This window comes from Carcharodon carcharias, chromosome 6, assembly GCF_017639515.1.
Source record: "Carcharodon carcharias isolate sCarCar2 chromosome 6, sCarCar2.pri, whole genome shotgun sequence".
Taxonomy (NCBI): Eukaryota; Metazoa; Chordata; class Chondrichthyes; order Lamniformes; family Lamnidae; genus Carcharodon; species Carcharodon carcharias.
The window spans coordinates 125,199,739-125,343,917 of record NC_054472.1 but is presented as its reverse complement, the minus strand read 5'-3'; the positions used below and the strand labels follow the sequence as shown (position 1 = coordinate 125,343,917).

Genomic DNA, 144,179 nt, shown 5'->3' with positions numbered 1-144,179 from the left:
CAGAAGGCAATGACAACAGGTTGCTGTGGGGATCAATGCCAGGAGTCAAAAGGGCCACATAAAGTTCAGTGATCTCACATAAACAATCAAGGTCATTGAATGCATATTCCAATGTCATACTAGCTACAGCACTAGCCTCAGACACTGCTTAATTCACCACACCCAACCAACAAATTCTTTCCATCAGAACTCAAACATTCATGACTTCACCTCACCCTCTCATGTTTAGCACTGCTGCAAGCTTCACAGCTTGCGCTCACTGACAGCTATCCAATTATGTCAGCCACATCACCTGATCAGTTTGCATCACCCTCACTAACACACTGCCTTCTCTCGTAGGACAAGGGTCAAAACCAGAGGCAGTAGGTGCTTGCAAGCATGGGGGAGGCATATGCTTACCCCCATGGAGGAAATCTTCCTTGCCAAAGCAAAGCAGCCATGGCTGAGGCCATGGCCAACCCCGGGGCTGAAACCATTGAAGAGGACTATAACATTCTAGTTAATCCTCCTTCTCATATTCCATTGCCCCTTCATCACACAATCTCTTCTAATTTGCAAGCTGCAAATGCTATAAGAAATATATCTCGTGCTTCCCGCCACTCCTGCTCACCACATTCTTACACTTGTGCCTTTCTCCTTTCAGATACCAAGAACTGCTACCTAGCCAAGTAGTTGGAAGAGCAAGAAGACAGTGATGCTAAAGAAACATTGGCCCAAATCTTCTGATCAACATCTGAACTCCTGTTTCCAATGCTGATCAGACAGAAAACTACCTACTTACCTGTATCCGATTTTTCTGTCCAAACTTCCGATGGAGTATCCTGCAGAACTTCCTTAGCACAGGAATCCACAGAGAGAGTAACAAAGAGAATCTGTGCAGGAGCCACACTCCCTTTTTATGCACTAGCTGCTGTATTCTTGTAAGTGTTTAAAGGTTCCCAAGCTTCTCAACGTGATAGTGAATGAGAGAATGTGAGTGAGTGTGTAGTTGTGTAAGTGGGAGGGTGGATGAGAGAAGTGGGTAAGTGTGTGACAGCTGGGTAGGATGGCAGCTGGTTAGGGTGGTATATAGGGGAGGTGGGTGATGGGGGATAGGTTGGGGGAACCTGGGAGGACACTGTGATTGGGGGGTCACCAATTTATAATTACCCAGGAGTTAGATGAGGATTTTTCTGCCTAACGTTTCCCGGGTAACTATTCAGGTAAGTAAGTAAGAACTGTCTGAAGTCTCCAACTTGAACTCATGCTTTGGGTCTTACGATCCAGAGACCGGCTGCTCTGGGCCAAAGTCACTCTCTCTTACTTACCGCTACCAGCTAAGATACAGAAAATGTGCATACAGACACTGTGCATATTATAGCGGAAAGCTCAGAGTTGGAATTTGCAAGTGGCGTGTCACTGGGCATGAGTGGCCTCCTACCAGGGCAGGGGTCAAGGGTTGTGCAGAGGCTAGCTCGGCAGAGGGTGAGGTTATGCACGAGTTCTGTTGCAGAGAACTCAGATAAGCACTTTGACGGGGCAAGTGATAGTAAAAGACTGACGAGTACATTGATGTACAATGATATATTGGTGCATTGTTCAGCCTGCCAGAAAGCCTGTTACCATGTCAAGGAGCATGGAGCAATCTGACACCAATTTTGCAGAGCGGTCCTGGACTTTCCAGCATGGAAGTGGTGGCCAGCTTACTAGCACAATTATGGATCTAACCATGGTGTAACATCGGATAACAAACCTCAGCTTCCATTACAACACAAGCAACAGCCAATCAACATCTGGGTGCTGCAGTGGAAGCTCAGACTGCTGATCAAACTGCTGCTGTCATTGCTATATCAATATTCAAAGGGGTTTGCAGAGTGTCACAGCAGTTCAGCAATCTGTTCTCCAACAGTTTACTAGGACTGCTGAAGCATCAGTCTGGGAGACTGGTAGAGGCTGCATTGAAAACTTGTTGTCCTTTTTCAGGATGACAGCATTCATCTTCCCACCCCTGCCCTTCCTATGCCTGTCAGGACTGCTATCACCCATGCAAAGATGGTGATGCAATCTGTAGCTGGGCCATTTTAGGCAGAGTTGTTTGTCCTTCAAAGTTATCTGCAGTCTCCTTCACTGAAAGACAACAACCTTCCATCAGGCACGCTGGGGTAGCACCACATTGGAATATTAGGACAGGCAAAAACACACGGAACACAAGCACCAAGGGAATACACATGGGTGATTAGTTGATGTTTGCATACAAGCTGATATTATTTCATTTATAAGTTTTTATGGTGGCTTTTATTTCTGCAGTGTACATAAGTGGATGCTGTGATAGACAAGGTAAGATGTGAGACCATTTGTGAATGGAGAATTGAGGTTGCAGTTACTGAGATAGCAGTCGAACGAGATGTTCATGGACAGCCAGAGCAGAAAGGGGATGTCCAGGCTGCCTCCTCCCTTCCTCTTCCTTTTCCTCCTCCTCCGGCTCCTAAACTACTTGTATAGCTGGTGATACAAAGCAGTGTGCTTGCTCTGCCTCCTATTCTCGGGCAAGACAGAATGAAACCTGCTTAGGTTTCATTCACTCATTTTTATTTCATTCTTTTTAGAGTGTCAGTCACCTCTCTTATTCATGGATCAGAAACTGCGAGATATTGCAAGTATCTCCATCTCCAGCCTGGAAGGATCCTGATGCATGTAAATCCACATTCACCTTCACAACCACTGGTAATGTGGCTCTTGCCTTGCTCTGTGGTTACAATTATGGTTGTAGCAGGTGGCAGATTTCAGTGAGGGCATCCTTGCTGACATGCAGACGTCTCACATATTGTTTTTTGCTGAGGTAAGAAAATTGTTCCCTGACCACTGTGGGCAGATATGGCCTCCTGGGAGTCTTTCTCCTCCCTCTTTTAACACCTTGTTCTGTTCTATGTATCCTCTGTTCATTCTCTAAGCCAAACTGAGTTCCAAGGGGAATGTCTACTACTCCATCTATGTCTTGGATGAATAAACCTTGAAGTCAGTATCAACTCCTCCAGCATCTGCCACACCGTTCCTCATAGAGTTTAGCAACTTTTAGAAACTTGAAAGAGCATTAAATGTTTGTACAATCATGGTAACAGTCAGTAAAAATCAATCAGCAACTAAGCTGAAAGTAGTAGATGAGCCCTTCAAATAGCGCTGGTGGGGTTGGTGGAGAGTCTTTACAGCTGCCAAATGTGTGTTCAACTGTCTTTGATTAAAAGACCTATTAGTGCGAGCATTAAGCTCCAAAATGTCAGTGCTGGCATCAAATTAGTGTTACATATTGATTGACACCATGATCTCCCTACTCTGCATATTCCTGACACTGCCAACTGTGCGCCATTAATGCCCTCAACAGTATTGCTTCCAGCACGGCTCACATCAGAAATATATGTGCACACCATGGACTCCTTTGGATTTTGGTTCCTGGTCAAGCAACCTATTGACTTTAAAATTCTCATCCTGGCTGCAAATCCCTCCAAACTGCCCCTCCCTAATTCTGTAACCTCCTCCAGTTCCACAACCCTCAGTGATATCTGCACTCCTTTAATTCTGGCCTCTTGTGCAAATCACATCAGTGCAAATAAGGCAGCTGATGTATTTGCAATCATCCTCGGCCAGAAATGTTGAGTGGATGATCTATTTTGGCCTCCTTCTGAGGTCCCCAGCATCACAGATGTCAGTCTTCAGCTAAATTGATTCACTCCATGTATAATCAAGAAACAGCTGAAGACTGGATACTGCAAAGACTATGAGCCCTGATAACATTCTGGCAATAGTACTGAAGACTTGTGCTCCAGAATTTGTCACACCCCTAGACAAGCTATTCTAGTACAGCTACAACACAGGCATTTATCTGGTCATGTGGAAAATTGCCCAGGTAAGTCCTGTACACAAAAAGCAGGACAAATCCAACCTGGCCAATTACTGCTCCATTAGTCTATTCGTGATCATCAGCAAAGTGATGGAAGATGAAGTGAGTTGACAGTGCTATCAAGTGGCACTTACTCAGAAATAACCTGCTCACTGATGCTCAGTTTGGGTTCCGCCAGGGCCACTTAGTTTCTGACATTAATACAGCCTAATTCCAAACATGGACAAAAGAATTAAACTCAAGAGGTGAGGTGAAAGTGACTGCCCTTGACATCAAGGCAGCATTTAACCAAGTGTGGCATCAAGGAGCACCCCATCTACCACCTTCAACATTCACTCCTTCCATCACTGGCGCACAATGGCAGCAGCGTGTACCATCTACAAGATGCACTGCTGCAACTCACCAAGGTTCCTTTGACAGCACCTTCCAAACCCTCAACCTCTACCACCAAGGACAAGGGCAGCAGATGCATGGGAACACTGCCACCTGCAAGTTCCCGGGCCAAGCCTCACACCTTGTTGACTTGGAATTATATCACCATTCCTTCACTGTCCCTGGGTCAAAATCCTGGAACTCCCTTCCTAACAGCATTGTGGATGTACCTACACCTCATGGACTGCAGCAGTTCACCATCACCTTCTTAAGGGCAATTAGGGATGGGCAATAAATGCTGGCCTAGCTGGCAATGCCCATATCCCGTGAAAGAATTTTAAAAAAATCCTGATTTCAATCACTACACCATTGGTAGCTGTGCCTTTCTCTGCTCAGACCACAAACTCTGGAACACCCTCTTACACCTTCCACTTCTCTACCGTACTTTCCTCCTTTAAGACACTCCTTAAACCCTACCTCTTTGACAAAGCTTTTTTGTCATCTGGCCGAATATCTCTTTATGTAGCTTGGTGTCTTACTTTGTTTTATAATGCTCCTGTGAAGCAGCTTGGGATGTTTCATTACTTTAAAGGCACTATATAAATATAAGTAGTTTTTGTTGCTCTAAGGCCATTCACAGTGCCTTTATGCCCTAAATATGTTTATTTTACAATGTTTTGAATTTAATCTACCTTTCTTAGATGTTCCATAATAGATGCTTAAATTTGTTTACTTGCTACTGGATATGGGCTGGCTTGAGTCACTAAAAGGTTAATTACTAATTTCAATAGGTGGTGTGTTTATGTATTTTCATGTCAGCTATTTAAGACAGTTTACATTTTAGCTGTGTAAGAAGCAATAATTCTCAAGCTGTAAGAAGTCAATAATATGTGAAAAGCCTGGCGAACATGGAGTTTAGTTTGTGAGAATAACTGGGACAAGAATACTTGAAGTTTTATTTATTTTACTGTATTTTGTGTTTATATATTTAACCAAATTTAGTTGATTTAGATTTAGACATGGGGAGCAAAATGATGAAATAAAAGCAGAACATGCTGGAAGTACTCAGCAGTTCAGGGCAACCTTTGTGGAGAGAAACAAAGTTAACCTTTCAGATTGATGACCCTTCATGGTGAAGTTTGTTGATGACACAAAGGTAGATTGTTTGGCAAATGAGGTAGATGACAAATGACTTCAGAAAGGCAGGTTAGTGCAATGGGCAGGCAAATGGCAGGCACAATTTAACGTTGATAAAAGCAAAAAACTGCGGATGCTGGAAATCCAAAACAAAAACAAAAATACCTTGAAAAACTCAGGTCTGGCAGCATCTGCGGAGAGGAGCACAGTTCACGTTTCAAGTCCGAATGACCCTTCAACAGAACTAAGTAAAAATAGAAGAGGTGAAATATAAGCTGGTTTTGGGGGGGGGGGGGGGGGGGGGGGGGGGGGGTGGTGTGGGACAAGTAGAGCTGGATAGAGGGCCAGTGATAGATGGAGATAGCCAAAATATGTCATAGACAAAAGGACAAAGAGGTGTTGAAGGTGGTGATATTATCTAAGGAATGTGCTAATTAAGGGTAGAAAGCAGGACAAGCAAGGTACAGATAGTCCCAGTGGGGGTGGGGTGAAGGAATCAAAAAAGGCTAAAAGGTAGAGATAAAACAATGGATGGAAATACATTTAAAAATAGTGGAAGTAGGTGGGAAAAGAAAAATCTGTATAAGTTATTGGGAAAAAAAGGGGTGGAGGGGGGAATCGGAAAGGAGGTGGGGATGGAGGAGAGAGTTCATGATCTAAAATTGTTGAACTCAATATTCAGTCTGGAAGGCAGAAAAGTGCCTAGTTGGAAGAGGAGGTGCTGTTCCTCAATTTAACGTTGACCTAGGTGAGGTAATACATTTTGCGAGAAAAAAAAACATGGAATGGAGGCACACATTCAATTGTAAACTGCTGAATAGTGTGGGTGAATGAAGAGATGGAGGGGATTCAAAAACAAAGTAATTATTTTGTGCAGTTTAGAGTATCCAATTATAGAAAAAATATTAAAGGTATAGAGAAGGCATTATTTTAAATTGTCACATGAGTTTGGGGAAAGTGTTGCTGGAGTGGGGAATGTTTTGCCACAGGGAGAGACCCCAGTACATCTGTCATGGAAAATTACTAGACTGTGGGAAGAAAGGAGGAGGGAGATGGGATTATTGTGTCAGCAAAAGAGGCGCACAGAAAGAGGATGAACCAAACGACCGACGTTTTATAAGCCTCGACAGTTTTCAAAGCACTGAGTTTCTATCTACAGTTTAAATCTTCACAGCTTGCCCTTAGCTTTAGTTCTAGGATGTTCAAAGTTTGTCTGCCGCTGTAAATTTAGAGACAGTCCCTGTGTTTGCACATGAGCAGTGGGCGACTCCGGAAGAGGTCGGGGAACAGGAGCCGGCGAGGAGAAGCGGACAGGCGGCCCGGTGCAGAGGAGCAGAAGCCGGGGCTCTGGGTGAGATGACTCCCTGGGATAAATGGTGCTCTACCTGTGTTTCAGGATGGTATGGGCGGGTCTTTAGTATTTCCTTGTTGCGGGCTAATTGAAAGCTGCTTCATTCTATAAAACTATAAATAAATCCTCACTGAAGGCCGCCTCCCCTCTTCTGCTTTATTTTAAAACGGTCTGTTGTCCTGGAATGGGGATTATAAAGGAAAAGGGTTGATTCAAAACCCTTGGGGCCAGCCCAATCCAGCCAATGCCCTGTGCATCTGACCATTTTACTCCTGCTCCTGAGAGGTGGATGACCTTGGGCTCTTACCGGGGCTTTGCAGTGTTTCCTGGGCACTGACATCAGTCAAGTAAAAAAAACACTTGAGATGGCTGCGCCAGTTGGTAATCTTGTATCCAAAGGTAGAAAATTCATGTAACAACTGGCATGATCTGAGGGGGAAAAAGGAGTTATATTTATACTGTTGCTTTCTATTCTTCCATGGGATGTGAGCATTGCTGGCAAGGTCAGCATTTCTTGCCCAAGAATTGCCCCTAGCAGGTGGTGGTAAGCTGTCTTCTTAAACCTCTGCAGTCCCTGTGGTCTCGGCACATCTAGAGTGCTGTTAGGAAGGGAGTTTCAGGTTTTTAGATGGTAGAGATTGTGCGTTTGGAAGGTACTGTCAAGAGAGTTTTGGTGAGCTGGTAAAGTGCATTTTGTAGATGGTATACACTGTTGTGTGGCTGTTGGAGTGAGTGAGTGAATGTTTAAAGTGGTGAATGGGGTGCTGGAGGATGTCAACCCTCTTGAGTGTTGTTGAAGTTGCACTCATCTAGGCAAATGGAAAATATTCCAACAGACTCCACACTTTTGACTTATAGATGGTGGACAGGCTTTAGGAGCACAGGAGGTGAGTTACCTCAGAATTACAAGTCTCTGACCTTTTGCTTCCATGGTGTTTATATGGCTGGTCCAGTTCAGTTTCTGGTCAATTGTGACCCCCAGGATGTTGTTAGTGTGGGATTCAGTGATGGTAATGCTGTTGAATGTCATGGGGAGGTGTTTAAATGCTTTCTTGTTGGAGATGGTCATTACCTGGCAATTATGAGACAAAATTATGAGTTCCAATCATGGGATCTGAGTTATGGAGCTGGAGTCCATGCTGCAGACATTGCATCACACCAGGGAGGGGGAAAGTTACCTGGACATGTTGCTCCAGGAGGCAGTCACACTCCTCAGCTTAGGTAATTCAAATTTGGTCTGTGATCAGCAGCAGGAGGGCGTGACTGCAGGTGAAGCAGGTATGGGGACCTGGGGGTAGAGATCGAAGATCCTTGGCCCCTGCAACTGTCCAACAGTTATGATGTTCTTGCAAGTTGTGTGGATGAGAGTGGGGATTGCAGGGATGATGAGTGAACTGACCACGGCACTGTGCTTCAGGGAGCCATTCAAGTGGGGGGAGGAAATAGGAATGTAGTTGTGGTAGGGGACAGTATAATTAGGGGAAGAGACAGTTCGGGACTGTGAGCATGAGTCCCGAAGGCTGTACTTGCCTGCCCAGTGCCAGGGTTAAGGACATCTGAGGGATGGAGAGGAACTTGGAGTCGGAGGGGAGGGATCCAGTCATCCATATTGGTACCAACGACATTGATAGGACAAGAAAGGAGGTTCTGCTGAAAGAATTTGAACAGTTAGAGATAAGCTAAAAAAGCAGCACCTCCAAGGTAATTACAATGGGATTACTACCTGAGCCACAGGCAAACTGGCAAAGGGTAATTAAAGTCAAGGAATTAAATGCGTGGCTCAAAGATTGGTGTGGGAGGAATGAGTTTCAGTTCATGGGGCACTGGCACCAGTACTGGGGTAGAAGGGAGCTGTTCTGGTGGGATGGGCTTCACATGAATCGTGCTGGGACTACTGTCCTGGTGAATCAAATAACTGGGGCTGTAGAAAGGGCTTTAAACTAAATACAGTTGGTGAAGGGTTCTGGAGAGAGGATATGTAGGCTAATAAAGCAAAAGGATATGGTAGCATTGCAGGGCAGCTGTTTAGGTATCGATACCCAGAGTGTGACAGGAAGGGACAGAGTGTACAAACATTAAAAAATAGCAGCAAATAGGGTCAAAGGGGGAAAAAGTGGTAAAAAGGCAAAATTAATGGCTCTTTACCTAAATGTGCATAGTATTTGGAACAAAATAATTGAATTAACTGCAAAGTAGAGGTTAATGGGTATGATCTTATTGCCATTATTGAGACATGGTTACAAGGAGATCAAAGCTGGGAACTAAATATTCAGGGGTATGTGACTTTTCGAAAGAACAGGCAGGAAGGAAAGGATGGTGGGGTAGCTTTGTTAGTATGAGATGGAATAAGTAGAATAGCAGGAAATGATCGGAAGATGTAGAATCTATATGGGTGGAGGAAAGAAATAACCAAGGGGAAGAAGACACTGTTTCGAGTAGTCTATGGGCCCCCTAACTGTAGCTATACTGTAGGGCAGAGAATAAATCAGAAGATAATGAGGGCATGTAAAAAAGGCAGTACGTTAATCATGGGTGACTTTAATCTTCATGTAGATTGGGAAAATCAAATTGGCAGAGGTAACCACGAGCAAGAATTCATATACTGTATTCAGGACAGTTTCCTAGCACAATAATAAAGATAAAAGCAAAAAACTGCGGATGCTGGAAAACAAAAACAGAATTACCTGGAAAAACTCAGCAGGTCTGGCAGCATCAGCAGAGAAGAAAAGAGTTGACGTTTCGAGTCCTCATGACCCTTCAACAGAACTAGGTGAATCCAAGGAAGGGGTGAAATATAAGCTGTTTTAAGGTGTGTGTGGGGGGAGGGGGGTGGGGGCAGGGTTGGGTGGGTGACACTTCCCTTCCCTTCCTTGACCTCTCTGTCTCAATCTCTGGTGATAGACTGTCCACCAATATCCATTACAAGCCTACCGACTCCCACAGCTACCTCGACTACAGCTCATCACACCCCGCTTCCTGTAAGGACTCCATCCCATTCTCTCAGTTCCTTCACCTCCGTCGCATCTGTTCCGATGATGCTACCTTCAAAAGCAGTTCCTCTGACATGTCCTCCTTCTTCATTAACCGAGGTTTTCCACCCACGGTCATTGACAGGGCCCTCAACCGTGTCCGGCCCATCTCCCACGCATCTGCCCTCACGCTTTCTCCTCCCAGAAACATGATAGGGTCCCCCTTGTCCTCACTTATCACCCCACCAGCCTCCGCATTCAAAGGATCATCCTCTGTCATTTCCACCAACTCCAGCATGATGCCACCACCAAACACATCTTCCCTTCGCCCCCCCTGTCGGCATTCTGTAGGGATCATTCCCTCCGGGACACCCTGGTCCACTCCTCCATCACCCCCTACTCCTCAAACCCCACCTATGGCACCTCCCCATGCCCACGCAAAAGATGTAACACCTGCCCCTTCACTTCCTCTCTCCTCACCGTCCAAGGGCCCAAACACTCCTTTCAAGTGAAGCAGCATTTCACTTGCATTTCCCCCAACTTAGTCTACTGTATTCTTTGCTCCCAATGCGGTCTCCTCTACATTGGAGAGACCAAACGTAAACTGGGTGACCGCTTTGCAGAACACCTGCGGTCTGTCTGCAAGAATGACCCAAACCTCCCTGTCGCTTTCCATTTTAACACTCCATCCAGCTCTCTTGCCCACATGTCTGTCCTTGGCTTGCTGCATTGTTCCAGTGAAGCCCAACGCAAACTGGAGGAACAGCACCTCATCTTCCGACTAGGCACTTTACAGCCTTCCGGACTGAATATTGATTCAACAACTTTAGGTCTTGAACTCCCTCCTCCATCCCCACCCCCTTTCTGTTCCTTCCCCCTTCCTTTTGTTTTTTCCAATAAATTATATAGATTTTTCCTTTTCCACCCATTTCCATTATTTTTAAATATTTTTAAATCTTTTATGCTCCCCCCACCCCCACTAGAGCTATACCTTGAGTGCCCTACCATCCATTCTTAATTAGCACATTCGTTTAGATAATATCACCAACTTCAACACCTATGTGTTCTTTTGTCTGTGACATTTTTTGATGATCTGCTATCACTGCTTGCTTGTCTCTACAACCACACCACCCCCCCACTTCTCTCCCCCCCCCCACCCCCCCTCCCACCCCAACCAACCATCTCTCCCCCCCCCCCCCCCACACACACACACACACACACACACACCCCTTAAACCAGCTTATATTTCACCCCTTCCTTGAATTCACCCAGTTCTGTTGAAGGGTCATGAGGACTTGAAATATCAACTCTTTTCTTCTCCGCCAATGCTGCCAGACCTGCTGAGTTTTTCCAGGTAATTCTGTTTTTGTTCTTAGCACAATATGTTGTGGATCCAACCAGGGATCAGGCTATTTTGGATCTGGTAATGTGTAATGAGGTGGGTTTAATAATGATCTCACAGTAAGAGATTCCCTAGGAAACCATGACCATGACATGGTAGAATTTAGCATTCAGTTTGAGAGTGAGAAACTTGGGTCGGAAACAGCTCTGCTAAACTCAGGTAAGGGTAATTACAAAGGAATGAGGGCAGAGTAGGCTGGAGTGGACTGAGAAGGGAGTTTAAGGGAAAATATCTTTGATGAACGATGGCAGATGTTCAAAGAAATAGCTCATGACTCACAATAAAGATATATCCCAATGAGAAAGAAGGATTCTAGGAAGGGGATAAACCAACGAAGGTTAACCAAGGAAGTATCAATTTGAAAGAGAAAACGTACAATGTGGCAAAGATTAGTGGTAAGCCAGAGGATTGGGAAAGTTTTAAAAACCAAGAAAAGATGACCAAAAAAATAATAGAGGGAGAAAATAAACTTTGAGGGTAATCTAGCAAGTAATATAAAAATGGACATTAAGAGCTTCTTTAAATATATAAAAAGGAAGAGAGAGACCAAAGTGAACATAAGCCTTTTAGAGAATGAGGCTGGGGAAATAATATTGGGGAACCAAGAAATGGCAGAGAAGTTGAATAAATACTTTGCATCAGTCTTCATGGTAGAAGACACTAATAGCATTCCGCAAATACTAAATAAACAAGGGGCAAGCGGGTGGAGGAAATAAATACAATAACTATCACTCGAGAAAAAAATACGAGGGAAACTAATGGGGCTAAAGGCCGATAAGTCCCTTGGACCTGATGGGTTGCATCCTAGGATATTAACGGAAGTAGCTACACAAATAGTGGATGCACTGGCAGTAATTTTCAAGAATCTTTACATCCTGGAAAAGTCCCAGAAGTTTTGGAAAACTGTCAGTGTAACACCCTTTTTCAAAAAGGGAAGGAGGCAAAAAACTATATGCAAGTTAGGTTAACATCCGAGATTGGGACAATGTTAGAGTCCATTATAAAGGATTAATAGCAGAGCATTTAGAAATGCATATATAATCAAGCAGAGCCAGCATGGCTTCATGAAGGAGAAATCATGCCTGACAAATATATTAAAATTATTTGAAGAGGTACCAAGCAGGATAAATAAAGGGGAACCAGTAGATGTAATACATTTGGATTTCCAAAAGGCATTCGATAAGGTTCCGCACATAAGTCTACTTAAAAAGATAAGAGCCCTTGGAGTTGAGAGTAGTATATTAGTAGATAGAGGAGTGGCTGACTAATGGAAGGCACATCGATAGGATAAAGGGGACATCTTCAGGATGGCAACCTGTAACTAGTGGTGTGCAACAGGGATCAGTGCTGGGACCACAATTATTTACAATGTATATTAATGATTTAGATGAGGGAAATGAACGTACTATCGGCAAGTCTATGGATGACACGAAAATAGGTGGGAAGGCAAATAGTGAGGATGGCACAAGGAGTCTACAGAAGGATAGAGACAGGTTGAATGATTGGGCAAAAACTTGACAGACGGAATATAATGTGAGAAAATGTGAGGTTATGCACTTTGGCAGGAAGAATAGAGGAGCTGAATATTATTTAAATGGAGAAAGACTGCAGAAATCTGCGGCACAGAGGGATTTGGGAGTTCTTGTGCATGAATCCCAAAAAGCTAACATATGAGTTCAACAGATAATAGGGGAGGCAAATGGAATGTTGGCCTTTATTTCAAAGGGAGTGGAATATAAAAACAGGGAAGTTGTGCTAAAACTATACAAGGCACTAGTTAGACCACACCTAAAGTACTGTGAACAGTTTTGGCCCTCTTATCTAAGGAATGATGTACTGGCATTGGAGGCAGTCCAGAGAAGGTTCACTCGGTTGATCCCAGGTATGGAGGGATTTCCTTATGAGGAGAGGTTGAGTAGGTTGGGCCTGTACTCATTGGAGTTTAGAAGAATGAGAGGCGACCTTATTGAAACATATAAGATTCTTAGGAGGTTTGACAGGGTAGATGCTGAGAGGTTGTTTCCTTTTGTGGGAGTGTCTAGGACCCTCTCAGAGTAAGGAGTCACCCATTTAAAACAGAGATGAGGAGGAATTTCTTCTCTGAAGGTAGTGAATCTGTGGAATTCTTTAGCTCAGAGGGCTGTAGAGGCTGGGTCATTATGTATATTCAGACAGGTTTTTAATCAGTAAGGGAATGAAGGTTATGGGGAAAAGGCAGGAAAGTGGAGTTGAGGATTACCAGATCAGCCATTATCTCATTGAATGGCAGAGCAGACTCAATGGGCCGAATGGCCTTCTTCTGTTCCTATGTCTTATGGACTTATGTGGCACGAATGTTACTTGCCATTATCAGCCCAAGCCTGAATGTTGTCCAGGTTATGCTGCATGTGGGTATGGATTACTACAGGATATGAGGAGTTGTGAATGGTACTGAGCACTGTGTAATCATTAGCGAACATTCCTACTTCTGACCTTATGGTGGATTGAAGGGCATTGATGAAGCATCTGAAGATGGTTGGGTCTAGGACACAACCCTGAGGAACTCCTGCAGTGTTGTCCTGGGGCTGAGATGGTTGGCCTCCAATAACCACAACCACTTGCCATTGTTCTGGGTATGATTCCAACCAGCGAAGAGTTTCCTCCTGTTTCCCATTGATCTTAATTTTGCTTGGGCCCCAAAAGCCACCCTTGATTAAATGCTGTCTTGATGTCAAAGACAGTGACTCTTGATGTGACACCTTTAAGTGGGAATGTTTTTTTTTCTGTATACATCACTAGAATGACATGATGCAATGTGTAATATGATTCAGACTTAGTTTCACTTTGTTCTGAGGCACGTGTACAGGTTCTCCAACTGTGCAATACTTCTACCAACTTCTCAATCCTTAATAAATGAACCTATGTATTTTTGTGATAACCAATCCCTTGTGTGGTTGGTGCCTTGGTGTTTAATAAGTAAGCACATGGGGAAGAAAAACACAACTCTCACCTCAACTCTCCAATTCAGCACTTTTGTCCTTATTTGGAACAAGGCTGTAATGAGGCCAGGAGCCAAGAGGACCTTATGCTGAGCATCAATGAGCAGGTTATTGCTAAGTAAGTGCCACTTGATATAACTGTTACTGTCACCGACACCTTCCATCACTTTGCTGATAATCAAGAGTAGGGGCGGTAAATTGGCCAGATTAGATTTGTTCTACTTTTTGTAAACAGTACGTGCCTTGGCAATTTTCCACGTTGTTAGGTAAATGCCAGTATTGTAGCTGTAATGGAACAGCTTGGCTGGGAACCTGGCTGGTTCTGAAGCACGTCTTCAGTACTACTGTTACTAGACTATTGTCAGGGCCCACAGCTTTTGCTGTATCCAATGCTTTCAGCTATTTCTTGGTATCACATGGAGTGTCTAATTGGTTGAAAGCTGGAATAAGAACACACAAGAGATGGGTGCAGGAATAGATCATATGGCCCATCGAGCGTGTTCTGCCTTTCAATACGATGATGGCTGATCTTGGGCTTCAACTCCATTCTCCTGCCTGCTCCCCGTATCCTTTGATTCCTTTAAGAGCCCAAAAGTTTGTCTATCCTAGTCTTAAATACAGATGAAGCATGCATAGCCTTTTGGCGTAGAAAATTCCAAAGATTTATATCCCTTTGAGTGAATAAATTTCTCCTAATCTCTCTAAACAATTCACCCTCTATCCTGAGAGACTGTGCCTCTGTGTTCTAGATTCCTCAGCCAGCAGAAACAATCTCTGTGTCTACCCTGTTAAACCCCTTCAGAATTATATATTTCAATGAGAGCACCTAATTTACTCAGTCTTTTATCATAGGACAACCCTCTTATCCCGGGGGCAAATCTAATGAACCTTCGCTGTACTGTCGCCAATGCAAATGTATCCTTCCTTAAATATGAAGACCAAAACTGTACACATTTCTTTGGTGGGCTCACCAAAGCATCTGTGATGCTGGAGAACCTCATGAGGAGGCCAAGATGGATCATCCATGCACTTCTGGCTGAATATGGTTGCAAATGCCTTGTCTTTTGTACTAAAATGCCGGGCTTCCATCATTGAGAGGGAGAAATTTATGTGGAGCTTCCTTCTCTGGTTCATTGTTTGATTGTCCACCTCCATTCATGACTAGATGTGGTAGGACTGCAAAACTTTTGATCCAATCATTGCATGTGGGATCGCTTAGCACAGTCACATGTTACTTCAGCTGTTTGGCATGCATGCAGACCTGCATTGTAGCTTCACCAGGTTGGCACCTCATTTTTAGATATGCCTGGTGTTAAGTCTGGCAAGCTTTTTTGGACTCCTTGAAGCAGGGTTGATCCCCCTCTTTTTCCCCCACCGCCCATCCACCCCCACCTTAATGTTTGATCTTCATTGCTACCTTTCAGGTTTTGTTTCACCAGCATTCTGCAAATAAAATTATTAAATGCTGGAAAGCACATGATGCTAATGAAGTGATCATATATTACAGGAAGACACAGTAGTATAGAACTTGAATATTGCTGAAAAGAGAGACTTGTTGCTGAGGCTTTTCGTCTTGCACTCATCAGGACAAATGCAAGAATGCCAAATTTTAAATGATCGCAGTTTATACTACAGGAAAAAAGCATGCTGATTGGTTAGCAAGTAGATGCTAATTGGCTGAGATATTGCCATGGAGAACTGTAGGCTCTCCAAGCTCTCTCGTAATTCAAAAAAAGGCTCAAGGCTAGAACAGCATGTTCCTTTGGTTGTTTGTAATAGGTAGAGTACAGACTGTAGTCAACTAATCCACACATGCAAAACCCAAAACAAAATGTCTGCTGTTAGATATGTTTCCGTGATTGGGCAGCATTTGCTGAACAATCCTGAATGTGCTGACAGCTACACCAGCAACCAATTTATGATAATCAGTTGAGCTCATAACACCACTCTAGACACAAATTACATTCTTATGCAGGGATCCGTTCTCTGCAAACAAAAGGGATATGTTCAAGTCTTGTGCCTTTTTTAAATTACTTGGGAGCTTGGGGAGCCAATAGCTCCCTGTTGCTTTCTCCATGGAAACACTCAGGCAATTAGAGTTGTCTTGCCAACCAATTAGCACCCTTTTCTCCTCTCATATAATTTATTGTCAACATTTGAAACTTGGAATTCTTGTGTTTGTCCTGGTGGAAGCAAGACAAAAAGCTTTGGCAACATGACTCTCTTTTCAGAAATCCGTTATTGTATTTTTCTTTCTGGAGAAAAGCCTATGACCTTTTTTAGCTGAGAAGTTAATTATGATTATTGGGTTAGGTATGAAATATAAACATGCAGATTAACTAGTTTCAAAGAGAAAAAAGTGAGTAATTAAAGGTAGGTTCCCTAACCTTGTATTTAGCAGAAGTGCATGAAAGTTCAAGTTGCACTTCAACATGGTTGATAAACAACCAGCAGACTGTAAATTTGTGACTAAGCTTTTGTGAGATGCCTCAGTGCATTCAAGCACAGAATTCCCTGATAGTTTACACAGAACCTATAGGTCATTTAGTGCATTTACCATTTGATGCTGCAGTCTGTGAAGTCGAGTGACCTGTTTACCTATTGTAAGTGGAGAATGGATCCGATAAAACAATGTTTATGCTGCTCCAATGTCTGTTGATGGGGGGGCTCTGGTTTATGTACAATCTCAGCAACTATACAAAAGTATAATGATCACACTTATAAACTGTGCATCAAACTTTTAGCTGTAGGTATGCATGTCCTTTATGTACAGGTAATGCAACTAACACGGACTATGTCTATATCATAAAAATACCTGGAAAAACTCAGCATCTGCGGAGAGGAACACAGTTGTTCCAGGTATTTTTATTTTTGTTTTGGATTTCCAGCATCCGCAGTTTTTTGCTTTTATCTTTGTGTCTATATCATGGTTTTGCAGATATCACTGCTTACCACAATCTGCACTTTTGCAGTATAAATATTAATCGAATACCCTTTCTGCTGTTATACAACACTTCATTCATAAATAATGTTATGTACGGGGTGGGTCAGCAGAGCAATTTTCCTGAAACACAACAGCTGTATACAAGCATTAAACAAAACTATGGAACAGGTTTGTCCAGCCTGTTCGCATGACGGTGACAGGCAGGGCGAGGGGTGGGGCAGCACATCTCAATTTTTTTTCACTGAAGGAGCCAGTGAGCAAATGTTGTAAGATAAGATTTGGCATAAAATTAAACATGAATTTGAAAAAAAGGCTGAGGTATGAAAAGAAACAATTTGTTTTTATTTGTTCAGCAATGTCAAAGCAATAAATTGATCATTTTGAAGAATGAGTAATAAATAAAGATGAACATCAGTGGGTGGGAGTGTGTGTGTCCCAGTCTCAGGGTGCTCACTAACTCACCGTCACCCACTGTGTGAGTGTATTGGTGTGTGGGGGTGAGGGAGATTGAGAACCCTGAGAATGGGAGTGATCCAGACTCTCATTCACACTCTTCCTCACTCCCACTCCCTCACTCTCTCACGTCCTCACCACCCCCCACTGTCTTCTCTCTCGCCCGCACACATTCTGACAAGCCCTGCACCTGAGCTGGAGGGAGGTGTTGTGGGCTGTGTTCTGGCCTGCGGGCCACCTGTGGACAGGCCTGGTATGGAATGATACATAAGCAGTCATAAAGTGATTTATAACAGCCTATTGATCTTCCATTTTTATATCTTGGTTTGGTATTTGACTTGCTTCTGACTTCTATTTACACTTATCCATTGGGATACAGCATAAGATTGACAGATAATGCAGAATCCTATATAGATATGAAAGAATTTAATGACTTGATTTGCATAAATATTGACTAAATTATGCATATCCTCAAAATGCAGAAATGGAAACATGGCCAGTAGATTTTATTTTTGCTGAGTCCTGCAGCACAGGAAACTTTATTGCTTAGTACATAAGCAAATGTGGAAATTTACCGAAGCAGCTTGCAATACGAGGATCAGTGGTCCATTACTATTAAAGTTACAGAGAAAGCTTAATATTGTGCAACATGAGTGGAAAAAGTGCAACAGCAGAAACCACTCAAACAACAGATTAACACATTTAATTGTGTGCTTAGTTCATTACTGAAGTCCTTGGAAAGGATAGGAACTGTATAAAACAAAAATAAAAATACCTGGAAAAACTCAGCAGGTCTGACAACATCTGCAGAGAGGAACACAGTTAACGTTTCGAGTCTGTATGACTCTTCAACAGAACTAAGGAAAAATAGAAAAGAGGTGAAGTATAAGCTGATTTAAGTGGCGGGGGGGGTGGGGGGGGGGGGGGGGGGGCATGGTGGGTGGTGGTGGGGGGGTACAGGTAGAGCTGGATAGAGGGCCAGTGATAAGTGGAGATAGCCAAAAGGACAAAGAGGTTTTGAAGGTGGTAATATTATCTAAGGAATGTGCTAATAGGTGACATCAAGGGTAGAAAGCAGGACGAGCAAGGGACAGATAGCCCTAGTGGGGGTGGGGTGGGGGGAAGAGATCGAAATAGGTTAAAAGGTAGAGATAAAACAATGGATGGAAATACATTTAAAAATAATGGAAATAGGTGGGAAAAGAAAAATCTATATAAATTATTGGATAAAAGGGGGATCGGAAAGGGGGTGGTGATGGAGGAGAGAATTCATGAACTAAAATTGTTGAACTCAATATTCAGTCCGGAAGGCTGTAAAGTGCCTAGTTGGAAGATTTCCAGCATCTGCAGTTTTTTTGCTTTTATCATATGAACTGTGTAATACTGGATAGGTAGAGCAAATGTAATGGCTCATTATTGTCTATGGTGGTTTTTCTTTACTATTGACCCTGCTGAACTGGATAACATTTGCTGTTTGCATTTTGCAAAATCTTGGTCACGCACACACTTCTAAGTCCAGAATGAGTCTGAGCCTGCACTTAAGATTTTCATCTTAACAGGCAGAAAAAATAACCTTATTTGCTTGAGCTGTATGAATGTGCAGAACGAATTAATTCTTTAAGATTATGACTATTTTTGTACAGGGATTCACAGTTGAAAGATGGCAAACAAATGTGCAGCATCAGATCCATGGCAAGATTGTATGGAGGCCGCAGTTGCTGTTGCCCGACAAGCTGGTGCAGTGAGTAAATAATGAAATTGGAAATGTGCATAATTTCTGTGCTCAGTAGATATTGCCCACAAATCCTAAGCTGTCTAGGGAAGTTTGTTTTCTGCTAAAATACTATTTTTAAATGTTCAGCTGGACAATTTAGCATGACAAAATCATTTTGAACTCCTTTTCTTTATTTCATAAGACTAACTCGGAACGCATAGACAATCCTCATAAATTACATCAGAAGCCCAGTGTTTTTGATATGAAGATTAAGTCCTTTGTCAAACCAAAAATTCAGTGACTCTCTTGTTCTGTGAGCACAGCTTTGTGTTCTCAAGAGACTGTGTTTTTGCTGAAGAAGGGTAGAGCGTATTTTTTTCCTTCTCAGGAAATGTCGTTGTCATTTTGGTATTTCTGTCTGGGATTTTATGGTTCCTGCCCCCCTGCTCTCGCTCTCTCTCTCTCTCTCTCTGCTGCTCGGGCTAGTGACCAGTCAAGGTGAAGGGTGGTACCACTTTTATGGGAGCCCCGTGCCCTTTGAAGGCTCCTGTCCCCCAAGGCCTTCCCACACCCCTCTTCCCTATTGTTGAGGCCAGGCTGGCAGACCCTACCCCACCCACCTTTGCAATCAACTACATTAACCATCATCTTTGAGGACTGTTGCAGTCCCAAAAGCTCTATCAAAAGTTGTCCTTTCCACGATAGAGCTTACGATCTGGTAGTGGAATGCAGGTAATAGGAACATTTTCTTGTAGCATTGCTTGATGTGCTGGAAACTTAATACATTGACTAGGTCTAAAAACAGCACATGAAGTTTACTTATCTCCTAGCAAACTACATGAAATTCAGAATTTTATATCTCATCTGTGAAAGTGTATGACTTTCGTATGAAACACTGGCAGTTTGAAAATTAAGTTACTATATTATGTAATACATGGCCTGGGTTTGTCTCTTGATACGATTTATGATTAAACCTTCTAAAGGACTGATGCACAAAAAAATTGCTAATCTGTAAACTTCACTTAAATGCATTGGCAAATAAAACGAATAGGTATCGTGACTACAGCTTCAATCAAGTATCAGTTAAAAGTGTCACAGCTTTTAAGAGTCAACTGTACCACTGATGATAGGGCATTACTGTTCTGCACTGCACAACAAATTCTTTGTATTCTCTGCCATTATCCGCCTCCTGGAAATCTAGTCCATTTTTATTCATCATCCAATTCCTTTTTAACTATGAAACATGAAAAATGTGAACACAAAAGCATATTTATATATCCTATTGTTGTAAATTTTCTTCATGTAAGTGAGGGAGGTTTGCATAACCAGCTCACAACCCTGAGAGGTAGCAGCCTCTCACTAATTAAACTGATAAAATTTTACATGACATGCATTTCGTACATATCCTATCTTCTCTTAGATTCCAAAATGTATTTTGAAAGTGTCTACTGTTAATATATAAATTTACAGAGGTACCTTACTTTTAGCATTAGCAAGAAAGTGTGGAAACATACTTTGTGATCAGTTGACTATTTGAATTTTTTTTTAATCTGTATTTTGTTAGTTGAGCAAGTGTTGGTTCATTCAGAATTTTTCTACATTGCACTAGGTTTAGTTTATATCTTTTCTTATTTAACTTATTCAAATTTTTAATTTGCCAAACCTTTAATAGATGCCAAAGTGAGGCAAAAATATTAATATAGAAAGATATATTATATCTTCAAAGAGACTGAAATGCAAATTTTTGTTCCTGTAGGAATCACAAAGTTGAACGAATGAGACAGCTTCTGTTAGACTCTCTTTGTTAAGTTACTGATTTTTTTTTACAGGTTATTTGTGAAGCTTTGAGAAAAGAGCAGACTGTTCAGATTAAAAGTTCCCCTGCAGACCTGGTGACCGAGACTGATCAAAATGTAGAAAAAATGATAATAAGCACACTAAAGGAAAAATTTCCTTCCCACAGGTAAAGGATTATTGTAATCTTTTGAGTATGAGGTATAATTCTGAGCACTACTGTACCACATTAATACACCACAAAAATATGCTCAGCAATAAATTTCAGAATAAAATTTAGTGTATACATCTTAGTTTGGGATGAAATGCCTTAATGGTAATGTTAATCTGTCTTTGGAATATGCTCTGTGCTCTGAAAACTTTGCAATTGTAGGAAGAACGAGATACTTTTCTAAAGACTATAGCAATTTTTTCCCATTGATTCTTATAAGAAAAAGGTAACTGCTGATGCCATTTCACATTCATCAAAGTTTTGTTTCAGTGAAAAACATTTGTCCTAGTATGGTAGTGAAGCAGTGAGTACTGCGAGAACGGTTTGTGGGCCATAGCTTTTGCAATACAGGATTCAATATGTGACAGAAAATAGTTGTTCGTGAAGTGTGAAAATTCTGCGGAACCCAAATAAACTACAAGATGGTTAAGAACTTTATGCCTTAATGTAACATTTGTTTATTTCAGTTTTATTGGTGAAGAGTCAGTTGCAGATGGAGCACCAAGTATATTAACGGACAATCCAACATGGATAATTGATCCCATTGATGGGACCACTAATTTTGTTCACAGGTATGCTATTTGGCTGGGAAAGGCTTCATGTTATGGAGAAATGTGTACTTTATAAGCTGTGTAGATCTGATAAATTGAAGCTGATTTTCTAGAGTGTGCTTAGGGAGTGTTGTCTGAATATGGTTCTGCATTTCAAAGTATCACAACAAAGCTTTAAAACTTTTTTTTAAAGAGATTTGAAAATGATTGGTGTGAAGTTAACAAGTGTAAATTGTTTACTCAACTCGGGGAAATCTTTTTTTCAGGTTTCCATTTGTAGCGGTTTCGATTGGCTTTTCTGTGAATAAACAGGTAATGCAAGTATCTTGTACAGAATTTATTTTTGTGCTCTGAATATATTCTGTTACATTAAATCACTTAATGTTGGGAAGCAATTGAAACAATTGTAAACAATGAGAAAGTTGTAAAGTATGTGCTATATGGTGGGCAGGAATTGTGTTAAGATTATTGAATTGACATTCAATTACTCACGTTTTAGGATTTATCTGCTGCTTGCCTACATTGGGCTGTCTGTCCAACAACTCAAATTTAAAATTCTCATTCTGGCATTCGGATCTCTCCGTGGCCTTGCATCAAACTATCTCTAAGGGTTGTGAATCTTTGGAAATTTCTGCCCAAGAGCACTGTAGATACTCCATCAGTGAGTATATTTAAGGCTTAGGATAGACACATTTTTGGTGTCTCAGGGAATCGAGGGATATGGGGGAGTAGGCGGGAAAGTGGAGTTAAGGCAGAAGATCAGCCATGGGTCATATTGAAGAGCAGAGCAGGCCCAAAAGGCCATATGGTCTACTACTACTTTTTGTTTTCTTATTTAAATTTATAAGCTCCTTCAGTTCTTAAAAACCCTTCACAACCTCTGCATTCCTCCAACTGCAACCTCTTGTACATCCCCCACTTCCTTTGTCTCGCCATTGGTGGTCATGTTTTCAGCTGTCCAAACCCTACACTCTGGAATTCCCTCACTAAACTTTACTCCTCCGCTTCTCTAACATTTTATGTTGCTTAAAACCTACCATCATGACCAAGCATTTGGTTACTTGCCGTAATGCCATCTTCTTTGGCTTGGTGTCAAATTCTGACTGATTATTGTGAAGCACCTTGGTGCTTTTGACTATGTTAAAGCCAGTATAGAAATGCAAGTTGTTATTGTTGAATTGTATTTCCATATTTTTTTCCATTTCAACACAGTTGTAACAGATGAAGCTAATATATTTCCTAGTGTACTGAGTATCTCATTTTCTATATCTTGCATATAGAGTGAAATTGGGATTGTATTTAGCTGTGTGGAGGACAAAATGTATACAGCTCGAAGAGGGCAAGGTGCATTTTGCAATGGCAAACAATTGAAAGTATCTGGACAAGAAGGTGAGTTAGTATCTTTGAATTGCTTGTAGTTGCGAGAATAGTAAATTAGCATGGTATCTTTGATAAGTATTTATGAAGAGAAAGTTTGAAGCTCCCTCGTATTGGAGGCCTCAAAAATGAAACTGGGCCACCAGAGATGCCCACATGTGGCTCTGAGCTAAATAGTGGAAAAGAGAGAGTGGGAAGAAGTTAATTAATGACCAGTAATCTTAGCAGTCAAAAATTATGCCCAAGTAGCAGATTTTACTATCTAGCCATCATAAATTTAATTGTTAGAAATGCAAGTACTTTTATCAATTTTTTAAAAAGATGCTCATTTAAATTGGAATGCTGATTTTTGAATTAACATCCCAGATTTGTTTTGGGTTGTTTCTGCTGGGTAACATTAAAGCCAACAGATCCATAACAGTCTGCTTTTGTAGTCAGATCCATTCTTTCTCCCATGTGGTTGTTTGGGGATGCAAAAGAATGTTTTCATTTGAAAATCTTCAGTCACCAAATATACAGTCCAGCCAACTTGGATGTACCACTCAGTGACCCATTGTAAATTATCAGAGGCAGAAAGTTGGTGGAGTTATGTTTTTTTTTCTCTGTGGTATGGTACCTGGCATTTTTGCAATTTGGGGTGGTGGTAATTGATGTCATTGCTTTCATACAATTTGAATATGTGTTGAAGTCTAATCTGTCATACATGTGCATTCAGTTTTTTTAAGTTTTAAGTCCATGCCAGTTCTTCTGAATCGATCCACGTTTTTCCAAGTGACTATGTTCGGTGTGGAGAAACTTTTAGAAACAATTGTTCGGGATAGAATTAATAGTCACTTGGAAAAATTTGGATTGATTCAGAAGAATTGGTATGGATCTATTAAAGGAAATTTGTGTCTAACTAATTTGCTGGAGTTTTTTGAAGAGGTACCGGCGATGGTTGATGAGTTGGATATAGGCATTGCTGGCTAGGCCAGTATTTATTGCCCATCTTTCATGAACATTGTTAATTTGAGTTAATTTGTGCAGATATAAATGTTCTTGTTCTCTTTTCACAATGACTCTAATACTAAATAATTACTCGGTCCATAGTTGACCTTGTGGTTAGAGCACAATTGTGTACTTCTGAGCACTTATGCCAGCATACTTTGCATCACAAATAGAAATTTATTTCAGGTGGACCACTTCCGCAATCAGCCTGTTCAAAAGAAACAAAACCTAGCCTTTATATAGCACTTTACACGTTCCATGGCATTTCTCAGCCATTTAATTACTTTTGGGGTGTAGTTTTTATTTTACTTATTCATTCACGGGATATGGGCATTGCTGGCTAGGCCAGCATTTATTGCCCACCCCTAATTGCCTTTGAGAAGGTGGTGGTGAGCTGCCTTCTTGAATTGCTGCAGTCCATGTGGTGTAGGTACACCCACAGTGCTGTTAGGAGGGGAGTTCCAGGGTTTTAGCCTAGTGACAGTGAAGGAATGGCGATATATTTCCAAGTCAGGATGGTGAGGGACTTGTAGGGAACCTGTAGGTGGTGGTGTGCCCATGAATCTTCTGCCATTGTCATTCTAGGTGGTGTGGAGGTTATGGGTTTGGAAGGTGCTGACAAAGGAGCCTTGGTGAGTTGCTGCAGTGCATCTTGTAGATTGTACACATTACTGCCACTATGCATTAGTGTGGAGGGAGTAAATGTTTAAGGTGGTGGATGGGATCCCAATCCAGCAATTGTAAAAGTCTGCCTTGCAATTACAGACCAGTCAGTTAACTTTGGTGGTGGGAAAACTTTTAGAAACAATTATTTGGGATAGAATTAATAGTCACTTGGAAAAATGTGTATTGATTCAGAAGAATTGGCATGGATCTGTTAAAGGAAAACTGTGTCTAACTAATTTGCTGGAGTTTTTTGAAGAGGTACCAGAGATGGTTGATGAGAGCAAGGCTGTTGGTGTGGTGTATATGGACGGTCGATACAGTGTCACACAACAGATTTGTGAGGAAAGTTATAGGTCATGGAATAAAAGGGACAGTAGCAATGTGGATATAAAATTCGCTGAGGGATAGGAAACAGAGTGATGATTAATGGGTATTTTTTGGGCTGGAAAAAGGTTTGTGGTGGTGTTCCCTAATGGTCGGTATTGGGACCCTTGCTTTTCCTGATTAGATATAAATGATCTAGGTCTTGGTGTACAGGGGACAATTTCAAAGTTTGCAGACAGCACACAACTTGGGAGAATTGTAAACTGTGAGGAGGACAGTGTAGAACTTCAAAAGGACATTGACACATTTGGTGGAGTGGGCAGGTAGGTGGCAAATGAAGTTCAATGTGGAGAAGTGTGAGGTGATGCACTTTGGTACAAAGAACATGGAGAGACTTTACAAAATAAATGATGCTATTCTAAAGGATGTGCAGGAGTTGAGACTTGGGTGTATATGTACATAAGTCATTAAAGGTGGCAAGACAGGTAGAGAGGGTTGCTTCTAAAGCATACAGTATTCTAGGCTTCATGAACAGTGGCATAGAGTATAAGAGCAGGGAGATTATGGTGAACCTATATAAGGTACTGGTTAGACCTCAGCTGGAGTATTGTGCACACTTCTGGGTGCCACACTATAGGAAGGATGTGAACACATTGGAGAGAGTGCAGAAGAGGTTTATGAGAATAGTTCCAGGGATGAGACACTTCAATTATGAGGAAAGATTGGAGAAGCTGGGACTGTTTTCCTTTGAGAGGAGAAGGCTATGAGGAGACTTGATAGAAGTTTTCAAAATCATGAGGGGTCTGGACAGAGTAGATAGGGAGAAACTGTTCCTGCTCGTAAATGGATCGAGAGTCAGAGGGTACAGTTTTAAAGAGTTTTGCAAAAGAAACAAATGCAAGATGAGAAAAAACTTTTTCACACAGTGAGTAGTTAGGGTTTGGAATGCACTGCCTGGAAGTGTGGTGGAGGCAGGTTCGACTGAAGTATTCAAGAGGGTATTGTTTCTATTTAAATCATTATTCAATGTGCAGGGCTACAGGGAAAAGGCAGGAGATTGGCACAAAGTTAAAATGCTCAGAGAGCCGGTGCAGACATGATGGGCCATATGGTCTCCTTCTGCACCGTAATAATTCTATTACTTAGAACCATAGAAAAGTTACAGCACAGCAGGAGGCCATTCGACCCATCTTGTCCATGCCAGCCCAAGGACACCCAAGTGCCCTTTCTAATCCCACCTTCCTACACCTGGCCCATAGCCCTGCAGCTTACAGCACATAAGGTGCAGATCCTGGTACTTTTAAAAGAGTTTAGAGTTTCTGCCTCTACCACCAACTTGGGCAGCGAATTCCAGACACCCACTACCCTCTGCGTAAAAAAGTTCTTCCTCATGTCCCCCCTACACCTGCCACTTATCTTGAATCTATGTCCGCTGGTTCCAGAATTCTCCACCAAGGGGAAGCAATTTTATCCTGTCCACTCTATCTATTCCCCTCATAATTTTGTACACCTCAATCAAGTCACCTCTCAGTCTTCTTTGTTCTAAGGAAAATAACCCCAACCTATCCAATCTCTCCTCGTGGCTACATTTTTCTAACCCTGACAACATTCTTGTAAACCTCTTCTGCACGCTCTCCAGAGTTATTTTGTGCTTCCTGTAATGTGGTGACCAGAACTGCACTCAATACTCCAGTTGTAGCCTCACCAGTGTTTTATACAATTCCAACATTATATCCTTACTTTTATATTCTATACTCTGCCAATTAATGAGAACATTCCATATGCCTTCTTTACAATCTTTCCTACTCGAACTGCTGCGTCAGGGACCTGTGTACTTGTACACCAAGATCTCTCAATTCATCTACCCCTCTTAGTATATTCCCATTTATTGTGTAATCCCTGTAACTATTTGACCTCCTTAAATGTATGACCTCACACTTCTCTATGTTAAAATCCATCTGCCACTTTACCGCCCACTCGACCAACCCATCTATATCATTTTGAAGATTATGGCTATCCTCTACACTATCCACTACTCGGCCAATCTTTGTGTCATCTGCAAATTTCCCAATCGTGCCCCCCACCTTCACGTCCAAATCGTTAATATATAACACAAACAGCAAGGGTCCCAACACCGAACCCTGTGGAACACCACTTGAGACAACTTTCCATTCACAAGGGCATCCATCGACCATTACCCTTTGTTTCCTGTTACAAAGCCAACCTTTTATCCAGTTTGCCACATTTCCCTGAATCCCATGGGCTTTTACTTTCCTGACCAATCTGCCATGTGGGACCTTGTCAAATGCCTTGCTAAAATCCATGTACACAACATCCACTGCACTACCTTCATCAACCCTTCTTGTCACTTCCTCAAAGAATTCAGTTAAATTTGTGAGACAAGACCTTACTTTAACAGATCTTTGCTGACTATCCCTGAGTAGTTCATGCTTTTCCACACGACAGTTAATCCTATCTCTCAGGATTGATTCTACTAATTTGCTCACCACCGATGTAAGACTAACTGACCTATAATTATTAGGCATTTCCTTTGATTCCTTTTTAAACAATGGAACTAGGTTTGCATTTCTCCAGTCCTCCGGTACCTCCCCTGTATCTAGTGAAGATGGAAAATCATCCTCAGAGCATCTGCTACCTCCTCCCTGACTTCCTTCAGCAGCCTCGGAAACAATCCATCTGGCCCTGGTGACTTATCAACTTTCAAGGATTTCAACCCTTCGAGTACTTCCTCTCTCTTTATGACTATCCCGTCCAATATCTCAGTGTTCCTCCTGGACCACTATATCTACATCCTCCCTTTCCTTTGTAAACACGGAGACAGAATATTTATTCAAAACCCTTCCCACTGCCTCTGCATCTACACACAAGTTTCCATCTTCATCTCTGATAGGTCCCACTTTTTCCTTAACTAACCTTTTGGCATTAATGTATTGGTAAAACATATTTGGGTTATCTTTAACTTTACTTGCTAATCTTTTTTCATGCCCTCTCTTTGATTTCCTTATTTCCTTTTTCACTTCATCCCTGCACTTCCTATATTCATCTAGGCTATCTGCAGTGCTTAGTTCTTTGTGTTTATCATATGCTTTCTTTTTCTGTTTGATCTTCCCCTGTATTCCTCTAGATAACCAGGGGGGTCTAGATTTGGCAGTACCACTCATATTTTTGTAGGGCACATGTCTACTTTGTACAATTAGGATCTTGCTTTTTAGTGCTTCCCACTGTTTTTCCACTGTTTTATCCTCCAGCAGTGCTGTCCAGTCCACCTCAGCCATGTCCCTTCTCATTTCTGCAAAATTTGCCTTCCCCCAGTTCAAGACTTTTACTCCTGCCTTCTCTCTGTCCTTTTCCATGGTAATGCTAAATCCAACTGAATTGTGATCACTGTCCACGATATGGTCACCAACTGTCACTTCACCCACTTGCCCTTCTTCGTTCCCCAGGACTAGGTCCAGAATTGCATCTCCTCTCATTTGGTTTGTCACTAATTGATTGAAAAAATTTTCTTGGACACACTGCATGAATTTTTCTCCCTAAGTGCCCCTTATATTGTTTGAATCCCAGTTGATATTAGGATAGTTGAAGTCTCCTACTATTATTGCCCTCTTGTCTTTGCCCTGGATGGTGTCAAGCTTCTTGAGTGTTGATGGAACTGCAATTGTCCAGTTAAGTGGAGAGTATTCCATCAGTTTCCTGACTTGTGCTTTTTAGATGGTGGACAGGGTTTGAGGAGTCAGGAGGTGAGTTACTCTCTGCAGAATCCCCAGCCTCTGATCTGTTCTTGTAGCCACAGTTTTTAAATGACTAGCCCAATTCAGTTTGTCGTCAATGGTAACCTCCAGAATGTTGATAGTGGAAGATTCAGTGATGGTAATGCCATTGAATGTCAAGGGGAAATGGTACGATTCTGTTTTGTTGGAGATTGTCGTTGCCTGGCACTTGTTTGATGCAAATGCTACTTGCCACTTGTCAACCCAAGTCTGAATGTTGTCGGGTCTTGCTGCATGTGGACACAGACTGCCTCAGTATCTGAGTCTCCTGCATAGTGTTTCCTGGAATTCACTTCAGTTCAGGAAAAGAGTCATTTGACTTGAAACGTTAACTCTGTCCCTCTCTCCACAAATGCTGCCAGACCTGCTGAGTTTTTCCTGCACTTTCTGTTTCGATTTCAGTATTCCAAAATCTGCAGTGGTTTGCTTTTATTTTGAATACTAACCTGGGACTTAATTTTAAATTAATAGAGTTGATATATCACAGAAAGAAGCCATTCCGCTCATCAAGCCTTGGCTAGTTCTTTATAAAGCAATCAAGTCAGCCCCTTTCTTTTCCCATAGCCTTGTAGATTTATTTCCCTCAAGTGCCTATCCAATTTTCTTCGATATAATTGATAATTTATGCGTCCACCGCCTTGGCGGAAAGCAAATTCCATGTCATTATCTCTCGATGTGTAAAATAAAGCTCTTCCTTGCATTCCACCACCTCCCACCATTTCTCTTGCCCAAAACCTTAAATCATTGGCACAGAAGGAGGCCATTTGGCCCATCATGTCAGCACTGGCTCTCCAATGACCAAATTAACTTAGTGCCATTGCCCTGCCTTTTCCCCGTACCCCTGCACATTGTTTCTGTTGAAATAATCATCGAATGTCCTCTTGTATGCCTCGATTGAACCTGTTACCACCACACTTCCAGGCAGTGCATTCCAAACCCAAACCACTCAGTGTGAATTTTTGTTTTCTCACATTGCATTTGCTTCTTTTGCAAATCAATTTAAATCTATGCCCTCTCATCCTTTTATGAGTGGGAACAGCTTCTCCCTATCTATTCTGTCCAGCCCCCCTCATGATTTTGAACATCTCTATCAAATCTCCTCTCTGCCTCCTTCTCTTAGGAGAACAGTCCCAACCTTTCGAATCTATCCTCATAGCTGAAGTTTCTCATCCCTGGAACCATTCTTGTAAACCTCTTCTGCACTCTCTCCAATGTGTTCACATCCTTCCTATAACGTGGCACCCAGAACTGTACACAACACTCTAGTTGAGGTCTAACGAGTGTCTTATATAAATTCAGCAAAACCTCCCTGCTCTTATACTCTATGCCCCATTAATAACGCCCAGGATACTATATGCTTTATTAACTGCTCTCTCCACCTGGCCAGCCACCTTCAATAATCTATGCACGTAGACACCCAAGTCTTTCTGCTCCTGCACCCCCTTCAAAATTTCACCCCTTACTGTATTTTGTCTGTCCATGTTCTCCCTACCAAAATGTATCAACTCACACTTCTCCACATTGAACTTATCTGCCACATTTCTGCCCATTCCACCAACTTGTCTATGTCCTCTTGAAGTTCCACACCGCTGTCCTCTCAGTTCACAATACTTCAATCATCCATAAACTTTAAAATTGCCCCCTAAACACCAAGATCTAAATCATTAATATATATAAGGAAAAGCAAGGGTCCCAATACCGACCCCTGGGGCACTCCACTACAAACCTTCCTCCAACCCAAAAACTATCCATTTACCATTACTTCCTGTTTCCTATTTTTTAGCTAATTTTGTATTCACGTTGTTATTGTCCCTTTTATTCCATGAGCGATAACTTTCTCACAAGTCTGTTGTGTGGCACTGTATCAAATGCCTTTTGAAAGTCCATGTACACTACATCAAAAGCATTACCCTCATCTACTTGCTCTGTTACCGCTTCAAAAAACTGCAAGTTCAATATGATTTCCCCATTAGAAATCTATGCTGGCTCTTCCTTAGCCCATATTTTTCCATGTGACTACTAATTCTATCCCAATTAATTGTTTCTAGAATCTTGCCCACCACTGAGGTTAAACTGACTGGTCTGTAATTGCTGGGCTTATCCTTGCAACCTTTTTTGAACAAGGGCATAATGTTTGCAGTTTTCCAATCCTCTGGCACCACCTCTGAGTCTAGGGAAGACTGAAAGATTATGGCCAGTGCCCCTGTAATTTCTACTCTCACTTCTTTCAATATCCTTGGATGCATCTCATCCAGTCCCGGTGCCTTGTCAACTTCAAGCACTGACAGTCAATTTAACACTTCCTCCTTATCAATTTTGAACTCATCTAGTGACAGAGTTTCCTCATCTGTTGCCAAGGCCTGGGGAGCCATCTCCCTCCTTGCTAAAGACAGATGCAAAGTATTCATTTAATACCTCAGACATGACCCCTTCGCCGACGTGTAAATTCCCTTATAGGTCCCTAATCAGCTCTACTCTTCCTTTTACCACACTTTTACTATTTATTATTTTTACTATTTATATGCCTATATCCAGCAGTCTTTGCCCGATAGCTCATGGGAACAGATTTTCTTTATATGCCTTATCTAATCCTTTGATAATCTTGAAACCCTCTATCAAATCTCCCCTAAATCTCCTTTGCTCCAAGGAGTTCAACCCCAGATTTTCCAGTCTAACCTTGTAGCTGAAATACATCATCCTTGGAACCATTCTGGTAAATCTTCTCTTCACCCTTTTAAAGACCCTCACATTCTCATTTGAAAGATCACACCTCCAGCTATGTAGCACTGCTTTTGTCATTCAATGACATGGTGGTGTCTTTTTTGAAGTAAACTGATAACAATATTCTGTTTTAATTTTTTCCCAATTTCTCCCCTCTCTCCTATAAATTACTGTAATTTTTTTTTGTTTTCCAGTTTTCTGTTGCTGGGTTATAATTGTCATGGATACAGACAGCTCGCCAGTAACTTGCATAAATGGCCAGTCTTCATGTGCAAGCTTAGATGGCGAGTATCAGCAAGCTGTTTGACAGCTGAGAGCATTATAGCCCATCCAGTCATATTCTCACCTGATGGTTTTAGCTGCACAATTCTAGTATAAGTTTTCTTTCCCTAGCAGAGGGATCTTTAGACCAATTGATTCAACTGAGATCTAAAGCACAGCAGCACCATGGGATCCTATTTTCTGTATGGCTTAGCACTTCAGTAAATGGTGTCATCATCCATTAAGCCAATAAGGGGAGATGATCTTAAATTTTCTCATCCCCTTTTACTGATCTTCATCTGAAAATTGACAAACTTGTCAGCCCGTGATTTTTGAGTCTTGGTAGATTTGGTTGCTTGTGGAGGTCAAATTCCACCACAAAAGAAATCTCAAAAGGTGAAGAATCTAATAATTCCACAAGGGAATCAGGGAATGTGAAGTATTGTACTCTTTCTCATATGTCAATTTCCTAGTACTGATACATGATTTTGCAAGTTACTGGAGAGCTCCCTGTATCCATGCCATTTTTATACACTCGCAACAGATTTGCAGTTAGATGATACTAATCATGCCATTGTTTTAGTTGAGTAATTGTTTGCCTTTTACATTTTGTAGACATTAGCAAAGCTCTTATCGTAACTGAGCTTGGGTCTAATCGCACACCAGAAATATTGAGGACGGTTCTTTCAAACATGGAAAAGTTAATTTCTATTCCGAGCCATGGGTATGTATCTTAATTTACGTAAAAGTCATTATGCCATATGTAAAGGTGGACTGTTCTTCGTTCAGGTAATGCTTCAGCTGCAATAGGTAAAATGTTTACAATTTCTTTGCTAGATAGTCTTTGGATGTACTGAGGTTTCACTTCTGGGGACCAGTGTTCGAGTCTAGTCCAGACTTGTGCGGTGCAAGTCTACTTCTGTCTGTTGACTCTAAAGGCCCTATTTGAAATGTGTTTTAGAAGTCTCAAATCCAATATTTTGGGTAAGCATTAAAAATAAGAGGGTAGAGAGCTTCAGTATGTCAGGAAAAATCAAATAGGTGATGTCAAACTTGGATTTAAAAAATTTTCAGCCTGTAAGTTCAATGTTGGAAAGTCTAGAGTTTTGACCTTGGAAGCTGGGTGGGGTGGGGTGGGGGGGTTGGGGTGGGGTGGGGGGTGGTGGGGGGACAGTGAGGTGCTGAGCCAAGTGGGAGAGAGAACAGAATCCATCACTTGATTTCCACCTTTGCTCTTTTTTTTAAACTTCTTTTCTCTTTAACCCTCCAAGACTTCTCTCTTATTGTTATGCTTCCTTTCACTTCTTCTCCACTCTCGATTGTTCTACCTTCCCGATTCCCTTCTCCAACCCTTCAGTACTCCTCAACTTTCCTGCTCTGCTGCTACTGTCCCTGGCTTGATTCCCTCTTAGATAACCCTAGAATTTTCCTCTGTAACCTGGCATCCTCCGAGGGGCACTTGGCGCTGAGGTATTACGAACAGCAAACCCAATTTTCCCCATCCCAGTCTTTCATCAGCATTCCCACCCAATGTGCCCACTGGGGCTAATCTTGCCAATCCCCTTCCTTTTCAACCTACCCTTCTCACTGCTGACTCAGTGGACTCAGCTCTCACCACCGCGCTTTCCCTCCAGAATGTTCATTCACTCATGAGCAAGGCCCTTGTGATCCGTGCACTTATTGTGGATGATTGCATCATGGCTTTAGCAGAAACCTGGCTGAGGAATGAGGACACCTCCATGCCTGGCTACATCCTCACCACTTTGCTGCAATGAACGTCATGATGCTATGTGGCGCTCGTAACCAAATCTCAATTTGGCCTGACCCCCTTCTCTGGCAGTTTCTCCTTCTCTGATCTTTTCACCTTGTTCCACTTTTCTCAACTCTTTCAAAATCATCATTCTCCATCGCCTTCCCAAGTACAATAGCTTCACGGATTTCCTTCCTCAGTCTCTTCACCAAACAACTTCTTGTCCTCCATGATTTAAACCTCCACCCAAATCCTCACGCGCTCTCTCTCTTCTTGAGTTCACTGCCTTCTTATTTTTCCTAAATCTCTCCCTCCACATAAATTCCCCAAATCATATTCAAGGCCACCCCCTTGGCCTTGTCATTTCATGTGGTCTTGTTAGTCCCATTATATTAGACAAGAATGAGGCCATTGCTGATCACTTCCTTGTACCACTCACTCCTCACATTCCCCTTCCATGTCCCCAACCCTACCTCTTTCTGTATCTGACCCTGGAAAAAACAATCCCCAATTAATTTACAACTACATTTTCAAAATCCCAATCATCCAGCCTTTGATCCCTCCTCCCCCATTTACCCCATTTTTTTTCAGCTAATGATTTGCTCAACTACTCCCTCATTTCCACCTTTAGTATCCTAGCCCCCAAAATATCATTATTATGTCTCAACCTGGCTGTTCACCTGGTACAGCCCTCATTTCCTCTCCCTAAGTCCAAGGGGCACAGACTTGAAACGATATGGTGGTTTAGCGATCCACTGTCACATCAGGCTAGAGCACATTAAGTACTATCGGGTCCCATGCCTGCCTGTTGAAAATGCTCACCGCTCCAGATCTTCTTGGAATGCAAATATAAACTTGGCTTCTTTTCTCTACTCCAAATTGTCATTTTAAATCTCCCTCCCCTGTCTTGCACTCCCTCACCCCCAACACACAGTGCGAGGTCATGGACCTTTTCGTCACTAAGGTGGAGAACATCCAATCAGTTGCCTATGCCATGTCCGTCCCTCCCTCATGCCCAATGATTGCCCCCTGCCCTAGCCCTGATTTTGCATCTCTTTTAACACCCCTCCTGCCCTCTCTGAGCTTATTTTGTCCATGAGACTCTGGCTCCCTTGATCCTATTCCCACTAAACTTCTGACCTTCCACCTTCCCCTCCTGATCCCCATGTTAGCTGATATTGTTAACAGATTTTTCTCCTCAGGTATTGTTCTTCTCTCCTTAAATCGGCAATCATCGCTCCTCTCAAAAAAACCAACACCCCATCTCCAACCTCTCTTTCCTTTTCAAATCTTGGCCACATTATCCGAAGGCACGACGTTTGTTTTCACCTGTACGCTGCCGACACCGAGCTCTACTCTCCACTATCACTCTTGACTTCTCCACTGTTGCTAAATTTGCTAAATTTTCAGACTACTTATCTGACATCTACATGAACAGAAATTTCCTTCAGTTAAATATTGGGAAGATGAAACCAATTTTTTCAATCTCCACTCAAAACTCTGTTCCCTAGATACCATTCATGTCCCGGGCAAATGTCTAAGATTAAAACAATCTTCTGTCATATTTGACCCCAAGAAGAGCTTCTGACCACTTATTCATGCCATCTCTAAGGCCTCCTTTTTCCAGTTCTGTAACATCTTCCAACTTTGCCCTGTATCAGCTCAACTGCTTGTTGTTGCCTTCGTTACTTTTGGAATAGACTATTCTAAAGCACTCCTGGCTAATCTCCCACAAACTACCCTACATAACCTTGAGTTGGGAGTAATATATTAGCAAAGATAGAGGATTGGTTAGTGGACAGGAAGCAAAGAGTAGGGATAAATGGGACATTTTCCAGTTGGAAGGCTGTGACAGTGCTGCAAGAATTAGTGCCGGGGCCTCAGCTATTTACAGTCTACGTTAGTGACTTAGACAAAGAGACCAAGAATAATGCATCTAAGTTTTCTGATAATACAAAGCTAGGTGGGAATACAAGCTATTGGAGAGGATACAAAGAGGTGGCAAAGAGATAGAGGCAGGTTAAGTGCACGAGCAACAAGGTGGCAGATGGAGTTACTAAGGTGGGGAAGTTACTAATTTTGGTAGTAAGAATAGAAACGATATTTTTTAAAAGATGTGTGTCTTGTAACTGTTGTGTTCAGAGGACTTGGCTTTTTCTGTGCTGTAACTTTTCTATGGTTCTAAGAATACAAAGTTAGCATTCAGGTACAGTACAGCAATCAATGAAGAAGGCATATGGCTTTTTGGCATTTATTGCAAAGGGATTAGAGTATAAGAACAAGGACATCTTGCTACATTGTACAGAGCTTTGGTGAGACCACACTTGAAGTATAGTTTGCAGTTTTGATCTCCATATTTAAGAAAGGATATACTTGCACGGAGGTGGTGCAGCGAAGGGTCACTAGATTGGTCCCTGGGATGAGAAGCTGAGTAAACTAGGTCTATACACCCTGGAGTTCAGAAGAATGAGAGCTGATCTCATTGAAACATACAAAGTTCTGAAGGCGTTTGATAGGGTAGACACTTGAGATGGTTTCTCCACGCTAGGGAACCTAGAACATGCAGGCACAGTCTCAGGAAAAGTGGCCAATCATTTAGGGGTAAGGAGAAATTTCTTCACTTAAAGCGTTTTGAATCTTTGGAATTCTCTACCCTGGAGTGAATGGTCCATTGTTGAACGTATTTAAGGCTAAGAAAGATAAATTTTTGATCTCTCAGGGAATTAAGGGATATGGGGAGCAGGCAGGAAAGTAGAGTTAGGTCAAATATCGGCCATGATCATACTAAATGGCGGACCAAGCTTGAGAGGCTGTTTGCTCTACTCCCACTCCTGTTGTGTCCTTATGTTCTGTGCTTGCTGACTTACATTAGCTACCGGTCAAGCAACACTTTGATTTTTAAAATTCTCATCCTTGCTTTCAAATCACTCCATTGCTTTGCCCTTCTCTATCTCTGTAACGCCACAACGCTCTGAGATGTCTGCACTTATCTAATTCTGCCCTCCCCCAATTTTAATCACTGCATCACTGGTGGTCATACCTGTGGCCACCTAAGCCCTAAGCTTTGGAATTCAGGCCCTTCCCATCTCTCTTTCCTCTTTTAAGACACTCTTAGAAACTACCTCTTTGACCAAGCTTTTAGTCATCTGACCTAATATCACTTTATGTGGCTCGATGTTGCAATGCTCCTGTGAAGCACTTTGGGACGTATTATTACTTTAAAGGCACTGTGTAAATATGTTGTTGTTGAAACTGTAAACCTTGCTGATCAGTAGTATTGAATGTCAGTTGAGCTGGATAACTTTCATATACTAGTATGTGCGAGATTTACTTTGACTTCAGCCTGTTTTTCATTCTTTGACAATATATGGATGTCGCTGGTTAGGGCAGCATTTATTGCCCATCCCCAATTTCCCTTGAGGTGGTGGTGGTGAACCACCTTCTTGAACCATTGCAGTCTGTATGGTGTAGTCATACCCACAGTGCTGTTAGGGAGGAGGTTCCAGGATTTTGACCTAGCGACAGTGAAGGAATGGCAATATAGTTCCAAGTCGGGGTGACATGTGACTTGGAGGGGAATTTGCAGGTGGTAGTGTTCTCATGCATCTGCTGTCCTTGTCCTTCTAAATGTTAGAGGTCATTGGTTTGGAAGGTACTGTCGAAGAAGCCATGGTGAGTTGCTGCAGTGCATCTTGTAGATTGTACACACTGCTGCCACTGTGCATTGGTGGTGGAGGAATTGAATGATTAAGGTAGTGGGTGGGGTGCCAACTAAGCAAGCTCTTTCTCCTGGAAGGTGTTGAGCTTCTTGAGTGTTGTTGGAGCTGCAACTCATCCAGGCAAGTGGAGTGTATTCCATGCCATGAATGGTGAGATGAGTGGTAGTTTTGGGGGGCAGGTTGTCATCATGAGGAGGTTTCCTTGCCCATGTTTGACCTTAACTCATGAGATTTCATGGGTCCCAGAGTCAATGTTGAGGACTCCGAGGGCAACTCCCTCCCACACTGTGTTGGCATCTCTGGTGGGTTTGCCCTGCTGCTGGGACAGGACAGTCCATAGATGGTGGCGATGTTTGAGACGTTGTCTGTAAGGAATGATTCAGTGAGTATGACTATCAGGCTGTTGCTTGACTAGTCTTTGAGATAGCTCTCCCAATTTTGGCACAAGCTCCCGAATATTAGTTAGGAGCTCTTTGCAGGGTTGACAGGGCAGGGTGTGCCATTCTCATTTTTGGTACCTAGGACAATGTCTGGTTTCATTCCATTCATTCATTTACATACTTTCTGAATGTGTTTCAGAATTCGAGCTCTGGGAACTGCAGCTGTAAATATGTGCATGGTGGCAACCGGTGGTGCAGACGCTTACTATGAGATGGGTATCCACTGCTGGGATATGGCAGCAGCCGCACTCATTGTTACTGAGGCTGGCGGTGTTGTGATGGATATATCAGGTAGTTTTGAGTCATGAATTCGCTGTTTTACTTGTAAATTGAACTTTCTAACATAATATCAGCACATGGATTTTCTGGTAAAAGCAAACTCCTTCACATGAATGAATTCAAAACTTTAAAGCATTACTTTCTGATCTAGCACAATTGAAGACCAATTTAAAAGAGCAATGCACACATTTTTAAAATTGAGATAAATTGCCACATTCTTTGCACACCATCTGGTACTACTTTTGGTTTCTTAGAATATGCACACTTTTAGGTTAAATCCCTTGCACTCAACTAAATTCTGCACATGACATGCATACAGTAAGCTGCACATGACAGGCATACAGTAAGTCCTCACTTTAAGTCACCCTACTTAAGGTTGTTTAGTTTTAAAATTGATCATTCTTCAGTTATTCTCTGATTTACATCACGATTTACATTTTTACATCGGCATCGCATGCTGTGCAGCAGCATCGCCGTCGGGAGAGCAATAGAATGGTGATGTTGGGAGGTTTGTCTGCAACCTCAGGAATTGGTTTGGGAGAATCCCAGATCGGCCCTGCTCCTGCCCCACTACCCATCTCGCTGCTGCCCGCTGCCCCACTCCCCACCCCGCTTCAAATGGCCAAAAGTGCAATTGATTCGTTACTTCTAAATCCAGGTAAGAGACTGCAGAGAGACTCACTGGGGATCATGGGAGAAACTCACTGTGGAACCTCATGCCAGTGTATGCATTAATTCTTATGGGAAATCTGGCTCACTTAATGTTATTTCGCTTAAAGTCACACTTTAAAGAACGGAACTAGGGTGTTAGGTGAGGAAATACGGTATACCTAAATGTGTTGAACTGCTGTTCCTAATGGTGGCATGCCCCCCCCTCTCTCTTGCCCCACTGTCATCAGTCCCTTCTCAAACAATGTTCCTTTACCCTCTCTGTCTATGAAAACCACTGCTCTGCTTCCAGTCTCTCTTTCCACTCCTTGAACCATTGTCCCCTAAATCTATGTCTATCTTTCCTGCAACTCGATTAGAATCACAGAATCTTACAGCTCAGAAGATGACCATTTGGCCCATCATGTCTGTGCTGGCTCTTTGATAGTCCCATTGCCCCGCTCGCTCATAGCCCTACAATCCCATTTCCTTTTCTGTTTTTATTCAATTCACTTACGAACGTAAGTCCCAGTTTAAAATTCTACCATTAAGTTTCTGACTCTCCCAAAATACCAATACTGCCTTAACCAGAGTCACAAATGACATTTCTGTAACTGTAACTAGAGTGCATTATTCCTTCTCAACCTCTCTGCAGCCTTTAGCATGGTCAATTAGGCCAATCTCATTTCTCCATTGTGCAGTGGGACTATTGCTATAATGTTATTATAATGATATACTTTGGGCTTATTTACTGTACAAGAAACAAGGTACCAATTGCTCACAAGGGATTGGGTAAACACACGTGTTCACTTATTAAGACTAGGCACATGAGAACAGTTATACATAGGTATAAAGCTTGAAGGCATCAGAGCTGTGTGTCTGCTCAAGGCAAAAGTGAAACTAAGGCTGGATCACATGACACATTTCCCTTCTAGTGATGCCATGCTGATATCTCTTAAATGCACACTAAAGCTGTTGCTTAGTTTCACTTCTATGTATATGATCATACACAGAGCATCTCAAACAATGGCATCTCTTCCTATCCCCACAATATTACTTCCGCAATCCTCCATTTAACTATCTTTGGGCACCTCCTGCTCTTCATCTACATATTGCTCCTTGGTGACATCCTGAGCAGACATCAGCTTCCACATTGATGTCACCCAGCTTTGCCCCTCTCGATCCCACACTGTTTTTGTGTTGTCGGCCTGCTTATCCAGCCTCCAGTATTGGATGTGTTGCAATTTTCCACAGTTAAAAAAACATTGAAAAACTGAAGCCATCATCTGCGGCTCCCATCACAAACTCCGTACCCTTGCCAGCATTCCATTCCTCTCCTGGCCACTGTTCCAGATTAAACGACCATCTGTGTTTCTAAACTCATGGCCTCTTGGTCATTCAAGCCACATAGCTCCACCTCCAGAATATCACCTGCCCCTGCCCCTATCTCAGCTGATGAAAAAGTCATCCACGCCTTTGCCACCTTCAGACTTGTCTATTTCAGTGCTCTACTGGACAGCTTCCAATCCATTGTCCTGTGTAAGCTTCAGGTCATCCTAAACCCAACTGCCCATATATCATCCCGCACCAAGTTTTGCTCAATATTGCTCCTATTCTTATTGACTTACAATAGTTTGAGGTCTTCCAGTGCCCCAGATTTAAAATTCTCATCCTTCTGTTCAAATACTCTTAAAATCCATTCTTAAACCCCACTGCCTCCCACATTCCTACCTCCACCTCCTTATTTAAGATCCTTTTTAAACTCCTTTCTGAGTAAGTCACTGCTAACGCTGTTGAGGCAAACAGACTACTTTCCTGATGATGCCTCTATGATGTGACATCATGAGCAGACATTAGCTTCCACATTGATGTCACCCAGCTCTGCCCCTCTCTTTCGATCCCACATTGTTTTTGTGTTGTTGGCTTGCTCATCCAGTCTCCAGTCTTGGATGTGTTGCCATCATCTGCGGCTCCCACTTGCATGACGTGCCTTGAGATTTATTTTTTGTTTAAAGGTGCTATGTAATTGCAAGTTGTAGCTCATGTAATACATTTAACAAAATACAAAATTGCAAATCCATTTTCTGATAGTTCTACAGGCAGCACACCCCTAAGTTAAAACTAATATCACCATTTTATTTCATCGGTTTTGTGTGTCTTTAAAGGTTATGCTGTGTCAACCTATAAAATTAAAGTACAACTAAATGTAAGATGAGAACACCCTGTTAACAATGATATCCCTCCTTTGGTCATTGACATTTCACTTTCTCTTATTAGGAGGACCATTTGATCTGATGTCACGTAGAGTGATTGCTGCAGGTAGCAGAGCCATTGCAGAGAGAATAGCACAAGAAGTGCAGATAATCCCCTATCAGAGGGATGATCAGAAGTAATGAGAAAATGTTTTTCTCAATGCAGTTTTTTTAAGTTTACTCCAGTTTAAATAGATTTTCAATCTTTCATTTGCAAATATACTAGGAATATCTCTGAGCCTGTCAAGTGAAATTGGTGAACTGGTCAGGTCAATCTCAGTAGCTGATGTATATGGTGCCAACACTGTGTTGATAAAGCTGTAACTTGCATCAATATTTTACAATGAAAGAAGCAGAGGCTGATCACAAATTGATGGATTTAAGTGATGCAACCAGAATTTGGATCATTGCTACCAGTAGTCTTGTGGGCACTTTCTTGCTAACTATAGGATTACATTCAGTAATTGTTTTGATGATGAATGGAAACTAGTGGATAAATTGAATGCAAGAAATATAATATTATGGGATAGAGTTTCTGCATCGAGTGCAATTGGCTTTCCAGACATAAATTTTGCCTAAAATTGCATCCATTTTGAGAACTGTTTTTCTTCTCAAATTTCTGCTCCAATTCCTTTGCATATTGGCAAACCCAAATTTTATCACGATTCAGCAAAATTGGACAGTATTTTAGAATGCAATGTTTTTAAAAAAAACAAAGTTTTATTTAGGAAATATTCCTTTATGTATTTAAGAGTAGTAACTTTTGCAGTTTGATTACTACTGTTGAACTTGGGTTTATCACACTAAATAAGCATTTTAATCAGTGTTCAGTCCACATGTGAGTAACCCAAATGTAAAATGCTAAAATGACTGAAAATATATAGAATCATTTCCTAGTCATTTTGGTGTACAGTAGACAGCTTTTTAAAAAAAAATCAATGGCTTTTAAAACCTGATTGTGTAACATGTGAACAATGATAGTCAGATAAATAGGTTCTGATCCATCCACCCTGTACCCCACAATTAAGATATTTCAAACTGAGATATCTCTCAGGCAAGGCAAAAAAAGATTAAAAACCCAGCCCAAATTGAGGGGAAACCAATTAAAACTTGTCGAGGAGATCACTCCACTCCAGTCATGAATTCCCTACCTTTTGTAAGAGGTAATGTCTACTCTAACCAGATTCAGCTCTCGCTTGAACAATAAAGCCTATCACTGCCCTTGTTCCCAAAAGATTCAGCTTATTTTTTTTGGAACCTCTTCAAAGGCCTGTAAACAAATACAAATAGCAGAAACTCCCAATAGTAATGGGGGCATGGCCAGTTTTGTGGACATGACTGTTTTCTAGCATGATGTTTTTTAAACTAGGGCATAAGATCACAGAAATGTAATTTGCGCTGAATGTAATTTACACTTAAAATGCAGTGATCTCCTGTGCATTACACTGATTTTGGGTGAATTGTGCCAGGAAAACCAGTGCAACCAAGTGGAAACTCTACCTATCCCTAGATAATAAATGGAGCTGGTACAAGTGTATAATCATTTATTCCAAGTATATTACACACGGAATCACTTGCTACTTTACTCTGATAATAAGACGTATTTCTGAAACTAATGAAAAATGAGAACCTTTTTTAAAGCTGATTCCTTCTTCATTCCATCCATGCCTGTTTGCAAGTTAGAAAGAAATAGTTGTGTTCTGACTGGAGATGAAAATCAGCCCCACTCATTGAGCTCAGAATCTGATTCCTAAATTGATCTTTTGCTTTTCTTCAACCTAACTCATGCTCAGTGCTCTGCCTGAGCCAGCTTGTTAGTTTTAACAATGCCACCTGCTTTTTAGTTATGAGGCTCAACAGCCCAAATATAATTGAGTGCAGTTTTTGCATAGTCTTCAACTTGCATGCATAACTTTGGCCTTCAACCATCTGCCCTTCATAGGGAACATTAAGGATGCCAGGGGCCCCCACTTCTGAGAATTATTAGATAGCTGTTGCAAATTTTATGTTCATCTGTTGTAAGGCATGGATAGTAGAATAACATGGTGTATGTACCAAACCACATTAGCATGCTGGGCCCACATTTCAGAGAAGGCACTGGCATTGCTGGAAACTATATCTATGTTTTTAGGTTGCAGTCTAAGAAAGGCAATATCTACACCAAATAACAATTCCAACAAATGTAATTAGACCCAGATATCATCATGACAAACCAGGCCTTTGATGAGGTTAGCAGGGCACTTTTTTCCTTCTGCAATATGAAGCTATTATGCCTGTGTGTACAATACCAGGAGTACCTGTGATATTTTACGTTGGAATGAAATAATTTATGGTGTACTGTTATGTTTCAAATTGACCAGGTGCTATAAAAATGCAAATTTTAGTAAAAGGCTTCTATTTATAGTTATCCATGTTACAAGGTTAGACTGCTTAGATTGCTGCTGTAACTTCATTAGTCTGGAAGACCTGGGAGAGTGGTTCATGATTATAAAAATGATGGAGCAATAAACACCAATAATAACATTAAACATCCTCTTTTATATTTAGAGGTAGTATGGCACCTTGATTCTTTAGAGCTAAAGGGCTGCATTTTCCTCCTGCTGCTACAGTATTGGGACAGGATTTCTGGGTCTGTTTTCTAGATCAGGGGTCATTAGGCATTTTGAAGCATGCTCCTGTCGAGATTCCCATTAAGAAATGGAAATTTTCTAGTAGTGGCCATGAGCATAATCCAGGGGTGCTACATTAGCACTACGGCTGTAGCATTCATAGGAGGTGAGAGCCACATTAAAGGACATATGAGCTCCAAAGACTACATCAAATCTCACTGAAGGCCTTGCCAGGTAAGTGCTGGGGGAATTACATGAAGGGAGAGGAGATCGCTACAACACCCTCTCCCTACATCCATGGCTTTTCAGTCACCATTGCAGGAACTACTGCCAGACTCCACCTGACTTTTCTGGAGAGTAATGTGAATAGGAGTGGAGAGGGAGGAAATGGGCCTGAAATCCAGATTCTCCTTTTTACAGCTGCATTTGTGAGCAGTGGACTGGGAAGGAGTGGTGAGCAAGAGGGAGAGAAAAACAGACCAGGATGAGAGAGGATTGTCCTGTGTCACTCAGAATTAAAGATTAATCTCCAGGCCATTGCCCAAGAGGAAAAAATCGTAAGGATATAAAAAAGTGTGTATTTTAAATTTTGTTTAGACACTTGTTTACTAGTTATAAAATTATTTGAGAGGAAGAAGGTGGCTGACGGTCAAGAATCATCCAATCGGAAATGAAGAATCTATTTGCCATGGGAATGACGTGAGGGGACATGCTGGATGACAAATGACAAAAATGTGGAGTGAGGTGGATGGAGACAAAGGGTCATGGGATGAAACATCCAAGAATATGTCCAAGCAGTGTTGGCAACTCAGGATGGGATAGTGAGGTGGCTCCCTTTTCCCTGTTTCTACCCTATCCAATATATTAGGGTAAACTTCAGCATTAAATGCCCTTCTGTTTGAATACGTGTATGTTCCTACTAGACCTTCAACTGGAAAACGAGTGAGATGAACTGTAATAGAACAAAAGTGTTAATTCTACAGACACATTAATTTTGCCTGAAGTAATTTAGGTGCTTCTATTAATGTAAAATAGTATTAACTTACTGTTAAAGTCCAAACAGGGGACCATTGGAGGAATACCCCATGTATCCCTGATGAATTAGGCTAACCACTACAAGAATTTGCATTTATATAGCACCTTTACTGTAGCAAAACATCCCAAGGTGTTTCACATGAGTGAAATTTTGACAGTTTGACACTGAGCCACATAAAGGAGATATCAGTACAGATGACCAAAAGCTTGATCAAAGAGCTAGGTTTTAAAGAATATTTTAAAGGACGAGTATGATTTTGGGAAGGAATTCCAAAGCTTAAGCCTTAGACAGGTGAAGGCATGACCAATGGTGGAATGAAGGAAATTGTGGATGCACAAAATGTCAGAATTGGAGGAACGCAGAGTTCTTGGAGGGTTGTGGGGCTAGAGGAAGTTACAGACATTAGAGACATGAAGCTATAAAAGGATTTGAGCCCAAAGATGAGAATTTTTAATTTGAGACTTTACTGAACCAGGAACCAATGTAGGTCAGCTACATTGTGCATAATTGGGCTGTTAATTGACGCATGTAAATGATGAGAATGTGAATCTGAATAATAGCGTAAAAATAATGTACAACTTTTCAATCTTTTTATAGAACGTTGACAATTGTAAATTAAATTATTTTTGCACCTGGACTGTTAAATGTTTGCCTGAATTTATTTAATTTTGTAATCTGTAATGTTTAATTTCTAAAATCGTTTATGTTGGGAGTGGAACGAAAGGAGAACAGGTTCCTTAAAATCTCTAAAATGGGTCAATTGGGAAATTAACAATTTTACATTGTGACCACAACTTGGCTCCAACACACCCTCTTCCATTGTACCGCCATTGAGCTTGGATGCTCACTGAAGTCAGGACTTTCAGTGCAGGCAGGCAGGTCCTTATTGCAGTGATTAACATTCTTTGGAGACACTGATGAGGTCTTTTAAACTGAATTTAACAACATTTCTAGCATGGGTTTTCGGGCATTCAAGAAGCTGACAAATGAAACTGAGGTGAGATTAAGCACCATCAGGAGGGCTTTTAAACTTTTCATTTCCTCATCTGAATTAGAGATCATTAATGGAATCTAAGTTTCTGCAGGCAAACATCTGGCAGGGAATTCTTGTAGATACAACTTTTTTCTAAACTTGGATAAGATCAGGAGAGAAGCAATGGATCTGTCTAACAGCACATAGAAAAGAAAGATCACCATCCACAGCATCGGCTTGTAATGTGGTGGAATCAGCATATGCACAGGAGGGAGGTTCACAGGGGAGTAGCCAAGGTGAAAGGAGGTATAACCCAAGCAACAGTGTTTACAGACAGGCTCAGACTCCTTGATCTTGTGGAACAGTACGTGTTTGTGAAGTCTGAATTTATCACATCACGTGGTCCTCAGACATTTGCAACCACCTAGAGGAAGACCTGCTGATCTGTGGATGGGCATTACCAGTGGCTGTGAACGTAACCATGGCCCTTAATTTTCTCTCACCTTTGTTCCATCCAGGGCACTGCTGTAGACATATTATTCAGGAGACCCTTGCTGATGGGTGTCTTCAGACTAACTAGGCAACTGCAGTATATCTTCAACATTCTGATGGCTTACTCTATGACACACCCAGTGGTGTGGCTCAATAGCACTCCAGGCCTGCAGTAATGGGATTCCTCACAGGTGACATGATCCAAGTTTGAAGGGGATATCCTTATATCCAAAGAACCAGCCTTAAGTCTGCTTCTTGAAAGGGGAGATCCGGAATGTTGGCCTGCTGTAGTATGAACACGCTATAACAGCTCCCAGCAAAGTCTTGCAGTCTCCCCAACACAAATGCATAAGGCAGGTGTTGGATGGATTGTTTGTTAGGAACTAGAAATTATGTAAACTTCCCCAGTGATGACGATAGCCAGGTTCAGCAGGCACTTGGACTGCCTCTCTTGCAGGATCCCTTAGGCACGGGGTGGCGTTATTTGCACACGTGGCAATCTGAGCACCACAATGACAACCAGGATTTTTTTATAAGCTGCAAGGGATATTCTTCCATTAAGGCACAGTTGATGAACAACTATAAGAGGTTCATACAAGTCTCTGCCAGATTTGCTGGGAGCTGTTATAGCGTGTTCATACTACAGCAGGCCAACATTCCGGATCTCCCCTTTCAAGAAGCAGACTTAAGGCTGGTTCTTTGGATATAAGGATATCCCCTTCAAACTTGGATCATGTCACCTGTGAGGAATCCCATTACTGCAGGCCTGGAGTGCTATTGAGCCACACCACTGGGTGTGTCATAGAGTAAGCCATCAGAATGTTGAAGATATACTGCAGTTGCCTAGTTAGTCTGAAGACACCCATCAGCAAGGGTCTCCTGAATAATAGTGAAGTACTACATCCTGGACAATGGTGGGCAGCAGAGAAGATTGCAAGTGGAGAGAGGCAAAGGAGGTCATCACTACTCTTCAGAGGAGAAGGATGAAGACAACCATCAATCGTCAGACTAGCTATGTACATTGCTGCCTGGAATGTCTTAATAGTGTGAAGGCTCAGCTTGTGTTGACTCACACAGGAAACATAAAATCCTCTGACCTCCAGCACCATTCAATCATGCACCCACCCAGTCAGTTACAATCATATATTAACATTCAGCATGAAGCAAGTAAAAAGGCAAATTGATACTTGGAATGCAATAATGGCCATGAGGAATTGCTGTTAATCAATAGATTTTATAAGACATAAACTTAATATTCTGTCAAAAAGCCATGTACTGAATTACAATTGCTTCAACTTAGCCTTTCTCCTATTTCTATCTGGTTTCTATCTGTGGTTTTTATAGAAGTAGAGCCAGACTGATCAGATCCCTGTTTTGACTGCTGAGAGACTCTTGGGCGGAATTCTCCATGCCCGCTGATAGTGATAGGTGGCATGCACAGACAATATGGTGCGATCGGTTTCATGAGGGCAGGAAGGCAGGTCGCAATCGTCTGCTCAGCCCAATGGCTGGCTGCATTTCCTGCTAAAGGTTGTTGGGGAGCTAATTGTAATACATCAGCATATCATTAAAAGGCCATCCCGCCAGGCTTTTGGAACCCCGCTGGATCGTCTGTCCACATCAGTGGGAAAGCACGGCAACGTCTTTCACAACAGCACACAGGCAACGTACTTGATGGCCTTCATTTTGGGGGAACTGGAGATCAATGAACAGCATCTTTCTGCAGAGCTCAGCAGAGTTGCCTGTTGCTTTGTAGGCTTCAGAGGGGCTAGGGTGAAGTGTTGTCCGGCCTCGGAGTTGGCAGGGGCAGGGGCGGGGTGGGGGGTGGTAGGGCGGGGGAAGTGGTCAACTGCAGCCCTGGTGTTGGATCCCGCACACAAGAAATTGAGGTGGAGAGGTAGAGTAGGTAAAGGAATTGACCACACAGTAGGGACACCTGTATAAACTGACCATTCCTGTACAACTGAGGCAGTTTGGGCGCAGCCACAGTGACATGATGGGGGTCGGGTTCCTAGACTGCTCGCCCATGCAAGCAATGCAGAGGCACCAAAGTGCCACCAAGTGCTCCAGACCTTAACCCCACTCCGCCCAGCACAGACTGCAAGTCCACGATCACTTTACTGGACTGTGGAGCAGTTGGATTGCACACGTTTTACAATCTCCTCGCTAATGCTGGCCATGTAGCAGTCACTGCTGGAGGTACTCAGCCCCTTGCAATCTCAGCATCCCAGTTAGGAGCTGTCTCCCCAATGTCATAAGCTGACAGGGCAGCCATGCAGCGCACTCGTGTGGCCATCGGAAGGGTGGCCAGCACTTTCTGGGAAGTGTTAAGGGGCCATCACACAGGGCCAGGAAAGATACTAAGTGCACCCATGATAACCATGTCTTTGTTTCATGCCACTGGAGAACCACATTAGGAGCATGGAGCTTGATGACCTAGCTGTATGCCTGATGGTCTACAGAAAGAGAAGACGGAGGACAGTGTGACTGAGGCACCTGGCTGCGCAAAGGCAGGAGCAGCAACCTCAGGAAGGAGGAGCTGCTGGGAATCCCGCACACGCTGCCCAGGACTGATGGTGAGCTGTTGTTGGTCGATGCCTAGCAACATCCAAAGTCTAAAGATGCTGCCTGTCATTCTTGCAGATGACCGAGAACCAGCATTGCCGACAACTATGCACGTCTAGGGACCTGGTCGCTAACATCTGCTACTTACTCAGTTACTGCAGGACTTGGTGCCAAGGGGACATGGAAGACATCCAGTGCTGTAAAAGATGGCGGCGCTCAATTTCTACGCCAGTGGCTCCTTTCACGGCTCCACAGGTGACTGCTGTAAGATATCACAAGCCGCCACCAACAAATGCAGCCGAGGTCACGGATACTGCCTTCAAGGGCACACAACTTTGTGTATTTTGCTAGGGACCGTGACAGCCAGGATGCAAGGGCCATTGGATTCTCCTGGATCTAGGGATTCCCACAGGTGCAGGGTGCGATTGACTGCATCCATGTAGCGCTCAGGCCTCTGTCACTACAAGGTAGACTACATCAACCGCAAGGGATTCCACTACTGAATGTGAAGCTTGTGTGCAACCACCAGAAACGCGTCCTGCAGGTGTGCGCATGGTTTCCAGGGATTGTGCACGATGCCTACCTCCTCTGTCGGTGACAGATCCCTGGAGTCTTCCAGGGTTCACAGAAGCTGCAGGGATGGTTCCCCGGGACAAGGGCTACCCGCAGAAGCCATGGCTAATGACACCTGTGCGGCGGCCTCAGACTGCAGCAGACTGATGCTATAATAAGGCTCATGCAGCAGCTCGCAACTTGGTGGAGCAGACCATCAGGACGCTAAAGATGAGGTTCTGGTGCCTGGACCGGTCTATCGGAGCCCTGCAAGACAGTCCCCAGAGAGTGTCATGCATCTTCATCACCTGCTGTGACCTTTACAACCTGGCACTGCAACAGGGAGTCAGGCTGACTGAGCAGGATCTGAAGGTCTCCTCTGATGAGGATGCCGACGGGGATGAAGGTGAGGGGGTCCTTGATGGTGATGACAGAGATGAGGCTCTCACATTGTTTAGACGAGGCCCACATCGTTGCCAGATTTGTGGAGGATGATGACGACATGCAGTGAGGTGATCCTATAGATCTTCACATCGCAGTTGTGAACGTTTGACTCCAATCTGGCTTATGACAGCGCGAATACAGTCTGAGAATGCTCCTGTCATGGAGATGCAGTGGAGGCCCTATTGGTTGCTCGACTGCAGGAGGAAGATGATAACATGCAGTGAGGACACTCCATAAATCTTCACATAGCCTCCGAGAATGTCTGACTCCTGTCTGGCCGAGGGCAACTCGCTTGCGCTCCGTGATCAGGATCATATCATAGAGACGCAGCCATGAAACTTTAGAAGTTCTGATGCTTTGTCCGATTCCAGCACCTGAGCCCTTTAGGAGCTGGAGCACAGCATTAGTTGTCACAGATGCTGAAGAAACACGGGCCAGCCCCTCCCTAAAGGTCTTGAGAGCACCCAGAGAGAACGAAAAACTCTGTGGAGCTTGCCCACTACATTGTGGCAGCAATGACAAGCACTGCCAATGTGCAAGCATCAGTAATGTTTCCAGGGAGTGTGAGGTCAGACCATTACTTTCGTCTGAAGGCTGCACAGAGCACAGGGAAGAGGCCCTGGACTGAGACACCTGCCTTTATCTTGTGCAGAAAGGTTTCACGTCTGAGTGACAAGAACACTGCTCATCAGAGCAAGGAGATATAGTGGGGAGATATTCTTGGGAGTTAATTGACAATAGTGAACAGTATGTACAAGTGATTACCACCTGTGCCCAGGCTGTGTAACTAATTCTCCTTAACCTTCCTAACCCTGCCACTACATCTTGTTGCTCCCCAGATATCCACAGCAGAGGTGCAGGCAGCTTGCTGAATGTAACGCCCTGTCTGTGGTAACTTTGGCGGGTGTCCTCCAGAGGGCTAAGACTTGGAGGGTCCCAGCCTGCTTTTGGGGTCTGCTGTGTGACAGTGGCACCTTCCTCAGCCTGTGGAGCTAGAGCTGATGAGGTCACAGGAAGAGGGGAGTTGGATTGGCCGGACACTCGAGTCACCTAGATGGATGGGCCTGAAGTGTGCACCTGCTGATCCTCCTTCCTACGGGTGCCCCAGGCTGATTCCTTGAGGAGCAGGGGTAGTTGGACTGACATTGAGCTGCCCAGCACCCCTCTTGCATACACACTGTTGGAGGCCAACTATGGCATCAGCAATGGAATTGAGCCCAAACAGCAGTGAAGTCCTGGACTAAGATCTCCATGGCCGCCACCCTACTGGTGTTGACTGTGCTGCGTTGGCACTATCACCTCAGCCTGAAGGCGGATGGACTCCTCCATTGGACCTTGCAACCTGAGGGGTGCAGCAGATACCCCTTCCTGATGTTCCTGAGCTTGTCTTTGCAGCTCCAGCAACTGTAACATGACAGAGTCCAGGGGCTCGTCATCTGACTCGACTCAGCAATGTTCAGTCCTCCGAGTGCCGGACTCCTGGGAAGTCCCTACCGCTGCCTGCTGAAGATCAGACAGTGCGACGTGCTCTCTAGTTTGCGATCCCAAGACTACTCTAAAGCTAGGTCCCACCGAGGTGTGTGTCTCTGTGCTGTTGGGGGGTGTGGGTGAGCGCTGTGACAGGACTTCAGGGAGGGTGCCTCCAGATTCCTCCCCAAAGGTTTCTTCGGATTGGAGACCCTGGGTCGTGGACTCTGTTGGCTGTTTGGCAGACGTTCCTGCGAAAGCAAGAAGAGATAATTAGTGCATGGCAGTAGCCTGTGAAACAGGACACATCACTCACAGATTGGTTGTCTCACGGATGTTGTACTGCTGGATCCTCACTTGGTAGAGCACCACTGACCTGTCAGCACAGGACTGGTCCTGATTGTGGCCGGCCAGCTAGATGGCTCTGTTTTGAAAATCTGTGAGGACCTTGATATTGGGCATTCCACCACGGGTCTGTGACCTCTCTCTCTTGTGTGCCAGCTTGTCCTGCATGGATAGAGATGGAGAAAGAGTAAGCGATATGCCTGCTAGGCCAGTTGATAAGTATGCCTGGCCTATGTGGATGGTGTGTGGTCCCATGGAAGGGATGAGGACAATGAAGGTGTGTGTGAGTGAATGGTGATGTCCCTTGAACTGGCAGTGAGCGACGGCCCTGTGGATGTGTGATAAGTTTGTGAGTATGTGAGTTGAGTGTGATGGAACGGAGATCATTCATCCTCTTGCGGCACTGGGTGGCTGTGCTCTTTTGAAGGGCATTGGTGCTGACCACCACTACCACCGCCTCCCAAGCTGGATTGGTCACATTGCTGCCCAAGACATCCCGGCAGGCCTCCATGGCATCCAGCAGTCGCTCGAGGGAGCCATTGTTGGAGTGAGGGGCTGTGGTCTTTTTTCCTTTGCTGGCCATATCTTCCATGCAGCAGTGGTGAGCTGGAAGCAATGAGTGCTGTGCTTGCAGCTGGACTTTAAACATGGCACCCGGCTTGATGCGGCAGTGGGATGATGGCCGGCAGGTGAATGAGAGCCCGCCCGCCATAGAAATGGCGTGTTTCCCAGAAGTAGATAAATAATGAGGCAGGTTTGTGATGAAATGGCATGAAAACCCGCCATTGCGGCCAGCAGGTAAAACGTTTTACCTGCCCGCTATCGCACTTCGTGTGAATCTGGGAAAATTCCGCCCTTGGTCTCCACCCTCTTAACTTTAGAGCCTGAGGGAACCACCAAAGGGAACCCTGTGGTCTCTGCTTGCACAGAGGCAGACAAGGCAACATGCCAGATCTTGGCTGAGGTGGAAGAGGGGGAGTTTGGTTGGAGAGGAGGGGGAGTGGGATGGCGGGAATGTTGGAAGAACCAATAGGCAAGAAGTGCTTTGAGTGGAGTTCTCACTTCCATGTCCCCTTTAACCATCATCTTGCTGACGGGCAAAGACCACACAGATCAGGTTGGTGCAGATCATGGACTTATTGTAAGGCAATGGACCGGGTACCTGTCACCCTGTTTAGGATGGCAGATATATTAGTGTCCAAAGGATGCACAGCCATAATCATGCCCTGTATGGACTGATCTGAGAGCCTCGCTTGAGGCTCCAAAGAGACGTGCTCTGCCTCCAAGGCACACATTCTCAGAATTCCCTGCTCCACCAATCATCTATCGAGCTGGGCTCCTCGATCCTCTCCCCTATTCTGAAGAACATATTTTGATGTACCTCCAGCATTCCTCAACAAACTGGGTCCAGCATCTGTGCCTGGTTGAATGGAGACTGGACAACTTAGCACCCCCTATGTACACTGTCCACGGCTGGCCCCGCCACCAGTGACTGCTCATTATCACTTGTGAGGTGTGAATCACCAGGTGAAAAGCCATCTAACTATTTGCACTGGCATGACTATACATCCTGTAAAGCAATGACATTCTTTAAGAAATCCTCAGCACGTCCAGCAACCTTTTCTGTATGCATGAAGGCCCTGAAAGACAAAAGGGATTTAATTCAGTCACAACAAGTAACAATCTTGACAATCACCATATTCAGTGTTAGTTCAGTAATTTATGAAGTCAGCATATGCATGTCAGAGATATTTGTAATTCTGTCACCAGTTATCTGTGAGCTCCATGTCTTTCCATCTCCGACTGAGGGAAAACTGATATAACACTTATCTCCAAGGCCTCCTCCCCTCATTAATTAGCAGGGCTATGTGTGGGCAGCCCACCTCCAGTTTTGTGCATTTCCCTTGTATTTTGTGCTCTCTTCTACAAGGGGTGAAAAAAACCTGAGTGAGTAAATGAAGCTCAAGCATTCGCCCAATGATGTGGTACATTTGGTGAGACAGATGCATCACATTGCATAAGGATTGGGGTGAGTGGCAATGGCAAATGGGAAAGCAAAAGCATAGTCCTGCTCCAAGTTGAATGGACATGTGGAGTAATATAATGGAGTATGCTTGGCAAGACAGAGTGAAAGGGTGGTTGGGGGGTCACAGTGCTTAAACCCCCAGATTTAGGTGAATAGGTAACTATGCTCACTTTTCCTAATCTGGTTAAGTCACTAAATTGCGTCCTGCACTACATCCAAGATCAGGGCACAATTATAGCTGCTTTTCACCTCCCTCAGCTATCTCCAACATGCCACAGGTTTCTTTCTCCCCTTTGTGCAGACAAGTATAATCCTCCTCGTCCTCACTACACCCAGCAGTAATTCCTGGGAAGCATCATTAAATCTGAGTGCTGCCCTTCCTCTATATGCAGCACCAATTGTAAGCAACTCCTGATTCGTCCAATTTCCATTAGTATGTTCTCTCTTTGGAGTTGAGATTGCGTCATGCAGGTGCTCACCATGCTCCTTGCAAACCTTGGAAACATTAGAACCATGAGTCAAAATTTATTGCTTAAGTTCTTGAATTGATTATTGGGTTTCCCCCTCATAATTCTATCACTCGGCATGCCATCAGATTAATATCAGGGCCACAGTTTAGGAACTCTGATTTTCTTCTGGATGCTTGGAAAAATCTGAAAAAAAAAGTCACTGTTGACTGATGTGAATTGTTTCGGGCCATAATAAGAATTGTGATAATCTACTTTACAAGTGGAAATCTTTAATTTTCTGGTGCAGGCATCAAAATAAAGGGTTATGCTTTTTGAACTGCTCACCTACTAGATCTTGAGACTCTTAATGATTTGGTTTACAAGACTCACTTCTAGGTTTTTACCAGATGGATGAGCTAGCCTGAACTCTGGCTCTGCTTGTAATATCTACACTTTCCATGCATGATGCTTGATCCTTTATTGTAAATATGGATCTTGTTAACCACTTCCAATTCTCTTAAACTTTGTGCTCTGGCCATTTAAAAGGTGAAGTTCTGCACGTGAGTCAGAAAGTTTCATCTGTAATATTTCCACGCTGTTGTCAGTGGACTCAGTAGGTGAGTTCCTGATATTTAAAAATAAATAGATAAGCACTAGGCTTTTACTCAGATTGATTTATATGAACGACCTATGAAAGAGATGGGATGTTGGTTTACAACTTTAATCATTTTACAATTAACATTTCTGTTTAGTGCTAAGGCTGGATGGCACCTACATCCTTTCACTTCTTCACTTTGAATCCATTCTAGACTGATTCAGAAAATCTCTTTTTTCTGCAAATGAAGTACAGCAGGCAAATAACCTTTTATTTGTGTCCATTGCAAGCTCTGGTTATTAACCGTTCTTGGCCTTTAACTTCAGGAATTACATACAGAAGTCCTATTTGACTTTGTTTTATTTTAACATCATTAAGTTAATAGGGCCTGTAATCACGAGCATTGTTTCCCACCTGACCCAATTGGTACCATTTTGGAGTGGCCTTTCCCCGCGTTGTGGTTTCCCCCAACCTCCCAGCTGCAGCCTCTCCCCAACATGAGTTGCAGCCTCTTCTCGATAACCGACATCCAAGGTGCAGCCTCTCTCTGTTCCCCAATCTCTGAGCTCTGGCCTCTCCCCGCTTCCCGAGCTGCAACCTCTCCTGCCCTCTGAGCTATAGCTTCTCCCTGCTCTCCAGCCTCAGGGTTATGGCCTCCCACCCACCCCCAACCAACATGACTGTCAAAAGCTGCTCCTGCCTTGCTGTTCTTCTCCTGAGCCCTCACTCATAGCAAGGGTTCAGGAGAGGGAAGCAGTGAGCTGAAGCATTTAAAAAAAAGACATAGGATGTAGTAGCCCAAGTCTGCACTTCTGCACAATCAGGACTCACACTTCCACAACATCAGAGCTCCAGCTTCAGATTGGATCTGGATCTTGTACGTGACTTAAATCCAGGAGAGGGAAATGACGAGTGGGTGAATCGAAGAGGAGGAGGTTTGGCGAGAAGGTGAGTCAGGGAGGGGGAGAGAGGCTGCAATTTGGAGGGTCAGGGAGTGGGGAGAAGCCACAACTTGAGGGTTGGGAAGGGGGAGGATCTGCAGCAACCAGGAGGATCAGAGATTGGGAGGTTCTAGAAGCAGGATTGGCGGTAAGCAGGAGATAATGTACATAGAAAGTTACATTCTTCTTTTAAAATAAGTTTAAAAATATAAAAGTAATTTTAATTTACCAATGTAGTAATTTAGCAATGTAAAATGTTGCAACTTATAGGGTAAAATACTATAAAATTATTTTTTCTGATAAGAAAGGTCCTACAGAACCCAACTACAGTTTTAACATTGATTACTTTGGGAACCAATGTTTCACTTAAAGTCATGATTTTCAGGAACACAACCACAACTTTAAGTGAGGACTTACTGTACTAATGAGGCTAACCACCAGCCCCACTCACACAATTTAAACAAGATAAACTAATAAAAAATATAAATGAAAATAGAACAAAGTTACTAGATTTTGGAGGTTGAATATGATCAACATTGTGTATTGTGGGCAACTCTGGGATAGAAGGAACACTGGGATAAAAATATTAAAACTTATTTTTTAAACATCATCCAGAGGTTATGATCAAGAGATAAACAGTCTATAGCAGAACAAAAACAACTTCCAACATACAAAAATATAAAATCTATAGTTAAATGGAATAAGAAATATGTCACTAAGACAAATAAATAGTAACACTGTGCAAAATCACTCAAGCAGCGAGTTGGAAATCTTCCCATGCTCTGAGGTCACATGGCAGCTGTATGATTTACGTATAAGCAGGATGCAAATTAATCCTGATTGTAAATTTAGCATAGGGGATTTGATCCAAAGCAACAATGAACAGAAACAGATTTATTGTCAAGGACCTCATTGGAGGAGTATAAAATGAAGAATTGAATCTATAGTGTTGTAACCCCAACTCCATTACAGATATGTGCATGGTGAGGCCTTGCAATGGCAGTAGAGCCTTGTAATTTTTGTCCTTATTTGGAAAATTAATTTCATGGTTACTTATTGTAATGCAGGCAAATAGCTGCTCTTGTCTTTTAAAATTATAATTCTAAAAATTGCATGATAAACAAAAATATTAAATTTCCCCATTTCTTTAAAGATGTGTGCAAAACATGTTGAGGGCTGCGACTGAGTTCTGCCATATTCCCCGAGCTTCCTTCTTTCAGATGGAAGATCGATTATAGTTTACTGAAAAATATATCTCCGGAATCAATTACTGCACTGACATTGCTCTGATGCTTTAACACATTTGCACAGGCCACCTATGCAGGCTCTGCTCCTGCAGCTGAAGTCACTGCCATACTCAAGCCCAGCTATATGCCAAATCCCAATTTTTCTCTTACACACACAGCCCTAAACTGATTCCTGATCCAAACTGGCTTCTCCATTCTTTTTCTCTAGGTAAGACTTTTTTTTGCCCCACCTAGAGAGTGCTGTGGTCTCGATGCCTGAGAATGTGCTAGAGGCAGAAACCCTCATCACATTTAATGGAAGCATCTGGATAAGTACTTGAGGCATTGTAACCTACAGGGCTAAAGACCAAGAACTGCAAAGTAGGATTAGATCGCATTGCTCATTTTTGGCTGCCATGGGCATGATGGGCCAAATCTTGCCACAAATCTTTCTATATTTCTATGAAACATTTGACTGCGAGCAATGCCACATGAAATCAATTACTGTTTAAACATAATTGACACGTGATAACTAAAATAAATAAAAGTTAATGCAATCTTAACAAGACATCTTGATATACAGCATTTTCACAGTAGGTTGCTGGCACAGACACAATCGGCTGAATGGCCTCCTTCTGTGCTGTAAATGTTCATTGTTTTTGTTTACAATCTCTGTGTCTACTTGGATATAGCTACTTCTCATCAGACATCTGACTGATAGAAGCAAATGAACCTGAATTCTTGTTGAAAACAGTTTGTTGATTGTCTAGCTTTAGTTCATTCAATATTTTCTGTTAAAAATAAACCAGATAACATGTTACTTTCACATTATGAAACTGTATGTGTAAAATGCACAAAATGACTTGAATGAAAGGTTTACCTCTGAACAAAGTGTTCTCCTCTAATACCCAAGAACTCAAAAATAAAATATTTTTAGGCATCACCTAGGACCTATTTAAGCTTGTAACCCCACGGTGAAAGAGTCACTTAAACTGGAACCAAATTCAATGGAATTCACAAAATGGTGGTTAGTTTTTACAGTTTATTTCATTTTTAGTTTGGTCTCAAGTTATCCAGGTTATTTCTGTCTTTTCCAAAACCCTAGCTTCTAACTCACATTTGATTTAATTCAGTGGATTTAATGGTACTGAATGAATATTTAAATTGATAAATTTTAATTCAAAATGTGTTAAGGACCAGTAACTTTTGTGTTTGAGTTTGAAATCCCAGTTACCCACTGAGAGAATAAAGTCACAAGATTCCACAAACAAACCAAAAAAGTAAACTTTACTGTACAAAGTCAGAAAAGTAAAACACTCTACAATATATATCTTATACTCTAACATTCTGAATAAACATTAGGTAAATGAAAATTAACAGGCAAACTGGTTGAACACACCATTAAATAGCAGATGCAACCAAGACAGACCCCACGGATTTCTCAGCAGCCCACCCAAATGTCAGTGACCACTGTGAGTCACAATATCTTGCTAAAACTTTGTCTCTCTCTCAGGAGGGATTTCAACTCTTCACTTTCGAAGATCTAGCCTCTGAATTCCCCCAAAAGCCACTCCAACTCGGAGTTCATCAATGACTGCGCGCCTCCCGATGGTTCAATCACTTCTCCTGGATCTGCATTCCATGGGATTCACAAAGCTGCTCTTCTGCCCCTAATTACTGGACAATTCTAACTCCTTCGCAAACTGCTAGCTTCACCAAACTGGCACTGCCCCTGGTTTCCCTGAACTCCAGTCTCCTTGCACCGAGATATAAATGGCTCTCAGGGCTTATCTGAGCCCTAACTGCCTGGCATGGAACCAGTGACCTTCTGCCACCTCCTCAGCTCCCCAGGGCAGCTGTAAGTCCTAAATGCCTGGACATACTAACAGGTTCTAGAGCTTCTCTATGAACTGCAAACCACATAATGTCTAAACCTCAACCAACCCCCTCTCCCAGCAAACACACAGATAAACTGAAACCAGAGAATCTTCTTAAGCGCCATCCATCTCCATGATGTTGTAGCCTTTCAGGGTTCACGGAATGCTTTTAAACTAACTTAGCTCTAACTCCCAAATCAAAACATCTCTTTGGACTGCACTTCTTTGCAAGCAGTGTAGACATCACGTCTCCAGTTCTCCAGTTATGTAGGCCCACCTGCTTTTTTGTGGCTCTTGCATTTCTAGCTGTTAACCTCAAGTCAAAATGGCCCCAGCCCTTTAAGTGCAATAGGCTCCAGGATGCTTTAGTTGTATTCAATCTATTTTGTATTGAGGATTAATTTTCACAACTTCTGCTGCTCATTAAGTGTCTTTGGACCTGAAAATTTGTGGTCTGCTGATATGGAGATATCCTGACCCTGGTGGAATTTCTGGGAGCAGGGAGTTTGAATAAAACAAGTGCTGATGTCAGAATGGGTGCATCTTGAGCACCCAATAGAGGGCAGCAAAATAAAATATGCTGCTGGGAAGTCACTTTCAGTCCAAAGCCAACCGGGCTGGCTATAAAGTCTTGGTGGTCTTAGAATCAGCAGCCCTCCTTAGCTGAAGAATTGTTTTCAAACTGCAGGAGTATTCCAGTCTAAGGCTCAGGCCCTTAAACCCCACTTTATAATTTTACCAACATAACAATAAGTCAGGTACACAGTATGAAGGCCAGGAAATCTGGTAGGTGATGCTAAACACTCTCCGCCTAACACATTCAGATCTCCATGAAACTTCCACATACTCCCTGGGAGAATTCCCTGGTTATGACCTTTGTGCAGGGTCCCAGCATTACCGAACTGTCTAGTCAACTTCTGCCAGACTTTTGCCTCCATTCTATTGCTGGCTATAAGAAAATTTGAAGTCTGTGTATCATCGAAATGAATACATGGCTGGACCAATTTTTCAAATGCTTGCTCTTGACGGTTAAAAAGAGATCTTGAAAAGTTCTCTTTCAAATTCTGCACTTATCGAGATGATGTACATTGATGCTACAGGGTAGATCACTAGCTGTTCCAGGCATTAAGCATTTTCATTTCAGGTATCAAACTGCTGAGTAAAGCTCTTGTTACACAATTCCCAATAATGTGCCTCAGCCTGAACTTCAGGAAAAATACAGGAGGCTGAATATTTACATCTGGGGCAGGAAATGGAAATCAGGACTGTTTCTGGGTCCAAAACTGGGGTCAGAAACAGAATTGAGTCACGATTTTCATGGCAACAGCCCCGTAAATTGGCATGGAGACAAATTTGGCAGCTGAATAATGGCTACAGTGGTGGGAACAGAGGCAGGCCAGATGAAGGGCATGCTTGATTTAAGGTCACCATGGCAACCATTATTGTGAGTGCTTTGTAAAGGGTGAAGGGGCAGAGAAGATTCCATTAATGCAACAATAGTGCATAAAGATAAACTCTGAGGTGAGCCAGCAAAAAAGTCAGATGAGCAACAAAATTGAGAGATGTAGTCATATACATAACACGATTTTGTTCCAAAAGTATAATAATTTTCATAATATTTTTCTGATTTGTGATAAAGTAGGTTTATGAAGGTGAGTGTGTATGATTCGGTGTGATTAATTACTTTTGGAGTCAGGTAGATAACAAGCTTGAAATTATCAAAAGAAGCTAGGCATAGAAATATACTTGAAATGCTAATGAATAAACATGGATGCTGTCTTAGCATGGAAGGTACATTTGGGAATTTTCATTTTTAGATAAGTGAAGGGATTGTTTAGATTTAAAAGGGATGTTAGTATGTTTACAACTAGTCAGATATGCAAGGCTAAGCAGTGTGTTTGGAAGAGAATGTAAGATCTAACAGGAGTGTGTAAAACAACCTTGAAGAAACCTCCAGCCATTTGTACATAAGTCTGTTGTGTCCAGTAACTGAAGTTGGAGAAAACCATTTGGAATTCCACTGTCAAGTGGGTACTGTATTAACTTGCTGGATCTTTTTTAAAATCTAAAATCAATCTTGGACTGTTGCCTTAAAGCAGGTGTGTAACTGTGAGTCAGGTTAATTAGGAATTTTTAGATTTATTATAGTATTAAGTAATTGTAATCTTATGTATGTGCTTGAAATCTTTTACTTTGTTAATAAATATTTTAATTTAATTTTTTAAATCTCTAAATATCTTAGTGGACTCATTACTTCTGAATTCAGTACACACATCATCTTGTAATAAATATAAATTGCAAAAGTGTTGTGATAGCATGGCCAAGTTTCCCTTGTGGATTTGGTCTGCCTGGCACACATCATCTGCATCATCATTACAATTTTGATCATTTGTACAGAATTGTCTGATTCAATTTTAGCTACATGATATATTAATAGATAATGTTTTGACAGCTAAAGCATTTAATTGTATCCAGGAATTGACTTTGAGATTTTTGATAACTTACATTTCTTAGTCTTTGTGTAAATTGTTCTTCTAGTTCATTCATATGTTGGTTAGGGATAGCAACTCCCCAGCGTTGTAGTTCCATTAACATTTCCTCTTTGCTGTACAGTACAGCTGGGTCCAAAGAATTTTTATTAATGATTTCCACCAAAAACTGTTTAAAATGGATTCTGAAATGAAGATAACAAGAGTTGTGACAAGTATGTCTTTGGACACATTTGCTGATAAAACTTTATATTTTTCCCCCAAGCGCAGTTTTAAACTGCTAAATTTGAAAAGAAATACTTGTTAAAATAAAAATGTCTCATAACAACTACAATGAAAAACTTGACCAGTTTTATTCTGGTTAGATATCACATTAACAGAGCACATACTGTTCATTAGAAATAAAATGCAGGCATTTATAAGTTAAAATTAATTCTAAGAGTAGTTCAAATTTATAAAAATCAGATACTTTGAGACAATGGCTATGGTAATAGCAACAGTATAAACACCTCATAGCTTTACAAAGTGGGAGGAGATACTAGGGGGAAAGATTGAAGGGGATGGCTTGAGTTTCTTTTAAATGGGGAAAGAAGAGACTAGATGAACTGACTTTGAAAAAGTGTTTCAAAATAAAAGAATATAATGAGTGAAGGATAAACCTTTGATGAATAGTGAAAAAGCTGTAATCCAGAGTTAAAGATGTGGAGGCCATAGAATGCAGTATGGCTATAAAATATCATTGTGATGTGATCAACATAAATAAGAGCAGCAGGAGGCCATATGGACCTTTGAGCCTGCTCTATAATTGAATAGGATCATGGCTAACGTACAACCTCAATTCCACCTTCCTGCACTTCCCTCTTCCCTTAATTCATTTAGTATCTAAAAATCTATCAATTTCTCTCTTGAATATGTTCAAAGACTGAACATCCACAGCCCTCTGGAATTCCAAAGATTCACAAAGCTCAAAAAGAGAAGAAACTTCTCTTCATCTCAGTCCTAAATACTAATTCTCTAATTCTTAGACTCCCAGATTTCGACTTCCCATCCAGGAAAAAAATTCTTCTGAGATCTACCCAATCAATTCCCTTAAGAATTTTGTTTCAATGAGATAAGTTCTCAATCTTCTAAATTCCAGGGAATATGGTCTCAGTCAACTCAATCCCTTCTCCCCTTCTCACAGGGAATCTCTTCTCACAGGGCATCCCCTCATTCCAGGAATCAGTCTGGGTAAATCTTTGCTGCATTCCCTCCAAGGCTAGGATATGCTTCCTTAGATAAGGAGACAAATCTGTACACATTACTCCAGGCATAGTTCACCAAGACCCTACGTGATTGCAATTAAATTTCTTCACTCTTATACTCCAATTCCTTTGCAAACAAGGTTAATATATCACTTGCTTTTTAATTGCTTGTTTACCTGCATGTTAACTTCTTGTGATTCATATACAAGGACACCCAGGCCCCTCTGAGTATCATATTTCTCAGTCTTTCACCATTTTAAGAAACATTTGGTTTTTTTATATTTTCTTACCAAGCAACAAAACAACTTATATGTATACAATGCCTTTAACATAAGAAGACATTCTAGGGCACTTCACAGGATATAAAGCAAAATTTGACACTAAGCCATATAAGGTGATAATAGGGCAGATGGTCAAGAGCTTGATCAAAGATAGGTTTTAAAGGATGAAAGAGGCGTAGAAGTGTAAGGAGGGAATTCAACAGATTGGGACCTAGCCAGCTGAAGACACAGCCACCACTAATGGAACAACCACACCTGCTCTTATTCCTTATGACTCTTAATTACAATTTGGGATGCACAGGAGGCCAGAATTAGATGAGCATAGATATCTCAGAGGATTGTGGATCTGGCGATTAGAGATATGGAGGGGCGAGACCATGGAAGGATTTGAAAACAAGAATGAGAATTTTTTTTTACAAAAATTTGAAGCTTTGCTTGACTGGGAGCCAATGTAAGTTAGCGAGCACAGGGGTGAAAGGGGAATAGGACTTTGGTGTGAGTAAGCACTTGGACAACAAATGGATGACCTCAAGCTTATGGAAGGTAGAATATGGGAAGCCAGCCAGGAGATCATTGGAATGGTGTTGAGGTAACAGGCAAGTATGATTTCAGCCACAGATCAGCTGAGGCAGAGTTGAGGTCAGACGACGTTAGGGAGGTAGAAATAGGTGGTCTCAGTGATGGTGTGGATATGTAGTTAGAGGCTCATCTTGGGGTCAAATATGACATCAAGGTTGTGAACAACCTGGTTTAGTCTCAGACAATTACCAGGAGGGGGACAGAGCCCATACTAGGGAACAGAGTCTAGTGCAGGAACTGAAGCCAATGGCTTTAGTCTTCCCAATCTTTAACCGGAGGAAATTTCTGCTCATCGAGAATGGTACATCAAAAAAGCTGCCTGATAATTTATGTAACAGTCGAGGAGTCGTGTGAGGTAGTGGTGAAATAAAGCTAGGCGGCATCAGCTTATCCAGAATGGATACCCTCACACTTGCCCACATTACATTACATCTGCCATGTTTTTGCCCACTCACCCAACCTCTCTATATCCCTTTGCAGTCTTTTTGCATACTTGTCACAGCTTACTTTCCCAACTAACTGTCATCTGCAAACTTGGATAAATTACATTCAGCCCCCTCATCTCCAAGTCATTAATATAGATTATATATAGCTGAGGCAAAAGCAGTGATCCTTGCAATAGTTTCAGCCTACCAGCCCCAAAATGACTTATTTATTCATACTCTCTGTTTACTGTCGTTTAGGAAGTAAACAATCCATGCTAGTTTCCCTAATCACATAAGCCCTCATTTTGCGCAATAACCTCGTGTGATACCTTATCAAATGCATTTTGAAAATCCAAACACACCACATCCATTTGTTCTGCCTTATTTACCCTGCTAGTTACACCTTCAAAAACAGACCCGGCAAATACGATTTCCCTTTCATAAATCCATGTTGCCTCTGCCTAATCATATTATCATTATTTAAGTGCTCTGTTGCCACATTTCTAATAATAGATTCTAGCATTTTCCCTAGTATTGGTGCAAAGGATCTAGGTGGGTGCAACTTCACAAATCTTTGGAGGTGGCAAGGCAAGTTGACAAAGTGGTTAAAAATAATTGGACTAAGAATACTTGGCCTTGTAAATTAGGGCATTGAATGTAAAAATAAGGAAGTCATGCTAGACCTTTACAAATTATTGGTCTCAGCTGCAGCACTGTGCACAGTTCTGGGCATCACATCCGAGGAAGGTGGTCAGGGTCCTGGATACTTCACAGAGGAGGTTTACTAGAGTTGAAGGAATTCACTTATGTGGCGAAACAAGAGAAATAGGGATTGTTCTCCTTTGAGCAAAGAAGGTTAAAAGAGGTAATGGAGGTATTTAAAATTTGATAGAGGAAATAGGGAGAAACTGTTACATAGAAACTTAGAAAATAGGAGGAGAAGGCCATTCGGCCCTTCGAGCCTGCTCCGCCATTCATTATGATCATGGCTGATCATCCAACTCAATAGCCTGCTCCCGCTTTCTCCCCATATTCTTTGACCCCTTTCACCCCAAGTGCTATATCTAACACCTTCTTGAAAACATACAATGTTTTGGCCTCAACTACTTTCTGTGGTAACAAATTCCACTGGCTAACCACTCTCTGGGTGAAGAAATTTCACCTCATCTCAGTCCTAAATGGCCTACCCCATATCCTCAGACTGTGATCCCTGGTTCTGGACTTCCCCAACATCAGGAACATCCTTCCTGCATTTACCCTGTCTAGTCCTGTTAAAATTTTATAGATTTTTATGAGATCCCCCTCATCCTTCAGAACTCCAGCGAATATAATCCTAACCGACTCAATCTCTCCTCCTATGTCACTCCTGCCATCTCAGGAATCAGTCTGGTAAACCTTCGATGCACTCCCTCCATAGCAAGAACATCCTTCCTCAGATAAGACCAAAACTGCACACAATATTCCAAGTGTGGTCTCACCAAGGCCCTGTATAATTGCAGCAAGACGTCCCTGCTCCTGTACTCGAATCCATGACACTTGTCTTTTTTACTGCCTGCTGCACCTGCATGCTTGCCTTCAGCAACTGGTGTACAAGGACACCCAGGGTCATGTTGCACATTCCCCTCTCTCAATTTATAGCCATTCAGATAATAATCTGCCTTCCTGTTTTTGCTACCAAAGTGGATAACCTCACATTTATCCACATTATACTCCATCTGCCACCCATTTGCCCACTCACTCAGCTTGTCCAAATCACACTGAAGCATCTCTGCATCCTCCTCACAGCTCACCCTTCCACCCAACTTTGTGTCATCTGCAAATTTGGAGATATTACATTTAGTTCCCTCATCTAAATCATTAATATATATTGTGAAGAGCTGGGTTCTGGCACCAATCCCTGCAGTACCCCGCTATTCACTGCCTGCCATTTGGAAAAAGGCCCGTTTATTCCTACTCTTTATTTCTTGTCTGCCAACCAGTTTTCTATCCATCTCAATACACTACTCCCAATCCCATGCGCTTTAATTTTACATGCTAATCTCTTATGTGGGACTTTGTCGAAAGCATTCTGAAAGCCCAAATAAACCACATCCACTGGCTCCCTCTCATCAACTTTACTAGTTATATTTTCGAAAAATTCCAGTAGATTTATCAAGCATGATTTCCCTTTCACAAATCCATGCTGACTCTGTCCGATTCTGCCACTGTGTTCCAAGTGTTCAGCTATTAAATCTTTTATAATGGACTCTAGAATTTTCCCCACTACCGATGTCAAGCTAACTGGTCTATAATTCCCTGTTTTCTCTCTACCTCCCTTTTTAAATAGTGGGATTACATTAGCTACACCTAAATCTGTAGGAACTGTTCCAGAGTCTTTAGAATTTCAGAAGATGACCACCAATGCATCCACTATTTCTAGGGCCACTTCCTTCAGTACTCTGGGATGTAGATTATCAGGCCCTGGGGATTTATCGACCTTCAATCCCATCAATTTCCCCAACACCATTTCCCTACTAATACTGATTTCTTTCAGTTCCTCCCTCTCACTAAACCCTGTGTTCCCCAACATTTCTGGTATGTCATTTGTGTCTTGCTTTGTGAAGACAAAACCAAAGTATGTATTTAGTTGGCCAGTCATTTCTTTGTTCCCCATTATAAATTCCCCTGTTTCTGACTGTAAGGGACCTACATTTGTCTTCACTAATCTTTTTCTCTTCACATACCTATAGAAACTTTTACAGTCAGTTTTTATGTTCCCTGCAAGCTTACTCTCATACTCTATTTTCCCCATTTTTAATCAATCCCTTGGTCCTCCTTTGCTGAATTCTAAAGTGCTCCCAATCCTCAGGTCTGTTGTTTTTTCTGAACAATTTGTATGCTTCTTCCTTGCATCTAATACTATCTCTAACTTCACTTGTAAGCCTTGGTTTGGCCACCTTCCTATTTTACTTTTGCGCCAGACAGGAAAAAACAATTGTTGCAGTTCACCCAGTCGCTCTTTGAACGTTTGCCATTGCCTATCCACCATCATCCCTTTAAGTAACATTTCCCAATCCATCATAGCCAACTCGTGTCTCATACCATCGTAGTTTCCTTTTTTAAGATTCAAGACCCTAGTATCAGAATCAACTATATCATTCTCCATCTTGATGAAGAATTCTATCATATTATGGTTGCTCATCCCCAAGGGGCTTCACACAACTTGATTGCCAATTATTCCTTTCTCATTACACAATACCCAGTCTAGGATGGCCTGTTCTCTCAGGGTTCCTCAACGTATTGGTCCAAGAAACCATCCCGTATACACTCAAGGAATTCTTCCTCTATGGTATTGTTACTAATTTGATTTGCCCAATCTATATGCAGATTAAAGTCATAATTACATAATTACAGATGTTCCTTTATTGCATGTGTCTCTAATTTCCTGTTTAATGCCATTCCAACATCACCACTACAGTTTGAGGGTCTATATACAATCCCCACTAAAGTTTTTTGCCACTTAGTGTTTCTCAGCTCTATCCATACAGATTCCACATCGTCGGAGCTAATATCTTTTCTCACTATTGCCTTAATTTCCTCTTTAACCAGCAATGCCTTTTCCTTTTTGTCAGTCCTTCCTAAATACTGAATACCCCTGTATGTTCAGTCCCCATCCCTGGTCACCCTGCAGCCAAGTCTCCGTAATCCCAACTATATCATACATCTATTTGCGCAGTTAATTCATCCACTTTATTGCGAATGCTCCTTGCGTTAAGGCACAAAGCCTTTAGGCTTGTCTTTTTAACATTACTTGTCCTGTTCTCACTATTTTTCACTGAGGCCCTGTTTGATTCTTGCCCTTGATTTCTCTGCCTATCACTTTTCTTATTCCCCTCTCTGGGCAGAATTTTACCGTCGGCGAGCAGGGGGGGGCGGGGCCCCTCTCGCCAATGCGTAAAATGACATGGGATGATGTCGGGCGGAACCCCCGATGTCACCCCACCCCACTTAAATTTTCAGGAAGGCAGGTGCGCAGCAAAATCAGCTGCAGGCCCACCGACCTCTCAATGGCCACTTGAAGCCGTTGACAGATCAATTAAGCAATTAAAGGACCTGCCCATCCAACCTTAAGGATGGTGGGCAGGCCAGGAGCCCCAGCGGCAACTAGAAAAAACATGAAACCGCATCCATCGGCGGGATAAGGTTTCATGTAGGGTTTTTAAAATTGTAATAAGATTGTTATGGAAATTATGAACATGTCCCGACTCATGTGACATTGTCACATGAAGGGACATGTAAGGGATTTTTCTCTCCTCTATTTTTAATATTTTCAGAAGTCGAGGTGATCTCCCTGAGGTTGCACTTAGCCGTAGGCAGATGAGTGCGCTCTTTCGTGCGCATGTGCGAAAGAGCGCACTCTCGATTTTAGGGATTTCCCTCGCACACACAGGGAGCGCACAGCGCTTCCCAGCGGACATCACGCTGGGCGGGCCTTAATTGGCCCGCCCACGTAAAATGGTGGTGGGACCCCGATCGCTGGCAGCGATCGGCTCTGTGCCCACCGCCCGACAAACGGAAAATTCTGCCCTCTATCTTTTGTTCCTCCTTGATTCCCCCTCCTCTGACTCCTAACATTTTAGTTTAAACCCTCCCCAACCACTCTAACAAATATTCCCCTAGGACATTAGTCCTAGTTCTGCCCAGATATAACCAGTCCAGTTTGTACTGGTCCCACCTCCCCCAGAACTGGTACCAATGTCCCAGTAATCTGAAGCCCTCCCCCTCACACCATCACTTCAGCCACCACCTCTTTCCCCTGGAAAAGTCGGTAATCCGAGATCATAAAGAAGCGAAGTCATGAAAGGATTTCAAGTGAGGAAGGAGACCCCGTAATTGAGTTGCTGGGGAATGGAGTTGGTGTTGCCTAACAAGGAAAGGAATAATTGGAGTAATTTATAGCACAGGAGGAGGCCATTCGGCCCAATGGGTCCATTCCAGCTATCCGCAGAGCAATGCAGTCAGTCCCAATTCTCTGTGCAATCCCAGTAGACCTAGTAAGTTTATCTTCTTCAAGTACCCATCCAATTTCCTTTTGAAATCACTGATCATTCCACCACTCTTGTGGGCAGGGAGTTCCTGGTCACAACCACTCGGTTTTCCTCACATCATGCTGTAATGCTTTGTATTTCCTGAGGCTTGATGTTAGAGCACACTAAAAGTAGAAAGGCATTCAAGAAATCAATCCTCAAGCTAACTGGTTTTCAGCAACAATGGTAGTAGGGGGAGATAAAGCAAGTCAAGGCGTATACATATGGGTGATAAAAGCAAAATACTGCGGATACTGGAAATCTGAAACAAAAACAAAAATAGCTGGAAAAACTCAGCAGGTCTGACAGCATCTGTGGAGAGGAAGACAAAGTTAAGAGAAATAGAAATGAGGAGAAATATAAGCGGTTTAAAGGGGGTGGGAATTGTAGGTGATGTTTGGCAAGTGGAAGGTGCCTGTAAACACAACAAATGAAACAAAATTGGGAGTAAAATATCTCAGTACTCAGATATACTCAAAACATTATGGTTGTGCAACACTAATTTTAGCCTGAGCAGCCAGCTTGTAAACTTAATGCTGGAAGACAAAAAGGATTACCTCAGTTTATTAACAAAGTGGCACATCCCAAGATTGTGTTAGACAGGGAGCTGGGAAGTGCAGAAACAATCTTGGGTTTTATGTTGTCCGTGGACAGATGGAGTTGGGTATTACCAGTAGAGGGATGGAAGATGAACTTATGCTTGTGAATAATGTCACTGAGCAATTGCATGTAAATGAAAAATTGGAGGGGACCAAGGGTGAAGACCTGGGGCACATAGGAGTTGAAGTAATGCTGCTGGACTGGGTGCTCATAGGAGTGATGAGAAAGTTAGCTGGCTCCATCAAAATTCAACTTCCAAACTACATAGTGAGGCACAGAGATGAACCTCATAACTTTAAATGACAGTCAAACTTGGGTACTTACAAATAAATTGGAGTCAACTCAGTGGTAATCTTTTGCCTCTGAATGATATGGTCTTGGGTTCAAGTCTGCTCCAGAGATGAGTACACATTCTAGGCTGACACTTCAGTGCAGGACTGAAAGAGTGCTGTACTGTTAAGAAGTGGCATCTTTTGGATGAAAAATTAAACTGAGCCCTCATCTGCCTTTTCAGATGAAAGTAATAGATCTCATTGAACTACTACTTCCAGCTTCATGGACAACATTTATCCTTCTGCCAACATCACTAAAATAGATTATCTGGTCATTTATCTAATTGCCATGGGACTGCATTTGCACTAGTGTTGCTGGTTTTCCCCATAGTCTATTACAATGAGCAAAGTTGATGTAAAACAGACATAATACATAAAGGTAAAAAACCTATATCACATTTGGGAATGACTTGGTGATTTCCAAACATGAGAATCGCTACAAATGAAGTAATGTTAAGCTTTTAAGTACTGTTTTTAATAAGTAGGAAATACTATAGTTGCCTCAAACATCATTCTCAATGTACGCAAGTTCAGAGCACTGCCAACTAAGATTATCATTTTACTTACTTGCAAAAGCCCAAGTAGCCTTTAACTGAACTGTGTCCACACTGATCATCTTTCAGACCATGTGAGGTTTCTCTCTGCTCCATAACTTTGCATTTACCTAAAGCAGGACAGTATTTATCATGATGAATAAAGCTTTCCAATCCAATGTTAAAGATTACATTTTCCAATATTTAAAGAAAAATCCGGATTAAACTTTATTGCCCATTACCATTAGATGCAACATAAATGCAAACAGGGTTTTCAATTTCACGCACAAAATGTTAATTCAGTATTACAGGTGCTTCACATAAATCCACATAATTATTGAGTCAACATGTAAATCCAAATGATCACAAAATTGCATACGTTCAAAAACAGTTTCTCTGTTACAGCTGAAAATCTTGGTATTACATTTTCAATATACTTCCTTTAGGGCAACAATATCTGTGTTGCTGGGTCACAATCTGCCAACTAAGATCCAATTTATAAGATTTAAGATCCTGAGGGACCTGACAGGGTGAATGTGGAAAGGGTATTTCCTCTTGTGGGAGAATCTAAAACTTGGGGTCATTGTTTCAAATTAAGGGGTCTCCCATTGAGAACAGAGATGAGGAAAAAATTTTCTCTAAGAGGACTGTGAGACTTGGGAATTTTCTTCCTCAAAACTCAGTGAGGGAGAGTCGTTGAATATCTTTAAGGCAGAAGTAGATAGATTCTTGATAAGCAAGGGGGTGAAAGGTTATCAGGGGTAGGCAGGAATCTGAGGTAAAAATCAGATCAGCCATGATATTATTGAATGGTGGAACAGGCTCGAGGGGCCGAGTGGCCTACTCCTGCTCCTAATTCATGCGTTCGTTTAATTTCACAAAAATTAAAAAATGATCGTTCCTTTCTCCATCTGTGGTAAAAAAAATTCTTCAGAGCCACTACTGGGGCCGGAAGCAATGATATAAATTGAACAGTTCACTTCTGTCAATTGTATAGTTTATCATAAGTAGTGAGTCCATAGATACACACACATATATATATATATATATATATATATATTATATACGTAAACACTGATAATCTATGATAAACTATGTGTGAGCAGCACCATGGCCAAACTACTCCTAATGTCAAAGGACAACTAAGATTAAGAATGCACAGATATTCATACAACCTATATTTTTATGCAGTATATCATCCCTATTATTCAAAGATGATAGTTATTACCTTCTACCTGTCCTAGACTGTTATCTGTTCCAAGGGCAGTCAAGGAAATACCAGCTCTCTGTATGAAAGGAAATCAGACATTAACAAAGTGCTGAAAAAAGACCCAATTGTCTTTGTGTTCAATAAATTATAATGGCTCAGATTTGGGGGTTTTTGATAGCGAACTGCCAGTGTTCCCAGTCATTCCTCCTCTGAAGTTGACTGCAACATCAGATTATTGCTTCAGTCCTGAAGTTACAGTCTGTCATTCACTGCATCACCACAGGCTGCTTTGTGAACAGAATCAATCCCACTGCCTACTGTCACAAACAGCAATCAATGACATCAGTTGACATGGCGAGAACTACCGTTTCTCCTTTCTCAAATTGCTGTTAGAAACCCCATAAGAAGTGACACGTGGTTCAATCAGATCTGGCCCTGAATGTTTTTTTTAAACTTTGTGTAGCAATGTTAATTGTTTGCGTTATAATTAATTACTAGATTTTTTAAACTAATTTTTTAAAATCATTTTTTAAATTAATTTAGCTTCTACCTTCATTTTGTTTTGCTCTACGTAAAATGTTAAAAATGATTTAATTTTAGTGCTTTTCATTTCCTGGTTGCTGTCTGTTAGAATTATTTAATGTGACTGGCTGCATGGACAGTTTGATAACATCACTGCAGTTCCACAGTGGGAATTCCCAAAGAATGTTACCTAATTCACTCACTGAATGATGAGAGTTGGTAAAACTCTTCCCACAGAAATTGCTAAATCTCTCAGCGAGGTTTTTTTCAAGGTTAGGGGTGAGCATCCTTGCTTTGCCGCTGACCACAAAATTCAGCCTGACTCAAGAATAGTATATTGGAATAGAACAGACAGCTTTCATTATAAAACTGGCTATTGTATTTAAAAAAAAAAGGTGTTGACATACAAGCTTTGTCCTGCCAGTTATGCTTTCCTTCATGTTATCCACTATAACTAATGGTGGGCTTGGGATGGAGGGTGGTGATGGTGCAGGGTTGGAAACCAAGGAGTCATTTGTATTGAAAGTCCTCCCTCCATGATAATGTTCCCCATGTTGAATTATTTGAAATACATTTAATCAAGTACTCTAGGCAGAGTAGAACATTCAAGATATTAGATACAACTCACGTGTAATAGTTGCTGCAGCCGTTCCACACTCCAGTCTCTAAGGTGATAGAAGCAGTCCCGGGGATGATGTGCATGCAAACCCTTAGTATGGCAGTTACTCATGAACACACAAGCCTGTTGTAATCAAATACATTTAAAATGTTTGCATTATTATATAAAACAATCTGTTTCTATTATATGGCTATGGCTATTAGCAAAGTATATATAGAAATATATGACACAGTAACATAGGGTACAGGAACACAGGAACACAAGTAGCCCCTCGAGCCTGTTCTGCACTGGCGGGATGAAGTTTCATGTCCATCTTAAAAATCTTAAATAAACTTTGTATGAGATTTATTAACATGTCCCATCTTGTGTGACGTTGTGGCAGACTCACTCAAAATGGTGGTGGGGCCTGCTTCGACGGCAGAATTCGGCTGCCCGTGCACTGCCGAGCTGGTGGGGCCTGTTCGCCAACCTAGGGCAAAATTCTGCCCATAGAAACATGTTTAACACATAACCAGAGGGTAAAGGAGAAACCAAGAAAAAAAAGCATTGTTGCAGTTTTCTTACAAAATGACAAGAAATGATTTCAGTATTTCTTGTGATTTCAGTAGACAGATGGCAGTCAGAGAAAAGGTGAAAACCTATAAGATGCAAATAGATTTGAAACGGAGCATAAGACAGTAAATACTCTTAATTATTAACTTCTCCCCAAGTGTTCCCTAAAGGCAGCACAAACATTATACTATTCACAAATAGAGATGGTCTAACCAAAGGTAATGCCCAGACTTCCAAAGGGTATTTAACTGACTTTCACGTGGAATCTTGTCAAACAGGAAATTGGGAGAATTCAAGGTGAATCTTCAGACCAGACTAGAAAACCTGGTGAATATTAGAAAACATTAAGTACTTGTTAGAGGAGCTTTTTTGAGGCAGGGACATACTAAATGGGGGAACCCCAGGGATCAGTGTTGGGACCACTACTGTTTCTAACTTACATTAATGACTTGGATCTAGATACTCAAAGCAATGCGGTCAAATTTGCAGATGAAACCAAACTAAATTGGGTAGTGGAATCAGCCCAGAAATTACAACTTTTTTATTCATTGGGATGTGGGAGTCACTGGCTAGGCAGCATTTATTGCCCATCTCTAATTGCCCTTGAGAAGGTGGTGGTGAGCTACCTACTTCTTCAAGCGCTGTAGTCTAGGTACATCCATAGTGTTGTTAGGGACGGAATGAGTTGGACAAAACATGTAAGTTAGCAAAACAAAGGGAAATAATGATTAATATGAGCAAGTGTAAAATACTGGGCAACGCGCATTGAAATAGCTCAGGAGGGAGTTGAAAGATACTTAAGGGTCTTGGCAGATTTCATGTTCAAAATGTCTAATAAATGGAGAACTACAATGAATAGTCAACAGAATGGTGAACAGTACAAAAGAAGTTAGAAGAAATTGAGATTGAACCATAGGGTGCTGTGATCAGCTCAAATTTTGAGTAATGTGTGCAGTTCTAGTCACCAAAACAAAAATATATTTTAGTGTTGGAGTTCATACAAGTAGGAGCCATGAGGATCACCCCTAGATTCAAGGATACACGAGTTAAGAGGAACAACTCTTGAAGTGAGGGCTTATCACCCCCAAAAGGTGTTTGCTGTTAGAGGTACAGAAGACAGTAGCCCATATGAAAAAGGTAAGCATGGAAAATTCTCTGATAATAAATGCGAGTAGGACTAGTAAACTAACAAAAGTTTACGAATGATATTTTAAAAAGTTTTCAAAGAGTGATCAATAAATGGAATGGGCTCTCAGATACAACAGTGAAAACAAAAACCTCAGAATCAGTTAAGAGACAATGGAGGATGAAAGCTTTAAAGGTTTGGATGGATGATGGATGAATGTGAGTGAAATGACCACTGTTACAATTTTGGGATCTTGCCTTAGATGTTCTCCATCTATGCAAAACATTGCTGTAAACAGCCTGAATGTTTAAGTGTTTTGCCTGTACTGTCCCTTATTTAACCATACAAAGGTGCAGCAATTGTAATCCTTTATGATTTGAACTGGTGGGGGGTCTTATCCCATACAGGCATGCTTCTTCTCTTTGAAACCTGCTTTATTTCACAGCAACATACAAATGAGTAGTCAGGATCAGGCTGACTTGGTTAAATCAGTGCAAAATATCTTTGTCTGGCAATACAAGAAAATAAAAATGCTCTGCTTCCCCACATCGGTGTGTTATCTTACATAACCACTCACGTGCTGAACCCCTGAGCCAAGTTTTTGCAGCTTTCTCTTTAGGGCTGACTGGAATCACAGCCCTTGCTGGACCTGATTGACTGCTCTTGTCCCTGGTCTGTGTTCACAGCCAGAAAGGCGCAGAGATTTTCCAGCACAAGGATTGTGAAATAGGCTAAGGAATTATTTATTTACAATCTATAGGAAAGCAAAATCAAAGTTTAGCTCACCATGATTTTAATTAGCTTTTGCCTATTTTGAGAAAAAACACTTCTGTGAATACATCTGTCTTTAAAAAAGCAACTTTTAAAAGGGACTGTTTTTTTTCCCCCAAATCCTACCTGGGGGAAATTGGTCAAAACAGCTCTTAAAATATGATAACTGATAAGACTTTGGTCCTGAAAAAACTACCTTTATATTATAGATAAAAGTGAAAAGCAAAATGAAACACAAGTATATTTTATGAACGAAAGGACATTCAAAGATCTGGAAACAACAACTTACCGATCCTAATTTAAAGGGTCTCTTACAGCCACCACAGAAGTCATAATGACATTCGGTGCAATTAAAATGCATACACCCTCCTCTGGCCAGATCAAATCGAACTCTGCAATTAGGGCACTCTAAAGGAGATACAAAATATACAATGAAAGAAAATAAGGACTCACAAAGCAGGCCAAAAATGCCTGCATATGTATCGGTTAGATATTGTATCATGAACTGAAGAACACAGCTATTGCCCATCACACAAAGGAAGGATTTCTGCTGTTTGCTATTTACAGTACAGAGAAAATCCATGCATGCAGAACATACTTATATCAATATAAATCAGAAAAAAAGAGAAATCTGTTGCCAGAATGGTGAACAACAATAGCTAATTTATTCTACCTAAAAAACTATTTGTATTGGGAAATAATTCTCATCACTTTGGTGTTCTAACAATGATTTTAGTCCTTAACCTAGCAACAGTCCAGGAAAATTCCTGACTTTATAGCCAATAGTTTCTGTAAGTTTTCATCACAAGACTGAAACAAATGTTATTCCAATAATGAATGCATAGGTCACAAATTGTTTTATTATTTAATGAAAATAAATTATGTCCTTTAAATAAATAAAACAATCTTAACACATGCAATGGTATCATCTTCTCGTCTATTTTCTGTCATATTTTAAATAGTCTTTGTCTAATATAATCTTTTCCGTCGTAATTCCTAAATTTTTAAAAAACGTATTTGTCTTGAAACTTCTGATGTCCTGCTCTAAGCATTCATTTTGGGAATAGGACCAGCTTAAAATAAATGGCAAATTATTTGACCAAAAAATGCCTCCAAAGGACAATTTTAAAAGCTAATTGAATGGCAAGCATTGACCCACCGTGACATCATAGTTGCATCCTATTGTTTTCTTATGCAAATAAAATTCTTAAACAATAAAATTCTGCCTGAGGAGCAACTTTGTCAGTAGCCCACAGAATAAAGGCATAATCTGAGACTACAGTTGTCTGTGGCATGCTAAAAAAAAATTCATCTATAATCTCAGTTGCTCTCAAGTGCAATTAATTACCTATTCCATTCTTGCAGAGGTAGATGTCTAATTTGCTCGCCTGATACTCAGGATTATTCTGCTGCTTCCATAACTTAAATTTTTCACAGCTGATTCCTTCATGCTGTTGCTCCCACTGAGGAAAAAAAAAACATGAAGCATCATTGTTCGTGCTACTGGGGAGGATTTAAACTAGCTTGACAGAGGAATGAGAACCTGAGTGTAGATTCAGAAATGAGAGGAGTAAAGCTGGAAGGAAAGGTAGGAAATTAGTAAGCAACTGTTGAAAACAGAGGAAACAAAGGCTAGAAAATGGACAAAGGAGTTTGGCAGTGTTTAATGGTGTATCTATCAACTCAAGGAATCTCATGAATAAGGCAGGTGTGCTGAAGGCACAGATAGGCACTAAAAGATGTGTGATATCACAGGTAATACTACAAAATGGCTTAAAGAAGGACAGGAATGGCAGCTCAACATTCCTGGTCAGAGGGCTTTCAGATGAGATAGAGGGAGGGATAAAAGAAATGAGTGGAGGGGGTCACAATATAGGTTAAAGGAACAGTTACAGACTTGAGGAGGGATGATCTGCTGCAAGGATCATCATACAAGGTCATATGGATTGTAAAGAAGAAAAAAAATGGAATAACCATGCTGCTGAGAGTATACTAAAGACTTCCAACAGCCAGAGGGGGATAGAAGAGCAAATGTGTGTTCAAATTTCTGAGAAAACACAAAAACAATAGGACAGTAATTGTTGAGGTTTCAATTATCCTAATATTAACTGGGACAGAGTTAGTGTGAAAAATATAGAGGTGGTGGAATTCTTAAAAAGCTATCAGGAGAACTTTTTTAGCCAGCCCATAGCAAGTGCAACAAGAGAAGAGACAGTTCTGGACTCAGTTTTAGGAAATGAAGCTGGACAGGATAAAGGAAGAACATTTTGGTGATAGAGTCACTTTCACACCGAAGGAGGCCATTTGACTCACTGGCCTGAATTTTCCCGTCGGTGATTTGGCGGCGGGGCCCGCTCGCCGACAGGAAAATGACGCGGGATGACGACAGGAGGAACCCCCTATGTCATCCCTGTCCATTTAAATATTCAGGAAAGTGGGCGGACAGCGAAATCAGTTGCCCGCCCGCCAACCTGTCAATGGCTAATTAAGGCCATTGACAGGATAATTAAGGTAGTTAAATGCCCTGCCCGTTCAACCGTAAGGTTGCGGACAGGCCAGGAGCCCCTGCAGGCTTCTGATAATACATGAAACCTCATCCACCATCCACTGGCGGGATAAGGTTTCATGTCCATTTTTAAAAACTTTAATAAAGTTTATGTGCTTCTTATTAACATGTCCCATCTCATGTGACATTGTCATATGAGGGGGACATGTTAATAATTTTTATATTTTTCTAATTTTAAAGTTTTTTAGAACATCAGTAATCTCCCTGAGACAGCACTTAGTCTCAGGGAGCAGTGCGCTCTTTGGCACGCATGCGCTAAAGAGTGCACTTTGACAGATGGGGAATCCCTCCCCCCACCCCGCAAAGGAAGCGCATAGCACTTCCCATCAGGCAGGCCGGTGGGCGGGCCTTAATTGGCCTGCCCACTCCAAATGGCAGCGGGCCTTGTTTCGGCGGCCGAGTTCAGCTGCCCACCCACCGCCGAGCCGGTGGGGCTCGCCCGCCAACCAAGGGCAAAATTCTGCCCATTGAGTCCATGTTGGCTCTCCGCAGAGCGATCCAGGCAGTCCCACTTCCCCGTTCAATCCCTGTAGACGTGCAAGTTTATTTCCCTCAATTGCCCATCCAATTTCCTTTTAAAATCATCAATTCCACCACCCATGTAGGCAGCAAGCCCTGGGTCATTACCCCTCACTCCATTAAGAAGTTCTTCTTCACATTTCCCCTGCATTTCTTGCCCTAACCTTTAATCTGTGTCCCCTAGACCTTACACTATCAGCAATTAAAGCAGTTTTTTCTTTCCTACCTTATCCAAATCTGTCATAATCTTATACTTTTCTAACAAATCTCAGTTCAATCTCCTTTGCTCCAAGGAGAACAACCCCAGCTTTTATAACCTAATCTTTTAGCTAAAATCCCCAAACCTCTTCTCCACCCTTTCAAGGACCCTCACATCCTTCTTAAAGTATAGTGACCAGAACTGTATGCAATACTCCATCAGGGGCCTAACCAGAGATTTGTAAAGGCTCAGTGCTCAATGTACTTTTGTACTCAATGGCCTGGATTTTCACAATGACAGAGAGCCTCTAAGTTATTGCAAAAATGGTGGAAGAGGCCAAAAATCGAAAGTCCTACACCAGAACACGATGGCTACGATTTTCGTGGGGGCGGGAATGGGCCTGGATCAGAATTTGCGCATGCGCGTTTTATGGAGGCAACTACCCATATAAAACTGCAGCAGCCTCGACTCATATCTAATTTTGGTGACTCGGGTGTGTGAGGCACAACATGCACAGGTTAGATATGGTAGCAGCAGGTCTTAACTTTGTGCAGTCCTTTAGAGTGGTGGAATACCCTTTTGGAGAGTTAGGCTCGGCCTTATGATATGGTCCCGGGACACCTTTGGGGGAAGTCAGGTGTCCTTTGGCATTGTTAAAAGTAGGCATGAATATACATAAAAAATGCATAATCTCATTAACTTTCAAGCTCAATGCAACTGTCAAAAGTGTCCAAATGAACTGTAAAAGGAATCTTTCAAGTTGTCAAGACAATTAAAATTCCTGCCCTTTGAATCTTTGAAAAGCAATGTTTGGATTTAAAAAACAAATCATTGCTTGCCATTTCACTGTCTGCCGACATAAGCTTGAGTGTTACCATTACTGGATTAGTGCTGCATGGCTGATTTCACAACTTTGCATTATCACAGTAGGGTACCTGCCATTTCACAGTTTGATTGACAGTTCCATGTGGGATTAAGAATTCCAATGCTTGTTTTCATAACGGAGTATGCATTTGGATGAAATGTTTGTGCTTGTAAGGGTTTATGTAGTTGAAGAAAGGTCAGTGTAGTAAGCAGGTTTTTTAACAATGAGAGTTTTTAAAAAAAATGTCTCCAATAGACAATTAGAACGTTATATTGTTTCATCTCAGCATGGCTCCTGAGGTCTGCCCACTGTGGATACTGGGTGAGTTAGCATAGTAGGGTGAGCAAAGGGTGGCAGATGGAGGGCATGGGTTGGCACTAAGTTAGCATATGGGCTATAAAGGGCTTTGGGGATGGCAGATGGGCATGAGGTGTCATGGAGAAATGAGGGTCAATGGGGATGGACAGAGTGGCATAGTTTGGCATGGATGGGGCATGGGGAGTATGTGGGGGCATGAGGGGTGTGAGGGTTGGAGGGCTGTTTTATGTTTTATTGTATTTTCAAACTTCAACAGTACCAGGACACTGAAGCAGATCTTCCATCAAGCCTGCCTCCACACCCGACTGCCTCTTTGCTCATTCCAGGCTCGCCTAGCCTAACTCCCAGAGAAACCCACCACCCCAGAATGAAAATCCCAACTTCTGGGGCACTTTCTCCCGGGTCAGCTTTCTGGAGTCAGGAATTGTCCCAACTCCACGCCCCCAACTTGGGAGTGAAAATCCAGGTCCAAGATCCCATATGCTTTGTTAATCACTCTCTCAATATGACCTGCTACCATCAAAGATCGATCTCCAGGTCCCTCTGTTCCTGCACAGTTCAGTTAAATTTAATGTAGTTATGGAAAGTGACAAAGGTAGATCAGGAGTAAAAGTTCTCAATTGTGAAAAGGTCAATGTTACTGAGCTGAGATGTAATTTAGCAAAAGTTGACTGGAAACAGCCACTTGAAGGTAAATCAATGTGAAGCAGTGGGGGCATTCAAGGAGATTGTGAGTATTCAAAACAAATATGTTCCCAAAAAAAAGGGTAGAACTCCCAAATCTAGAACCCTCTGAATGTCAAAGAGAATACATAGTAAGATAAAGCAAAAAAGGGAAAGTTATCTCAGATACCAAGAGTTCATGCTACAGAAAGCCCAGCATATAGAAAATGTAAGGATGCAAAGCATGCAAAGAGAGGGCATGAGAAAAATTGGCGAGTAAAACCACCGATGTTTTAAACATACAAAAAGAGCAAGAATGGGGACTATTACACCTAAAAGGTAACCTGTGGAGGCCAAAGATTTAGGAATCATTCATAATGAATGTTTTGCATCTGACTTTACAAAAGAAGAGGACTATGCATTCATTGTAGTTGAGGAGGAGGAGTGTGAAATATTCAATGGGATAAACATAGTGAGAGGGATAATCATAGTGAGAGAGGAAATATTAAGAGGGTTAAGCATCTGTCAAAGTAGCTAAATCACCAAGCCCTGATGAAATGTATCCTAAGCTGTTAAGAGAAACAAGGGAGGAAATAGTGGAGGCTCTGACCATCATTTTCCAATCCTCTCTGTCAGAGGATGGAGAACAGGTAACTTTGCATCATTGTTTAATAAGTGAGAAAGTGATAGGCTGAGTAATTATCGGCCAGTCAGCTGAACCTCAGTGGTGGGCAAATTTTTGGAAAAAATTCTGAGGAACAGTTTATATCATTATTTAGAAGGACACAGATTAATCAAGGGAAGTCATTAGAGGTTAAAGGAAGGTTGTATTTGACTAGACTCAATTGAATTTTTTGAGCAAACAAGGAGGGTTGATGAGGATAATGCATTTGGTGCAGTCTGCACGGATTTTAGAGAAGCTTTTGACAAGGGTCCACATGGCAGACTGGTCAGCAAAGTAAAAGTTTAAGGGATCCAAGGGAAAGTGGCAAGTTAGAGCCAAATCATTTTTGTGGCTGGAAGGTTGTTTCCAGTGGATTCTGCAGGCTTATTATTAGGTCCCTTGATGTTTGTGGTATATATCAGTGATTTATACTTAAATGTAAGGGCCATGATGAAGACAATTTCAAATGATACAACTTCTGGCTGTGTGACAGATAGTGAGAAAGAAAGCCGTAGACTATAGTAAGGTATCAATGGACAGCTGAGGCAGGCAGAAAGTGGCAAATTGTATTAAATCCAAAGAAGTGCGAGCTAATGGATAAAATTTTCCTGCCTGCCTGTGATGATGCTCACTAGTGTCGGGCTGGAAAATCCCGCCCTATGTATTTGGACAAGGCAAACAAAACAAGAGAATATACAATAGGCCTTGATTGTACAAGAAGAGGGACATTAGAGTGCAGGCCCACAGAGCCCTCAAGGTAGCAGGACAGGTAGAAAAAGTGGTTAAGAAGGTGTACGGATACTTTTCTTCTATAGGCTGAAGCATGGAATATATGAGCAGGGAGGTTATGCCAAAAAACTGTATAAAAACTGGTTAGGCCACAGCCTTTAGTACTGCATACAGTTCTGGTTACTGCACTAAAGGAAGGATGTGATCACACCATGGAGGGTACAATAGGGATTTACAAAAATGTTGCCAGAAATGGAGAATTTTAACTGTGAGGAGATATATAATAGGCTGGCACTGTTTTCCTTGGAAGAGAAGAAATTGAGGGATATTTAATTTAGGTTGAGAAATTATGAGGGGCCTAGATTGCATGGATAGGAAAGTCCTTTTTCCATTAACAGAGAACATATGAACATACACATTAGGAGCAGGAATAGGCCACTAAGCCCTCGAGCACGCTCCGCCATTCAATAAGATCATGGCTGCTCTGATTGCAACCTCAATTTCACATTCCCACCTACCCCCGATATCCTTTCACCCCCTTGCTCATCAAGAATTCATCTACCTCTGCCTTAGGAATATTCAAAGGTTCTGCTTCTACTGCCTTTTGAGGGAGAGTGTTTCAAAGGCTCATGACCATCTGAGAGAAAAACATTTCTCCTCATCTCTGTCTTAAATAAGTAACCCCTTATTTATAAACAGTGATCTCAGAGAGGTCAATAATCAGGGGGCAGAGATTTAAAGTAATTGGTAAAAGGGTTAGAGGGGAGATGAGGAGAATTTTTTTCACCCCAAAGGTGGTTGGAGTCTGGAAATCACTGTCTGAAAGGGTAGTGGAGGCAGAAATCCTCACAGTATTTAAAAAATACTTATTTATGCACCTGAAGTCCAGGAATCTACAAGCCCATGGACCAAGTGGGATTAGGGTGGTTTGTTCTTTTTTAGCTGCCTAACAGACATGACTGGCTAAATGGCCACCTTCTCTGTCACAGACTTCTATGATTAGTCATGTTCTGTGAAATTTCCACGAGAGCTGAAATGAAGATCAATTAAACATGAAGAATTAACCAGTGCAATAGATTACTTACCGGAATCTTGCACTGGAAGCATGTGCTTTTTTTACAGGAAGGGCAATCCATTCTCAATCTATCCATCTCATGCAACAGTCCAAAGGAACACTGAAAGAAACAAGGTAACATTTAGCATAGAAACCATGTTCTAAATAAAACAAAGTTTAGTGTTATTTCAAAAATGTTACTAAACCAATTTGTGTTTTGACTCAACCACATAGCTTCCATATGACTTTGGTTTCTCTGATAATCAGGAAATTAGGGAATTCAAGAACTGTGATCCACATCGATTACTCACAGACATGCCTATCTACACAGCAGTTCATCATTTGAAGCCACAATGGTTAATGTTTTGACAGCTTCCACACATTCGATGGAGAGACCATGAGCAATTCAAATACAAAGTCCAGGTACTAAGAATCACCATAACTAATCTTGTAAATAAACTGATCTAAAAAGATGCAAGACAACCATGGGGCAAGATTTTCCCATCAGCGAGCAGGGGGCAGGGCCTGCTCGCTGACACTCCCGACGTCACCGCGCCCCATTTAAATTTTCTGGTAGGCGGGGGCCAGCAAAATCAGCAGTGCGCCCGCTGACATGTCAATAGCCAATTGAGGCCATTGAAAGAGTCATTTAGCTTATTAATGGACCTGCCCGCCCAACCTTAAGGTTGGCGGGCAGGCCAGGAGCCCCAGCAGGAATTAGAAAAAGCATGAAAAGCATGGGCAGGATGAGGTTTCATGTAGGTTTTTAAAAATGTTATTAAAGTTTTTTTTAAATTATGGGCATGTCCCAACTCATGTAACAGTGTCACATGAGGGGACATGTCAGGAATTTTTTTTTCCTATTTTTAATATTTGTGACAAAACAGTCGATCTCCCTGATGCAGCACTTAGGCTCAGGGAAATGAGTGTGCTTTTTCGTGTGTATGCGTGAAAGACAGCACTCTCGGGTTTAGGGATTCCCCCCACCACCCGCACGGGGAGCACACAGCGCTTCCGTGCAGATGTCACGCTGGGCGGGCCTTAATTGGCCCGCCCATGTAAAATGCACCTGTGCGCGCCTGCAATTCAACTTCGCCTCCAATGGGGCTGAAATCCTGCCCCATGGTTTTTTTTAAATAATTTTGTCACTTTGTAACCATTAATTGCAAAACTGCAGCTGTGCCTTTCAATGGCATGATATGACACAGAGTTAGATGGGCTCACTATTAAATCTGCAACTGTACCTAACTCTAGAGTATTGTAGAAACAGTGGAATTTTCTGAAATTTGAAACGGAGGTGCATGGGAACATGTGGGAAATAAATAATACATTTCAATGGAGAAATTAAGTCCAGAGTTCCACTGAGCTTGGTGAATAAACTGGGCTATTGTCCAGTTTAGTACAGAGTCACATAAACTAGAAAGGTCCCGAGTTTGCACATAGTTAGGTGAACTCAACCAAGACAAACTGGGGTACTATAAAGAGCTTTTAGACCCTAGACAAGGGAGGAATAAATGAAGTATTCAGGACTCCTGCCCCTGATGATTGTCCAGTACTTCATAACGGAATCCAAGTGTCTAGATATTGGGTAAATCAGCCAAACAATCTACCAACATTCAAGTCTTGTGGTCACAAGCAAGGTATTTGAGGACAACTAACCGAACAAAGAATACTGAATACCATCAATAGTCATCACTTTCAGGAGGGGAAGGAAGAACACAGGAACAGGAGTGGCCATTCAACATCTCAAGCCAGTTTCAAAATTCAATTAGATCATTGCTGATCTGTATTGTAACCCCATCTGCCCACCTTGGTTCTCTAACCTTTAATATCCTTGCCTAACAAATAAAATCTATCAAATCTCAGCTTTGAAATTCTCAATTGGCCTACCTCAACAACTTTTTGGAAGATAGATCATAGAAAAGAAGTAAAAGTCCAAAACTGAAAAGTACAGATGATTACAAAAATCAAATCTCTATTTATGTCCAGTTTAAAAAAAAATCCTTTCTGGATTGAAATGGGACAGTCGCAAAACATTCTTACATGTGCACACCATCTGAAGTTTGGCATTTCCATCAGAGTTCGGTCTCGAAGCTTTCTTTGAAACAACTCATGAATTTCTTCATCAAGATAGTGGCGAATCTATCATATAGATGTAAAAATATATATATACACACATATTTCAGTTAATCAAAATTAACATATTTTCTATAAAGACCTAAAAGATACACAGACAGGGATTTAATTATTAAAAGCACAGAATTAATCCTTCCAAATCTTTGTTTTCATTCGTTAAGAATAGTTGCATTTGGAAATTTCTTCCATTTCCACCCTGAAGAGGTTTGACAACAAATTTTTAAAAATGGATAATGTTTGTATTTAAGTTTCAAATCACTAGTAAGCAACTGAGTATTAAATATTTTACAGTTTACAAAATATCTGATGAGTTTAAGTCAAGTAGATCGGTTTCATTTTGAAATAAACGTGACAAACACTTCAGTCCCTCTTACAAAAAAACTGCATTAACAAAATAAAAATGGATGACTTATATTTATTAATTCCACTACTATTGCTGTGGCTTTCTGAAGTCTTTTACTATTCTGCATTGTTTGCCATGCCGTCTACTCTGGTGCCTTCTATTTATTACTCGTATTAACATAATTATCCAAATTACTTCCTGAACCAAGTTTCTGATGCTATTCTCATGTTGGGACTTTTCTTCCCAGATTTTAAACTCTAACCTGAATATCCAATAAATTGAAGTATTCCATGTTATCCTCTTGGAGCTGGTGGGTTTTCAGATCAGGTGTACTGCACATTGGGCAAACCATGTTCACAATATTTTTCTCCTTTATGACTGATGAAAAATAGTTCTTAAAACAGTCTTTACAGAACGAACAGCTACAGTGCGTCATTGTGACAATCTACAGAAATAAAAATCAGGATCTTAATCCATATGTCACTTAACAATAAACCAAAATAATTAATCCAGTTTTATGCAAGTCATTTAAATTAAATAAACTAGAGAAAGACAACTCTCACTATACCATATTCACAATCAAAGTTTGAAAAGAAATCCGGATTTTAAGAGTTGCATAACGTATAGATAAGAAGCATTTTATTATGTTAGAATAGCAATGTCTGCAGCTCTAAATCATACACCAAACTTAATTGATAGGTACAAGTGATTATTCACCACCAGTCTAAATTGGGATTTAGTGGATGCTTAGAAGCTACTGTAGCTGTCACTGAATACTCTTACTTCCACTGCTCTATATGTATATTTTTCAAATGCTTGGAAAGTAACCATGTGCATTTTAAAACAATAGCAAATTACAATCTTTGCATCACAATGAAAAACAGAATGCTTTGCAAACTGATTGATTAGGACACTATGAATAAGCAGAGGTCTCTCAAATGCATTGAAGATCTGAAGGAAGTTTACTGATACATTCCGAGCACCTCGTTACTCCATTAAATCATCGGGTGATTTTTAGTTTTAAGCAATGCAACAGATGTCAGAGCAATGAAGCTATCAATATCCTCATCAAGAAATTACAGATTGGGTACAGCATGTCAAGCGTAGGTACAGTAGCTCTATTATGCCTCAACAATTTACCTTATGGCCAGCATCTTCTGGTCGGTCAGCAGGGGGGCGGGGCCCGCACGCCGACACATAAAATGATGCAGGGATACATCGGGCATGCTTCCCAACGTCACCCCATGTCATTTAGATTTTCAGTTTGGCGGGCTAAACTGTCAACGGTCTATTAAGGCCATTAATAAACTAATTAGCCTGATTGATGGACCTGCCCGTCCAACCTTAAGGTTGGCGGGCAGGCCGCGAGCCCAGGCGGGCCTCAGATAAAGCACAAAACCTCATCCACGGCTGGGATGAGGTTTCATGAGGTATTTAAATTTTTATTAAACGCTTAATTAAAAGTTATGGACATGTCCCAACTCATGTGACAGTGTCACATGAGGGGACATGGAAGGGAAATTTTTTAATTATCTTTATTTCAACTTTTGAATCGGAGCCAATCTCCCTGAGGCAGCGCTTTGCCTCAGGGAGATCTGCCCGCTCTTTCGCGCGTATGCACGAAAGAGCGCAATCCCAGCTGAGGGAATTCTGCCCCCCCACCGCCCGCAATAGCGCTTTCTGGCGAATGTCACGCTGGACGGGCCTTAATTGGCCCGCCCACCTAAAATGGCGGCAATCGGAGGCCATCTCCCTCGCACCTGCTCCCGCACTTCCCCCCCAACGGCAGGGGGTGGGGGGGGGTGGGGGGAGAGAAGGGAATTTGCCATATGGCTAAACTCAAAAGACCACCCCTAGTGCACCAGTGTCAGTGTCAATTTCTGCATTTCCTACATAAACCTTTAAAGTGACCCTGCTAAGTGGAACTGTTGACACTGCTTTTGTGCTGAATGATCTTGGTTAGTTTCTCTAACATTTTCATACCTAACATAAATTTTATCAAGTAAATTCACTATAATCTGATACTTTCAGTAATTATTTCGCTGGTGCCTACAATGCACAATTGAGATACATAAACCATAACAAGCAAATTACAGGCTGTGACCAATCAAAATCATTAATTTTCCAAGTCAATATTTCAATATCAGCATAAATGGGCAACTTAACAATTAGAGCAGAACGTGTGCTCTATCATCTCAGACTTAAATATCAAAGCTAATACTAGTGAACAGGCATTTTGGGGCTTTTTGTAAACAGGTAATTATATCAATACGTCTAGTCCCAGGGTATTGCAGCCTGGGGAAACATTACTGCATCATGTCACACAACAATCACAGAAGGGCTCAAGCACTGTGGTGTGGTGGGTTAAAAAGGGAAGATGGATCAAAAAAATCGCCTAAAGGACTGTAAACAATTGGTGGTTTCCAATGAGGTGGTTTCCTAATGAGGACAACTCCCAGCTTTAAAGGAATTTCAGATTGCTGACCTGGCTACGTGAATTTCCTCTAAGCAGGAGAGAAGGGAAGGGATGGTTAGTGCACAGAAATTACATCAGCCGACTGATATGAGCAAGCACGTATGGGACTGATGATCTTTTGTATGTCCTGGATATGTAAGTACATAAACCATAATGATAGAACCTAACTACTTCAGCTCTGAACAGAGTAAAAGTGTGCTGCATAGGTCATAGATTTTGCAAGAACAAGAGGGTGTATGTACTGCTCTGTATTTCACATCAGCGCCAAGAATTCTATACATTATACCGTACCTTGCTAAAAGATACATGATCGCTGCAAATGGGACACTCATGAGAAAGATACCGCAAAGCTGATTCATAATTTAAACCAGACTGCACAACTTCCATCACATCCTCAGCACTGAAATTCTGGTCTTGAAGGCTCAGTAATCTCTTGAAAATTATCGATTTGTCCCTCGGCAGATCAACAGGAATCGATGACAATTCTACCTGTGAATTGAAAAATCAAAATCTTGCCGTGATTAGGAGGAAGAACTTCCTTTATAGCATAAGAGAGTCGATCTCACAATGATCCATAACGAACCTTCTATATCAGGGGTGGGGAAACCCCGGCCTGGGGGCTGGATCAGGCCCATTGCACTTTTTCATCTGGCTCGTGGCGAGATTTAAAAAAAAAATCATGTATGTATGACACACGTCTCTGCCATTTAACACCTTGCACTTCCCAACCCATCTCCTGAAAGCTGTCGAATTCCGGCTCAGCCACTTTGAATCTTGGGAACCAGGGAGCTTGAGCTCCAGACTTTGAGTGGGTTGAAGGTAACACAGCGACAAGCCCCGGTTGGTGAGGACTTTCTCCATTCCGCACACACCATTCATGCTATTTTAGAAGCAGCTCCCGCTCATCAGACACAATGAAGTTCAATCTCATGGGTTCATTTTCTGACTTCACATCTCTTGAACAGCACAATCGTTGGGAGATATTGATCATGGATGGTTGATTTAGGCATAATTGTGGAAGGCAGGCAACTAGCTGTATTCTCCCTCTGACGGAGCAAATTTCGGCAGAATCGAGGTTAGTGCAAATCCCTCGGGGAGCCTGAGAGTAGTGTGCCAGGAATAATGGGCAATCCTCATTACAGGTGGAATTTCTTAAATGTCCCACTGCTTCCTTCCATCTATTTTCTCCTGACATTTTGTCTGAAATCCTTTGTTCCCACACAATACACATGTTTGCGGTTTTGTTGCATATGGTGTTCTCACAGTTTTAAACATAAAAACATGGCTATTACTAACAGAAGAAGAAAAGTGGATGTACAGTGTCGTGTCTTTCATGAAAAATGAACAAACGGTTATTTTTTTGTGGAGGTGAAAGGCAAACCCATTTGCGGAGAAGCAATTTCAATCATGAAAAACGTCAACGTAGAAAGACACTACAGCACGATGCACATCAAATATGAATAATTTCAAGGACAAGCGCAAGCAGACAAAATTAAAGCACTTAAAAAGAATGTGAGCACGCAGCAAGCAAGACTGAAAAGGTGATGAACTGTGTTATGCAAGCTAGTTAATCACAAAAAATCTTAGGCCTCATTCAGAAGAGTTTGTAAAGGAGTACATCATTTCGACCACAGCTCTACTGGCGCTAGAGAAAATAATTTGAGTGTGAGCTTATCTCGCAGGACTGTTTCAGATCGAAATCATTGAAAAGTCTCTGAAAGATTCTCTGGGTGACTGTATGTCACTGCATCATTCATCAGGAGAATCGCAGTCTGTGCGACTGAGCAACGTAATGTCAATAGCAGTATCGAGTACTAACTTCATTAATCGTACAGGGTTAAACAGCCGCCAGTTTAAGGAGTTATTGAAAGGTCTTCAATCAGAGTTGGCGATTTAGTTTACTATCGTGAAGTGTGATGACTCAGCCAGGGGAGTTTGCTGATTTTACGAACAGAGGGACGAAGCGAAACTTTTCATGGAGACGAAGGGAAAATCTGTGGCTGAACTGAGTGACAACAAGTGGCTGCGAGACTTGGCTTTCATGGTTGACATTACGCAGCATCTATCTGAGCTCAATGTCAGATTGCAAGGGCCTAACCAGCTTCTTACTTCTCTTTCAAATGTGAAACCATTTGAAGCAAAATTAAAGCTGTGGCAAATGCAACTGGAAAAGGGCAACACGGTGCATTTTCCTTCCCTTCAGCAACAAAAATCTGCAACAACAGTGGAGAATGCCAGGGAGTGTGCAAAGTTACTTGAGAAATTTTGTGAGCAATTTCAAGACCTAAAAGTGAAGGAACTGGAATTAAACATTTTTGCTACACTGCTCAATATTGAAGCAGCTGATGTACCTGAAACCTTCAAAATGGAGTTATAGAACTGCAAAGCAACCTTGAACTTAAGGCTAAATACAATAACCTGCCTCTGCTGGAATTCTACAGACCCCATGTCAGCGCTGATTAACTTCCAAAGGAGGAGACACGCACTGAAAATTGCATCGCTGTTTGGAGCTGCATACTGCTGTGAGCAGTTTTTATCAAAACTTTCTCTTGCAAAGGACCGTCTGCATGCCAGATTAATAGCTGTGAATTTGGAAACCCAGTTGTGAGCAGCAACATCATCAGAGCCAGCAGACATAACAAGGCTCATTAAGGAAAAGCAAACTCAGCCATTGCCTTAAAGCAATGGGCAAGTTGAACATTTCTGTATTCTCTCTAAAAAAAGTAAATTATTGTGGCCCACGACTGACTTTGACTATGTGTGAGTGGCCTTGTTAAGAAAAATGTTCCTCATCCCTGTTTCGTGTGATATCTACTATCACAGTAAATAAGTAGGTGTTAAAACACAGTGAACTAAAGGAAACTGTTGTTCTAGTTCACAAGCACCAACATGTTGGTATTTAAAGTTACCTACCCAAGTTTCACGCGAATGCACCATATCCATAGGAAGAATTTTAGCTCCAATGTCATCTTTAGCTAACACGTCATCTTTCTCATCACACAACTTCAACTTTATGGGGAAGTTTTTATTACTAATGGTGATCACACAACGTTCCTGTTGGGCAACTCTTTCTGCAACTGAATAGGAAACAAAAATGTTCAATATATTTTTGGGTCAGTGAATAGAGAATAATTTTTCAACATCCAGGATGGAAAGAGAAGATACTCTGTTCCTGTATTATGGTTTAACCTTGGTGTGCATATTAAATTTTATGTGATTTTTCTTAGTGGCTGGAACCAAAGACAATTGGATTTCTTCACATTTGCTTTAAAGTCAGTTTTCCAAGGTTATTAGAACAGTTTCCGAATAACATTACCCAACTGCCATTGTACAATTAGATGTTATTGCAATTTGCATGAGGCAGTGCAACACTAACTTACATGATTAGGAAATTGTTGAAAAAAAATGCAGTTTCTTGGTGGAAAATATCATGCGTGCCTTATTTATAATTCAAAAAGTTTTATTGGCAAGTTAAAGCATATGTGTTCTTTGAAGGATAAACCATGTTCAGCACCCTTTTTAAACAGTATTACAGGATCTATTTCTGGTGGTTTATTCTTAAAAATCTTAGCTTAAAAAGTGAATATTACTTTATTATATTACAATATTATTTAGCTTTGAGGAGTTATTAAACTGGTTGAAATAAAGAGTAGGGCCCATAAGGGAACAAGGGGGCAACCTATGGGTGGAGCCAGATGACATCGCTAGAGTGTTGAATGAATACTTCACATCTGTCTTCACCCAAGAGAATGAAGATGTAGGTATCGAACTTGGGGAGAGAGACTGCAAGGTTCTTGAGCAAATTGATATAGGGAGTGACAAGGTATTGGAGGTGTTGGCAGGCTTAAAAGTGGACAAATCTCCAGGTCCGGATGATTTGTGTCCCAGACTGCTGAGGGAGGCAAGGGAGGAGATCGCAAGGGCTCTGACCCAAATTTCTAATTCCTCTCTGGCCATGGGGGAGGTGCCAAAGGACTGGCGAACAGCTAATGTGGTTCCGCTATTTGAGAAGGGTTGTAGAGATAAGCCAGGGAATTACAGGCCAGTGAGTCTCACATCAGTGGTAGGGAAACTATTGGAGAAAATTCTGAAGGAGAGAATCTACCTCCACTTGGAGAGGCAAGGTTTGATCAGGGATAGTCAGCATGGCTTTGTCAGAGGGACGTCAGGCCTAACAAATTTGATTGAATTTTTTGAGGAGGTAACCAGGTGTGTAGATGAGGATAGTGCAGTTGATGTAGTTTATATGGATTTCAGCAAAGCCTTTGACAAGGTCTCACATGGGAGACTTATAAAGAAGGCAAATGCACATGGGACACAGGGTAATTTGATAAGGTGGATTTAAAATTGGCTTCGTTGTAGGAGACAGAGGGTGATGACAGAAGGATGCTTTAGTGACTGGAAGCCAGCATCCAGTGGCGTACCTCAGGGATCTGTGCTCAGTCCCCTATTATTTGTCATTTATATGAACGCCATAAATGACTATGTGAGGGGTAGGATTAGTAAGTTTGCGAATGAAACAAAGATTGGCCGCGTGGTTAACAGTGAGGTTGAGTGTCTTGGGCTACAGGAAGATATAGATGGGATGGCCAAATGGGCAGATAAGTGGCAGATAGAATTTAACCCTGAAAAGTGAGAGGTGATACACTTTGGAAGGAGTAATTTGACAAAGAAGTATTCAATGAACGGCATGGCACTTGGAAGTTCTGAGGAACAAAGGGACCTTGGCGTGTGTGTCCATAGATCCCTGAAGGCAGAGGGGCATGTTAATGGGGTGGTGAAAAAGGCATATGGGACACTTGCCTTTATCAATCGAGGCATAGACTACAAAAGTAGGGAGGTCATGTTGGAGTTGTATAGAACCTTGGTGAGGCCACAGCTGGAATACTGTGTGCAGTTCTGGTCGCCACGTATAAGAAGGATGTGATTGCACTGGAGGAGGTGCAGAGGAGGTTCACCAGGATGTTGCCTTGGATGAAACAGTTAACTTACGAAGAGAGGTTGGATAGACTTGGGTTGTTTTCTTGGAGCAGAGAAGACTGAGGGGTGACCTGATCGAGGTGTACAAGATTATGAGGGGCATGGACAGGGTGGATAGGGAGCAGCTGTTCCCCTTAGCTGAAGAGTCAGTCACAAGAGGACATAAGTACAAGGTGAGGGGCAGGAGGTTTAGGGGGGATGTGAGGAAAAACTTTTTTACCCAGAGGGTGGTGACGGTCTGGAATGCACTACCTGGGAGGGTGGTGGAGGCAGGTTGCCTCACATCCTTTAAAAAGTACCTGGATGAGCACTTGGCATGTCATAACATTCAAGGCTATGGGCCAAGTGCTGGTAAATGGGATTAGGTAGGTAGGTCAAGTATTTCTCACATGTCAGTGCAGACTCGATGGGCCGAAGGGTCTCTTCTGCACTGTGAGATTCTGTGATTCTGTGAAACACTGGAAGCACCCAAGGTTGATCATGTTCTTTACATAATAGTTGTTAATATAACTTCTTCAGCTTGTAGAATTATGGTGCTATTTTACAGCTGTTGGTACTTTTTTTTATATGTGCTCATGGGATGTGGGCATTACTGGCATTTATTGCCCATTCCTAATTGCCCTAGAGAACTGTTAAACAAAACATTTCAGGAGCATTTAAGAGTCAATCACATTGCTGTGGGTCTGGATTTACATGTAGGCCAGACCAGGTAGGGCAGCAGATTTTCTTCCCTAAAGGACATTAGCGAACAAGGTGGGTTTTTACAACAATTGGCAATGGTCATCATCAGAATTTTAATCCCAGATTTTTACTGAATTCAAATTCTACCTGGATTCGAACCCAGGTCTCCAGAGCATTACCCTGTGTATCTCAATTACTTGTCCAGTGACAATACCACCGCCTCCCCATACTCGGAGGTATATTCCTGTAGCATCACAAGAGGTATACAACACACCTTAACTTTATGCTCAAAGGATAAAATCTTGTTCTTTTGATGAAAAAGTAAGATATTAAGGTAAAATTATGTGGATGAGTGTACTAAAAGTAAAATTCTGTATTATTGTTTTGAAATGCCTTGTAAAAGCGAAATCATACTTCAGGCATACTGTACCTTTGGCATCATCAAATGTGATAACAGCATTCCCCGGAATTTTAGTTGGATACTGAAAATCAACTATTTCCCCGCCACCGTTTATAGCTCTTTGGAAAAATATGGTAAGCTTATCTTTCATCCTGTGGCATGGAAATTCAACAGGAATGTTGAACACGTGCACTCTCCGTTTATCTTTATAAGTGCTTGAATTTTGAGCATCCCGTAAACTCAAAGGTTTTGCATCTTCTGATTCAATCCAATCAGAAACATCAGCCACACCTTCAAGAAACAACATATTACTCTAAAATCTGCATGACACAGTGTTACTAGGTTTGACACAGATAAATTCATAATGGAAAACTGTACACCTCTACACTAACAGTTATTTTTCAAAAATTAGCTTCATCGATGCAAAACTGGCAATATGATTGGCAGTCAGATCCCCATCTGACCCCAGTGTACACAATAGGAGGAGGCATTACACAAGTTTTAGTTTGCAGCAGATGCAGTATAACTCCAAATACTATGTTTTAGAATTCCCCAGGATCCTTTCACCATCTGAGCACTTTATAGACTTTTCAGCATTAAGAAAAGGGTATTCCCACCTAAACTGTCTTATTATTGAAAATTATGAACCAGGCAGTAGACCTCTGAATATGCATTGAAATGCAGCTGCATAGACTTTTTTTCTGACTGATCTTAGTGCAGCCCACAGTCATGTAGCAGCTGAATGCCAACTGCACACTACATTCCATGGATACTGGTCTCAGGCTAGTGGCTGCAGCATAAAAACAGCCAAATAATTTCTGAGTATAAATTATTTCACTGATAGGAACTTTCTAACTATTTAATAGCAATCAGCAATATATTCTGAAAGCCAGTAGTGGAACTACTTTAAACATGAAAAAGTGTTGGACCAAACTTTAACTCCAAAAAGCGAGTTAGGTTGGGATTGTGTCAGAGGTTAGAATGCAAAAAAAGTTTAACAGGAGCTGAATCTGCCTCAAACTCACCAACCTCCAGCTTTAATCAAGGTGAGACAATTGATGCGTGAAAAATCGGCATGTAAGAAGCAGGTTGGTCATTTAATTATAATGACACTGTCTGCCTATATTTTAATAATCAATTCTATTTTTAACCACAAGCAGCTGGGTTTCCAGGCCTCAGAAATTTGGTAGCCTACTGCAGGCAAAAAGAGCTGAATCCACAACTTAAGTGTTTTTACAGCACTGCTTGTGGGCCAGGAAGAGCAGGAGTGTTTCCTGCACGGTCAGCAAACTGCCCAGTTAACCATATGCCCCCATTCCCAAACGCCACTGAGCACACCACCACCATAGAATTCATCCATGCTGCCTCTCTCCCTCCACTCCACCAACCCAATCAGGACCCTCAAGCCAAGTCTGGATTCCCCCACTCCGTGCAATTGGGACCCCCTGACCAATAACAGACCTCCCCAACCCCTCATTTATTATCTCTCTGACTCCCCCACATTCTCAGCCTTGTGAAGTAGGCTTCCCATCCAAAAGGCCTCCACAGCCTCTCAACCAGGCTGGCTGTAGATGGAAACCCCACAGAAAAAAATTAAAAGGAGCCCTGCAGTTAAATTCGGCAGGACAATCCAAAACCCATTCTTCCCAATGTCACAACAGGCCCCTTACACAGAACTTGCCTTCAGGTTAAATGTCAGGCCATTAATTCTGGAACAAATATCTTGTTAGGAAATAAGCTACTATGCAAGATAGGATGAAGATAAGGTAGTTATTTAATTTAAGCACTTCAACTTTCAGGTTGTTTGTTGTAATCTACAAGTGCTACCTTGTTTGTTTTTGGAAGATGTCGCCAAGTTAAACGCATTAAGCACTTTGTCCAAATGCAAGTCTTTAAAGAGATCTACAGTTTGTTCTACAGAATCCATCTTTTTCTTCACCGCATGATCTAGCAAATAAAGGAAACAAGAATATAATATTTCAAGCAAGTTATTCAAAATGCAATGAAGAGTAATAGCACAGACATACTGACAATCTCATATTCAAAACTGTGTCTGTTGACACAAAGGCTTGGATTTTTACACCTGTGTTCCTGTTGGCCTGTAATTTTACTCCAATTTACTATAATACATGAACATCACAGGCCAGCAAGCAAAAAAGACAGAAAATCCTGGCCATCATGCTGGTGCATTGCACTGTGGAGTAGCAAGGCACAGGTTCACATCCCAGATTCCCAATTTTGTTCCAAGTGCGAACAAGCCTATTTAATGAAGGTATGGCCACACAGGGACAGGGGAAAAATACAACAAAGAGGCATAACCAACCTCATACCACTTCCCACACCAGTCACACTCAAACTGGCAAAATACAGGCCTAGAGCATGGCAGCCTTCCCAATCTCTTGGTCTAGCAAGCCTTATTAAGATAAAGTAAAAAAGAAGCATCATTAATAAGTTGTTTAAGGAAGGTGTCTTCTTCCCCATTTTGGGGGAAATTGTGATCATATAGGCTATTAAAACAAGAAAAATACCTGCTAAATAAAAAGCAACACACTGGAGCCTGAAACAAAAACAAAAAAGCTGGAAATAGCAACAGGTCAAACAGCATCTATGGAGATTAGTCAAAGTTTTGTAATTTTTCTCATTAGAGATGAGCAAGTGCACTGATAGCAACAGAATAAGGGCAGGGAGAAACAGAGGAGTATCAGTGGAATGATGCAACAGATCTTCTCAGTAATGGAAAGAAAGAGAAAACAAGTTTCTTTCCTTTAAACAAATTAGACTACTAAATGAACAAAGTACATACCAATAGCTAAGGGAGTATAAAGGATAGGGAAATGCTAAGATAATGAGAAAGATGGAAAACACCTTGATGATTAGGTTTGATATTAAAACATAAGATGCTAGAAAAGTACAGTGGGTTCATTGGCCCTAAAAGGAAAAAACAGATTAACAACATTATGTTCTAATGAAGGAGTGCCACAGCCAAAACACCAACTGCTCTACCCTCCCCACACACTAACAGCTCCAATGTATATCATTTGTAAAAGAAACGGAGGATAGCGCGGAAGTATGAAACCTCTCCGCTTGGCTACACCTTCCACCAGTTACAGCACTCAGACTGTTAACTGCTGCAGTAGTGATGTGTCTCATCACCAAATCACATCTTTGTCTGTGCCCCTACTCCTCTGGCACACTCTCCTCCTTTGAGCAGCTCACCTTGTTCAACCACTCTTGCCTCATTCAAAATCCTGCTTTTTTAATGTCCACGCAATGCCATAAGAACTTTAACACCGAGACACCTTCACTGCTTTCCTCCCTCAGCCTTTACAAAGAGTGACTTTTCATTCTCAATTCATCATATTCCTTCTCCTCAGAGCTCGCTGCCCTTCCATCCTTTTTTTCCCCCCATTTAACTCTCCAATCCACATTCATGAACACCTCCTTCACCTTGCTATTTCAAGCAGTGTTGAAAGCAGCAGACTCCCAATGAGTCAATCACAGTTAAGGAGAATTAGAGATGGGTAATAAGTGCTGGCCTGGCCAGTGATGCTCATGTCCCAAGAACAAAGAAAAAAAGCCATCTCTGATCACTTCCTTGTAATGCTTTCCATCCAAATTCACCTTCATTGCCACAACCCTAGTTTGACCACCCCTTGGGGGAAAAAAATCATCTCCCAATTCACTTACAGCCGTGCTTTCAAAATCCTAAATATCTAGCTTTTGGCTGTCCATTCACCACGACACTTCTGTAGATACCAATTTACTCAACCACACCCTCATCTCTACCTTTGATGCTCTAGTCCCCATTAAAACCATTACTCTCATCTTGGCCATTTCTTCGATAGAGCGCTCCCTGCAGACCTGAACAGATATGAAGCAAAGAACAAGTTTACCCCTTCATCGTCAGATCTACCTGTATCATCTAAAACATCGTCAGATCCTGCACTCGTCTGCTGCAACTGCTCACTGGTCCAGGATCATTCTGGAATGCAAAGCGAACTCCTAGATGGTAGAGGCAGAAACCCTTCTGCATCTAAAAGACACTTGGATATGCATCAAGGTGCCTGGGAAGGCACAGTGAATGAGTTGACATGATGTGGGCAGGATGTAGTCAAGTGTGCCATTGTACCCACCTTTCCTGCCCTGATTAGATTATTAAACTGCTTCCAGCATGTATCCAGGAGCATTGAACCACGCTCCTTCTGCTTGGTGCCTCTGCAATCTTCAGCTACTCCTTTTTGCTCACTGCGGCAGGCTTCTAACCCCCATTGGCAGTGAAGAGGATCTTTCCGAGGGCCCTTATAGACTGCAAAATCAGATCTGGGCAGACATCTGAGAAGTGCGGCCCAGCTTTGCCACATTGGGACTCCACAACACCAGTTGCTTCTGCTGTTTCCCTATCTTTGCAATCCATCAACAGTATAGCTTTAAATAGTTCCATTGTAATTGGCTCACGCAAATTGTCATCACGGCCACTCATACTAACTGGTTGGGAAACCCTGAAGTCAGGTGCAATTGCGGTGTCTGGATTAAAAACCACTGCTCCTATTGTGTCACCATGTTATAAGCTCCTCCAGATGTTATCCATTATAAATGTCAGAATTTATAATGGAAAATTCACAAAGGACAAAATGTGTAACTTTAACATGAAGACTGAATTATATTGACACACTCTGAAATCATTTCCTGACCTCCGAATATAATTCACCTGAAGACTCCCTATGTGAACACCATGGGACTATTATTAGACCAATGCAAGGAATTTCTTACGTATACCAGTTTTGAAATTTTGGCAAGTTGTACTTTCCACAAATAAACTACATAACCTGCTGTTTTAAGATATGATGCTTTGACAGAAAGGATCAGGAAAAGAGTTACATTTAAGGGTTATATTTTAAAGCACGGAAACAAAAGATGGTTAAATGGTAATTTACCCCAAAGACTGTTGACAATAAGCAATTTATTATCCCATATCCTTAATAGATAAGTATCTCACATGCATACAGTCAGAATCCTTGATTCTAGGTGCTTGGTAGGGGCTGTCTGGTATAGGCCCCTGTCGTCAAATTGTGAACACTGAGTTAAATGATAGGTCAGACACATATATAGATAGTCATCAGGCTCAAGGGAGAATGCAGCTGGATGGTTAGGAGTTATTTTTGGTCTCTATATATAGTTGCCTTGGAGGAGGTGCTACAAGGGTTCATTAGATTGACTCCTGGGATAGGAAAGTAGTTCTATGAAGGGAGATTGCATAAAATGGGCCTATAATCTGAGTAAAATGAGAGTTGATCACGTTGAAATATTTAAGATTCTGAGAGGGCTTGACAGGGTAGATGCAGAAATGCTGATTCCCCTATATGGAGAGTCTACAACTAGCAGGCATTTAGGATTAAGAGGAGAAGAAATTTCATCAGAGGGTTGTGAAGCTTTTTATTCTCCATGCTCAGTCAGTGAGTAAATTCAAGGCTGAGATTGTCAGATTTTTGGAATCTAGTGGAATCAAGTTATATGGGAATTGTGTGGGAAAGTAGAGTTGAGTTTGAAGATCAGCCTAGATCTTACTGAATGACAGACAAGACTCAATGGAATATAGAGTAAGATCTCATTTTAAGTGGCCCCGCTTTAAGTTGTTTCATTTTGATATTGCTTTTGTTTTAGGTCCGTTTTCTCCAACTTAAGTCGCGATTTCCACTTTAGTGACGTTTCATGTCATCGCCTTCTGCATCATCATCAGGTGGCATTGCAGGTCACCACCATCTTCACGTCCCATTTTCATTGCTCCAGTATGATCATGTGTCATTGCCGCAAGTCATTGCACATCAGCTCCTTTCATGCAACATCAGGTCCTAAGACCCAATTGATACCATTGTTAAGGAGCCTGTTTGAACCATTTCAAGGCAACATTGATTTTTTTTAAAACCCAGAGTTGTTTTTGTTTAAGCAAAAAGTTGGATTTAAATTTGATTTAAATTTTGGAGTTTCAAGAGTGAATGCCAGAAATGCCCACTAAGTGGCAGCAGTGTGCTTGCTGCTGCCAAGCAAGCAAGAAAAGCCATCAGCCTATGACTGAAATTGGATGTTTCCAAATGTTTTGAGGCTGGAGAACAAGTAGTTGATATTGCTAGAGTGCTTAGGCTATCTCCTACGTCAGTGCAAACAATCCAAAGCAACACTGGCAAAATTGTACAAAATATGCATAGCATCACACCTTTAGGTGTTAGCAGGGTGAGTCGGACTAGAAACAGCATAATGAAGGACATGGAAAGACTCCTGGCAGTCTGGATCAAAGACCAAAACAGCCCCAGGTGCCTCTTAGTTTGATAGTCATCCAAGAAAAAGCCAAAAGCCTGTATGAAGACCTACAGAATGAGCAGGGTAAGAGTTCTCAATCAGAAAGTTTCCAGTTCTGTCGAAGGGTCATGAGGACTCGAAACGTCAACTCTTTTCTTCTCCGCCGATGCTGCCAGACCTGCTGAGTTTTTCCAGGTAATTCTGTTTTTGTTTTGGATTTCCAGCATCCGCAGTTTTTTTGTTTTTTTTTAGAAAGTTTCAATGCTGGTCATGGATGGTTCCAGCATTTCAAGAGGCGTTCCTTTCTGCATAACATTAAAATGTCCGGCGAAGCACCTGGTGTTGAAACAGAAGTGGCTGATAAATACCCTGCCTGTTTGAAGAGAGTTATTGAAGAAGGTGGCTACTCACCAAAACAAGGTTTTCAATGTTGACGAGATGGGGTTTTTTTTGGAAATGCATGCCACAGAGAAAATACATGTCAAAAGAGGAGAAGACGATGCCAGGATTTAAAACTGCCAAAGGTCATCTGACTGTACTGCTTGGTGGAAACGCTGCAGGAGAATTTAAGTTTAAGCCCTTAGTGATGTACCAGTCCGAGACACCATGGGCATTGAAGGGTTATTCCAAGGAACATCTGCATGTCATTTTGTGTTCAAATAAGAAAGCCGGGATGATGGGGGAACTCTTTCAAGAATGATTCTCTCTGGAGAGAATATTGCATCAGAGAAAATCTCTCCTTCAAGATATTGGTCCTCTTGGATAATTGCCCAGGTCATCCTATCAGCCTTGATGAATTGTTTGAAAATGTGAAGGTCACTTTCCTGCCATTCAACACGACTTCATTCATACAACCCATGGATCAGGGAGCAATAGCAACATTCAAGGCTTACTTTCTATATGCCATACCTTCTCCCAGCTCTTCAAGACAGCAGATGGTGAGAATCATCTGTCAGAGAGATTTGGCATGGCTATCAACATCCTCAAGGGGATCTACAATATCACTGATTCATGGGATGAAGTCACGTCATTGAGTCTGAATAGTGCATAGCAGAAATTGTGGCCTGAGTGCGTTCAGTGGTTAAAGAAAATCTCACAACACTGTCCCTGAGGTTCAGCATGAATTCATCACCTTACTGAGGGAAGCTAGCTTTAATGAAGTGGACAAGGCTGACATGGTGGAATTGCTTGCGTCCCATGGTGTAGAATTGTCCAATGAAGAATTAGTGCAGCTAGAGAGTGTCAATAAACTGGAGGAAGACTGCGCTGAAACATCATCCCCTCGAATTTTGTCAAAAAACTGTCAAGGGGCAACGGAAATCATCATGGAAGATGACCCAAACAGAAAGTGCAGTGGCATAGTGAACAGAGTGATCAATGATTTAATTAACTGCTACAAAGATATCTACTGGGAGAAACAAAAGAAAACTGTCCAACAGTCTTTGGATAAGTTTTCAAGGTTTTTGACAATCCTGGCTCTTCATCCCATTAACTCCACCAGGAACTGGCTGTTGCACACCATCTTCAATTCAAAACTAAATCACTCCCACAGTCATTGAAGAAGAGGGCCAGGATCCAAAGACTTAGGTCATGGTACCATGCAGGCAGCTCAAAGCACCACCTGCAATGTCTTCCAAATCAAGTGGTAAGAAAGACAGCCAGGTCTTCCTCCAAGCTAACATTCCCAGCATCAAGGCTCTAAATCTTTCCTAACCACCTCTACTGAAACACTTTAAGGATGTACTCAAATCATCCCTGAAGGGGTCAAACATCTCCCCAACCCATCGAGTTAGAGTGGAAGCAAGCCATCCTTGAACCCGAGGGACTGCCTAAAAAGATAGAGACTGGTGAGTTTAATCTAATTTGAATTTATACAGGATTTATTTCATATTTAGGGATTTATTTTATTTTGCAAGTTATTTCAGCTAGGAATGAGCACTGCTGCACATGTATGGCACAGTATTTCAATTTGTACATTGATTTTTCTAGGCGAGAGGTGTCCGTCGGAACCTAACTCCAGCTTTAACATTGATTCCGATGGGAAACCATGATTCACATAAAGTTGTTTCACTTAAAACCAGGAACATAACCACAACTTAAAACTAAGACTTACTGTATGACCTATTCCTGCTTTTTATATTTGTTTAAGCCAAGGAACGTGACCCACTGATGTGGGTGAACAAAGTGTGTTCATTATTTTCACATTATTACACACAGACAAGTTGTACTGTGAATTAAATGTATCTGATCAAAATAATTGTTGGATTATAAAATGCTAATACGCACCAGATTTTCCCTTGACAGCTTCACGCAAAGATCTGGAAGGTAACAGGCTATAACCAAATAAGAAACAAAAATAAAACAAAACATTTAATGCTACAACTTCAAATCTATTATGCAACTATACCAACAATTTTAACAAACTATGAAAAAAATGAACCTAAGGCCTTCACTGCACTATTTACAAAAATATTCCCTAGACCTAATCCAGGAAAAACAAACTGGCCCCAGTGTCCAGATACTCTTGCAGATTTAACTTTACTGATTCAATCCTCTGCTGAATACTGTTTTCAGCATCTTCTTTAGAATCCATTGACATTACTTTTTAAAATCTTTAAATTAATTTTTGTTTCATGATACTGCCAGTCATACAAGAGGCACTTATTTTAAAAAAGGCATCAATAGGCTTGCTTACATTGTAATGTTCCTAGTTTATTTTTGTTGCATAACCATTGGAAAGGGTTTTAAGAAGCATCTGAATTTTTGTATTGCAGAAGAAAACCACAATATATCTTAGACAAAAACAACTTTCTGCTGAATACAAAAAACAAAACATTGCAGAAGCTGGTAATCTGAACTATAAACAGAAAATGCTGGAAGTACTCAGCTGGTCAGGCAGCATCTGTGGAAAGAAAAACAGGGATATTTCAGGTTAATGACTTTTCATTTGATCTGAAATGTTGATCAGGATATTAATAAGTGTGGGCTACGTAAGCAGGAGGGCAGTATTTAGAACGGGAAACCTGGAAGATTCGGTTTCCTTGGATGTTGTGGAGCTTTAATCCTATGTGTGTTTTTTTGTCATTTACAGATTTCCCCATCCGGAGGTCAGCCTGATTGAAAGACTTGGCTGCCTGTCACGCGGGTAGCACTTGGGATCAGACCACAGGGTAAAGTAGCTCAAATTCCTGCCAATGGGTGGAGTGCACAATCCTGGTAGGATTCTGATCATCGACCTCAGGCTGAGGGAAGGGGTGGGTGGGGGAATGGATAGTGCGGGGGGCACAGGAAAGAGATTGGGTGGCCATGAGGAAGCACTCCTGCTCCTCCTTGCCTACAAGTGCTGTAAAGGGTGCTAAAATCCAGTCTGTTAACTCTGTTTCTCTCTCTACAGGTCGTGCCTGACCTGAGTATTTCCAGCAGTTTCTGTTCTTATTGCTCCAGAATACTAATTCTGAATCATATGAGTTTGCACAATACAATAACTAAAAGGAAATATTTTCAATGAACTTATGCTTCTCTTCTAATGCAATTTCAGTGGCATTGGGAAGAATCTTATTCCCTTTGAAAAATTTCAGACATTAGGACCATTTCTGGGCCCCAAACCAGAGCAGGTCAGAGGTGCGTCGACAGGTGGAATCTTCCAGGAGTTAGCCAATTCGTTCCGTGGGTTCCCGATGTAGGAGGCCCAATGATAAGGCCCGCAGAACTGTGCAGATGATGGCCCCACTGGCAGAGGTGGGCACTACTGAGGCAGATAGGGGAGCGCAAAGGGATGAATGTGCCCTTGAAAGCCTGTTGAAGATTTAAACATAAGGAAGGCTCATAGCTCTTATCGCTATCTAGGGAAATCCCTCCACAGGAATGGTCATGGTTCAGGGTGCAGCCTTTGGATTCACGTGGTTCAAGAATGAGGCCAGTGAATGAGGGACCTATAGTCCTCCAGCCAGCCGCCAGAAGGCTGTCTCCTGAACAGGGGGTCAGGGGGGTGGGGTGACAGTTCAACATTGGGAAAATCCCAGTATCATCTGCACTTTGGCTTTAAATGGGCCCTTAACTGACCCTAATTGGCTACCCATAGCTGCTGGGCAAGAATACATCAGGGAGCTGATCTGATGCACAACTTTCAAAATTTTCTTCCCACCCTGCCTCCAAAGCTGCATCTCCGGGGCTGGGAAAATTCCATCCCACATAAATTGTTCCCTTTTGCTAAAAGTCAATTTCCCTGGAGATAAACATCAAATGACCCAATAATTCAAATTAAGCAATTAAATGATACAATACAGGGTTGTTAATGCACAATTCTAATTTGAATTAACATGTAATGTGAAAATTCTTAGTACCAAATATTACCTTGGAGAAGTCCTTGCAGGAGACACAGAATAACCACTGCCCTCATGTTGGTAACCAAGGGCTGTAAAAGTTAAATTGTAAAAACTATTAACATATTTAAACATACAATGATCTTAACAAATTTAAGTACTGTCAAAAAGTTACTATATATACTTGTATATAAAGAGTAAGCATCCTCAATGGCTGCATTTGTGAGTACACTATACAATGTAACACCTGGCTATATGCAGTTGGACTGAATTAACTGAACTGGAGTTCAACAAGATCCTAATGTCAGGGCTTCGTTTGTACCTAAATCCTTTAACCAGGAGGTTACATATGTGGACATTGGACAAATAATATTTGGCCAGGCAGTGAAGCTACAGCCCATCACTGAGAACCCTGTTAATGTTTAATGCTCAGATCAAACAAAGAATGGCCACTTGCACAAGTTACTGGAAAGTTGCTGGTACCCATCCAATGATATGCTAGCTAGTGTTAGTCACCCCTTCAGGAGAGAAGAGAAACCACAAAACAAAAAAGGATAATAAATCTGTCAAATCTAAATGGCACTAAGTTTCTGATTTTTTTTAAACTCGCTGCTGAACTATTTGTTTTATTTATTTAATTTATTTAATAGTTTGACTCTACTTTCCTTGTCAAACCAAATTAACTTGGGATTAACTGTACTGTGTATTCATCTTCCTGCCATATAATGCATGAAAGTTTGCTGTAGCTTATCCGAGTCCCATTTTACAATTTGGACATGAAAGGCAGGGCAATACTGTATTGAATTGAAAGCCTGAGGTAGGGTACTTCAGGTGAGATATTGAAATGAAGTATGAATGCTTTTTCTGATAAAGGTTACAAAGATTGCATGGTGCTATTTGAACTGCAAAGAGTTCTGGTGATTTCCTGGCCACCTTACCTCTCTCAAGCATGAAAACATAAGGAGGAGCAAGAATAACCTATATGGGCCCTCAAACCTGCTCAGCTATTTATTAAGATCATGGTTGATTGCTGACCTCATGTCCACTTTCCTGCAGAACCCTTTATCTAGAATGCAGAAATCTACTGATCTCAGGCAGAAAGGAACTTTTCCCTTTGGTGGAGGGATCAATAACCAGGGGGCGTAGACTTAAGGTAAGGGGCAGGAGGTTTAGAGGGGATGTCAGGAAGAATTTTTTCACACAGAGGGTGGTGGGAATCTGGAACACTGCCTGAAAGGGTGGTAGAGGCAGAAACCCTCATAACATTTAAGAAGTATTTGGATGTGCACTTGCAATGCCATGCAAGGCTATGGGCCTAGTGCTGGAAAATGGGATTAGAATAGTTAGATACTTCTTTGACCAGTGCAGACTCAATGGGCCCAGCCTTTATCTGTGCTGTAGACCTCTATGGCTCTATGACTATGACTCATGTGACAGTCACATGAGAGGACATGTTTAAATAAATGTTTAAACCTTTTATTTAATAATTTCAAAAGCCCTTCAATTTCCCTGAGGCAGCTCCGTGCCGATCGCGGATCCCACTGAGCCCGCCCGCCACCTGAAAATTTCAGGCCAGTGTTTCCAGAAGAAAACCAAGGGCTACAGCTTTAAAACTCACTTGGCCGTGAACAACAGCAAAAGACTCAAAAATCGGTGAACTCTTTATATCTTTGACTTCTCGTTGAATCTTATTTTGACCAAGAGTTAACATCCTCTACTTTGTAACTTCTATTTTTCCATGCTAGTGTGTGTGCATGTGTTTAATATTTTAATATATTTACCTGGGTGAGTTTTAGCACAATATAAACTAACCCCATATGTTTAAATTCAAGAGAATCTGTCTGACTGGGTTACTTGTAATCAGCATATTAAGTATGCCTTGTATGAATGTGCCACTAAATTGGCACGTTCATCTTTCCATTTAAAAAAAACCTTTACGATCAACTGAGAAGTGGAAAAGGGGGGTAGTCCTTGCACCTTTCCTCACCTAGTCATAACAATATAAAATATTTGCTTACGTTCTGCCATTTCCTTATTTCTGATTATAATTTCTCCTGTTCAGCTGGTAAGGGAACCGCATTTACTTTTGCCACTCTCCTTTTTTCCATAGCTATAGAAGCTCCTTCTTTATACTTCTTGCTAGTTTACTCTCATGTTCGGTTTTTTTCCTCTTTATCAGCTTTTTTGGTCATCCTTTACAAGTAACTGAAATAGTCCCAACCTCAGGCTTCCTACTCATCTTGGCAATTTTTAAAGCCTCTTCTTTTAATCTAATGTTATCCATAACCTCTTCAATTAGCCATGAATGGAATGTAGATTCTTTAAGAAGTACAAAATATTTTTTTAAAGTTTGCCATTGTTCATCTACTGTCGTATCTTTTAATCTCATTCTCAATTTACCTTAGCTAATTTCTCCCTCTTATCTATGCAATTGGCTTCTCTTATCTCTGTAACTGGCTTTTATTAAAAAGTTTAGTTTCTAATTCTAGTTTTAGACTTACGTACATCATTCTTAAAGCAATGTGCAATTCTATCTTGTTATGGTCACTTTTTCCTTGAGAATCCTTACTATAAAATCATTAATTAATCCTGACACACAACACAGAATGGCATCTGCACTAACCTCTTCCCTGGTTGTTCCAAACGTATTGCTCAAATACATTCCATGAACTCGTCCTCCAAATTACATTTGCAGATTTAATTTGTAGAACCTATATGTAGATTATAGTCCTTCAATGGCATTGCATTGCCTTTGCTACAAGTTCCTTTCATTTCCTGATTAATACTCCGACATCAGATTAACTGGTCATTCATGTCACTGCTACTTGTCATAGAACATTGTGCACAAAAGAGCAGCTGCATTCACCTACTTAAATATGACTGACCCAAGAGCCAAATTTATGTGTGTGAAGCATTTTGGAATATATCTGAGACATTGGGCAGCCTTTTCCGGTTGGCAAGCGGGGGCGGGGCCCGCTCGCCAAAGCGTAAAATGACGCAGGGTGACATAGGGCGTGCGTCCCAACGTGTCCCCTCATCATTTGGATTTTCCGGTCGGCGGGCGCGCAGCCAATTTGGCTGCGCGCCCGCCGACCTGTCAACTGCCTATTAAGGCCATTAAAAAAGTAATTGAAATGATTAATGGACCTGTCCATCCAATCTTAAAGTTGATAGGCAGGCGAAGAGCCCAGGAAGCCTTCTGAAAAAGCCTGAAACCTCATCCATGGGCAGGATGAGGTTTCATGAGAGATTTACAATTTTCGGAATATTTTAAAATAAAAGTAATGGACATGTCCCCCAACTCATGTGACAGTGTCACATGAGGGGACATGTCGGGAAAATGTTTTCTAACCTTTAAAATTTTTTTATAACTTCAACAGCCTCAGGGAGATCTGTGCACTCTTTCATGCACATGCAGGAAAAAGCGCACTCCCAGCTCAAGGAATCCCCCCCGCCTGCACAGGGAGTGCTCAGCGCTTCTGAGCAAACATTATGCTGGGTGGGCCTTAATTGGGAACCCCCTCGCCAAGCCCATTCTTGCACAACACCCCCCCACCCCCCCCAACGAGGGGAAAATGCTGCCCATTAAAACAATTGAGGGTGATCAACGAAAGAAAATATAAAGTTTCTAATGAGATAGAAAGATTTTGCACACTCCAAAAAAAGTTATATTTCCTTTTTAAACCAAGATCCTTTCAGTTGTCAGACATTAATATTTAATAAAATTACTGAAGGTGCATTTACTAATTAAAATGACTTATTATCCAGTTATGTTAACTTGCTTACTTACACCATACATTTGAATAGGCAGGCAGGAAACAACCAGAATTCAAAGGCTGAGGAATATTCTGGAGACTCTGCCAACTATTTTCAGTGGAATGTAGAATGCTACAATGGAAAAACAATATACTTTGTCAGATTCTACCTTTTCGAGAAGACATACATAACCATCTGTACTGCGAAGCCTTTTATTTCAGTCAATGACAGAGCTGAAAAACTCTTGTCTGTCCTGCAGAAAAACTCATATCCTCCAGCCAACTCTACATTTCTGCTTCCTGTACTGTTACATTAAAACTTGTAATATATAAATAGTCTTCAACAAGAGTTGCCATGTTAGTGGCACATTGATATTTAATGTAGCGTATCACTGTAAATTCTGCAATTAACTGCAGTTTAGTGCACCACTAACATCTATAACAATACTAGGTTTTGTCTGCCCAGACTGTTTTCACTGGTCAGTTTAGGGGATGCATCGGCTGGTGGTTGGGTTGTGCCTGGCGCACGTGGAACACACAAAGGACTAGAGCATGTGATTCACATACAGCTACCGACAGTTGGTGGCAACGGTGATGGGCTATGAGGGGGCAGGGTTGGTGGAAGACAAAAACAGCGGAAGATCAGGGGAGCCCAACAACTAAGTTACCCTGGCTGGAGAGATTGTTTCTGTGAGGAAAGGATGGATGGGAGGGTTGGGGATGGCAAGAGAAGGACAGGTTGACATTGGAGAATGACACAGGAAGGATGGAATGTTATCAGATGGGGATGGCATGGGAGGGATGGATGAGATGATAGAATTGGTTAGTGTGCCAAAATGGCGGGATAATTATTTGATACAACTTATCATTCAAAAGCTATTCTTTGTGCTAAAAATTAAGATGCACTAGATTTGAATGACAAAGTTTAAGAAACGCTGTCAGGTGATCAAAACATGTACATCAGCGTTGATTCTACAGATGAAGGTGATGAAATCCTCCAGAGTTTCTGCACAGTCTAATTCCACTGCATGCCACATGCCGCTACACAAACTTGGACTCAAGGAAGGAGCAGTTATGACGTTGTTATGCAACTTGAATTCTAAACAAGGACTGCATCATGGAACAAGATTGGTAGGAAGGAAGCTGTTTTCTTTGATGATTGATGCTAAAATTATAACATATATGGTTCAAGGAACTAAGTGTCTATTCCCTGAATAATATTGAGCCCATTAGATGTAAACCAATCCTTTCAACACAGGAGAATAGTTCCTAATTAGACCTTCATATTCTATGATAATAAATATGTCACAAAGTGAGGCTCTTGACAAAAGTTGTATATATATTTCTGGGCCTATTTTTATACGTGGATAGTTTTATGTAGCTCTTTGCAAGTTGAAAAGTTTTGAATCTGTTAAAGTCTTTGGTGAAAGAATAACTAGATTTAAAGAAGTACTGTTGCAATTAAGAGACTAAGTTGACCGCAAATGTTTTGAAGGTTGTTGCTCATTTTTAAATATTCTACTGCTTCATCACTTGCTGAGCACACTTTGTAGAAGTATGTTGCAATTGCAATCAATAAATCTTCACTGCAGTAATAGTCAAATTTACTTTAGTGTCACAAAGTATCTAACTTCTAATCATCCATAACTTAACAGCAATCACCAGCAACGGGGACTTACCTTGGCTGAGGAGGCACAGCAAGAGAGTTGGGGGAATGGCGTGCTAAATTCAAAGAAAAATAATTAAACCATGTTCTCCTAAAGTACCATCTGCAAACATCAATTCTAAAATTCCTTTCCACATCATATTTATTTTTTCTTGTGTTTTAACAAACATTAAAATATTGCAAAACAAAAACAGAATTACCTGGAAAAACTCAGCAGGTCTGGCAGCATCGGCGGAGAATAAAAGAGTTGACGTTTCGAGTCCTCATGACCCTTCGACAGAACTTGAGTTCGAGTCCAAGAAAGAGTTGAAATATAAGCTGGTTTAAGGTGTGTGTGTGGGGGGGGGGGCGGAGAGATAGAGAGAGAGAGAGAGAGAGAGAGGTGGGGGGGGGTGGTGTGGTTGTAGGGACAAACAAGCAGTGATAGAAGCAGATCATCAAAAGATGTCAACGACAATAGTACAATAGAACACATAGGTGTTAAAGTTAAAGTTGGTGATATTATCTAAACGAATGTGCTAATTAAGAATGGATGGTAGGGCACTCAAGGTATAGCTCTAGTGGGGTTTTTTTTTTCATTTTTTTTTAAATAATGGAAATAGGTGGGAAAAGGAAAATCCTTATAATTTATTGGAAAAAAAAGGAAGGGGGAAACAGAAAGGGGGTGGGGATGGGGGAGGGAGCTCACGACCTAAAGTTGTTGAATTCAATATTCAGTCCGGAAGGCTGCAAAGTCCCTAGTCTGAATATTGAATTCAACAACTTTAGGTCGTGAGCTCCCTCCCCCATCCCCACCCCCTTTCTGTTTCCCCCTTCCTTTTTTTCCAATAAATTATAAAGATTTTCCTTTTCCCACCTATTTCCATTATTTAAAAAAAAATAAATAAAAAAAAACCCACTAGAGCTATACCTTGAGTGCCCTACCATCCATTCTTAATTAGCACATTCGTTTAGATAATATCACCAACTTTAACTTTAACACCTATGTGTTCTATTGTACTATTGTCGTTGACATCTTTTGATGATCTGCTTCTATCACTGCTTGTTTGTCCCTACAACCACAACCCCCCCCACCTCTCTCTCTCTCTCTCTCTATCTCTCCGCCTCCCACACACACACCTTAAACCAGCTTATATTTCAACTCTTTCTTGGACTCGAACTCAAGTTCTGTCGAAGGGTCATGAGGACTCAAAACGTCAACTCTTTTCTTCTCCGCCGATGCTGCCAGACCTGCTGAGTTTTTCCAGGTAATTCTGTTTTTGTTTTGGATTTCCAGCATCCGCAGTTTTTTTGTTTTTATTAAAATATTGCATATATTTTGTCAACAAAATGAGGAAACTAAATTAATTGAAGAATTCAAATTACTTAAAAGGAATCACAGAATTGTTACAGTGTAGAAGGAGGCCATTCAGCCCATCATGTCTGCATTGGCTCTCTGAACATTTTAACTTAGTGCCAATCTCCTGCCTTTTCCCCATAACCCTGCACATTATTTCTATTTAAATAATCATCAAATACCCTCTTGAATGCCTCAACTGAACCTGCCTCCACTACATTTCCAGGCAGTGCATTCCAAATCTTAACTACTCACTGTGTGAAAAAGTTTTTTCTCACCTTGCGTTTGCTTCTTTTGCAAAACACTTTAAAACTGTGCCCTCTGGCTCTCAATTGATTTGCCAGATCTTTGTCCACTCACTTAACCTATCTATGTCACTTTGTAGCCTCCTTATGTCCTCTTCACAATTTACTTTCCTACCTATCTGTGTCATCGGCAAATTTTGCAACCATTCCTTCAGTCCCTTCATCCAATTCATTTAAATAAATTGTAAAAAGTTGTTCCTGTTAGCTAGCCTATCTTCTATCCATGCCAATATGTTATCCCCAACACCACGAGCTTTTATTTTCTGCAATAATCTTTGATGTGGCACTTTATCAAATGCCTTCTGGAAATCTAAGCATAGTACATCCACCGGTTTCCCTTTATCCACAGCAGATCCTTCATAGAACTCCAATAAATTGCTTAAACATGATTTCCCTTTTACAAAACCATGCTGACTCTGCCCAATTGCCTTGAATTTCTCTAAGTGCCCTCCTATAACATCTTTAATAATAGCTTCTAACATTCTCCCTATGAGAGATGTTAAGCTAACTGGCCTTCGGTTTCGTGCTGTCTCCCTCCCTTTTTGAATAAAGGAGTTATATTTGCTATTTTCCAATCTAATGGAACCTTTCCCGAATCTAGGGAATTTTGGAAAATTAAAACCAGTGCATCAACTATCTCACTATCCACTTCTTTCAAGACCTTATGGTGAAGCCCATCCGGACCTGGGGATTTGTCCACCCGCAGCCCCAACAATTTGCTCAACAGCACTTGCCTGGTGATTGTAATTTTCCCAAGTTCCTCCCTCCCTTCCATTTCCTGATATACAACTATTTCTGGGATGTTACTAGTGTCCTCTGTAATAAAGTCTGAAGCAAAATACCTGTTTAATCCATCTACCATCTCCCTACTTTCCATTATCAATTCCCCAGGCACACTTTCCGTAGGACCAAAGCTCAATTTGTTAGCTCTTCTTATTTAAAAATCCATAGAAACTCTTACTATCTGTCTTTATATTACTAGCTAGCTTTCTCTCATACTCTAATTTTTCCCTCCTTATTAATCTTTTTGTCATTCTTTTCTGTTCCTTATATTCTTTTCAATCTTCTGACCTGCCACCTGTCTTTGCGTAATTATATGCTTTTTCTTTAAGTTTGATACTTTAACTTTTTTAGTTAACCACGGATGGTGGGTCCTCCCTTTGGAATTTTTTCCCTCAATGGAATGTATATATTCTGTGTATTCTGAAATATCCTCTTAAAAATCTGCCACTTAACTTCTATTGACATATTCCTTAACCTCATGTGCCAGTTCACTTTAACTAACTCTGCTTTCATCCCCTCATAAATGCCCTTATTTAAGTTTAAAATTCTAGTCTTGGATGCACTCGTTGCTCCATAAAAATGAATGTCAAATTCAATCATATTATGATCACTGCTACCTAGGGGTGTCTTGCATTTGCATGCACCCTACAGAAAACCTTACTTGCTGTTGTCAATTTTTCCCACTATAACTTGTTATGTCCACATATTAATGGAAACTTCCAATGTAAACTGATCATACTATATGCACTCCCCCCATCAGCGGTCTGCCAGGATAGGCATTGCTTTTATAAATGTAGACTGAAAAATTTATAATGACATTAAAATGGGATCTGAGTTATGCCTGGATGCTTTGCTCCAATTATCCCACATCCTTTAACCTTGCTTCACCTAAAGACTACACTTGGGACAGGATTTTGAGTTTTGGGTTGGGACTCCAACTTCAGGGTCAAATTGGGGTCACAACCCCACACAGCATGGGACACAGTCACTTGCAATGATTCCCCCCGAACTGGTTATCAGCCAGAGCGCAAGCTCGCTTTCGGGCAGTCTTTTGAAGCTGGAAGGCCAGAGGCCAGTTCAGAAGCAGCAGCAACAACCTACAGTTCAGTTAAGAAAGAGAGGATGCCTCCATCTTGAGGGGGCTTCACTGCCAGTTTTAAAAGTTTTAAATGAAAGAATGGCCTCAGCAGCTTGTCCATCATTGTGAAAGAGCACTCCTTCATAAGGAAGCCTGTGGCCGTAACTCTAACCAGGTAGGCGGGGAATGCCTCGAAGCCTGCCTGGAACATGGGAGGCTGCCTCCAGGCAGATTGTCTAGTTCCCAAGGCTTTGGGTGGGTGGTGGGGGCTGCTGCAGCTGACTGGAGAACTCCAGTCGGCATCAGACATTAGGCCTGAATAAGTTATTAAGTCCCCTTAATTGGTTACCAGCTGCTTGCTGGAGGTAACCTTTCCAACCTCAATCCTGCTTCTGGAAATATGTCCTGGAGGTGACTTCATGCCAGCAAATGGGCACACTGGCCAGCTGCGTGAATTTTCATGCCTGCTTGCCTCTGTACTCATTCCCTCATAGGAGCATATACCTTGCCCATGGTTTTTAATTCACTATGTGCAATGCAACTGGAAATCAGCCAATCTCTATTGTAAATACATTATATATGCTCCACGTTTCATTGAAGAAACTTTTTTCTTGTTAGATATATTAATTATACAGATACATCAAGAATAACAATCTATAAAACTGAAATTCAAAACAGTAATGCAGTTTAATGTGCTAATTGGAATCCTAACATTGCACTGTTATTAGGAAGAGGCTAAGTAGAAGCCTTGTGTTTTCCACAGGAAGGCGTTGGCAATAAAAGATAAGAGAAAATTTATGCCTAGACTGGTCATACATCCTTTTTTGTTGTGTGCAGCATAAGACCTGCGAGCAGCTTGCCTTTCTTCTCAGCCATTGCTAGTGTACTGTATAGGAAGACCAGCGAAGGGAAAAAACTGTCACAAAAAACTCAAATTTAAAAAGGTGTAGGAGAAAATGGATTCTGCCAAATCTTTCAATATAAAAATATACTGACAGTAAATTGACAGTTTACCTTGCGAAAGAGCAATCTGTGTTGGATTATTTAAGCAGTTCATAAATGATGTTCTTATGTCTTCAATAAGGCCCACCAAATGTGATGTCGGCTGAAGAAAGCAGGATCATCCAATGAGAAAAAAATAACAAAGAAAATCCTCATTACCCAGACCTCAGATTTGTAATTTTGATACCTTTGTATTTTTACTTCCAGCAATTACTTTACTACACTCTTCTTAACCCAAATTAAACTTGTATTTTTAATTTTCTCATTTAAATACACACTCTAAAACCACTCACACTAATTTTGTAATTAAATATTCCTAAACTTCCTAGTAATCCTGTTCTACTGCTGCTCCTACATTGCACTTTCACTCTTGTATTCTATTGTACTAGGAGAAATTATAATATATCAAACGTAAAGGAACTATTTGGTTGCTTTAAGAACTTTGCAGTTCAGCTGTAAACCAGCTATTTAGTACCAAACAAAAACAGTGCCAGCCTTTTCTTTATCACCATTCTAAGATATGTATTTGATGGACAGAATTATTTGGTCTGCTATTTTTATTGTATGTACATAGAGTTAACAAAAGATTAAAAGAGTGTGTTCTGAGGAGGTTGAGAGAGGGGCTCAAAGTGGGAGAGGGAAGAAGAGTTTGCATCAGAATAAAATTACTGGCTCATAACTTAAAATGTTTGCCATAATCTTGATTTACATATTTTGAAAAAATAACATTTCAATTAAGTTATGAAGGCATTTGAGAATGAGGACTGGTGTAATGTGGACTTCAGAATTAATCCTACATCTACCAATGCACGCATAGCTGAGAACTAATTCGAGCCACTGGGAGGGGGAAAATCCTGCTACCCAGTTTCTTTATTTAAAAACATTACAATTCATGAATTTACAAGTGAAAAAAACCTGATATATTATTTTAAAGCACATTCTTAAACTCCCCTCACTCCCCTTCTAAACACAATGTTTATAACAACTTTAATTGTCACTTTTACATAATTTGACATGGTCTGATCATTGAATAATATATCAGATATGTTCTTAACACCAATTCTCACATTCAAATAAGACTAGGTTAGGCACTCTACTAGAAACTTGTTAAGTTAAATTATTGAATCTGGCAATATGTTTATGTCCTAATACAGTCATATACCACCACAGACTTCTGCATTTTTGTGAGTAAATTTGCCAAAACCAGTGTGTTTCAAACATTTCATCTCATCTTTACTTAAAGAATCATCTTTGCTTAAGTTTGTTTTTTGCTGTATGAACAAAATTATAAAACGTATTCTTGCTTACGTATTTCCAGTTCCTTAAATAATTCGAAGACACCATGCCGGTGTTATCCATATGGATTCCAGGGTTTTGGCACCCTATTGGTAACCCCTTCACAAAAAATTTTGGTGGAAACTGGGGGTGCGTGTTGTGCAACCAAATGCTTATTGGAACATTATAAATTAAGCCTGAAGATAAACAGATTTACACATTGTTAATAAAACGGGAATAAATTTTGTGCAAACACGACAAATGTGAGATCCATGCTTGGGAGTGGGGATCTACTTTTATAACTTTGGCACTAAAAGATTTTTTAAAAACAAAGCACTTGTAAAAGTAACGCTCTAAAATGAATATTGTTTGTAAAGGGTTTTAATCCTATCAAGCTTTTCTGCCCCTCATCCACACTGCTGTTCATCAGTAGGAAGGATACAATTTAACCTACAAATAGTTCCATAGACACCATGGGCAGGATTTTTTCCATTGGCGGGGGTGCTCAGCGGGTGTGGGCGAGGGTGGTCAGGAAGCCGCCTGCGATAGGTACCGCACCACAGTTTAACGTGAGCAGGCCAATTAAGGCCTGGCCAGCGTGGAAGGTAGCGGCAGCGCTGAGCGCTGCCTGTGCGGGCAGGGGAAAGGAGGGCCTAGCATGAACTTCACGCTCCCTGAAGCACAGAACTGCCTCAGGGAGATGAAGCGCTGTTTAAAAAAACTTAATGAACAAAATAAAAATGTCATAAAACATGTCCCCTCATGTGACTCTGACACATAAGCAGGGACATGTTTTTAATTCAAATGTAAAATTTTTATTTTTATTTGCTTTAGGAAACCTCATCCCACCCGTGGATGAGGTTTCTCAAAAAGTACAAAGGCCATTTGACGTTTTTGCCTGCCCATCAACCGTTAAGTTGGATGGGCAGTGTAAATTAGAATTTAATTACTTTTTAAATGGCCTTAATAGGCCTTTTAATTGTTGGCGGGCGCGCAGCCGGCTCTGGCGCGCGCCCAGCAAAAGAAATAGCGTGGGACTACACAATGACATCAGGATGCTCGCTCGATGTTATCACGTCATTTTACGCTCAGCCGGGTCGGGTGCGCATCCGACTGCCAAGCTCAATATTCTGCCCCATTAGTTTACCAGGAGGCACAGTCCAGTGCTTGTGAAGGCAAAACCAACTTGACTCTCAGCAGTGCTTCTCAGATAAATTTTCCCAAGACTAGAAAAGCACCTCCACAAATGGAATTGAACTGTTCATCCAAATTGCGATCTAATACAGATCTAACACTCTTATGTAGCTGCCAGACTATGGTCTTACCTCTGCATGGCACAGGAATATTGCCATTCAAATTAACAAGCTTATTTTTAACTCCAGTTCCATCACCTGGAAGGGAAAGGAAACAAAAATTTATAAAATAGATTAAAGAAATATTTTGACCTAGAATGATTTGACTCAGCTATGTTCACTCAGACATAAAGGGCTGGATAACACTAAAAATAGGTGGTTAGAAATTAGGTCAGAGGTTAAAATTTTTTAAAAATCCAACTTAATCCACTTCCAAACCCAACCACTTCCTAGCTTATTGGAGTTGGGATAAAAGTGAGGCAGACTGCTTCTAGAACACGGGTTGGCAATGTAAATATTTTAATAAGATTGGCAATTTCCTGTTTTACTGTTTAACCTTAACGTGAAAGGATTGCCAGGCCTTGGAAACCCAATAGCTGGAGGGAGACGAGGACAGCTTTGGGGAGAAGGCAAGTGCCTTTTCAGCACTGCTTTGTGGGCCTACGGGAGCAGGAGTGCTTCATCTGGCCCTCCAAGTCCCATCCATCCCCCCAGTATAAAAACCCCCAGCATCTGGTTTGGACCTCCCTGGGATCAGATAAGTTGCCCCACTGCACCGCTGCCCACTTCTCGAGGTCAGTCATTAGTATTACAGCTGCTCTGAAGTCTTCCCTGCTGACTTCTGGACAGGGAACTTGTCAAGGATAAAAGATGCACATTAACCTAGCCTCCCTGGTTTCCAATCTAAAGTTCTACCCCCACCTCATAAGTAGCCTGTCTCTTTTAATATCCAGACAATATGTTCTAATATCAGAAACTTAAATCCAACAATGTTAGAGGATACACTTTCTTGAATATAACAAGAACACCGATTTATCATGAGATGACAAATTGTACTTTTATTATAGAGTTCTGAGAGTGTGCTAGTGGTATTTTCTGACTAACTGATTGAGTATAATGTTTGAAAAATGCAGAGTAGATGAAATGGTGTAATGGAGATGGCAGTGGCTTTATTATCTAAGGACACAAATTTCTGATGCAGCTTGTGCCTTCTCCCAAACAAAGTTCTGGACATGTATGAATACCCTTCTTTCCAACATTCACTAATAAATCATGCTCTGGTTAAGCGGACTCATCTTACATGTCCTTATCCCCACCCTATAATAATTGCCTCTTACCTTTCATGTACTTCACTTCCCTAAGACTGGGCTTCTCCTTGAGCCCCGTCAACAGCTACTCATTCATATACTATGCTCTTGCACAATGAAATACTTTGTCCAGTTTCCTCCACCCTGTAACCATCCTCTCTGCTTTCAAAATTTCAGGACTCACTTTGACCATATCTTTTAAGTTCTCCTCAAATCTCCTTTAATCCTTTCAAAGTGAAAGATTGCATTGATATGGAGACCTCAGGGTGTCCAAAAGCACTTTACAGTCAATGAAGTACTTTTTGAAGTGCAATGGAGGAAAGCAAATTTGTGTACAGCAGGGTCCCACAAGCTGCAATGTAGCAATGACCAATGATGTCTTCCTGCAACTGATGAGTGCTACTGAATTTCAAGTTGCTGTTTTTGCCTCACCAAAATTTGCACTTTAAACAAAAAGAACTTGCATTTTATAGTAAATATATTCCTTGAACACTCTTTTCAAGCTAAATAAATGTGGAGTTATGCATTTTAATCAGGAATAGGAGAACAATTAAATGTAATTTATCTATCTCCCTCTGTATACATTAAACTATTACTTACGATAATAGTCAAAACATACAGAGAGGTTTCTGTATGTTGCTTGTACATTTTTAAGTTCCTTCATAACCTCTGCTGGATAACGGTATGAACACTGTAAAAGAAAAACAATAAGATTACTTGCATCTGCAGTATTTTGCTTTTATCTAGATTACTTGCAACATTGCATAAGATCAAAACATAATTTCCTGTTATTATTTAGTTTATCATTTCTAAATATTTGGAAATCAATTAAAAAACAAACCTTAAAAAGTAAATTTTAATTTGAAAAGGCTTTTGTTTGAAATGGGAAGTGCAGCAGGTAAGGATGCTGCTCGTTGTTTTCTGGGACGTGATACTGAAATAACCCAGACTCCCAAGATAAGTTTCCTCTACTAGCTTCAAACATCTTTTGTGAATTTTTGAATATTAATGGCTTCATCTTTATTCCTAATACATATCAGTCCCCACCAGAAAACTTGTCACTATAATAAATGAAGCTTTTAAAAATCAAGTGTTCCCTGAGAACCATGGGGCCTGTTCCTTCTTTGATTGGGTTATGATAATTATGTGCTGAGGCTTCCGATACTTTTCCAGTAACATAATTGGGCTGTGCGAACCAGAGGCAGGAACCAGTTGAATTTCTTTTCTTCAATCTTGGTGTCATTCCCAGTCCAGGTTAAGTCCTAACCCTTAAGCACTGCAGCTGAGTAACAGCTTCAGAGCACTGGATCTCTTACTTTGGCTCTAGCATTGACTGGTTGCACCACCTCACTCCATATCCATGAGGGGTGCCACAGAGGCAATCCCTTGTTCTTACCTCTGTCGCAACACCTCCACAAATTTGGCTGAAAATTCAGGAGTTCTTAATACTGCAGATGTTCCTATTACTCATCTTCCTGCTACTGCCTGCCTGTTTTTGCTCTCTCTCTTCCTCCAATTCAAGTGGCCATCCTAAGAGATTTGAATAAAGAACTTCTGAAGCACAGTCACTTTTGTAAGGTAGTGAAGCGAGGCAGTCAGTAGGTGTAGAGCAAGGCCTAATGAACAAAAATTAGTTATGAACAGCTAACTCTTTTAGTGATGTTAGTTGAGGTATAAATACCAGTGTCCAATACCAGGTTGATGTAATGTATCAAGTGTGTTTGCCTAGTGGCCAGTCGGCTTGTCACCTCTTGTTTTCAGCTCCCACCACTGGCTAGCAGTATAGCTACTGAGAAAAAAATCTGAGTGCATAGGTCTCTTCCTCCAAGACATAGCCTTTTCATCAACAAGCCCTATGTAGGGCCTCCATGTGACGGTAGACACATGACATACAGGGTTACCTGCGTGCGAGTACACCCTGGTGCCCACAAACCAGACCACAAGCTATGGGTAAATAGCCACGCTGGCTTGCGGGTGTCTCAGGAGAGAAGACGGCTAAGGTAGTAAACCCTGATGGAAAATCCAGAGTGGCATCCCATAGGCAGCAATCTGTCATCTATCAGTTGGCTTTCTGGCAACTCCTGCAGCAGAGCTGGTACAAAACAGTACTGGATTCATCCTCTCCTATGGACAATACTAGCAAAGCCAAGAGGGGGGGCCCTGATGCTGGGGCAACTCAGGGTCTCCATTTTATTTGTCCTGGAGAGGACACTGCAGCTTTGTGGTTGACAGACCCCAATATACCATAAACCACAATGCGCAGTAACTCTGGATCCCAGTGCAATATAAACTCCATGTGCAGTAACTCCGGGTCCCAGTGCAGTTTAGACAGTTTTCACTGTAACTCAGGGTCCCAGTGCAGTGTAAACAGTCTGCACCTTAACTCCAGGTCCCAGTGCGGTGTAAACACTCTACACTGTAACTCCCGATCCCAGTTCAGTGTAAACAGTCTGCACTTTAACTCCAGGTCCCTGTGCAATGTAAACACTCTGACTGTAACTCCGGGCCCCAGTTCAGTGTAAACAGTCTGCCCTTTAACTCGGGATCCCAGTGTGGCATAAATACTCTGCACTGTAACTCGGGATCCCCGTGTGGTATAAACACTCTGCACTGTAACTCGGGATCCCCGTGTGGTATAAACACTCTGCACTGTAACTCGGGATACCCGTGTGGTATAAACACTCTGCACTGTAACTCGGGATCCCAGTGTGGTATAAACACTCTGCACTGTAACTCGGGATACCCGTGTGGTATAAACACTCTGCACTGTAACTCGGGATCCCAGTGTGGTATAAACACTCTGCACTGTAACTCGGGATCCCCGTGTGGTATAAGCACTCTGCACTGTAACTCGGGATCCCAGTGTGGCATAAACACTCTGCACTATAACTCGGGATCCCAGTGTGGTATAAACACTCTGCACTGTAACTCGGGATCCCAGTGTGGTATAAACACTCTGCACTGTAACTCAGGATCCCAGTGTAGTATAAACACTCTGCACTGTAACTCGGGATCCCAGTGTGGTATAAACACTCTGCACTGTAACTCGGGATCCCAGTGTGGTATAAACACTCTGCACTGTAACTCGGGATCCCAGTTTGGTATAAACACTCTGCACTGTAACTCGGGATACCCGTGTAGTATAAACACTCTGCACTGTAACTCGGGATCCCAGTGTGGTATAAACACTCTGCACTGTAACTCGGGATCCCCGTGTGGTATAAACACTCTGTACTGTAACTCGGGATCCCAGTGTGGCATAAACACTCTGCACTATAACTCGGGATCCCAGTGTGGTATAAACACTCTGCACTGTAACTCGGGATCCCAGTGTGGTATAAACACTCTGCACTGTAACTCAGGATCCCAGTGTAGTATAAACACTCTGCACTGTAACTCGGGATCCCAGTGTGGTATAAACACTCTGCACTGTAACTCGGGATCCCAGTGTGGTATAAACACTCTGCACTGTAACTCGGGATCCCAGTTTGGTATAAACACTCTGCACTGTAACTCGGGATCCCCGTGTGGTATAAACACTCTGCACTGTAACTCGGGATACCCGTGTGGTATAAACACTCTGCACTGTAACTCGGGATCCCAGTGTGGTATAAACACTCTGCACTGTAACTCGGGATCCCAGTGTGGTATAAACACTGCACTGTAACTCGGGATCCTAGTGTGGTATAAACACTCTGCACTGTAACTCGGGATCCCAGTGTGGTATAAACACTCTGCACTGTAACTCCCATCCCAGTTCAGTGTAAACAGTCTGCCCTTTAACTCGGGATCCCAGTGCAGTGTAACCAGTAGATCTCGGCTGTAACGCCGCTCGCTCCCCGAGGCCCCCCGGCGCAGTGCCAGGGTCTGTCTCTGGTCTCAGCGAGTGTTAAGAGGTCGCCGGGTCCTACTCACTTCGATCAAACCACGGTTGTGTGGGTTTCCGGGAACACTCATCATTCCTCGAGCGGCAGAATCCACTGTTGAATATTCAGAATGAAACCGGAAACCAATTCCAAAGCCGCATGACGTAGCACGCAGGCGAGCACGTGACAACGCGCATTTGGCAACAGCTACGAACTCACACTGCACGTGACCCAGGTGGCATGGCGCCACTCTGATCAGCAAGATAGGAGCTACTTACATCCACTCATATTTAAAGACAGTGAAAGAATTGACATTTTCCATGGCTGTCCTCCAGAGGGCAGAATACATTTAGGGGAGATTTAATGAAGGTGTTCAAATTCATGAAACGAAAACAAAAATAGCTGGAAAAACTCAGCAGGTCTGACAGCATCTGCGGAGAGGAATACAGTTAACATTTCGAGTCTAAATGACTCTTCATCAGAACTAAGGAAAAATAGAAATGAGATGAAATATACGTTAGTTGAGGGGAGTGGGACAGGTAGAGCTGGATAGGGGGCCAGTGATAGGTGGAGGCAAAGCAGAGATTGCCAAAGATATCATAGACAAAAGGACAAAGAGGTGTTGACGGTGGTGATATTATCTAAGGAATTTGCCAATGGTGACATTAAGAGTGGAAAGCAGGATGAGCAAGTGGCAGATGGCCCTGGTGGGGTTGGGGGTGGGGGGAAGGGATCGAAATAGGCTAAAAGCTGGAGATAAAACAATGGAAATGCATTTAAAAATAATAAAAAGTGTGAAAAGAAAAATATATTAAAAAATGTATATATATTAAAAATATATTAAATTATTGGACCTTCTCCCTGGCTTCTCAAAATGGCTGGACCTTTAAAGCTACCTGCTTTATGGCAGCTAGTGCCGTAAAAAAGGAGACGTAATTTCCTTTCCTCCAATTCTGCTGTCCTCGAAACAAGGCCTCGGGAACCTACTGCACTGCACCTTTTTCACCCGGTCCACATCGGAGGTTTAGGCGAGAAAGGCGTGGCTACATTCCAGGGTAAGTAACTAGGAGCAGAGTGGCAATCTGACTGTGATTGCCACTCCATGGAAGTGGAGTCAAGAGAACCCAAAGCAAGTTGAGGAGACTGCGTGAGAGCTTGTAGGAAGTCAATTCCATGGGAAGTTTTAAATGGAAATTGGATGAAGTGCTTGGAGTGGAAAATTTGGAGGGCTATGGGGAAAGGGAAGGGGGAATAGGAGTAATTGGGTAGCTCTTTCAAAGAACTGGCACAGATATAATTGGCTTGAAAGGCCTCCTTCTGCATTGTATCATTACCTCAAGTAACTAGTGCATGTGACAGGAGCCACATTCAATATGTAACACAAGACCTGCAGAAACAAGACATTTGAAAGCATATGATAAATGTTTGGTAGATGTCATCTGATGTGGACAAATGCAAGGTCATACCAATTAGGGTAGGAAACTCTGAGCATAGCTATAAGCTTTGGGCTACATTCAGTGCTTAAGTTTGAGTTTGGTGAGAGAGGGAGTTTGGTGAAGAGGGAAGGAGGGATCCTTTTATTTTCTACCCTTCCTCAGTAAAAAGAGCAGTGGTAAGTAGGACCTGGTGAATATTTCTTCTGTCCTTAATATTCTGTAAACTAGAGGAAGTAAAAGTAAAGGGAGTTATTTAAGGGTAAGTCATGGCTGGACAGCTCGGTCATATGGAATATTCCTTCTGTGCAATGTGGGAAGTCAGGGACACCTCCAGAGTCCAGGCCGACCATGTGTGCAGGAAGTGTCTCCAGCTGCAGCTACTCAAAATCCATGTTTTGGAGCTGGAGCTGCAGCTGGAGTCACTATGGAGCACCCACAAAGTTGAGATCTTCGTGGATAGCACGTACAGTGAGGTGGTCACACCACAGGTGAAGAGTGCAAAGACAGAAAGGGAATGGGTGACTGCCAGACAGAATAAAAGCACTAGGCAGGTAGTTCAGGAGTCCCCTGGGTCCCTCTCCCTCTCTAACAGATTTTCCGTTTTGGATACTGCTGGGGGAGATGTTTCTCAGGGGAATGCAGCAAGAGCCAAGTCTGTGGCGCCAACTGTATGGGGTGCGGGGGGAGAAAAAGAGCAGGAGAGCAATAGTGAGAGGGGTTTCTTTCATAAGGGGAACAGAGAGACTTTTCTGTGGCTGCAGATGTGACACCAGGATGGTAAGTTGCCTCCCTGGTGTCAGGGTCAAGGATGTCACTGAGCGGCTACAGGACATTCTGAAGGGGGACGGTGAACATGGTCATGGCCAGTGGTCATGGTCCATATCGATACCAATGACATAGATAAAAAGACGGATGAGGTCCTGAAAGCAGAATACCGGGAGCTCAGAAATAAATGAAAAAGCAGTGTGTCAAATGTAGTAATCTCAGGATTACTCCCATTGCCACCTGTTAGCGATATCAGGAATGGAGAATAGATGAGATGAACGCGTGGCTGGAGAGATGGTGTAGGAAGGAAGGATTTAGATTCCTGGGGCACTGAGACCAATTCTGGAGAAGATGAGACCTGTACAAGCTGGAGGGGTTGTACCCCAGCAAGACTGGATACCAATATCCTCAGGGGTATTCACTGATACTGTGGGGGAGGGTTTAAACTAGGGTGGCAATGGGGATGGGAACCTGTGTGGGGAGACACAACGGAAACAAAGATAAGAATGAAAGACAGAAAGGTAGAAACCAAAAGAGGAAGGCTGAGGGAACAAGGGCTAGTAGATAGGGCCATAGTACAAAAAAATGTTAAAAAGATAAGACTAAAGGCATCGTATCTGAATGCATGGAGCATTCTCAATAAGGTAGACAAATTAACTGCAAATAGGTAGACACGGTTACAATATGATTGTAATTATGGAGACATGGCTTCAGGGTGACCAAGGGTGGGAATTGAATATCTAAGGGTACTTAACATTCAGGACGGACAGGCAAAAAGGAGGTGGTGTGGTGTTGTTAGTTAAGGATTAAATCAATGAAGTAGTGAGAGACGATATTGGCTCAGAAAATCTAGATATACGATCAGTCTGGCTAGAGCTGAGAAGCAACAAGGGGTGGGAATCATTAGTGTGAGTTGTCTATAGGCCTCCATACAGTAGTGGTAAGGTAGGGGACAGCATTAAACAGGAAATTAGAGATGCATGTAACAAGGGTGCTCCAATAATCATGGGTGACTTTAATCTACAGTTAGCAAATAGAAATAGTTTTAGTAAGTTAAATGTGTATTTGGGTGTGTTAAGAATAAGGTATATCTTTATGTTTAAGCTTAATTGATATTTATTTTCTATTTGTGAGTTAAAAGGTGAAACCTGGGATCTAGTTTCATTTTTGAGTAGAGACAGCAGGTCTAAAGCTTGGTTTGTATGCCTGCATTTCTAATGAGATTTTTACGACTCTTGAAGGAGAGTTAAAGCAAACACAAGAGTGGGAAAAACTGTGCAGTTGCCTAGCAACAGAGGTCCAATGTGGAAAGCCCCATACACACATAAGCACACACACACACACACACGCACACACACAGGAAAAACTAAAACCAAAAACAGTTTGAGTTCAGTTGGAAGCAGCTGCCAGAGAGACTGGATAGGAGAAGGACAGATAGTAAGTCCCAAATTGAAGCTAAAGCCAGGATTCCAGAGAGAAACTGGATTCTGGAAGAGAGAACTGCAGAGAGAACAGATTTCCCAAAAGAATGAAAAAAATTCCAAGGCCAAGGACTGAGACAGAAAGGAGCGGTCCCAAGAAGACATACTTATCAAAGGAAGAACAGGAGTCTGGAAAAGGTCCTGTTCTGTGGAAGTGACAGTAAGGAGCAGAGATGAAGGCTTCTAGCTTAAAGAGAGAAAGCTGCAGGAAGCAGACTTAAAGTGATATAGGTATGTTAGAAGCCAGAAGGTCCAAGGACACAGCTGAAGGTCTGTAGCTCTATATTGGCATGTGAAGCAGTGGTGTTCTGTTGACACAGCTGAGTAAGTGAGAGAGAGAGACTGCGTGGAAGAGAGCTTTAATGCACGTGGTAATCCAGGGGAGAGGAACATCAGAAGGATAGTTTGAAACCCTGGAAGTGGACTCCTGTGGAACATGTCTGAGAGAAAGTGTCATTTGGGAGAAGATTCCAAAGCAAGTTCTTGGAGAGCGGAGATTGGAAACCCTCATCTGAAAGACAGAGCTCAGTGAGACCATTTGGCTCACGATGTGACAAGCATCTGGGGGAAGTTGAGGAGAGATCCATAACATCTGTTTGGGGTGACATCTATCACTTGCTTTCAGAGTGCGGTGTGTCTGACTACAGATCACCTATTGGTTTACATGGACTATGTACTTGCTGTGAACATTAGAGTATAAAATAGCTTTGTAACTTCTGTTACCCTTATAAATCTGTACATGTCTGTAAAGGTATAGTTGTGGGTGAAGGAGTATTGTAATATAGTTCATCTTTTCTTGTTCAATAAATGTTTCATACTTTTGTTAAAAGTTCATTAGCTGACTTCTGTGACTTTGTTCAGTAGCTACTCTCCACGTATCTAAACAAAAACTAAAAGTTAGGACCTATCTAGCCGGGCTCCCCCCTGGGATCTGGCCTGTCCAGTAGTAACACTAGCTGGAATCATAACACTACATATAGACTGGGCAAACAAAATTGGCAATAATACTGTGGTGGATGAATTCCTGGAGTGTGTATGAGATGGGTTTTTAGACCAGTACATCGAGCAACCGGTTAGGGAACAGGCTATCCTAGATTTGGTGTTGTGCAATGAGAAGGGATTAATTAATAATCTTCTTGTGCAGGGTCCTTTATGGAAGATTGACCAAAATATGATAGAATTCTTCATTAGAGTGGAAAGAGAAGTAGTCTGATCTGAAACTAGGGCCCTAAATCTAAACAAAGGAAACTATGAACGTTTGAGGCATGAGTTGGCTAAAATAGACTGGGGAACCTCATTAATATGTGGATAGGCAATGGTGAATATTTAGGGAACAAATGTATGCCTTGCAACTGTTATAGATTCCCTTTCTGGTGCAAAAACACAACAGGAAAAGTGGCCCAACTAAGGCTAACAAAAGAAATTAAGGATAGCATTAGATCCAAAGTGGAGTCATATAAAGTGGCTAGAAAAAGTAGCAAGCCTGAGGATTGGGAGCAGTTTAGAATTCAGCAAAGACGGACCAAGAGATTGATTACAAAGGGAAAAATAGAGCATGAGAGTAAAGCTGCAAGGAACATAAAAGCAGACTGTAAAAGCTTCTATAAGTATGTAAAAAAAAAATCAGTGAAGACAAGTTTAAGTCCCTTACAGCCCGAAACGGGAGAATTTATAGTAGAGAACAAGGAACTAGAAGAGCAATTAAACAACTACTTCAGTTCTGTCTTCACGGAGGAAGACACAAAAAACTTCCCAGAAATGCCAGAGAACCAAGGGTCTAGTGAGGAGGAGGAATTGAAGGCAATTAATATTATTAAAACAATAGTGCTGAAGAAATTAATGGGATAGAAAGCTAATAAATACCCAGGGCCTGAAAATCTGCATCCCAAGATGCTAAAAAACGTGGATGTGTTGGTTGTCTTCTTCTAAAATTCTGTAGATTATGGAACAGTCCCGGAAGATTGGAAGGTAGCAAATGTAACCCCACTATTTAAAAAAGGAGGGAAGGAGAAAACAGGGAGTCACAGGCCGGTTAGCCTAACATCAGTACTAGGGAAAATACTAGAGTCTAGTATAAAGGATGTGACAGGGGTTAGACAAAGTCAACATGGATTTATGAAAGGGAAATCATGTTTGTCAAATCTACTGGAGTTTTTTGAGGATGTAACTGGCAGAATGGATACAGGAGAACCAGTGGATGTACTTGGATTTTCAGAAAGCTTTTGATAAAGTCCCATATAAGAGGTTAGTGTGCAAAATTAAAGCACATGGAATTGGGGGTGATATATTGGCATGAATTGGGAATTGGTTAGCAGACTGGGAACAGAGATTAGGAATAAATGGGTCTTTTTCAGAGTAGGGTACTGCAGCTATTCACAATATGTATCAATAATTTGGATGAGGGAAGCAAATGTAATAATTCTGAGTTTGCTGTTGATGTGAAACCTGGTGGGAATGAGAATGGTGAGGAGGATCTTAAAAAGCTTCAATGTGATTTAGATATATTGAGTGATTGGGCAAATACATGACAGATGCAGTATAACATGGATAAGTGTGAAGTTATCCACTTCGGTAGGAAAAACAGAATGGCAGAGTATTATTTAAATAGTGATAGACTGGGAAATGTTGATGTACAAAAGGACCTGGGTGTCCTTGTACACCAATCACTGAAAGCAAGTATGCAGGTGCAGCAAACAGTTAAGAAGGCAAATGGTATGTTGGCATTCATTGCAAGAGGACTTGAGTACAGGGACAAGGTTGTCTTTCTACAGCTGTACAGGGCCTTGGTGAGACTATGCCTTGAGTATTGAGTGCAGTTTTGGCCTCCTTACTCAAGAAAGGATATACTTGCCATTGAGGGAGTGCAGTGAACGTCCACCAGACTGATTCCTGGGATGGCAGAATTGTTGTATGAGGTGAGATTGGGTTGACAAGCCTATATACACTGGAGTTCAGAAGAATGAGAGGGGATCTCATTCAAACCTATAAAATTCTGACAGGCGGGACAAACTGGATGCAGGGTGATATTTCCCCTGGCTGGGGGGAGTCTAGAACAAGAGGTCATAGTCTCACGATACAAGGTAGGCCATTTAGGACTGAGATGAGGAGAAACATTTTCAATCAGAGAGGTGCTGAACATATGGAATTCTCTACCACAGAAGGCTGTGGAGGCCAAGTCACTGAATATATTTAAGAAGGAAATAGATATATTTCTGGACTCTAAAGGCGCCAAGGAGTACAGGGAGAGAGCCGGAATGTGTTGTTGAGATAGAGGATCAGCCATGATCATATTGAATGGCGGAGCAGGCTCGAAGGGCCGAATGACTACTCTTGCTCCTATTTTCTATTTTTCTATCATGTTAAGAGGAACAGATCTGAAAATAAACTGGGGCAGAATTTTGCCCTTGGCTTGTGGGATCGGCGGGGGCAGGCAAAGGCGGTCAGGAAGCCGACTGCTGCCTGCCATCGGCAGCACTCCACAATTTTATATGGTCAGGCCAATTAAGGCCCGCCGGCGTGATACGCGAGCCGCAGCACTGAGCATGGAGCTGCCTCAGGAAGATGAATAATATATTGAAAATACTATTAAACAATGGAAAAACATTAATAAAACGTGTCCCCTCATGTGACTCTGTCACATGAGCAGGGACATGTTTTTAATTAAAAATTAAAATTTTTACTTCATTTGTACTTGCTTTTTGAAACCTCATCCCGCCCGTGGATGAGGTCTCCAAAAAAATGCAAAGGCCACTTGACTTTTTCGCCTGCCCGTCAACCATTAGGTTGAACGGGCAGTGAAAAATTCAGAACAATTGATTACTTAATGGCCTTACTACTTTAATTGATGGCAGATGCGCTGCCAGCTCTGGCGTGCTCAGCCAACGTTAACGCGCATCATTTCACATTCGATCGGGTCAGGCCTAGCTAAAATTCTGCCCCTGGTATTCTTTTGTTAAAAGTTCTAAGTTATATTAATATAATCCTTAAATTCAAACCAAAAGAATTATTCTTAGGCGAAATGTGACTTTACTATGGCTGCAATGGAAATTTTTTAAAAATTCATTCATGGGATCTGGGCATCGCTGGCTAGGCCAGCATTTTTTGCCCGTCCCTAAATGCCCTTGAGAAGATGATGGGTAGCTGCCTTCATGAACTGCTGCAGTCCATGTGCTCTAGTTACACCCACAGTGCTGTTAGGGAGGGAGTTCCAGGATTTTGACCCAGCGACAGTGAAGGGACGATGATATATTTCCAAGTCAGGATGGTGTGTGACTTGGTGGGGAACTTCCAGGTGGTGGTGTTCCCATTTATCTGCTGCCCTTGTGCTTCTAGATGATAGCGGTTTTGAGTTTGGAAGATGCTGTTCAGTACTGGGCACCACACTTTAGGAAGGATGTAAAGATATTAGAATGGCTGCAGAAAGGATTTACAAAAATTGTTCCAGTGATGAGGGACTTCAGTTATGTTGATAGATTGGAGAAGCTGGGGCAGTTCTCCTTGGAGAAGGTAAGTTTGAATGGAGATTTGATATAGGTATCCATACACTCAAGAAGGAACTGGACAGAGTAGATAGAGAAAAACTGTCTCCATTGGTGGAAAAATTGAGAACCAATTGAAGATAATTGGCAATTAAGCAATGGTGACTTGAGAAAAACCTTTCTTACACAGCAAGCATAGGAAATGGAATGCATTGCCTGAGATTCAATCATGGCATTTAAAAGGGAATTGGATCATCACCTGAAAGGAAAAATGTGCAAGGCTGTAGGGAAAAGTTGGGGAGTGGCACTAGGTAAATTTCTCTTGCAGATACCCAGCACAGACTTGATGAGCCAAATTGGCTCCTTCTGTGTTGTAACCATTCTAAGTTTGGGGGATGGAATTCTAAATTTCCACTATCCTTTGCGTGAAAAAGTGATTCCTGATTTTGTTCTGAATGGCTTGTTCTTGTTTTTCACACCAGTAGAAAAAGTTTCTCCGTGTCTACCTTATCAAATGCTTTTAACATTTTAAACACCTTGATTAAACCCCCCACATTCTCCTATATACAAGGGAATACATGGTACAGTTTCTCAAATCTGGCTATCCAAGGACCGGCAAGATCCAAAAGCTGGACACTATTTTAAGCTTCCATGCATGAATTTTAATTAATTTTAGATGGATAAAATAATATAGTGGTGTCATGAAAATATAACAATTTTCATAATGTTATTGTGATTTATTGTAAGGTAGGTTAATAGTGGTGTTTGGATTAGTTTCTCTGTGTGTATGTGTGTGTGGGGGGGATTTAATTGAATTGGAGGCAGCTGGTCTGAAGATTTTGAGTTATCAAAAGGGAAGGTAGGTTTGAAATGCTAAATACATAAACATGGCTAAAGTTTTAGAATGTGAGGTGTGACGAGCATTTGCATTTTTGGATAAATTAGGTTAACTTGAATTTCAAAGAGATGGTAAGATGTTACACCTAGCCATAAAAGCTCAGCCCTACAGTGTTTGTTTTTCCCAAAGGTTACTGATAATATGAGTACAATGAAAGATTTATATTATGAGAAAAGTAAAGCTGCAAAGACATACTGGAACAATTGAATTTACATTAAAATGGGAGAAACATGCATAAAGGAGATGAGGTTATGTGTAAGGGAGAAGGCATTCTAAGATCTAACACAAGTGTGAAAAGCCTTCAGCCTCCATGCATCAAGTTGTGCTCTACAGGAACCGAAGCTAAGAAAACTCAGTGTGGATATCACTGTCCAGTGTATTGTGTGCTTTGCCTGGGTCTGCTGAAATTTATTTGTTTTTACTGTTGCCTTAATGGAGGTGTAACTGGGAACCAGATTAATTAGGGGTGTTAGGAGTTATTATAGTAGTAATTTGTAGACATATGTTTGCTCTTAAAATCTTTTCTTCTTTTAATAAATGTTTATTTAGTTTTGTAAAAATCCTCCAAGCCTCGGTAGACTTATTACTTCTGAATTCAAGGCACACATCTTGAAATAAAATACAAATTGAAAAACAGTTGTGGTTGCTGTTTCAAGTTTCCCTCTGGGATTTGAGCAGCTCAGCATTTACAATCTGCTGTGCCATTATGCTGGCATATTCAGCCAGGTGTTGCGTTGGCATACTGATTAGTTATTGGCTTCACGCACCTAACTTTTTCCACACTCCAAGTGGTCTGAGCGACCCTTGACCCACACCTGACCTGGCTTGGCCTGATCTGCCTGACATGATCCAACCCAATGCTGGCAAGATTCAAAATCTGGCATAGACGCAGTCCTGCGGTTACAAGCTTTGAGGCTTTGTGCCTGACAACCAGATGTATGCAACCAATCTTCATAATTCAGCACTTTCAGCCCTGATTGTCAAAGGTACCTTCAGCTGTCTAGGCTGAGCTCACCAAACCTCACCGCTTCTCTAAATTTTTCTCGTCCTTTAAGACACTCCTTAAAACCCTACCTCTTTGACCAAGCTTTTGGTCACCCATCCAGATGTTTCTTTCCATGGCTCAATGCCATATTTTATTTGACACCACTCCTGTGAAACACCTTGGGATGGGTAGGGATTTGGACTCTACTAAACCCAAAGTAAGAAAATTCTTGTCGAGGAATAGCCAAATTGGCAAAAAAGAAAATCATTCATTTAAAATGCTAACTAACAAGGTTTATTCGACAATAAAGATTGATACTTAACATTTCATTAGTCAAGGCATGGCATGATTCACAAGTTCATCCCATGTCAGAACTCCAAGTTCGAGTCATACGGACTCGAAACGCTAACTCTGTCTTCCTCTCCACAGATGCTGTCAGACCTGCTGAGTTTTTCCAGCAATTTTTGTTTTTGTTTCAGATTTCCAGCATCCACAGTATTTTGCTTTTATCAACCCATGTCAGTCTGTCTTTCCCATGGATCCCATGACTTTTGGGATCTTCCCTTCTTGATTTCTTTAACCTGGTCTCTTGACTCACGATGCCCTTCAAAGTTTTAGTTTAGCCAACTTAACTCTAGCATCCATACAAATCCCTTTGAATCTTTAAGACTTCAGCTCTAGCTGATCCTTTTCCAACCCACAGATTCCAGTCCATCTTAACTGCTGAAGCTACACACTCCACAGCTGCCTGCTGAGCATTCTCTCTCTCTTCCTCTGGTGGAAACAGCTTTCTAACAAAGACTGTGGCTTTCCCAATATGACTAAGACTGTACGTTATTACTGATTCTACCAAACTAGACTTTAACTGACTGAATGATTTATTGGCAGCTAAGTGGTTATACATTTTCCATCTCCCGCTCTCTTAAGGAAATTACTTTAGCCCTGACAATCTTGTCCACAACGTATCCATTGATCTCTAATACTAGATTCTTAACAACAATTCTCAACCTGTGACAATTACTTGAGTCACTAACTAAGCCAAATATTGGATTCTTACTGAAAACCCTCAACCCGAGACAAATACAGTCGACTGGCAATGTCCTACGCAAATGCTAACTTTCTAGCAAGTTCCCTGCTTCTGGCAAGCGCTCTCCTGGCAAGTGCCCTACTCCTAACTCTCTCTTTCCCGACAAATTCCACTCAGCAAGTGTCCTGTGACAAGTACTAACCTTTGGCAAGTGCAAAGATTTCAGTGATGCATCCCTATTTTTATACCCTTTTGGCAAGTAACTTTGCAACATTTAGCTCAAGTATGTGCACCTGGATCAACACAACTAACAGCTACTAAGCCAATATTTAAAACTTTTGACCAATGGGAAGAGCGCTCCTAGTGTCTCCACAACAATCTAACCTTAATATTTATCTCTAACCAGAGGTCCTCTGAACTTCTAGGCCCAAGACCATTCTTCTAGCCAATCAGCTTTGCAGCCTTAGCATCCCTTGTAACTGTTAGACTATAACTTTTATCTTTGACCGAAGGCCCTGGAACATCTAGTCCTCAAACCAACTTCTTGACCAATTAGCATTGTAGCTTTGGCCTCTCTTTGCTCCTAAGCTAGAACTGCTGGAACCCAAATGTGCAAATGCACTAGTTATAAGTTCAGTTCACTCCTACCTGTTCTTTCTTAAAGCTACTTCACAGAATTTGGCACTTAATGATTTGTCAACTTTAAAACTTTCTTAGCAACACATCAGAAAATTCATGAATCATCCCAATAATACATACAAATTAAGACTTTACATCACTAAGCTTATGTACAATTTAATTTGATAACTTAAGCTTTATTAAACAAATGTGCAAATAAAGTGGAGTCTAACAGATGTTTTACTTTGTTAAAAGGGCTGGATCAAGTTGCTGTTGTTATTGTTGTTTTATCATTCTAGAGAATCTGGGTTGCAACCCCTCCTTCCTGAGGTGCTATTGTTAAGCAGCCCAATTCTAGTTCTTGCATTATTGTCTGGCAATGGCTTCTTACTTCAACTATATACACGCCACCGGCAGATTCCCAATTATTTGGATTTTGGTCCCTTTTAAATTCTCAAAACTCCTTTGGCCTAACCACACCCAGCACAAACAGTTGAGAATTCAATAAACAAAACAACAGAGTGTAAACAGAACGCCAGGCTTCACATCGATGAGATGCCGTGAGTCTGCTGCTCACTCTGCCAATCCCACAATGTCCCCCTTGTTCTCATTCAAAATCGGGCCTTTAATTTGAGATCTAAATCCAAGCATCAGATCAGTAACTCACCTCTGAACTGTGCTTCTGACAGTGCAATATCCAAACATGAACACTATATTCTGCACACTATCTTATTATGAGCTCCAGATGTTTAATTTGTTTCATTTTATTATCCATGCCCCTGAAATCTTTGCTTAGGTTATATCTTTTTTGGAATTTTACTAATCATTATCAAAGTTGTAATTTTTTGATGTACTTAGACCTATATGATTTTCATATCGAAACTTTTACTTAAAAATGAACATTTCTAAGATTGTTCCAGGTTTTGAAAAGTAGCAATTTAGTTTTGTTTTAACTTTCTTTATGTCCACTTGGTGTCAGTAAAGAGCTATAGCAATATCCCATCCGTTGATATTCTCTTTTATGGAGCAGAATTTTCCCACAATTGCACTAAGTGTGGAAGCGAGCAGGTAAAATGGAGTCCTAACCACTGATGAAAATGGCGGGTTTTCATGCCATATCGTCCTGAGCCCGGCTCATTATTTATTCACCCCAGCAAAACACGCTGCTTCCTTGGCGGGCGGGTTCTCATTCACCCACCTGCCATCACCCCGCTGTTGCATCAAGCCAGCCGCTATCATTCAAAGGCAGCCGGCAGCTCACCACTACTGCCCAGGAGACATGGCCAGCAAAGGCCTCATTCCGTCACATGGCCTGATCCTGTCCATGGGACCACTCACCACCCACACAGGCCAGGCAGACTTATCGTTTGGCCCGGCAGGCATCCTGATGTGCTCTCCCCATCTCTCTCCATGCAGGACAAACTGGTGCACAACAGGAGGGAAAGGTCGCAGACAGGCAGTGTGTTGCCGGAGGTCAAAGTTCTGACAGAATTTGAAAAGAGAGCCATCCAGCTGGCCGGCGATGACCGGGACTCATCCTGCACTGATGGTGAGGTCGACACTGCTCTAACAAGTGATGATCCAGCAGCGCAACATCCATCAGACAACTATGCCGTGAGTGATGTTTCCTCTTTCACAGACCACAGCCATGCACTAATTATTGCCCCTTGCTTTCGCAGGCACATCTGCGCCAGGCATCAGTTTCCCCCTGCCCTGTGGTGCCCCTGAGGCCTGTAAACAACGGGCTAGCTGTGGAGAATGCTGCTGCTCACTCACCTCGGTTTCCCCAGAGTGAAGGCCGCCAAGTGCACGTCGCCTGTGTGCTGTTTTGAAACACGTTGGTGTGCTTTCCCGCCGACACGGACGGACGATACAGCAGGATTCCAAGAGCCTGGCGGGATGGCCTTTTAATTATATGCTAATGTATTACAATTAGCTCCCCGTTCACCAATGGCAGGAAACACGGCCCGTCGTCGGTGGCTGAGCAGACAATCACGACCTGCCGTGGTGCTGTTGTGAAGCAGGTCCCGCCATATTTTCCATGCACGCCGCCAGCAGGCTTGGAAAATTCCACCCATGGACAACCATTTTCTTTTGTAGTTCTTGTACAGAAATCTTTAAAAACATATATTCTATTTGTCCTGCCATCTTATATCATTTTTTCACTGATATTTTAGATTTGCTCTCCGATAAAGGGTTTTGGACAGACAACCTATAGTTGAGTTACTGCCTGTCCTACATTGCGACAACCTTCACACATTTTAACTTAAGTGAAATTTCTGCAGTGGAGAATTAGAAATTGAGAAAGAGTCTGGAGGGAGCTTAGGAGAGGTATTCAGTGAATAGATAGGTATAAGGAGGCTTTTAATAATTAGGATAAATGTGACAATATGAAAGATTTCAACAAGGGAATTCCAGAGTCCTGGATCTAGTGACTGAAGGCTTTGCCACCATTAGTGGAGGGAGGAAAGGAATTTACAGAAGGTCAGAGTGAAAGGTGCAAGCTGGAAAAAAAAGGGTTAGAAGAAGTTTCAGAGGTGGGGGAGGACAAGGTCATGGAGGCATTTCTAAGTAAAATTCAAATGAGTTTTGAAATCACCCAGAAGAAGAAAACAGTAAAAACTGGGAAAAAGAATACTGGTCTGAACTGGTCTTGTATACCTCAAAATGGAACACCTGTAAAACTGGGAAATAAGAGCACTGCCTCTTCCTTCAGGGCAGTCCACTGGCAGACAAAAACCCAATAAAGTATAAGGCCATAAAGGAACAGGATATAGTGCAGAATAGACTGAAAATGGTGGAGTTCTGTGTTAGTAGGATGGATAGGATGAAGCTTGGAAGCCAACAAGGACACCTTAGAAAAGTAAAGTCTGTCTGGAAAAGTGGGAAAAATGATTGTGGGGAGCAAAGAAGGTATGGAGGTGAATGCAGGCAGCTTTGTGGATGGAATATGTACAAAATTCAAAGCTCAACTCGGTTAAAAAAGACACCAGGATTGCACAATGTTAGGCTTAGGTTGCATAAGAAGCCAAAAGGTGAAATGGTGTGTGGACTGAAGTGTGAAATTTCTGCTAGGAGCTGAAAGAGATTTGTCAGAATCACAAATGTACCTGGTCATACATGATTTTAGCATGGTGAGGATGCATGTCATCAGCATACAAATGGAAGCTGAACTCATGTTTGCAGCTAATGTTCCTGACAGATAGCATATAAATGAAATATAGGAGACTACCAGATGGAACCATATGACATGCAGGTGATCATGCAGGTATGTGAGGAGTAGCAATTGCAGAGTGCACGGCCTATAATGGAATGCAACATTGACTGGACAATGCTACTAGTGTAGACTACAGGAAGGAGCTGGTGGAGGACGATGAAATTATCCACACTGTCAAAAGTTGCAAATCAACTAAGAAGGGCAGGGAGAAATAAAAGGCTGAATTTTCATTCTCCGCCACTAACCCAACAAAGTCAAGAACAGTGGGTAGTAGATGGAGATGAGGTACGGCAAAATACCAGTGCGGCCTGTGTGTTAGTGTAGGGATGTCGTTCCTGGAATTGCCCATTTTGGGGGAGCTGAGTTCTGGGCCTTGAAAGCCTTTCCACCCCCACGAGGTGGGAAGGCTTGTTAAGGGTAAACTTAAAAGCCCAGCTGGGATTTTCCAGTTGACCTCCATTTTCACGAAGCAACAGAGGAAGACCAACTGCCTGGAGGCAGGCCCCCATTGCAGGCTGGGATGCCAGCACTCCTGGTGGATTTAAAGGTCCTCCCTACCTGTCTAGAGTAAAGGTGCAGCCAAAGGCATCCCTGTTCAGGGGTTCCCAATACCCCCAACCCTATCCCTGACCCCACGAATATAAAACTTTGTTTCTACTCACAGAATATGAGAAAATGTGAACTACATTTCATAGTACATCCCTCAAAACATAAGTTCGTACCTGACTATCCTATAATTTCATATTAAGTCTCTTTAGTGTTCCAACTCAAGTAGGGCCTAATTTGATTTATTGGAATTGATAATTGGTCATAGTGCAGTGATACCACCACCACAGTCCATTAGATACTGCACATGCCAGTGCCAAAGTAAATTCCCTTCTAAAAGTGAAATTCTTGCCTGATTATCTTCATTAAATTCTTCGAGGAGGTAACAGAGAGTGTCAACAAACATAATGCAGTATCTAGATTTTCAAAAGGCCTTTGATAAGATACCACATAGTTAAATAATTATTAGGTCAGAGCGTGCAGAGTCAGGGGACAAGTCGCAGAATAGCTCACTGGCTGTTCGACAAAAAGCAGAGTAGGGGTAAAGAGTGGCAGAAGACGGACAGTGGGATCCCGCAAAGATCACTACTAGGACCATAGTTCTTCACAATTTATAATAATGATTTAGACTTTGCAATCAAAAATAGAATTTCTAAATTTCCTAATTGGGAAGGATAGTCAACACTGAGGAGGACTGCAACCAATTACAAGAAGACATAATATGCTTGAGAAATGGACTTATAATTGGAAAATGAATTTCAGCTAAGGTAAGTGTTAGGTATTACATTTTGGTAAAGAAAATAAGAATCAAAATGGAATAGAGGAGAAAAGGGGTAACAACAGAAAATGCTGAAAAAACTCTGGCAGTGCAGACACTTGTTCTGCTATTAACACATTCTGCTATCTTACTTTTATGCCATTACCAGCACCTTCCTTAGTCTTTAATACTACCATTAACACTCCCTTTGCCCTGTGTCCATGACATCTTTGTCAAATTTCTCCTGAGCTCCCACATATCCCTGACCTTCTATTTTGCTCCACCTGCTCCACCCCCTCTTAAACAGTATAAAATCCATCACATTTCTGCTCCTCCGTAGCTCTGAAGAAGTCATGTGGGTTCAAACATTAATTCTGTTTCTCTCTCCACAGATGCTGCCAGACCTCCTGAGTTTTCCCAGCATTTTCTGGTTTTATTTCAGATTCCCGGCATCTGCAGTATTTTGCTTTTATTATAGTGGAGAAAAGGGATCTGGAAATGCACAAATGACTGCAAGTTGTTATGCAGATTAATAAGTCCTTAACAAAACAAAACAAAGCACTGGGATTTATTACTAAGGGATAGAATTGAAAAATATAAATGCAGAGAAGTATGTTAAATATATATAATGCCTTGGTTAGACTATGTGCTTGTACAGTCCTAATCGCCATACTATAGAGGCACCAGGATGGGCAAATAAAATGTACTAAAATTACACCAGATTGAACAGGTTATATCTTCAGGAAGGAATAGACAGGTTGGATCACTTTTCTCTTGAAATGAAAAGGTTAAGTAGTGGCATAATAGAGGCCTTTAAAATTATGAAAGATATTGATTGAGTAGACACAAAGAGTGACTTTTTTAATTATGGAGAAGGGCAAACCAAAAGGTCATCAATATAAGATTGTCACAAAGAATTCAAAGAGAGATTTCAGGATAAACTTCTTTAACCAGCGAGTGATGCAAAGGTGATGTTAAGCCATCTTTTTGAACCACTGCATTCCATAGTTGAAGGTACTCCCATGGTGCTATTGGAAAGCAGTTCCAGGATTTTGACCCATTGCAATGAAGGAAAAGTTATACATTTCCAAATAAGGATGGTATGGACTTGGAGGCAGTGGTGGATTTAGACTTAGTGGAGGCCATGTGCACAGTTTCATTTTCAGGGCCCTCCCCTGGGGACCCAGCCAAGAAAAAGAACAGAAGTCAAACAATGGCATTAAACTCGATTTGGCAGAGTGTGTGAATCATCTCATACAATTTACACCAGTTGTTAATGCTGTGCCAACTGCAAGGACCTCATCAAAGATTTGAACCATCAACTAATTTGCCCTAATTTAAACTTGTCTGTTGCAAGAGGACCAGTAATATCACGCTTCAGCCTTGTTTGATACAATGGCTTGTACATGTCACACATGTCTTGATAAATTATTGGCTATATTTACTTTCAGATTGTTATATCGTGACCTCGATCTGTTCCCAGTACCATTTTGCTGAAGAATACTTGTTTGCACATTCACCAGTAAGAATCCAGTCCTAAACAAGTGCGAACAGGTAAAAATCTTCTATTATGTCATATTCCTTAATTTTACATTTTAATCAATTCCTCATTTCTCTCTATTCAATAGTTTTTTTAAAAAAGCAACAAACGTAAACAATTGTACAAGTGTAAAAAACTTCTAGCCTCTGTGCCCAAACTGCTGTCTGCAAAAATTGAAGTTAAGAAAACTCACTTTGAATTTAACTGTTCAGTGTATCGTGTTACTTTGCCTGGGTCTTTTAAAATCTGTGTTTTTAACTGTTGCCTTAGAAGAGGTGTAACTGGGAGTTAGATTAATCAGGGGATCTAGGAGTTAGCATGGTAGTAACTTGTAGACCTATGTATGTGCTTAAAATTATTTATTAATAAATGTTTAATTTAGTTTTGTAAAACACTCTAAGACTCAGTGGACTTATTACTACTGAATTCAAGGCATGCATCTTGAAATAATTATACAAATTGCAACATAGTTGTGGCAGTTGTGTCAAGTTTCCCTTAGGGATTTGAGCAGCTCAGCATTTACCATTGGCTGTGCCATAACATCACCTCTCATTCTTCTAAACTGCAATAATTACAGGCCCAACCTAGTCAACCTCTCTTCATAAGAAACCACCCTACCCCCCCACCCCCCCCATACCTGAGATCAAACTAATGAACCTTCTCTGGACTGCCTCCAGTGCCAGTATATCTTTCTTTCGATAAGGGGACCAAAACTGTTCACAGTATTCCAGGTGTGGTCCAACTAGTGCCTTGTATAGTTTTAGCAAGACTTCCCTATTTTTGTACTCCATCCCCTTTTGCCTTCCCTAATACCTGCTGAACTTGTATGTTTGCTTTTTTGCGATTTATGCACGAGAACCCCCAAATCTACCTGTGCTGCAGCTTTCTGCAGTCTTTCTCCATTTAAATTATATTCAGCTCCTCTATTCTTCCTGTCACAGTGCATAACCTCACTTTTTCCCACATTATATTCCATTTACCAAGTTTTTGCTCACTTACTTAACCTGTTTATATCTGTAGACTCTTTATGTCATCCTCACCATTTGCTTTCCCACCTATTTTTGTGTCATCCACAAACTTGACGATAGCACATTCACTTCCCTCATCCAAGTCATTAAATAATTGTGGCCCCAGCACTGATCCCTGTGGCACTCTACGAGTGCCATCCTGAAAATGCCCCCCTTATCCCAACTTTCTGTCTTCTATTAACTAGCCAATCCTCTACCCATGCTAATATGCTATCCCCAACACCATGGGCTCTTACCTTTTGGAGTAGCCTTATGTGTGGTACCTTATCGAATGCCTTTTGGAAATCCAAACATGTTACATCTACTGGTTCCCTTTTATAGAAACATAGATAGAAAATAGGAGCAGGAGTAAGCCATTCGGCCCTTTGAGCCTGCTCCGCTATTCATTATGATCATGGCTGATCATCCAACTCAATAACCTGCTCCTGCTTTCTCCCCATATCCTTTGATCCCTTTCGCCCCAAGAGCTATACCTAACTCCTTCTTGAAAACATACAATGTTTTGGCCTCAACTACTTTCTGTAGTAGTGAATTCCACAGGCTCACCACTCTCTGGGTGAAGAAATTTCCCCTTATCTCAGTCCTAAATGGTCTACCCCGTATCCTCAAACTGTGACCCCTGGTTCTGGACTCCCCCACCATCGGGAACATCCTTCCTGCATCTACCCTGTCTAGACCTGTTAGAATTTTATAGGTTTCTATGAGATCCCCCTCATTCTTCTGAACTCCAGCATATATAATCCTAACCAACTCAATCTCTCCTCATATGTCAGTCCCACCATCCAGGAATCAGTCTGGTAAACCTTTGCTGCACTCCCTCTATAGCAAGAACATCCTTCCTCAGATAAGGAGACCAAAGCTGCACACAATATTCCAGGTGTGGTCTCATCAAGGCCCTGTACAATTGCAGCAAAACATCCCTGTTCCTGTACTCGAATCCTCTGGCTATGAAGGCCAACATACAATTTGTCTTCTTTACCGCCTGCTGCACCTGTATGCTCACCTTCAGTGAATGTTGAACGAGGACACCCAGGTCTCGTTGCACATTCTACTCTCTCAATTTATAGCCATTCAGATAATAATCTGCCTTCCTGTTTGTGCGAGCAAAGTGGATAGCCTCACATTTACCCACATAATACTGCATCTGCCCACTGACTTAGCTTGTCCAAATCTCTGCATCCTCCTCACAGCTCATCCTCCCACCCAGCTCTCCAGCTTGTTACCTCCTCAAAGAATTGAAATAAATTTGTCAGGCATCATTTCCCCTTCATGAAGCCATGCTGACTCTGCTTGACTAGATTATATAATTGTAAATGCTCTGCTATTACATCCTTTATAATAGACTCTAAGATTTTCCCAATGACAGATGTTAAGCTAACTGGCCTATAGTTACCTGTTTTTTGTCTCCCACATGTTTTGAATAAAGGTGTTATATTGGCAGTTTTCCAATCCTCTGGGACTTTTCCAGAATCTAAGCATTATTGGAAGATTACAACCAGTGCATCAACTATTTGTGTACTTATATCCTAGAATGCAACACATCAGGTCCAGGGGACCTATTGGCCTTTAGCCCCATTAGTTTCCCTAGTACTTTTTCTCTAGTGATAGTTATTGTATTTATTTCCTCCCCACCTTTAGTATTTTTGGAATGCTGTTAATGTCTTCTCCCGTGAAGATTGATGCAGAGTACTTATTCAAGTCCTCTGCCATTTCCTGTTCCCCATTATTATTTCCCCAGCCTCATTCTCTAAGGGGACTTCACTCTGGTCTCTCTCTTCCTTTTTATATATTTAAAGAGGCTCTTACTGTCTGTTTTTTATTACTTGCTAGTTTACCCTCAAAGTTTATTTTCTCACTCCTTTTATTCTTTTTTTTATGGTCATCTTTTGTTGGTTTTTAAAACTTTCCCAGTCCTCTGCCTTACCACTAATCTTTGCCACATTGTATGTTTTTTCTTTCAATTATATACTATCCTTAACTTCCATGGTTGGTTTACCCCTTCCTTCTTTCTCACTGGGATATTTCTTTGTTGTGCATCATGAACTATTTTCTTAAACATCTGCCATTGTTCATCAACTGTCTTTTCTGCTAAACTCTTTTCCCAGTCCACTCCAGCCAACGCTGCCCTTATTCCTTTGTAATTACCCTTAGTTAAGTTTAGCACAGTTGTTTCCAACTCAAGTTTCTCACTTTCAATTTGAATGCTAAATTCTACCATGTTATAGTCATTCTTTCTGTTGCATTTAATTTCAGAAATGGTTAGCTGGAGATTGAGGTTGGTATTTTGAGCAGACTCTGCCTGCATGCTTTTGCTTTGTATGGAATCTTACCGCACCTATCTAACACATGTAGTTTGCACTGATTCTCTGCTTCTCTCCCCCATGTTACTGTAAACATGTGACGGTGATTTACACTGTGCACACACATCCATTTTGCAACAATTGAAGCTTTCACTTTTCTTCAGCGGGTGGATGGATCAAATTAGATTGTAATTAATGTGAACTGCTTGGAATGTTTTCTGCTAGTCTCTTACCCTGTACGAGCTGAGGTACGGGGCAAAGTTTGCAGCCCATATTGCTATTAGCATGGGATGCTGGTCATGTGTAAAGAGCAGGATTGATACCTGCTATCTTAATGGGTTCTGTAAGGGATCTCAATGCACATTCACTGACACCTTGCAAATAATTAAGCAAGGCATATATCACTCTGGGAGGTATCACAAAACTTGCTGCTTTTAGATTTGACTTCTAGTAAACTTGAATCTGTCTCCCATTTTCCTACCACCCACGAATGAAGATAAGTGCCTGGTGTAGCTGAAAATACTCATTTATACGTTTCACTATTTGCACACATAACTAGAAAATATATAATATTTGCTGTATAATCACATGGTGGCCACATTGTCAGTCAGTAAAAGACGGAATGAGAGATGTAAACCTGTTTGGGTCACATGACATAATTTAAAATTGTTCCTTATGGCCCTAAAATGTTTATGGGAAAGTGGTGAAGTGCAAATGAGGCATTCAAATAACTACTCAGTATGGTACTTGGCCTTTGCAATGCAATAGTGCAGTGTTGGCTTTGTAGCGGTGTTTCAGTGCCTTTGCTGTTATTGACACATCTTACGGATGGGCACTTCCAAATGCAGGAGGACAATCGATTCGTATTGATGGCGCACTGCTGACATTTGAATGAAGACCGGGTTTCTTGTGACTTTGAGAAATAGGCAGTGGCCACAAGCAACAGTTGTTTGTTTAATAGGGCAGGCCCAGTCCAAATAAGCAATGATTTGACAAGTACAGACAAAACCATGGTGTTTCTTTTTAAGCAACATGCTCCAAAACACAATTCCCACTGCATGAGGGAAGAAGCTAATTCCACTTCATTATGAACAGCCTCGAACACCATGTGAGAGGATCAGTTTTTCGGCCCATCATACCTATTGCTGACTCTTTAAAAGAACTCTTCAATGAAGTCCCTGGAAGTTTAATTACCGATACTGTATCAACAAGTTTTATAATAACATTGGATACAAATTGTTCTGATTAAATGGTTGACAACTACACTTCTGTCTGCAGCACAAAAAGAGATTGAAAAATGTTTCATTTTTTTTTAAATAAACAGAACCGCATCCGGCCTGAAAGTTTTTTCTAGTAATGTAGAAAATTGAAAAGTAACATGAATCCGGGATTGGTAGAATGGACAGATCTCTTAAGTATAAATCCAGTTTTAGTGATTAATTCAACCACAGAGGCAGGGAGATGCAGAATGAGATAG

At 41.6% G+C, this 144,179-nt stretch overlaps 2 protein-coding genes across 4 annotated transcripts; one reads left to right on the top strand and one right to left on the bottom strand.

Annotated features, from left to right (window-relative positions):
• The first annotated feature begins 6,189 nt into the window (after positions 1-6,189).
• Positions 6,190-45,247, top strand: impa1 (inositol monophosphatase 1). Of its 2 annotated transcripts, none has more exons than XM_041189979.1 (9): positions 6,190-6,243; positions 19,124-19,221; positions 21,024-21,157; positions 21,667-21,771; positions 22,017-22,062; positions 23,031-23,139; positions 32,493-32,601; positions 37,926-38,077; positions 40,991-45,247. In XM_041189979.1, exons 2-9 carry the CDS (start codon positions 19,141-19,143, stop codon positions 41,104-41,106), a joined length of 852 nt encoding a protein of 283 aa, XP_041045913.1. In that variant the 5' UTR covers positions 6,190-6,243; positions 19,124-19,140; the 3' UTR covers positions 41,107-45,247. The 2 variants fall into 2 exon arrangements, with proteins under 2 accessions (XP_041045913.1, XP_041045911.1); XM_041189977.1 differs by lacking the exon at positions 6,190-6,243 and adding an exon at positions 6,491-6,734.
• Positions 45,248-55,654: 10,407 nt separating this feature from the next.
• si:dkey-181m9.8 lies at positions 55,655-121,765 on the bottom strand. Of its 2 annotated transcripts, XM_041190587.1 has the most exons (23): positions 121,676-121,765; positions 118,361-118,451; positions 116,646-116,711; positions 115,354-115,517; positions 114,058-114,148; positions 109,555-109,597; positions 107,911-108,008; positions 104,152-104,212; positions 102,085-102,131; positions 95,332-95,451; positions 93,535-93,795; positions 90,357-90,520; positions 87,735-87,932; positions 85,230-85,412; positions 84,532-84,630; positions 82,520-82,609; positions 76,260-76,374; positions 75,201-75,319; positions 72,472-72,585; positions 71,340-71,397; positions 70,146-70,242; positions 61,068-61,236; positions 55,655-57,476 (listed from the first exon to the last, which is right to left on the bottom strand). In XM_041190587.1, the coding sequence occupies exons 1-23, from the start codon at positions 121,718-121,720 to the stop codon at positions 57,378-57,380; spliced, it is 2,592 nt and encodes an 863-aa protein (XP_041046521.1). In that variant the 5' UTR covers positions 121,721-121,765; the 3' UTR covers positions 55,655-57,377. The 2 variants fall into 2 exon arrangements, with proteins under 2 accessions (XP_041046521.1, XP_041046522.1); XM_041190588.1 differs by lacking the exon at positions 87,735-87,932.
• Between the last annotated feature and the right edge of the window lie 22,414 nt (positions 121,766-144,179).

Bases quoted from the DNA above. Each gene is read 5' to 3' on its own strand.
- impa1 (XM_041189979.1), top strand. From the start codon at position 19,141: ATGGCAAACAAATGTGCAGCATCAGATCCATGGCAAGATTGTATGGAG. The intron at 21,158-21,666 runs GTAAAGGATTAT...TGTTTATTTCAG, and splicing joins GAAAAATTTCCTTCCCACAG to TTTTATTGGTGAAGAGTCAG. The intron at 32,602-37,925 runs GTATGTATCTTA...AATGTGTTTCAG, and splicing joins ATTTCTATTCCGAGCCATGG to AATTCGAGCTCTGGGAACTG.
- si:dkey-181m9.8 (XM_041190587.1), bottom strand. From the start codon at position 121,720: ATGATGAGTGTTCCCGGAAACCCACACAACCGTGGTTTGATCGAA. The intron at 104,213-107,910 runs GTAAGTAAGCAA...TAACTTTTACAG, and splicing joins TGCCTATTCAAATGTATGGT to CCCTTGGTTACCAACATGAG. The intron at 70,243-71,339 runs GTAATAACTATC...GTCCTGCTTTAG, and splicing joins CAGTCTAGGACAGGTAGAAG to GTAAATGCAAAGTTATGGAG.